The sequence below is a fragment of the Zonotrichia leucophrys genome, chromosome 1 (genome assembly GCF_028769735.1).
Source record: "Zonotrichia leucophrys gambelii isolate GWCS_2022_RI chromosome 1, RI_Zleu_2.0, whole genome shotgun sequence".
Classification (NCBI taxonomy): Eukaryota; Metazoa; Chordata; class Aves; order Passeriformes; family Passerellidae; genus Zonotrichia; species Zonotrichia leucophrys.
Genome location: NC_088169.1, coordinates 2,965,256 through 3,087,151, shown reverse-complemented (window position 1 = coordinate 3,087,151; position 121,896 = coordinate 2,965,256). Strand labels below are relative to the sequence as shown.

The 121,896-nt window shown below is 44.6% G+C and overlaps 1 protein-coding gene across 3 annotated transcripts; it reads right to left on the bottom strand.

The window, feature by feature from the left end:
- Positions 1–14,260: 14,260 nt before the first annotated feature.
- DYRK1A (dual specificity tyrosine phosphorylation regulated kinase 1A) lies at positions 14,261–118,906 on the bottom strand. 3 transcript variants are annotated; one of them, XM_064705264.1, is made up of 12 exons: positions 118,882–118,906; positions 89,448–89,525; positions 47,071–47,276; positions 31,578–31,670; positions 30,221–30,409; positions 29,314–29,461; positions 25,218–25,504; positions 22,344–22,490; positions 21,901–22,041; positions 20,677–20,983; positions 20,112–20,236; positions 14,261–17,764 (listed from the first exon to the last, which is right to left on the bottom strand). In XM_064705264.1, exons 2-12 carry the CDS (start codon positions 89,455–89,457, stop codon positions 17,141–17,143), a joined length of 2,277 nt encoding a protein of 758 aa, XP_064561334.1. In that variant the 5' UTR covers positions 89,458–89,525; positions 118,882–118,906; the 3' UTR covers positions 14,261–17,140. The 3 variants fall into 3 exon arrangements, with proteins under 3 accessions (XP_064561334.1, XP_064561324.1, XP_064561344.1); XM_064705254.1 differs by lacking the exon at positions 118,882–118,906 and adding an exon at positions 118,377–118,729; XM_064705274.1 differs by lacking the exons at positions 89,448–89,525; positions 118,882–118,906 and adding an exon at positions 65,165–65,315.
- Between the last annotated feature and the right edge of the window lie 2,990 nt (positions 118,907–121,896).

Sequence of the window (121,896 nt, the reverse complement as noted above, 5' to 3'; positions counted from 1 at the left end):
GGGTTTTTGGGTGCTTTTTTCAGTTTTGTTTGTTTGTTTGGGGTTTTTTTTTGCTGTTTCTTTGGGGTTTGGTTTTTTGGGGGTGTTTTGGTGTTTTTTTGTTTGGTTTTTTTTGTTTGTTTGGGGGTTTTGTTTTGTTTTTCATTTTTGGGTGCTTTTTCAGGGTTTTTTTGTTTGTTTGGGGGTTTTTTGCTGTTTCTTTGGGGTTTGGTTTTTTTGGGGGGTGTTTTGGTGTTTTTTGTTTGGTTTTTTTTTGTTTGTTTGGGGGTTTTTGTTTTGTTTTTTTTCATTTTGGGGTGCTTTTTTCAGGGTTTTTTTGTTTGTTTGTTTGGGGTTTTTTTTTTTACTGTTTTTTTGCTGGTTGGTTTTTTTGGGGTTTTTTGGGGTTTTTTTGTTTGGTTTTTGTTTGTTTGTTTGAGGGGTTTTGCTTGGTTTTTGGTTTTTGGGGGCTTTTTTCAGTTATGTTTGTTTGTTTGGGTTTTTTTTTGCTGTTTCTTTGGGGTTTGGTTTTTTTGGGGTGTTTTGGTGTTTTTTTGTTTGGTTTTTGTTTGTTTGGGGGTTTTTTTGCTGTTTTTTTGGGGGTTGGGTTTTTTGGGGGTTTTTGGGGGGTTTTTTGTTTGGTTGGTTTTGTTTGTTTGGGAGTTTTTGTTTTGTTTTTTCGTTTTTGGGTGCTTTTTTCAGGGTTTTTTTGTTTGTTTGGGTTTTTTTTTGCTGTTTTTTTGGGGGTTGTTTTTTGGGGGTTTTTTGGGTTTTTTTGTTTGTTTGGGGGTTTTTGTTTTGTTTTTTCGTTTTTGGGTGCTTTTTCAGTTTTTTTTTTGTTTGTTTGGGGGTTTTTTTGCTGTTTCTTTGGGGTTTGGTTTTTTTGGGGTGTTTTGGTGTTTTTTTGTTTGGTTTTTGTTTGTTTGGGGGTTTTTGTTTTGTTTTTTTCGTTTTGGGGTGCTTTTTTCAGGTTTTTTTTGTTTGGTTTTTTTTTTTTTTGCTGTTTTTTTGGGGGGGTTGGGTTTTTTGGGGTTTTTTGGGGTTTTTTTGTTTGGTTTTTGTTTGTTTGTTTGAGGGGTTTTGTTTGGTTTTTGGTTTTTGGGTGCTTTTTTCAGTTTTTTTTGTTTGTTTGGGGGTTTTTTGCTGTTTCTTTGGGGGTGTTTTGGTGTTTTTTGGTTTTTTTGGGTTTTTTTGTTTGTTTTTTTGGGTTTTCTTTTTTGCTGGTTTTTTTGGGGGTTGGGTTTTTTTGGGGTTTTTTGGGGTTTTTTTGTTTGGTTTTTTTTTGTTTGTTTGGGGGTTTTCGTTTTGTTTTTTCGTTTTTGGGTGCTTTTTCAGTTTTTTTTTGTTTGTTTGGGGGTTTTTTTGCTGTTTCTTTGGGGTTTGGTTTTTTTGGGGTGTTTTGGGGGTTTTTTGTTTGGTTGGTTTTTTTTGTTTGTTTGGGGGTTTTTGTTTTGTTTTTTCGTTTTTGGGTGCTTTTTTCAGGTTTTTTTTGTTTGTTTGGGGTTTTTTTTTGCTGTTTTTTTGGGGGGTTGGGTTTTTCGGGGGTTTTTTGGGTTTTTTTTGTTTGGTTTTTGTTTGTTTGTTTGGGGGGTTTTGTTTTGGTTTTTTCGGTTTTGGGTGCTTTTTCAGTTTTTTTTTGTTTGTTTGGGGGTTTTTGTTTTGTTTTTTCGTTTTTGGGTGCTTTTTCAGTTTTGTTTGTTTGTTTGTTTGGGGTTTTTTTGCTGTTTCTTTGGGGTTTGGTTTTTTTGGGGTGTTTTGGTGTTTTTTTGTTTGGTTTTTTTTGTTTGTTTCTTTGGGGGTTTTTGTTTTGTTTTTTTCGTTTTGGGGTGCTTTTTTCAGGTTTTTTTTGTTTGTTTGGGGGGGTTTTTTTGCTGTTTTTTTGGGGGGTTGGGTTTTTCGGGGGTTTTTTGGGGTTTTTCTGTTTGGTTTTTGTTTGTTTGGCGGTTTTTGTTTTGTTTTTTCGTTTTTGGGTGCTTTTTTCAGGTTTTTTTGTTTGTTTGGAGGGGTTTTTTTGCTGTTTTTTTGGGGTTTTTTGGGGTTTTTTTGTTTGGTTTTTGTTTGTTTGTTTGAGGGGTTTTGTTTTGTTTTTGGTTTTTGGGTGCTTTTTTCAGTTTTGTTTGTTTGTTTGGGGGTTTTTTGGGGGTTTGGGTTTTTTTGGGTTTTTTGGGTTTTTTTGTTTGGTTTTTTTTTGTTTGATTGAGGGTTTTTGTTTTGTTTTTGGGTGCTTTTTTCAGTTTTGTTTGTTTGTTTGGGGATTTTTTGTTGGTTTTTTTGGGTGTTTTTTTTGAGAGGGGGGGTTGTTGCTTATTTTGTTTGTTTGTTTGTTTTTTGTTCGTTTTTCGTTTTGGGGTTTTTTGGTTTTTTTTTCCTCAAGGGAGCTGAAGTTGTTGTGACACCAAATCAGGAAATTTTGTGTCGGGGCCCAGGTGCGTTGAGCTCAGGGCTGAGCAGGGATTCCTTTCCCAGATCGGAGCTGCAGAGCTGCTCACGCCGCTGCTTCGGAGGAGCCCTGGTGGCTCTGGGTGAGCAGCAGGAAACCTGTCCGGTTTTCGGCTGTTTGGGTGGCCTGGAAAGGCCCGGGGTGGCCTTGGGGCAGCCGCGTTTCAAAGGAACAGAAGAGGCTTCAGTTCTTTTCTCGGTCTCGGTGTTTATTAATTGTTTATCTAAAAGATTTTCTCTCGGCCCGACAGAGCTCTGCTCAGCAGCCAGCCATGAGCACACTCCCTGCCCTCCGGGCGGTCACCTATCTTTATACCCATTGTTACGTGTACAATATTTATCATTTTTCCCCAATACCTTTCACCCTTATTGCCCAGTGCACTTTTAGTAATGACCAATCCCAAAGTGCCACCATCACCACAGAAGATGGAGGAGAAGAAGAAGAAGAAGAAGGACAGGACACGCCCCAATTCCTCCATCTTACTTCTCTAAACCCCCCTGTACAGAAATCCTAAACCCTGTGTTTCACTCTCTAATTAACTGATCCCTTCACCATTCACCCCGGTGAAACCCTCCTGTCCTCATACAGGTGTCGTCTCCTGTGTGGGATCAAAGTCCAGCCACCAGACACTTCTGGAACATTCCAGGACTCCCGAGCCCCCCAAGGGTGCTCTCGGTGACACCTCAGTCCTGAGCTGCTGAGATCCCACAGAAACACAAGGAAATTTTACATGCAACAATTCATTCCTCGGTGGAATGAATTTTTATGTTTGGTTTCGTTCTGGTCCATGAAAATTGATGTTTTCCTCTAAATGTCTTCAGATTTGGAGCACTTGGAAGTGTCCATGCTACCACTGGTTCACAATTTACCATTTTCACGTGGAATCGGTGTCATGGTTTGAGAGGAAGCAAGGTTTTTTGGGATGCTGTGGTCAAACCAATCGTGCTTAGATTTGAATATTGGCACCACCTAATATTTGAATATTAGATTGAATATTGGCACCACCCTCAGGACATGGATCATCACCAAGGTGGGAAAAGCCCTCCAGGACCACCCAGTGCCACCCCAATCCCTGTCCCCAAGGCCACATCCAGACTGCTCTGGGACAATTCCAGAGACTCCACCTCCTTCACGACAGCCTGGATTTTTATATTAATACTGAAAAGAAGAGGAAAATTGGGGTTTTTTTGGTAAATGTTTCTCCTATAAAGTGCAAATCAGCCAGAGAGGCTCAAATCGTGCACAGAGATGGGAAGAAAAGAGGGAACTCTCAGCCAGACTCTTCCTTCAGCTGCATTTCATGGATCCCTGTTACCAGCCAGGTCTTCCCTTTCCACTCATTTTTTCCCTCCATATCCTCATCCTATCTCAGGAAAAACCCCTGTCCTTGCCTACTAAAATTCAGAATTGCATGAGAACGGTGGGTGGATCTCCTAAGGGTTTTATTCCTTTCTTTTTTGTGGCTCCCTTGAATTCTTCCCTTCCTTTGAGCTTTATCCCCTCCGCCCTGTTCCTGTCACGTTCCACCCGTGACTGATGTGCCCAAGTGCTCCCGCTCCGGGCCCTGGATCAGACCCAGCCACCTGATACAGCTCAGCTGTTTCTCCAAGGCTTTTCCTCTGCCCTGGGCTCGGGCAGCTCCAGAAACCTTCCCTTGCTAAGGGAGCTCCAGCTCCAGAAATCTGCGTTTTGCGTCCCATTCCTGCAGTGGCAGGACTGAGAAGCATCCCCGATAGCAAAGATGCCTTTGCTATTTTTACAGATCCCCCCAGCAGCATTTGTGCTCTCAGGTTTCCCCCCTGGCTGGCTCTGGGATTTTTCCCGTGTCTCTCATTATTAATAGCTGCTCCTCCTTCGTATCTCTTACCTCAAATCCACTCGCAGTTATTTCTGTGTTGACACTTGCAGCCTCTGCACTTTATCTGATCCATCAAGCGTGGCTTTCCCCTTCTGGAATTCTGTTCTGCTGATGCATCCCGGTCTGAGTTAGAACTTCTGCCTTGCAGCCCCAGAAACAGCACAAACTGCCCTTCTGCTGCACTGGAGCTTTTCAAGTTCCCCAGTGAACATCAAAACATCTTTTTGGTTTTCCCAAGTGGTGGAATTCAGCCTTGGGAAGTTTCTCTGCCCACGGCTCACCCAGAACTGCTGGACTCTGGGATTTTTGTTTCTTCAGCAGAGTCTTGTGAGCTTTTCCTTTGCCTCTTACTTGAGATCAGCCCCAAACTCCTCAGTAAATTCCCTGCTCCCACAGGGAAGGAGCAGGGACACCCATCCAGCAGAACCGGAATAATTTGTCCTGTTTGCTGGGTCGCTTTGTGCCCAAAAGAGAAGTTATTCCAACAGAACCAAAAAGACTGAAACAATCCTTTACAAAGAGCTCCTCTATCACAGATTTTTGCAGCAGGGTTTGTAAGTCAGAAAAAGCGAAGGAGTTTGGCTGAAGCTTCGTTGTTAAGAATCAGCTCAGAGCCCTTGACACAAAAATCAGGGGTTACCATTGCTCCAGAGCAGAAGGAAATTCAGGGTAAATTCAGGGCTGCACACACCTGAATTTACTGTCCCCACAACAAGGGGATGTGTCCAAAGACATTTCCTATCACAGAATCATGGAATGGTTTGGGTTGGAAGGGACCTCAAAGCTCACCCAGTGCCACCCCTGCCATGGCAGGGACACCTCCCACTGTCCCAGGCTGCTCCAGCCCCAGTGTCCAACCTGGCCTTGGGCACTGCCAGGGATCCAGGGGCAGCCACAGCTGCTCTGGGAATCCCATCCCAGGGCCTCCTCATCCTCCCAGGGAAAAAAATTCCTAATTATCTGATCTAAATTTGTAATTTTTCAGTGTGAAGCCATTCCCTGTGTGCTGTCCCTGCATCCCCTGGCAATTGTCTCTCTCCAGCTTTCCTGGGGCTCCTCCAGGCCCTGCAAGGCCGCCCTGAGCTCAGCCCAAAGCTTCTCCTGTGCAGGTGAGCAATGCCAGCTGTGCCAGCCTTTCCTGCCAGCAGAGCTGCTCCATCCCTCTGCCCATCCTGGAGCCTCCTCTGGGCTCTGCAGCAGCTCCAGCTCCTCCCTGGCTGGGGCAGGCTGCAGGTGGGAAATCACCTGGTGGGACACAATCCCAATCCCAATCCCAATCCCAATCCCAATCCCCATCCCTTCCTGCTGCCCACACACCTTTGGATGAAAGCACAGATAAAATATTCTCTCCTTCTCCTAAATCAACACTTGAGGAGAAATCCCATCAGGGTGTGTGGGATTAAACCAACTTCATCCCAGTTAACAAAAGCACCATCAGTGTCCCAGGCCGGACCAGATTTAATTTAAATTTTCCCGTTAAGAGAGCACCTTAAAGTGAAGTTAAACCAACTAAAAGTGAAAAGAATGAATGCTGAGGCTCTTGTTTGAACTGGCTTTAATTCTGCAGCCTCAGTGCAAAGCATGAGGCCCAGCAGGATCTGGAAAGCTGCTGCATCCAAAGATAGGCTCAGAATTTGGGAGTGCTGAGGGCGGCCAGAGCAGCAGCTAAAATTAGAGCGCAGCAGACCATGTCAGATATGTCAGGAACCCACTGCAAATTCAGTATTTTGAATGTTTTTCAAGCACGTCCTTCCACCCAGACACAGTGAAGTTTATTTCAGGTAATGATGGGGAGTTACCGCTCTGGATTTTTCAAAATTTGAGGAAAACAAGTCAGGAGAAAGGGCCCTGCTCAGATCTGCTTTTTCCTCCTTCTCCTGTTACCCCTCCTGAAGCCTTGGTTGGGTTTTACACCACGCCTGCCCCAGCTCCCAGCTGTGGCAGTTTGGCCAGGGCTCAGGAAAAATTTTTCCTCATCTTCAATAATTGGGATTGATGCCCCCAGGGCTGAGGGGGTTCTCCTCAGTGAGTTAATTCTGATTTTCCATTATCCATCATGATGCTTTCCCAGTGGATCCAGTGGGTTACACCACATGGAAAAATTTGGATTTTCCCACTCAAAAATTCCAGTCCATTGCAACTTTTCAAGCAAAACAATTTCACCTCATAAAGACAAAGTTGTGCAGAAGGCCTGATATAAATACCAATATAAATACCAATATTAATACCAATAGAAATACCTGGGGTATTATTAATTTCTACAGCATTTTCTTGTATTTTCTCATTAAATAATCAGCCTGAGTCTTTCCAAAGTTACCCAAAAAATCAGGCACCTGTTCAATACACCCTGCTGACCTTCTGCTTCACTCAGCCCATTGTTTTTTTGGCCCTGTGCCCTTGCATGGACACAGATTGGGATTTCCTGGGATCTCCTCCCAAATTCCACACGCAGCAAGGATGGCCAAGCAGCTTTTTGGGCCTGGAAGCAGCCAAGAAGTTTTTCCTAACCTTCAATAATAGGGATTGATGCCCCCAGGGCTGAGGGGGTTCTCCTCAGTGAGTTAATTCTGATTTACCATTATCCATCAGTGGATCCTGTGGGACCCATGGCAGTCAGTTACACCACATGGAAAAATTTGGATTTTCCCACTCAAAAATTGCAGTCCATTGCAACTTTTCAAGCCAAACAATTTCACCTCATAAAGACAAAGTTGTGCAGAAGGCCTGATATGAATACAATATAAATACCAATAGAAATACCAATAGAAATACCAGGTGTATTTTTAATTTCTACAGCATTTTCTTGTATTTTCTCATTAAATAATCAGCCTGAGTCTTTCCAAAGTTACCCAAAAAAATCAGGCACCTGTTCAATCCAGCCTGCTGACCTTTTGCTTCACTCAGCCCATTGTTTTTTTGGACCTGTGCCCTTGCATGGACACAGATTGGGATTTCCTGGCATCTCCTCCCAAACTCCACACGCAGCAAGGATGGCCAAGCAGCTTTTTGGGCCTGGAAGTAGCCAAGAAGTTTTTCCTAACCTTCAATAATTGGGATTGATGCCCCTCAGTGTCTTAATTCTGATTTTCCATTATCCATCATGATGCTTTCCCAGTGGATCCAGTGAGTTACACCACATGGAAAAATTTGGATTTTCCCACTCAAAAATTGCAGTCCATTGCAACTTTTCAAGCCAAACAATTTCACCTCATAAAGACAAAGTTGTGCAGAAGGCCTGATATGAATACCAATATAAATACCAATATAAATACCAATATAAATACCAGGTGTATTTTTAATTTCTGCAGGGTTTTTTTGCTTTTTCTCATTAAATAATCAGCCTGAGTCTTTCTAAATCTACCCAAAAAATCAGGCACCTGTTCAATCCAGCCTGCTGACCTTCTGCTTCACTCAGCCCATTGTTTTTTTGGATTTGTCCGTACAATCCAGGTCTCTGCCTTCCAGTCTCCATCCAGGAGAGCTTTTCCATCCCCTTCAGCCGCAGATATCCCAGTGCCATTCCCGGGATTCCGGCCCCAGGGAGCCTCCTCAGGTTTCCCCTCAACTCTGTCCCAGTTTGCTGCATCATTTCTGGGATTTGCCATCGCCCCCTTCCCAAACGGCTGCTGAGGATGCAGGAAATGAGAAAATCCTCGCGCCAGGACAGGCTGGGACTCCCAACATTTTTTTCCCCTGGAAATTTCCAATTTAGGGAGAAAAGCTCTCTCAATCATATTCACACCTGAAAGCAAAAGGTTATAAAGACAAAAAACGAAACAGAAAATGGGGAAATAGTTGAATAAAAACTAAAAAGTATTAATGGAGCATTTACAGGTCCAGTGGAATCTGATTAGAATTATAGAGGGGAAAAAAGCACCAAAAAAACAAGAAACAAAGGATTTTCTTTAATTCTTCAGAAGTAAGAATAAAGAAAGAAAAGGATGGGGGAGAAAAAGATCTGCAAAAGAGTGGAAATAAGCAGGAAGAGTTAGAAGGATTGAAAAGAGAGGGGAAAAGGGAAAGAAAAAAAGGAAAAGGGAAAAGGAAAAGGAAAAGGAAAAAAAAAGAAAAAGAAAAGAAAAGAAAAGGAAAAGGAAAAGGAAAAGGAAAAGAAAAAAGAAAAGGAAAAGGAAAAGAAAGAGAAAAAAAAAAGAAAAGAAAAAAAAAAGAAAAAGAAAAAGAAAAAGAAAAAGAAAAAAAAGAAAAGAAAAAGAAAAGAAAAAGAAAAGAAAAAGAAAAAGAAAAAAGAAAAAGAAAAGAGAAAAAAAGAAAAAGAAAAAGAAAAAGAAAAAGAAAAAGGAAAAAGAAAAAGAAAAAAAGAAAAAGAAAAAGAAAAAGAAAAAAAGAAAAAAAGAAAAGCAGAGAAAAGTCTCATGAAGTAAAACTGAAAAGTATAAGGAAGAAAAGTGGAAAAGAAAAAGCAAAAAGATGAAAAGCAGAAAAGTCTTTAGTACTGAAAGTATAAGGAGTGGGAATAACAACATGAAACAAAAGGAAATTATAAGAATAGAAAAGCAAGGAAAAGGTAAGGAAGGAAGGGGGGGAGAAAGAAATTAAATTACCCAGAAAAAGCATGGAAGAGATGGGAAAAATGGGAAAAGTCAAAGCAGGGAAAACCAGGGAGGGGATGGAAAAAGGAGCAAAGGGAAGAAGAAATGGACCTGGAAAACATTTGGAAAAAAGTGGAGGAGGAAGGGAGAAAAAAATTTGAAAAGCACTGAAGTGAGGAAAGGAAGCACAGAAGTATCCAAAAATATTGAAATTATGGGGAAAAAAGAAAGGGAAAAGAGAAAAGATTGGAAAGAAGAGGGAGGAAAAACATGAAGGGAAAGCAAAGTGGGGGGAAACAAATGCAAATCAAGGGGGGCAAAGGAAGTGGGAAAGACAGGCAGGAAAAAAACAAGCAGGAAAGATGGGAAGTGAAAAGAAAATACAGGGGAAATAATGAAAATTAAGGGGGGTTTAGAAAGATCCTGAAAAAATAATGGAAGAGAACTCCAAGGAAGGAAGGAAAAGTCAGAGCAGGGGAAAATCTGAAAGCACCAAGGAGAAAAAGGAAAAAAAAGGAAAGACTTGGGAGGAAACCAAAAGGGAAAAGAGGAAGAAGAGGAAGGGAAGAGCAGGGGATGGGGAGAAAGAAAAAACAGAGAAAGAATGGCAGGAAAACAAACGCAAGGAAGGCACAGGAAAAGCTGTGAAAAGAGAGGAAGAGAATAAAGAAATACAGGGAGAAGGAAAAGCAGAAACGATTGGGAAAGCAACAGCGGACAGAAACCAGGGAAAAGCAGTGGGGAAAGAAGGGAAAGGCAGAGATGGAAAAAGAAGGGGAGGGGAAAGAAAAGCAGAAAATTCAAAGCTGAAAGATTGGAAAAGGAGGGAAAATGTGAAAAGGGAGAAAAATTGTAGGGAAGGGGAGAAGGGTCAGAGTGGAAAGCAGGGAAGGGGAAGGAGAAGCACTGAGAAAGAACAGGAATTTGGGATGGGAACATAAAAGACTTTGAAGAGGGAAATGAGCTACAGTTTCAACTGAGAACCAAAGGAAAAGGGCACTGAAATTCTTCCTGCCAAAGTGACAATGCTGGATTGTGACAGAACTCCATCACTGCTCCCATGAAGGAACTCTGGGACACCTCTGCTTTTCCAGAGATTCCTGATTTCTCCTCCAGGTCACTGAGGCTCCAGCTTTGAGAATTTCCTTCCCAAATGGGGAATGGGCACAGCCCTGAGGCTGCCAGAGCTGCAGGAGAGTTTGGAGAGCTCTGACAGGGATTGGGATGGTTGGGATGGTTGGGATTGTTGGGATGGTTGGGATTGTTGGGATGGTTGGGATGGTTGGGATTGCTGGGGGGCCTGGGCAGGGCCAGGAGCTGGAATGGATGATCCCTGTGGATTCTTCCCACTCAGGACATTCCATGGTTCTGTGGTTGAATTCCCTCAGCTTACTCTTGACTCCAAATGCCTCCAAATCGGGACTTTCCTTGGAGTACAACTCAGGAAAGGTTTTTGTTGAGCTCAGCTCAATGGGCTCCGTTCAGGACGAGCCTTTCTGCCTGTCCTGGGTAAAGGGAGCTCCATCATCATCATCATCATCACCATCATCATCATCATCAATCACCATCATCATCCCTGCAGCCTCAGAATTATCAATTCCATCCACCAGGTGCTGCTGTTGATGGGAAGGAGTCCTGGATTCCTGCCTGACAGGAAAATCTGAAGGGAAAGAGAGCTTGGAAATGGTAAAGATGTCCCCAGGAAAGGGGAAAAGAGATCCCGAGGAAAGATTTCATTTTTTGGATTTTCTGCTTGAGATCTTCCATGAATTTCTTTAGGACAAACATTTGATTTTTCCATGTATCATTTTCCATCTATCATTTTCCAATCATTAACTCCCTGGTTTTGGAAAATCACATCCATCAAATCCATCTCCTTTCTCTAGGGGAGGCCCACAGGAGGGGGATTTGGTTATTAATTTGCTTATTAGTTTGGTTATTAATTTGGTTATTAATTTCTCCTGCCTTAGCCACGCTCCTCTTTTATTACTCAACACCACAAGCAATACCCATAAAACCTGAAGTTTCAAGAAATTGTTAAAACTCCTGTGATTTCCAAAAGAGATTAATAAATCAGTGCTCAGCAGGACTCGGTGATCACACAACAGATTTGACAAGTTTTAAACTCATTTTTAACAGAATCAAAGAAAGCTTTGGGTTGGGAGAGACGTTAAAAATCCATTTCCACCCCGTGCCATGGCAGGGACACCTCCCACTGTCCCAATGTCCTTTGCCAGTTTTACCCCTCATGGTAAAAAATGCCTTTCTTATATTTACCCTAAATCAGCTCCTTGATGCTGGAAGCCATTCCTGTGTCCGGTCCCTCCATCCCTTGTCCCCAGTCCAGGACATTCCTGGAGCCCCTTTGGGCACCACAAGGGGCTCTGAGGTGTCCCTGGAGCCTTCTCCCGGCTGAACCAGCCCAGCTGTGATTAACCCTGATGCTCCACAACATCCACCATAAAACACGAGCAGCAGCTTTGACAAACCCCTCAGGTTTAGGCAGATCCCGTAAATTTGCCAGGGCTCCTATGGAGAAGTGCTGAAATCGAATCAAGGCTCCTTCATCAGTGAGGAAGGAACAGCTCAACAATAATCAGTGAGGTGGAAAACTAAAAACCAACTGCAAATTTCCAACATGAAGAACCTGTAGAACCCCACAAAAACAGGGCTGTGGAACAGAAAACCACTGCTTGAGCAGGTGCCATCCTTTCCTGTGCAGGTATTGTGCATTTAACGTGAATCATTCCAAGTAAAATATCACAGAATCCCTGAGGCTGGAAAAGCCCTCCCAGCCCATGGAGTCCCAGCTGTGCCCGTGCCCAAATTATCAAATATTAGGCCCAAGAGACTGAGGAAAGGAGCAAGACTTGAAGCAGGCTGGTCTCATGGCTGGTAAAACTCAAACCATCAGAGAAGTGGAAAGGAGTCAAAACATATCCTATTGAAAATACACCTTTTCATAGAGATTGGTGATGTGATTTTGGTTATCAGCTTGCTTTCTGCCACAGCAGCTGTGGCTGGAAGTGTCCAAGGCCAGGATGGGCCTTGGAGCAGCCTGGGACAGTGGAAGGCGTCCCTGTCCATGGCAGGGGTGGCACTGGGTGGGCTTTGAGGTCCTTTCCAACCCAAACCATTCCATGGCTCTGTGATGCCTGAGCTGAGCCTGAGGAATGACTCCCACAGCCAAATCCTTCCTGTCAGGATCAGCAACGGAGTGGGCAGGGCCCAGAGAGCACCAACGTGTTAAAGGAACACACAGAGAAAGCAAAATTCCTGTTCTTGCCTCTGAGTTCACAATGCAACAGTTCCCCAGAATCCCAAAATCCCTGGGGCTGGCACAGCCCTGCCAGCCCATGCAGTGCCAGCTGTGCCCCATGGGCACCTTGTGCCCAGCCCAGAGCACTCAGTGCCACCTCCAGGGGACACCTGCAGGGATGGGCACTGCAAAGCTCCCTGGGCAGCCCCTGCCAAGGCCTGAGCTCCCTTTCCATGGGCAAATTGCTGCTGCTGTCCCAGCTGAGCCTGCCCTGGCCCAGCCTGAGGCCGCTCCCTCTGCTCCTGTCCCTGTTCCCTGGGAGCAGAGCCCGACCCCCCCGGCTGTGCCCTCCTGGCAGGGCCTTGTGCAGAGCCACGAGGGCCCCTGAGCCTCCTTTGCTCCAGCCCCAGCCCCTTCCAGCTCCTCAGGGATTCTGCAGCCCCTTCCAGCTCCTCAGGGATTCTGCAGCCCCTTCCAGCTCCCTCAGGGATTCTGCAGCCCCTTCCAGCTCCCTCAGGGATTCTGCAGCCCCTTCCAGCTCCTCAGGGATTCTGCAGCCCCTTCCAGCTCCCTCAGGGATTCTGCAGCCCCTTCCCAGCCCCTCAGGGATTCTCCAGCCCCTTCCAGCTCCCTCAGGGATTCTCCAGCCCCTTCCAGCTCCCTCAGGGATTCTGCAGCCCCTGCCCAGCTCCCTCAGCCCCTCCTGGCAGGGCCTTGTGCAGAGCCACAAGGGCCTCCCCGAGAGAATTCCAATAAATAAATCATCCAAAAGTCAGGCTAAACACCAACGACCCTCAGGAGATAACTCCCAGCAGTATCCCTACTCTGCAGCCACTTCTCCGTGTGTTTTTGACCAGACAGACATTTCCTTTCTATCCAAAATTCTAGATTGATCTTATTGGAATAAATCTGTTCTATAAACCAACACAACAGGTTCTGTGCCACCAGGCTGGAATCTGCATTCACTCCCTCCTCAGGAAGGATGTTCCTGATCGGCTTCAACAGGAATTCTTCCACAGAGGATCTTCAAAGATTTTTTCAGCTGTCCAGTGCGAAGCATGAGCACATGGATGGTGTGATGGAAACAAGGATGGCAGAGTGACAAATCATGGAGGTGAAGTCACATTTCCAGGTGGATCCAAGCCCTGTGGCATGCAGGCCCCTGCAGACACCACGGTACTTACAGGATGGAATCCCAAATCCTGGCACGGCAGCCATTCCCAAGCACTGAGCAATCAGCATGGAGAACCACCTACATTTACAATCTTTTAATGCCAAGAACTGAGGCTGAAAGGCCGAGAGCTGCGATGCTGGCGGGGATGAACAGACAAGGAACCGAGAGAGAGGCCCAGGGATGCGCCTGCAGCTCCTGCACAGGCCCAGCAGCGCTGGCAGCACCCAGGGCTGGGGCAGCAATTCCAGCTTTCACAATAGGTTTGAAAACACCTGAGCTTTCTGAAGAGCCACAAGAGCTTTACAGTTAACGGATCTGAGGAGGTTCATCAAGTGAATATATTTTTACGTGGAACAGTTTCAAAGTGGAGCTGCTCCTCCTGTTGTGCCAGGCTCTGGTGGCCACCAGAGCTGAAGGAGGAGCTGGGAATAACCCGGCTGAATCACTCCAGAGAACTCCTGGAAAACCTGGCAGAACCTGCAGCAAAATCAGCTTTTTCCCAACCAGCTCCTCCTGCACCCCCAGCCAGGGAGGTGGATGCAGGAGGAGCTGGGCTGGGCTCGGGGATAACACCAGGCCTGTCCCAAAATCCCATTCCGTGGCCCCAAAAGCAGCTCAGCTGGGACGGGAGGGAGCTGCAGAGCACACCAGGACACTCGGCCTGAGAGATGAGCATCACAGAGCTCCAGCTGCATCCAGCAGAGCTCTGCTCACACATCAGCGACCTGCAGACCTCGCTGGTTTTCAATTAAAAACTCCAAATTAGCTGTTACGCCTCCAACTTTTACTTTCATATTTTTAAGTCTGTTTCAATGTATCTGATATTTACACATTATAGTATAATTATACCTACCATACCATGGCTTGGAGTAGGTTAATTGCATAGGAAGACTTACTACGTTTACATTTTTTTCTTTGTTTTTTTTTTTTCCTTAAATTACTCTTATTTTTTTTTCCTTTTTTTTTTTTTTTTCCTTTTTAAAAAGCACAGTAAAGAGTCTGAGGACAAATTATTCAACTGTTTATCATACATAAGACTGCATGACTATAATACAAAGGGCTTGTCTTTTCATTTAACGTTACAATATACACAGCAAGTCCGGACTAGATCTTACAATCTGAACACAGGTATTTAACCTTTTCCATGCTGTTTATGTTTACAATGCACAGAAGTCCTGTAACCAAACTGTGTAGTAAAGCACACAAAACTGGACTGTAACATAACACAGTATGCAGAAGCACTGGATTTTATGATTTTTTTTTTGTTTTGTTTTGTTTTGTTTTTCTTCTTGATGTAGAGGTTGTTTCTTTGAACTGCTTTAGGTTTGGTGGGGGTTTTTTGGCGCTTGCTAAGGGGTGGCGCGTGGTGTTACCCAGATTCCACATTACCCTTCTGTTCCTAGACAGCAGTAAGAACTGGATTCCTTTGATTTGATATTGCTAAACTCAGCATTCTTTTCTAAGGTGACAGCCTTCCAAATCCCACAAACTTCTCTGAATTACTGAGCTTCAAAAGAAAACCAAACAACAACAACAAAAAAAAAAATAAACGGGGGAAAAAAAATCTGCTTTCATCCACGGGGTTGATGTGTTGGTATAAAATGAAATATTTGATTAGGAAAATCATGATTTACAAAAGAAAACCTAATCCCAAGGATTCATTCCCATTTACATGGTAGTCAGCTGCTGTGTTGCCACTGTGAGTATAAAAAATTCCACCTTTTTGACTGAAAAAACGACTTGGCCGCATGGAATTGCCCATTTTCTGCTGGAATTAACTTTTCCAAGGGCTGACTGGCAGAGGTAGATCACTGCTTCTGTAAGAGAGGATGGGCAACACTGTTCATCTGGGATGGGCAAGCAAGAACTCACCTTCATTCCTTCACCAAGGTGGTTTTTCCTCATGCAGCTTTCTTTTTTTTTTTCCTTCTCCCACAAAATAAAAATTAAAATTAAATCTCTTGGATGGGCCCATAAATTTTGCAACTGCCAAGCTGACTGTGTTATATTAAGGCAGCGTTACCCAAAAATTAGGCACCTGTTAAATACAGCCTGCTAACCTCAGGTCTCCCTTGAGGGTTTTGCTTTACTCAGCCTATTATTATTATTTTTTTTTTTTTGGACCTGTTCATGCAATCAAGGTCTTTGCCTTCAAGTTTACAATTTTGTTAATAAGGAATACAAGAATCAACTGCTGGTTTCATAGCTTCTGGATCTAGTGTCCCTTTTAACCTTCAGAAGCCTGAACACATTGATAATGTAACAGATGTTATAGTCTCCAAGTAGATGTCAATCTATTATCTTCAGTACACAGATTGCTGTAAATGTATTGGCTATGAATTCAACAACAGTTCCAGTTTTGTTTAAGCAATAGTACAGCCATAATTTTTTCAACTGACATTTAAAAATGGTCTAGTTACACCTTGTGTCAAAGTGCAGAACTGCTACATTATTGGTTACAGACATCTATGTGCTATAAAAACAGCTTTGGTACAATAAATTATCAAAAAAGAAAATAAATTTTTGTAAAATTCACAGCATAATTGTGAGGCAAAAAAGCAGTCACATAAAATTCTGCATTTTTTTTTTTTTTTAAAAATGTTCAGGATGAACAGAAGACGTCTTTGTGCAGAAGTAATGGTGGAGAAAACCACGTGCCGAGAAAAAAGCAAAAGAAAAAAGTAAAAAGCAGGAAGGGACACAGTTGTAGCTATTTCCATCAAACGCAAACCACTACTCCTGTGACCTTCAACCAATAAGGAAGTCAACTTTATGACACACGCAAAGTGACCTTGCAATACCTTACAATAAGTGGGTCACAAAAGTCTATTTTTTTTTTAAAAGAAAGGCCTCTTGAATTACCCATTCTCTGTGTTTTCAGCATTAAGGACTGTCTGCAAAAGCATGTCCAAAAGTGATTGCATCTGAAATGGTAGGCTCTTCTAACTTAAGAGTCCAAATCCATAAGGCCAAAGGTTATCCCAAAGACCACCACTCAGACCTCCCCAGGACTGGCCAGGACCGACCCGTTGATTGCTTCTCAGTGCACCTCAGTTATGAAACCAGTCAGATTTCCATCCTAACTGCCCGCGGGCTCCCAAAGGTGGCACCCACAGAATTCCCATCACAATTGCTGCTTTGATCCTCAGTAGATTCAGAAAAGGAGAGTTCTGCTCACCGCCACTTCGCATGCTCAATGTGCCTCACAAACTCCGTCACAACCGTCCCTTTTTACAGCTGAAGAATAATATATTTGTGTCATCTGAAGGTCCCTCTTTCTTACAGTACTGCATTTCTGTGCCCGTGGTTGTTTGGGGAACTAAAAAAAATATATATATTACTCACTCCCCCTCCCACCCAAAAAAACTTCAAAGGGCCTTTTTTTAGAAATCATGTGCAATGCCTTTAAAAAGAAACTAGTTTGCAACTATGACTAACATTTGAACAATAACCCCTGTCGAATGAGAGCAAAAAAAAAAATTTTAAAATTAAAATTAAAGTTAAAATTAAAATTAAAAAAATCAAAACCCCTCCCCCAAAAAAACCAAACTATGACTAGGTTGTGGCAAGTTAAAATGGGGGAAGCAAAAGGTGAACACCACTAAGCTATCCGTTAAGGTGGGTCCAGACATGGCTCTTAAAAATAAACCAACCAAAAAAACCTCCCCCCAGCAAAAAACCAACAAAACAAAAAACTTCATTGTCCCTTTGCAATCTTTTCAAGTTTAAAAAAATAGTCAACTTTGCCCTCCTGTAGCGGTTCAGTGAGTTTATCTCCTTCTGATTCAAGCAGCTTTGCACTTTGTTTGCTTTTTTTTTTTTTTTGGAAAAACACCACTTCTATAAAAACACACAAGAAACAAACTTAGTTTCAGTTTAGTCACGAGCTAGCCACAGGACTTTGCTGAACACAAACTCCTGTCATGGGAGACTCTTCTCTATCAATGCCTTGCCTCATGGCAAGGTGTCCTTCAGTCATGTAATGAGCAGGACCTGTATTAGCAGAGAACTGGTACGTGGGATGTCCAGCTATGCCAGTTTCTTGGCGCGGATTAGAGTAGACTGTTAAATTCATGTCCATAGCTCCGTTCTGTCCAAAGTCCAAGGTATTAGCAGCCACTGGGCGGTTCTGATAGGCCTGATTGCCTTGGTTACCAGTAGAGGAGGAAGATGTAGAGGAAGAAGTAGTTGAGGAAGACAGGGATGTCATGGAGTGGTGACTGTGGCCCACCTCCATAGAATCCTGGGTGGAGGAGCTGTTTGTTGGAGAATTGTAGACTCTCGGCCTGGTCCGGCTGCCCAAGGCTTGCTGTCCATGGTGGTGGTGGTGGTGGTGGTGATGGTGGTGGTGGTGGGAGCTGTTGCCGTGGTGATGGTGTAATGCGTTCTGTTGCTGAGGGTTGACATGGAAGGTGGTTTCCTGAACCGGGTGGTTCTCCACGGTGACCTGGGTGGGAGCTTCGGTGGCTGTCCAACCGATGGGAGGGGGAAACTGCTGCCGAACCTGCACAGTGCCAAAATGACAGCGCTGACTCACGGCTGTGCTTCCGCCCACGCACAGAATCCTAACGGCTGGAAAACTCCATCCAACCATCCAACACCATCCAAGCATCCAACACCATCCAACACCATCCAACCATCCAACACCATCCAAGCATCCAACACCATCCAACACCATCCAAGCATCCAACACCATCCAAGCATCCAACACCATCCAACACCATCCAACCATCCAACCATCCAAGCATCCAACACCATCCAACCATCCAACACCATCCAACACCATCCAACCATCCAACACCATCCAACCATTCAAAACCATCCAGTCATCCAAGACCATCCAACACCATCCAACCATCCAACACCATCCAACACCATCCAACACCATCCAACCATCCAACACCATCCAAGCATCCAACACCATCCAACACCATCCAAAACCATCCAACACCATCCAACCATCCAAAACCATCCAGTCATCCAAGACAATCCAAGACCATCCAACCATCCAACACCATCCAACACCATCCAACCATCCAAAACCATTCAGTCATCCAACACCATCCAAGACAATCCAACACCATCCAACCATCCAAGAAATCCAACACCATCCAACCATCCAAGACCATCCAACACCATCCAACCATCCAAGAAATCCAACACCATCCAACCATCCAAAACCATCCAACACCATCCAACCATCCAAGACCATCCAAAACCATCCAACACCATCCAAGACAATCCAACACCATCCAACCATCCAACACCATCCAACCATCCAACCATCCAAGACCATCCAACCATTCAAAACCATCCAGTCATCCAAGACCATCCAAAACCATCCAACACCATCCAACCATCCAACACCATCCAACCATCCAAAACCATCCAAGACCATCCAACCATCCAACACCATCCAAAACCACCCAAGACCATCCAACCATCCAAAACCATCCAACCATCCAAGACCATCCAACCATCCAAGACCATCCAACCATCCAAGACCATCCAACCTCTGACCACCTTGTCAACTGAGTGTCACATCCAGTCAATTCTTGAACAACACATGAGAGATTAAGTTATTCATATCTACGCCAAATTTTGAAATGTTAACCAAACCTTGAAGCTGCATGATTATTCTAGAAATGTAGGCATGCCCTTAAAATTAATTTCCAAGACTTTTCTATCTTGAACAATATATGAGAGATTAAGTTATTCATATTTATGCCAAATTTTTTAAATCTTAACCAAGCCTTGAAGCTGCACAATTATTCTAGAAATTCAAGCATGCCCCTAAAATTAATTTCCAATACTTTTGTATCTTGAACAACACATGAGAGATTAAGTTATTTGTATTTATGCCAATTTTTTAAATCTTAACCAAGACTTGAAGCTGCAAGATTATTCTAAAACTCCAGGCAATGTACTTAAGAGTAATTTTCAATACTTTTCTATCTTGAACAATATATTGAGAGATTAAGTTATTCATATTTATGCCAATTTTTTTAAATCTTAACCAAGCTTTGCAGTTGCACAATTATTCTAGAATTTCAGGCATGCCCTTAAAATTAATTTCCAACATTTTTCTATCTTGAACAATATACGAGAGATTATTTCTATGTATGCCAATTTTTTAAAAATGTTAACCAAGCCTTGCAGTTGGACAATTATTCTAGAATTTCAGGGATGCCCTTAAAAATAATTTCTAATACCTTTCTATCTTGAACAACATGTGAGAGATTAAGTTATCGTATTTATGTCAATTTTTTTAAATCTTAACCAAGCCTTGCAGTTGCATGATTACTCTAGAATTTCAGGCATGCCCTTAAAAATAATTTCCAACACTTTTCTATCTTGAACAACACATGAGACATTAAGTTATTCATATTTATGCCAATTTTTTTAAATCTTAACCAAGCCTTGAAGCTGCAGGATTATTCTAGAAATGCAGCCACATCCTTAAGAATAATTTCCAATACCTTTCTACATATACCTTAAGGAAAATGAATGCACATCCTGGATGTTATTTTCAAACACTTAAAGGAAGTCTGATAAGTGACTTTGGTGTCAAAATTATAGGAGCAGCTTTACATTATAGTAATAATAACAGTGTTATAATAATAACACTTATAAAAATAAAGCCCTGACCTCTGGCTGAGGAGCCTGGAGAGAATAAGCAAAGCAAATGAAATGAAAATGTTGTAGCTCATACCTTGAAAGTGCCAACAGCATTAGAGGAACCACTGGAACAACACAGCTGATTAAAGGCTACTAAAAAAGCAGTTTTTGGCTGCACAGCAAAGAATGGCCTACACTGGGGAGAATCTGTGTTTTGGTGTGCCCTGCATTACCTGAGGGCTGTGTGTCTCACAGTCCATGGCCTGCACAGCAGCAGTGAAGTGCCCACCGCTGTGTCGATGCTGGTGCGTGGGGTCCGACCGCGCCCTTCCGCTGTTGCTCGTGCCAGAAGATCCACCTGGAAAACCCCAACGTGCTCAGTGACCCAAGGGACACAGAATTTACAGCTATCAAACAATGGCAGCATGAAAGGTTTATAAAGTGCTTCAAGGGAAAAGTGTAACTTCAATGTTAATCACTCACATTTTTGCTCACCTAGTTGGGTTTTTGGGGGTTTTCTGTTTACCAGCTGATTAAAATAATTGTTTAGTGATCACGACTGGTATTTTTTGACAGTATGGAAAAAAAATTAACTAAAAAATTAATATTTCAGAGAATCATGGAATATTCTGAGTTGGAAGGGACCCACAAGGATCATCCAGACTCCCAACAATCCCACCTGGGCACCCCTGGCAGCGCTGTCCAAAGGCTCCTGGAGCTCTGGCAGCCTCGGGGCCGTGCCCATTCCCTGGTGAGCCTGTTCAGTGCCCAACAAACCTGCTGATGACCAAAACCCACCTGAGCTCGAAGATGTACTAGAGGTGGTTCCTGAAGACTGTGACTGCTCCATGGCAGGACTCGTGGACACGCTGTTACTCGTGTTGGTACCTTCGTCCGCCGTCTTCTTGAAGAAACTGTGCTGCAGGGCGTAGTAGGGCTGGATTCGTGTCTTGGGGTCATAGTCAAGCATCCTTAAGATGAGGTCTTTGAACTTCAAGTAGTCAGCTACAGTATGACCTGACTCCCCAGCACGGCGCCCGCCCGGCCCTCCGGTCTCCACTCCCAGGATATTGTGGAGTTTGCGAGTTGCCGGTGGTTTGTATTCCTGTGGGGAGGGAGGAATGGCTGGCAATCAGTGGGTGAAGCACAGATTCTGTACAAAAACTCAAATCAAAGCAAGAAATCTAGCTCAATGTTTTTAATGGGGAGAACTCAACGCAATGCTCAGTGACTCAGTAGGTGCCTCGTGAGTGTCACCGAGAGCACCCTTGGGGGCTCGGGGAGTCCTGGAATGTTCCAGAAGTGTCTGGTGGCTGCACTTTGATCCCACACAGGAGACGACACCTGTATGAGGACAGGAGGGTTTCACCGGGGTGAATGGTGAAGGGATCAGTTAATTAGAGAGTGAAACACAGGGTTTAGGATTTCTGTACAGGGGGGTTTAGAGAAGTAAGATGGAGGAATTGGGGCGTGTCCTGTCCTTCTTCTTCTTCTTCTTCTCCTCCATCTTCTGTGGTGATGGTGGCACTTTGGGATTGGTCATTACTAAAAGTGCACTGGGCAATAAGGGTGAAAGGTATTGGGGAAAAATGATAAATATTGTACACGTAACTTTGGGTATAAAGATAGGTGACCGCCCGGAGGGCAGGGAGTGTGCTCATGGCTGGCTGCTGAGCAGAGCTCTGTCGGGCCCAGAGAAAATCTTTTAGATAAACAATTAATAAACACCGAGACCGAGAAAAGAACTGAAGCCTCTTCTGTTCCTTTGAAACGCGGCTGCCCCAAGGCCACCCCGGGCCTTTCCAGGCCACCCAAACAGCCGAAAATCGGACAAACGTGACTGGAAATGTTATTTAATTGGCAAAACAGAACAGAATCAACGACAAAACTGCATTTTCAGTAAGACGATGCAAAACAAACAACTCAGCTGCATTTTCAGTAAGACAACACAAAACAAAGTACCAACTCCCCATTTTATATATTTTTAGATATATTCATTATTATCCTAATTGTTTTACCTACCCTTTTTCCATCTTTGGTCTTCTTCAAGTTCCAAGTGCTATCTGGCAACTTCTCAAAGAACTTTCTTGCTTTGGGTGCTTGGTCGAGGATGTGGGTTGGTGGAATCCCCAAAACTTCCACTATTTTATTCATCTGATCCACCTGTCCCAAATAAAATGGCTTGGTGAAGGACAAGTGACAGCCAGCCCAGCTGTGGCACAAATGTCAGCCACTCACACAAGTTCTAAGCTAAATTAATTAAGAAAAATTTAACATGGACAAAACAAATTAAGGAGTAAGAGGGAGACACAGAAAACGATGAATAGATAATTTTGTGTCCTGACAAAAGTCGTGTTATTGATCAGAATTACCAGATTTTCCTAATTGATGCATTCTAATTAAACAGATGAAAATCATGATGGGGATTAACAACAAAAAACCCCAATTCCTGGGAGATAACTCACCTCATTTGCCCCACTAAAGAGAGGCTCTCCAGTGTGCATCTCGACTAAAATACACCCAAGGGACCACATGTCAATAGCAAGGTCATAAGGCATTCCCAGTAGCACCTCTGGTGAGCGATAAAAACGGCTCTGGATATATTGGTATATCTGCAAGAAAAGCATCTCCACGTCACCGTCACACACAGCACCCCAAGGGAATGAAAATCCCAACATTTTCAACATTTTCAAATTTTCAAAAACAAAACACAGCTGCCATGAAATCCCATTCTGGTGCAGGGACAGAGGAGGTATCGGGGATAATAAAATATATACATGTATTACATGAATAAAAGTATCTAATTGTTAATTTTTAGGAAAATATTATGGTCACAAAAAAAGCAGAAAGTTCAGCTTGAGTCATGTCATGCTTTTGTCATTGTGATTCTTAATACTTCAAAATTATTATGGATAAATAATGGATTTGGATAAATAATTCAGATATGATTTCACCTGGTCTGTTCCTTCAGCCCTTCCTTTTAGTTTATAACAAAAAGTTTTTTTATTAATCTAAATCTCTTTTTCATTGCTGCTTTCAATCCAATATTCCATATTCTGATCCACTATTCCTAAATTTATCCTGGGAAAAGGCAGTGGGGTGCTGCTGACCAGTGCCAGCAATTGGGGCACTTTTGGTGAAGTCAGTCCATGAATTCCTGAATTCTTTTCCTACAGATCCAATCTGCAGTGTCATCATCATAAACAGGGGACGTGCTAAAGGAATGAAATCTATGCATATATTACATTAATAAAAGTATCTAATTGTTAATTTTTAGGAAAATATTATGGTCACAAAAAAAGCAGAAAGTTCAGCTTGAGTCATGCCATGCTTTTGTCATTGTGATTCTTAATACTTCAAAATTATTTTATTACGGATAAATAATGGATTTGGATAAATAATTCAGATATGATTTCACCTGGTCTGTTCCTTCAGCCCTTCCTTTTAGTTTATAACAAAAAGTTTTTTTATTAATCTAAATCTCTGTTTCATTGCTGCTTTCAATCCAATATTCCATATTCTGATCCACTATTCCTAAATTTATCCTGGGAAAAAGCAATGGGGTGCTGCTGACCAGTGCCAGCAATTGGGGCACTTTTGGTGAAGTCAGTCCATGAATTCCTGAATTCTTTTCCTACAGATCCAATCTGCAGTGTCATCATCATAAACAGGGGACGTGCTAAAGGAATGCTCAGGGAAACAGGAATATAAATGGAATAAGATAATAATAAAAGAGTATTTTATTTATTTATACCTAATTTTTTGTTTTATTTATTAGCACTGCAGATTTCTACAAGCAAGTGCTGGGGCATTCTCCACTGACAGCACAAAAACACAGACAAGGAGAAAGAAAAAACCATAAAAAATTTATCATGGGGTGGATTTTTATCTACTGGGGCACTAAAGGAAGTGTGGATTGTCAAATTGTTCAAAATAAGGGTGGATGTGACACTTTTGGACTTGGTTTAGTGGTGAACGTGGTGCTGCTGCTTCATGGTTGGACTTGATCTTAAAGATCTTTTCCAGCCTTGACAATTCTGGGATTTTGAGCTCTTGTGGACTGTGGATCTCTATTTAAAATTGAGTTATTATTTTAAAACTGTTGTATTTGCATTTCCCCCAGATGAAGGGAGGAATGATGAATCTGACTCCATGTTCTCAGAAGGCTGATTTATTACTTTATGATATTATATTATACTAAAGAATGCTAAACCATACTAAAGAATAGAGAAAGGATGCAGACAGAAGGCTGAAAAGATAATAATGAAAAATTGTGACTTTCTTCAGAGTCCTGGAACAGCTTGGCACTGATTGGCCAATGAGTTAAAATAATTTACATTAAACCAATGAAACAATCACCTGTGGTAAACAATCTCTCAAGTATTCTTTAATATATTATATTAATAATATGCATTATATTATATTATATTATATTATATTATATTATATTATATTATATTATATTATATTATATTATATTATATTATATTATATTAATAATATGCATAATAATATTATTATATTAATAATATGTGCACCTCAATAAAACTGCAAAATCTTGTGAAATCTTTTAAATGCTTTAATTAATGTACAGAAAGCTGAGCACTGAGTAAAATAAGAACATCAGGTTTTTTTCTTATATTAAAGAATACTAAACTAAACTATACTAAAGAATAGAGAAAGGAGACTTAAGAGAATGCTAAAACAATAATAATGAAAAATTCACGACTCTCTCCAGAGTCCTGGCACAACTTGGCACTGACTGGCCAATGAGTGAAAATAATTTACATTAAACCAATGAAACAATCAATGAAAATAATTTATATGAAACCAATGGAACAATCACCTGTGGTAAACAATCTCTCAAGTATTCTTTAATATATTGTATTAAAGAATGCTATACTAAACTATACTAAAGAATACAGAAAGAATAGTTAGTGAATGCTAAAAAGATAATAATGAAAAATTTGTGACTCTCTCCAGAGTCCTGGCACAACTTGGCACTGATTGGCCAATGAGTGAAAATAATTCACATTAAACTAATGAAACCAATTCACATTAAACTAATGAATCACCTGTGGATAAACAATCTCCAAACACATTCCACATGAGCAAAACACAGGAGAAGCAAATGAGATAAGAATTGTTTTCCTTTTCTCTGAGGCTTCTCAGCTTCCCAGGAGCAAAATCCCAAGCAAAGGGATTTTTCAGAGAATGTGAATGCCACATAAAACCATCATGAATGAAGCTCCAATGAGCTAGATGAGCATCACAACATAAAAATCCTACATTTTTCAGCAGCACAAACAGAATCCTCACTGATTTCCCCCCAAACTCACCCTCTGCCCAAGCTGACACGAACTGCCGAAATCCACGATCTTGATGGCGCTCCTTTTGGGGTTGCAGAGCAGGATGTTCTCGGGTTTTAGGTCACAGTGAATGATGCTGAGCTCGGGGGTGGCCAGGAAGAGCAGGGCCGTGCACATCTGCTGCGCGAACTTGCGCGTCAGGTTGAGCGAGACGCCGCGGAAGTTGGTGTTCCTCAGCAGGTCGTACAGGTTGTAGGACAGCATCTCAAACACCAAGCACAGGTGGTTCCTGAACATGAAGTGACGCTTCAAATGCACTGGGGAAAGGGAGGAAATGGCGTTAATGCACGCTGGGAATGAGGGGTTGTTGCAAGGCAGTGGGGAGGAAGGAGGAGCGTCAATAAAATAACAGAGCGTCGTCTTCTTTCCCTGGTTCTGTGGTGTTTATAAAATATTTCTGCCAAGGAGGAAGAAATTTCTGTCTTGGAGGGCAAGAGGGCATTTCCACATCCTCAGGTGCACCCCAGTAAAATCTTGTGAAATCTTTTCAATGCTTTAATCGATATGTAGGAAGCTGGGCACTGAGTAAAACAAGAACATCAGGTTTTTTCCCTGGTTCTGTGGTGTTTATAAAATATTTCTGCCAAGGAGGCAGAAATTTCTGTCTTGGAGGGCAAGAGGGCATTTCCACATCCTCAGGTGCACCTCAGTAAAACTGGAAAATCTTGTGAAATCTTTTAAATGCTTTAATCAATGTGTAGGAAGCTGGGCACTGAGTAAATAAGAGCACTGGGGTTTTTCCTGGTTCTGTGGTGTTTACAAAATATTTCTGCCATGCCTGGGGTACAGAGGGGCATTTTACACATCCTTGGGTGCAAAAACTTGTGAAATCTTTTAAATGCTTTAATCAATGTGCAGGAAGCTGGGCACTGAGTAAAATACGAACATCAGGTTTTTTCCTGGTTCTGTGGTGTTTACAAAGTATTTCTACCAAGGAGGAAGAAGTTTCTGTCTTGGAGGACAAGAGGACATTTCCACATCCTCAGGTGCACCTCAGTAAAACTGCAAAATCTTGTGAAATCTTTTAAATGCTTTAATCAATGTGTAGGAAGCTGGGCACTGAGTAAATAAGAGCACTGGGGTTTTTCCTGGTTCTGTGGTTTTTACAAAATATTTCTGCCATGCTTGGAGAACAAGAGGACATTTCCACATCCTCAGGTGCACCTCAATAACACTGGAAAAACTTGTGAAATCTTTTAAATGCTTCTAATCAATGTGTAAGAAGCTGAGCGCTGGGTAAAATAAGACCGTCAGGTTTTTTCCTGGTTCTGTGGTGTTTATAAAATATTTCTGCCAAGGAGGCAGAAATTTCTGTCTTGGAGGGCAAGAGGGCATTTCCACATCCTCAGGTGCACCTCAGTAAAATCTTGTGAAATCTTTTCAATGCTTTAATCGATATGTAGGAAGCTGGGCACTGAGTAAAATAAGAACATCAGGTTTTTTCCTGGTTCTGTGGTGTTTACAAAATATTTCTGCCATGCCTGGGACACAGAGGGGCATTTTACACATCCTTGGGTGCAAAAACTTGTGAAATCTTTTAAATGTAGGAAGCTGAGCACTGAGTAAAACAAGAACATCAGGTTGTTTCCTGGTTCTGTGGTTTTTACAAAATATTTCTGCCATGCTTGGAGAACAAGAGGACATTTTCACATCCTCAGGTGCACCTCAGTAAACTGCAAAATCTTGTGAAATCTTTTAAATGCTTTAATCAATGTACAGAAAGCTGAGCACTGAGTAAAACAAGAGCACTGGGTTTTTTCCTGGTTCTGTGTGATATACAAAATATTTCTGCCATGCCTGGGGTACAGAGGGGCATTTTACACATCCTTGGGTGCAAAAACTTGTGAAATCTTTTAAATGCTTTAATTAATGTACAGAAAGCTGAGCACTGAGTAAAATAAGAACATCAGGTTTTTCCCTGGTTCTGTGGTGTTTATAAAATATTTCTGCCAAGGAGGCAGAAATTTCTGTCTTGGAGGACAAGAGGACATTTTCACATCCTCAGGTGCACCTCAATAAAATCTTGTGAAATCTTTTCAATGCTTTAATGGATATGTAGGAGGCTGGGCACTGAGTAAAATAAGAACATCAGGTTTTTTCCTGGTTCTGTGATGTTTACAAAATATTTCTGCCATGCCTGGGACACAGAGGGGCATTTTACACATCCCGGGGTGCAAAAATTTGTGAAATCTTTTAAATGCAGGAAGCTGAGCACTGAGTCAAACAAGAGCACTGGGGTTTTTCCTGGTTCTATGGTTTTTACAAAATATTTCTGCCATCCTTGGAGAATAAGAGGACATTTCCACATCCTCAGGTGCACCTCAATAAAACTGGAAAAACTTATGAAATCTTTTAAATGCTTCTAATCAATGTGTAAGAAGCTGAGCGCTGGGTAAAACAAGAACATCGGGTTTTTTCCTGGTTCTGTGTGATATACAAAATATTTCTGCCATGCCTGGGGTACAGAGGGGCATTTTATAAATCCTTGGGTGCAAAAACTTGTGAAATCTTTTAAATGCTTTAATTAATGTACAGAAAGCTGAGCACTGAGTAAAATACGAACAGCAGGTTTTTTCCTGGTTCTGTGATGTTTACAAAATATTTCTGCCATGCCTGGGACACAGAGGGGCATTTTACACATCCCGGGGTGCAAAAACTTGTGAAATCTTTTAAATTAATGTACAGAAAGCTGAGCACCGAGTAAAACAAGAACATCAGGTTTTTTTCCTGGTTCTGTGGTGTTTTTAAGATATTTCTGCCAAGGAGGCAGAAATTTCTGTCTTGGAGGGCAAGAGGGCATTTCCACATCCTCAGGTGCACCCCAGTAAAACTGCAAAATCTTGTGAAATCATTTAAATGCTTTAATCAATGAGTAGGAAGCTGGGCAGTGAGTAAATAAGAGCACTGGATTTTTTTCCTGGTTCTGTGGCATTTATAAAATATTTCTTGGAGGACAAGAGGACATTTCCACATCCTCAGGTGCACCCCAGTAAAACTGGAAAATCTTGTGAAATCTTTTAAAAAGCATCTTTTAAGTTTATTGAAAGTTTAAGCATCTTATTTAAGCATTTTATTTAAGTTAAAAGCATCTTTTAAGTTTATTTAAGAGCATCTTTTAAATGCTTTATCAATGTATAGGAAGCTGGGCACTGAGTAAAATAAGAATGCCAGGTTTTTTCCTGGTTCTGTGTTATTTACAAAATATTTCTGCCATGTTTGGAGGACAAGAGGACGTTTTCACATCCTCATGTTCACCTCAGTAAAACTGAATTAACCAAAAACTTGTGAAGGGATGTATTATCAAAATAAGTTATCCCTTCCTTACATGAAGAGAGGAAATATTTAATTGGTGGTTAACATGTGAGAATAATTTAAAATACACAATGACATCAACTTATAAGCTGATCACTTCAATTAATAAAACTGATCAATATCTCCAAGGAATTGTATTCATTTCCTTTCAGTTTATGAAAGGAACCAATCCAAGCCTTTTTTTTTTGTTAAATAAGTGAAATATTCATCACATTCCTCTGTTCAGAGGCCAGCAGGGTTTGCCACTGTCAAACCTTCAACTGAAACAGGAAAAGCATTTCAGAGAAAAAGCAACACACTCCCCTTTCTGGGATAATAAAATCTTGAATATGAGCACCATGAGAATTCAGACTTTAATTAAGGTGGATTTTTGGTCAGCTTTGGTGCCCATGGATTTGTTTTCTCCATTCTCCCACAGCAGCTCCTTCTGTGTCCTTCACAACTCACCTGAGATGGAACATTTTGCTCCCACCCTGGTGCCATTTCCTGCCACACATCCTTGTCCAAATCCCTCTTCTCTCACCTTTGGAATTCTCCTCCCACCATTCCATGTCCTGCTGGGCTTCCTTCACTTGGTTCCAGCTCCTCCCAGAGTTCCTGAGCTGGCTGGACCCACCAGCGTGGCAGGAACCACCAAATACCATCACAAATATTCCAAAATGGATTTGGCAACCAGCTGGAAGCAGCCTGAGCTCCACAGCAAGATCCAAACCATTCATAAAGCGATAAAAACGAGGAGTAATTAATCCCATACCTATGTAGTATTTCATCTCAGTGTCATGTTTGTTCATCAGCTCGAGCAGCCTCACTTCAATCTGGGCCTGGTTGAGGAAAGCCTTCTTGTTTTTGATGATTTTGATGGCCACCCACTCCTGCTCCACTCGGTCATAAGCCTTCACAACCTGCAAGAGAAAAACCCATCAGGAAAATCCAACTCCCAAACCCACCCAAACTCCCTTGTTCACCTTTCTGAATTCAGAATTCTCCTTTTTAATTCTATTTCTTCTCATGATACAATAAAGCTACAACTCATTTGGTGATGTTTATTGCAGTGATGTCACTTTATCTGCAAATAAAATTATCTAAACCAACAGTGTAAAAGGACTGGTAAATCTGAGGAAAACTAAAACCAGCAAAATAAAATCTCCATCCTGATCCAGCAGTCATTGTTAAAGCAGCTTCAAATCCAAATATTTCCCTCAAATTCCTGAATTCTGACTGAGAGAAGGTGCTGGCTGCAACTTTAGCCAAGGTTAAAGCTGCAACCAGACAAAACAAATGCTGCTAATGACATTTACAGGAGGTAAGATCCAGCACTAACTATTGTTTTAAGTTAAAAACCCAATTCAAGCTAAAAACCTAACTCAAACTAAAACCAAAGTAAAAATGTAACTCAAACTAAAAACAAACTCAAGTTAAAAATGTCACAGATTGCAAAAGGTGGAGGAGTTCTCATTGTAAAATGCAGCACACACTGAAATAGAATAAAATGTTTTCTGTAGTAACATGAAATAGCACAAGATCTGAGTGGCTGAACAGTCACTCAGGATAACAGGAGTGAGAAAAAAGAGTTTTAATTTCAAAACAAAGCAGAAATAGCACTTTAAATAAATCACACCTGTGATCCACAGTAATGGTAAGAACACCTAAGGAGCCTTTACCTGTCCAAAGGATCCTTTGCCTATCAAGGAGTCGATCTCATAGCGGTCCATCCACTTCTCCCCATTTTTCACAATGTAGTCGTAGTTGTCATCATCATAACCATCATTGTAAACTTTCCTCTCCTTTTTGTGACTCGAATCATCTCCCTGGCCCTGCTGATGCCGCCGTTTTTTTTTTGCATAGTAAACCTGGAGGGGAAAAGGAGCTTCCTTTACAACTGCAGCTCAGGAAAGAGGAAAATCAACTTTGATTCAGCATCCTGTGCTTTGAAAGTGGAATTTCTACAAGTGAAAACCAAGCAATCCTCTCCTCCTGTTGCTGTGGTTGAAGTCAGGTCATAATTCCAAAGGAAGGTCTTGAATAATGGAAAAACTGGGAAAGCAGAGCTGAAAAAATGTACTGACACTAATAAATAATAATAATAACTGATAAATGTATTAATACTAATAAGTAATAGTAATAACTCTGATAAATGTGCTGAGACACATTTATATAATATATAATATATAATACATAATATATATAATAATAATAACTCTGATAAATGTTTTGACATTAATAAATAGTAATAATAACTCTGACAAACATAGTAACCCTGATCTCTGGAGTCACAGGTGCCAAAGAACAGAAACACCCCAGCACACTGTGCACACAGTAAAATTCAAAATGCTAACTACTGGAAACCAGAATTACCATTGATGTTCCCACAAAACTGGGAAAGAATTCCAAGGAAGTCATTAATCACCATAAAAATCCCTTCACATTACTTTTAATTTTCAAAACTTTGAAACTAACTGATGCTTTCCTGTATTAACCTGAACAACTTTTTATTTTCCATTCCTCTATAATATTTCATTCAATAATTCAGGAAAAACACTTCAGCATTTTCCTTATAGGCTAATCACCATAAAAGTATCTTCACAATCCCTTTAACTATCAAAAATTTCAAGCTAGCTGATGCTTTCCTGTATTACCCTGAACAACTTTATATTTTCCATTTGTCTATAATATTTCATTCAATAATTAAGGGAAAACACTTCAGCATTTTCATTCAAAGCTCTTAGAAACATAAATAAAGTTTTTTTGAGCTCAAAGTGTGCTTGTGCCACTCGTGTCTCCTTGTCCTGCAAGCTCAACATTTGTTTATAAAACAACAGAAAATAAATCCCAGGATAAAAGATTTCCTGTGTGCTGGACAGAAAGCAGGACTGTGACAGCCATGACCTCAAACAGGACATGAACAACTGAGAGAAAACCTGATTTTTTGGATCTCTTGATGAGATTATTTGTTAAAAATCCATTAAAATCACGTGTTGTAACAAACATCAGTGCACTGAAGGCAGCTGCAGGCATTACCTCATTAATATGCTTGTAAGTTTTGATCAAATCTACGGAGAGTTTCCTCAGTGGAGCAGTGGCTGGATCACGAAAAGTTTGGGGCATCCGCCTCTGGAATAGGAATATGACAGAAATTAGAATAAAACTAGGAATTTAATGGTATAGTTACTGCATCAAATTGTGAAATTCCTCATGGAAATGAGCTATTTAAATGCAACAGGTTTTTTTTAACTGACAGTAAGAAAAACCCCACATCCACTTTAGTTACTTTTTGATATATTAATAATTTTTAATGTATTAAGAATTTTTAAAGAGGGGTAAATTCCAAGATTCCTACCTCTCCTCCCACTACACCCAAAAGTTTTAATACAAATGTGCTCTGACAACAAAGACTCTCCTCCATCACTCCTCCCCTCAGGACTGACACCATATTTAAGGTACAGCTCCAAAGGAACTTCACAGCAAGTTCCTCTGGAAGTTCACAGAAACTGCTTGAGAACTGGGCAAGTTCAGCACATTCAACTGCATTACATTCCAAATAAAACCAAAATCCAGGACTACCAAGAGACAAATCAGCTCCAAAAGCTGTGCCCAGCACTGCTGGACAAGCTCTGGGAATTCTGTCCCACCCAGCCGGAGTCTGATGGGGACTCTGGAGAGTGGCTGATCCCTCAGCCTGCCCCTCTCTCCATCCCAGAGCTCAGGTGGCTCTGGAATGTCCCCAGGAGGAGCCCCCAGAGCCCCTCTGGTCTCTGCTCAGGGCTGGGCACTGCCCAGGGCAGAAGTTGTGCCTCCTGTGAGGGGAATTGCTGGGCTCAGGCCCTGCCCGTGGCTCTGGGGCCATTGCTGGGCCTGGAGCAGAGCCTGGGCCTGCTCTGAGCTCTGCACACAGGGACAGACACAGGGACAGACACAGGGACAGCCACAGGGACAGACACAGGGACAGCCAGGGACAGACACAGGGACAGCCACAGGGACAGGCAGGGCTGAGGGCCCCTCTCTCTCCCTGAGTCTCCTTTTCTCCAGGCCGAGCACCCCCAGCTCCCTCAGGGCTTCCTCACAGGGTTTGTGTTCCCAGCCCCTCTCCAGCCTCGCTGGCCCCTCTGGATGTGCTCAGTGTCCCAAGGTCCTTCCCAAACTGAGGGGCCAGAGCTGGGCACAGACTCCAGGTGTGCCCTCAGCAGTGCAGGGACAGAATGAGCTCCCTGCTCCTGGGACCCGACACGGGGACGGACACAGGGACAGACACAGGGACAGACACAGGGACATCCAGGGACAGACACAGGACAGGCAGGGACAGACACAGGGACAGACACAGGGACAGGCAAGGACAGACACAGGACAGACACAGGACAGACCCAGGCCCAGGCAGCCCAGGCAGGGCTGAGGCCCCCTCTCTCCCTGGGCTCCTCTCCAGGCTGAGCAGCCCCAGCTCCCTCAGCCTTTCCTGGGCACGGAGCTGCTCCAGGCCCTTGCTCAGCTCCAGGAGCTCCTGGCCCTGCTGTGATGAGGAGCCAGAGCTGGGCACAGCAGCCAGAGGTGCCCCCAGGGCTGGGCACAGAGGCAGGGTCAGCCCTGACCTGCTGGCAGTGCCCATCCTGATGTCCCCAGGACACTCTGCTGGCCCAGGGACAGCTTGGTGTCCCCAGGTCCTTCCCCAGCAGGGCACCCCCAGCCTGGGCCTGGTCCCCTCAGGGCGCAGGACAGAAAACCCCAGGGTGAGTTTAAGCAACTCCATCAGAGAAAAGCCTGTTCTGTGCATGTTTTCCATCAGAATTATTGAACTAATAAATGAGTTATTAAATGGAGGTGTCCAAGGAAGGCCTGGAGATGGCACTCAGAGCTCTGGGCTGGGGAAGGACTGGACTGGGATTCATCCTGGAGACCTTTCCCAACCTAAATGATCCTGGAATTCTGTGATAGCAACCTGAAAAAGCAGCAGTCACCTCCTGTGACTGAAGAGAGTCTGCCATTGCCAAGTCTACCTTCTAGTTTTTATACAATAACTTAATACTTATAACGGTTGCTATACAAATAACTACTTTTCTCTCTATGACAAAATAAAAAGAATCACATCAAAGTGACCCAAAAAAGGTATCACAGAAAGACATTATAGAGAGTTTGTGCTTCTGAAACTGGACATGCACTGAGGTACCGAGGGACCACCCTAGAAAGCCAAACTCCCCTTCTCCTCCTGTGTGGGCAGGGGGAAAAACCATTAATTTTATTTTATTACAAGTACAAGCACTTTGTAAACATCGGGAAACTGTTTGAAAGTTTCCTAAACAAACCATCAGACATTTACAAAACATTTTTGTTTCTTCCTTTCATCTGGCAAACAAATGTGGCCATAAAATAAACCCCACCTCAAGGGGATCTCCAGGTTCTCTCCCTCAGCACTGAGCAGCAGCCAGTCCTGACCCAGCTGTCATTGTTAAAGCAGCTTCAAATCCAAATATTTCCCTCAAATTCCAGAATTCTGACTGAGGGAAAGTGTTGGGATATGGGAACACTGGTGGGGATTGCTGGTGAAAGAAACCAGGAGGTGGCAGAAGAATATCAGGAATACTGGCAGGGCTCAGTCTCTGTCCTGGGCTGCAGGAGCAGAACAGGGATTTGATTTGTGAGGGAAAAGTCTCAGTGTGGAAGGATTCCATAGTTCAGATCAACTATTCCCACAAAAAAATTGCTCTGATTTGGAAAGGGAGTTTGGATGACAAGTTTTGATGTTTCTTTTCAAATTTATAAGTCAAATTTGCTTGCTTACTACAAAAATAAAGATCTAATTTCCACTCAAATAAACAGCCTGGTGAAAAAAATATCTGAATTATCACCATCCAAAAATTGTAAATAATTCAAATTCTGCAGGCTGCTACAGCCAGTCCCTTCTTTAACAATTGTGCATTTTTACAATCACACATTTCTGAGCACACTCCTGAACCTGTATGAACTTCTCAGAAGTTTGATTTTTGCTCCCTGAGTTCATTGATTTTTGGGTTGAATTTTTTTCCTCACACTTTCATACGGTGAAATTTGTAATATTCACTTCTTTTTTCAAGTGAGATTCTTTCTTCCTGACGATGGAAGAGCATGGAACAAAATCATTTTGTGTTTTATACAACAACACCATCCGATCCTTTATTGCTGGGGTTACTCTGATTTCTGACTTGGATTTAAGGAATGCTCAACCACCAAAGAAAGGGGGGAAAAAGGGGAAAAAAGGGGAAAAAAAGAAAAAGGGAAGGGAAGGGAAGGGAAGGGAAGGGAAGGGAAGGGAAGGGAAGGGAAGGGAAGGGAAGGGAAGGGAAGGGAGAGGGAAGGGAAGGGAAGGGAAGGGAAGGGAAGGGAAGGGAAGGGAAGGGAAGGGAAGGGAAGGGAAGGGAAGGGAAGGGAAGGGAAGGGAAGGGAAGGGAAGGGAAGGGAAGGAGAAGGAGAAGGGAGAAGGAGAAGGAGAAGGGAAGGAGAAGGAGAAGGAGAAGGAGAAGGAGAAGGAGAAGGAGAAGGAGAAGGAGAAGGAGAAGGAGAAGGAGAAGGAAAAGGAGAAGGAGAAGGAGAAGGAGAAGGAGAAGGAGAAGGAGAAGGAGAAGGAGAAGGAGAGAGAAGGAGAAGGAGAAGGAAGAAAGGAAAAGGAAAAGGAAAAGGAAAAGGAAAAGGAAAAGGAAAAGGAAAAGGAAAAGGAAAAGGAAAAGGAAAAGGAAAAGGAAAAGGAAAGAGAAAACTCCCATTTCACAAGCTCCAGTCTCTATCTGGTGGCCACACAGCCACACTGCAAGCCCAGATCTCCAAAACCAGAACGCAAATCAATGAGCTGCTGCATCTCAGGTCTGAGAGACAACAAAATCCTTTAATTAATAAGAAAATACCCACAAAAAGGGCCCCATTCATGTGTCCTCAACACACTGGTGACAAAGCACATTTTATGGCAACTGTGACTTTTAACTCAGGTGTGCTGGTTGAACTCCCAGCCTTTGGGGGTGGAACACACAACAAATTTCTTCCTCATGGGCATTTTCTTTTTTTGTCCAAACAGATGGCATTGCTCCTTTTAAAAATATTTTTATTATGGAGAATCCTGAGCTGTTTATGGGATGCTTTAATTCAGATTTTTTTTTAAAAAAAGAAAGAACCACCAGTATCCACATTCATTAAAAGAAGAAAGAAAAAAAAAGATAAATTCAACTTGTGCATAGCACATGTTCCACTTCACAAACAAAATAAATAATGAAATTTTCATTGTGTCAGGGCAACTTTTAGCAAGAATTCCAAATTTAATTGTTTAATTGACCTGCATGGCCTCACTGATGACAGAGAAGTTAAACCATCATTAACAATAATATTGAATAGGTAGTGGGAATATCTGAATTAAGGATTTTAAACTGGTGCTGCAACATGAACATGGCAATGATCTTGATGAGGTCAATAAAATCTCTGGCCAAGATGTGGTCAAAAAACATCAAATTCTACAGATAATTATATTCATATAATATATATATATATACACACACACATATATATATATACATATGCATACATACATATATACTATATGAATATAACTATATATTATATATACTATATATATAATATATATAGTATAATTTTATATATTATACTATATATAATTTATAGTATAAAATATATATTACATAATATGTTCTATATTATATTTTATATATTGTATATTATATACTACACATTATATATTGTGTATTATGCATTATATACTATATACTATATATTCTATATTATGTATTATATATTATATTATATTATATTATATTATATTATATTATATTATATTATATTATATTATATTATATTATATTATATTATATTATATTATATTATATTATATTATATTATATTATATTATATTACATTATATTACATTATATATTTATTTTATAGATTATATATATTGGTTTTATATATATATTTGTTTTTAATGATATATTTGTTTTTTAATATATGCAAATTATGTTAGATAATCAGAGCTACAAAGGTGTTCAACACTCAGCCTGACCTTCCCATTCCAGCTGTTTCACAAAAGCTGAACCGCTGGAATTTGTTACCAAAATCTCACCTCAGCTCCTTTATCAGGTAAATCAATTTTCTAATAATTTTGTAATTTAATGAAAAGAGTTTCAGGCAATCTGAGCATTAAAACAGAGCAGCAAAAAAGAGAAACTTTGAAGTTGTGACAACTTTTAAGCTCTTATCTTTCATTCCCATCAGGCTGTGTTGAACTCAAGGACCCCTCCTGCCAGCACCATTTGGGAAATAAAAGCCCTAAAAAAGAACTCCTGAAGGAAAAAAATGTAAAAAGACAGAGCTGGAAGGTTTTAAGTGTAATTTAAAACCTCATAAATAAGAGAAAAACAAAACAATCTGGCTGCTCTTGGAGTATTTTCCTGGAATTCTTTGATCTTGTCAGTGATGGGTGTGGGGACCACAGCCAAAAGAAATAAGTGCAAGAGAAAATGATGTAAATAATCTTTTAAGAACAACTTAAATGTAATTATTTCTATTATTTACATTTAATATAAATACAGATAATTTATATAATCTGAACATAAATTGTCATTATTGTTCCCTAGCCTTTAATCTGCAACTGTGAACGATTCCCCAAAAACCAGAATATGGCCTGCAAGCCACTAGAACCCTAAATGCAAGCAGGAATAAAACCAATAAATTCACATTTATTCTCTGCTTATGAATTAAAATCGTTCCAGGAACCTGAACCAGACACTCCATTAAAAAAGGAGTCAGAAAAGAGGAATAACGGGGCCGAGCTTCCTGAGGGAGCGCGGGGCCGGGCCCGGGAGCACCGCGGCGCCGCGGCCAGCAGGGGGCGCGCCAGGCCGGCAACGGCCGCGAGCGGGAAAAGCCCATTTCCAGGGCAAAATCCCCATTTCCAGGGCAAAATCCCCATTTCCAGGGAAAAAAAAAAACAATTTCCCGAGCACAAATCCCCATTTCCCGGGCCCTAAATCCCCATTTCCTGAGCAAAATCCCCATTTCCAGGGCAAAACCCCCATTTCCCGAGCACAAATCCCCATTTCCTGAGCCCAAACCCCGATTTCCATAGCAAAAAAATCCCCATTTCCAGAGCCCAAACCCCACTTCCTGAGACCAAATCCCCATTTCCCGAGCCCAAATCCCCACTTCCCGAGACCCAATTTCCAGAGCCCAAACCTTGATTTCCAGAGCCCAAATCCCCATTTCCCGAGCACAAATCCTCATTTCCCGGGCAAAAATCCCCATTTCCAGAGCCCAAACCCCACTTCCTGAGACCAAATCCCCATTTCCCGAGCCCAAATCCCCATTTCCCGAGCAAAATCCCCATTTCCAGGACAAAATCCCCATTTCCAGAGCAAAATCCCCATTTCCCGAGAAAAAAAACAATTTCCCGAGCACAAATCCCCATTTCCTGAGCCCAAACCCCGATTTCCATAGCAAAAAAATCCCCATTTCCAGAGCCCAAACCCCACTTCCTGAGACCAAATCCCCATTTCCTGAGCCCAAATCCTCATTTCCCGAGCACAAATCCTGATTTCCTGAACCCAAACCCCCATTTCCCGAGCAAAAATCCCCATTTCCTGAGCCCAAATCCCCATTTCCAGAGCAAAACCCCCATTTCCAGGCAAACCCATTTCCGAAGAAAAAACCCCATTTCCCAGCAAAACCCCCATTTCCAGAGCAAAATCCCCATTTTCCGAGCAAAATCCCCATTTCCTGAGCCCAAATCCTCATTTCCCGAGCCCAAATCCCCATTTCCCGAGCAAAATCCCCATTTCCCGAGCAAAATCCCCATTTCCCGGGCCTAAATCCCCATTTCCCGAGCACAAATCCCCATTTCCCGAGCACAAATCCCCATTTCCTGAGCCCAAACCCCGATTTCCATAGCAAAAAATCCCCATTTCCAGAGCCCAAACCCCACTTCCTGAGACCAAACCCCCATTTCCCGAGCAAAAATCCCGATTTCCCAAGCCCAAACCCCCATTTCCAGGGCAAAACCCCCATTTCCAGAGCAAAATCCCATTTCCAGAGCCAAATCCCATTTCCAGAGCCAAACCCCATTACCTGAGCCCAAATCCTGACTTCCAGAGCCCAAATCCCCATTTCCAGAGCCCAAACCTTGATTTCTTCACCCCAAATCCCCATTTCCAGAGCCCAAATCCTGATTTCCCAATCCCAAACCCCAATTTCCTGAACCCAAATCCTGATTTCCTGAGCCCAAATCCCATTTCCCAACCCCAAATCCCCACTGGGATTTGGAAGGGTTCACCCTTCTAAAGAAGTTACTTTTATTACTTTTATTACTTTATTACTTTTTTTACTTTTAAAATGAAGTTTTATGGCACCCTAACAGTTTACTTTTAGGGCACCCAAAATAGTTATTTTTAGGCTATCCAATAGTTATTTTTAGGCACCCAACAGTTATTTTTAGGCACCCAAAATAGTTATTTTTAGACTATCCAAAAATGTTTTTTAAGGCATCCAAATTGCTGTTTTAGGGCACCCAAAAAAGTTACTTTCAGACCACCCAAATGGGGTATTTTAGGGCACCCAAAAAAATTATTTTAGGGTACCTAAATGATTAATTTTTAGGTTACCCAAAGAAGTTTAAAGGCACTCAAAGAGTTCACTTTTGGGCACCAAATGAGGTATTTTAGGACACCCAACGAAATTACTTATGGGGCGTTTTAGGGCACCCAAAAAAGTTATTTTACACCACCCAAATGGGGCATTTTAGGGTAAGCAAAGAAGTTTTAGGGCATCCAAACAGTTTACTTTTAGAGCACCTAAATAGGGTATTTTAGAGCACCTAAAAAAGTTACTTTTAGGGTACCTAAATAAGTTACTTTTAGGGTATTCACAGAAGTTCTAGGAAACTCAAACTATTTACTTTTAGGGCACCCAAAGAAGTGACTTTTAGGGTATCTAAATGAGTCACTTTCTGGGTACCTAAAGAAGTTTTAGGGCACCCAAACTGTTTAATTTTAGGGCACCCAAATGATTTACTTTTATGGTACTGAAAGTAGATTTTGGGCACCCAAAGAGTTTACTTTTAGGGCACTGAAAGAAGTTTAAGGGCACCCTAACAATTTATTTTTAGGGCACCCAAAAAGGTTATTTCAGGACACCCAAAAAGTTACTCATAGAGCACCCAAATGGGGTATTTTAGAGCACCCAAAGTGACTTTTAGGGTACTTAAATGAGTTACTTAAGGGTACCTAAAGAAGTTTTAGGGCACCCAAACTGTTTAATTTTAGGGCACCCAAATAGGGTATTTTAGGGCACTCAAAGAAATGATTTTAGGGTACCTAAATGAGCTACTTCTGGGGTAACCAAAGAAGTTTTAGGGCATCCAAATTATTTACTTTTAGGGCATCCAAATTATTTACTTTTAGGGCATCCAAATGAGGTATTTTAGGGCACCCAAAGTGACTTTTAGGGTATCTAAATGAGTCACTTTCAGGGTACCTAAAGAAGTTTTAGGGCACCCAAACTGTTTAATTTTAGGGCATCCAAATGGGGTATTTTAGGGCACCCAGAGAAGTTATTTTTAGGGTACCTAAATGAGTTACTCTTAGGTACCAAATGAAGTTTTAGGGCACCCTAAGAGTTCACTTTTAGGGCACCCAAAGAAGATTTAGGGCACACAAACACTTTACTTTCAGGGCACCCATATGGGTATTTTAGGGCACCCAAGGAATTTACTTACAGGGTACCTAAATGAGTTCCTTTCAGTAGTTACTAAAAGTAACAACTACTAATTAGTCACTTTTACCTAAAACTAAGTTTTAGGGCACCCAAAGAGTTTCCTTTCAGGGCACTCAAATGAGGTATTTTAGGGCACCAAAGAAATTACTATTGGGGTATTTTAGGGCACCCAAATAAATGATTTTAGGGTACCTAAATGAGTTACTGCTGGGGTAACCAAAGAAGTTTTAGGGCATCCAAATTATTTACTTTTAGGGCACCCAAAGATGTTATTTTAAGACACCCAAAGGGGGTACTTTAGAGCACCCAAAGTGACTTTTAGGGTACCTAAATGAGTTACTTTCTGAGTACCTAAAGAAGTTTTAGGGCACCCAAACTGTTTAATTTTAGGGCACCCAAATAGGGTATTTTAGGGCACCCAAAGAAGTGACTTTTAGGGCACCTAATGAGTTATTTTAGGGCACCCAAAGAAGTTTTAGGGCACACAAACACTTTACTTTCAGGGCACCCATATGGGTATTTTAGGGCACCCAAGGAATTTACTTACAGGGTACCTAAATGAGTTCCTTTCAGTAGTTACTAAAAGTAACTACTACTAATTAGTCACTTTTACCTAAAACTAAGTTTTAGGGCACCCAAAGAGTTTCCTTTCAGGGCACTCAAATGAGGTATTTTAGGGTACCCGAATAAATGATTTTAGGGTACCTAAATGAGTTACTGCTGGGGTAACCAAAGAAGTTTTAGGGCATCCAAATTATTTACTTTTAGGGCACCCAAAAAGTTACTTTTAGAGCACCCAAAGTGACTTTTAGGGTACTTAAGTGAGACACTTTCAGGGTACCTAAAGAAGTTTTAGGGCACTCAGACTGTTTACTTTTAGGGCACCCAAATAGGGTATTTTAGGGCACCCAAAGAAGTGACTTTTAGGGCACCTAAATGAGTTACTTTTAGGGTACTGAAAGAAGTTTTAGGGCACCCTAATAGTTTACTTTTAGGGCACCCAAAGAAGTGACTTTCAGGGTACCTAAATGAGTTGCTTTTAGGGTACTCAAAGAAATGTTAGGGCACTCAAACAGCTGAATTTCAGGGCACCCAAAGAAGTGACTTTTATGGCACCTAATGAGTTATTTTAGGGCACTCAAATAAGTTTTAGGGCACACAAACACTTTACTTTCAGGGCACCCATATGGGTATTTTAGGGCACCCAAGGAATTTACTTACAGGGTACCTAAATGAGTTCCTTTTAGTAGTTACTAAAAGTAACTACTACTAATTAGTCACTTTTACCTAAAACTAAGTTTTAGGACACCCAAAGAGTTTCCTTTTAGGGCACTCAAATGAGGTATTTTAGGGCACCCAAAGAAATTACTTATGGGGTATTTTAGGGCACCCGAATAAATTATTTTAGGGTACCTAAATGAGTTACTGCTGGGGTAACCAAAGAAGTTTTAGGGCACCCAAACTGTTTAATTTTAGGGCATCCAAATGGGGTATTTTAGGGCACCCAGAGAAGTTATTTTTAAGGTACCTAAATGAGTTACTCTTAGGTACCCAATGAAGTTTTAGGACACCCAAAGAGGTTATTTTAGGGCACCCAAAAAGTGACTTTTAGGGTACCTAAATTAGTTATTTTTAGGGTACTGAAAGAAGATTTTGGGCACCCAAAGAGTTTACTTTTAGAGCACCCAAGAAGTGACTTTTAGGCACCTAAATTAGTTACTTTTAGGGTACCCAAAGAAGTTTTAGGACACCCAAAGAGTTTACTTTTAGGGCACCCAAATAGGGTAAATTATGGCACTCAAAGAAGTGATTTTTAGGCTACCAAATGAGTTACTTTTAGGGCACTGAAAGAAGTTTAAGGGCACCCAAACAATTTACTTTTAGGGCACCCAGAGAAGTTATTTTTAGGTCACCCAAAGAGGTTATTTTAGGACACCCTAATAGTTTACTTCTAGGGCACCCAAATGGGGTATTTTAGGGCACCCAAAGAAGTGACTTTTAGGTATCTAAATGAGTTACTTTCTGGGTACCTAAAGAAGTTTTAGGGCACCCAAACTGTTTAATTTTAGGGCACCCAAATGATTTACTTTTATGGTACTGAAAGTAGATTTTGGGCACCCAAAGAGTTTACTTTTAGGGCACTGAAAGAAGTTTAATGGCACCCTAACAGTTTACTTTTAGGGCACCCAAAGATGTTATTTTTAGAGCACCCAAATGGGGTATTTTAGAGCACCCAAAGTGACTTTTAGGGTACCTAAATGAGTTACTTAAGGGGTAACCAAAGAAGTTTTAGGGCACCTAAACTGTTCAATTTTAGGGCACCCAAAGAAGTGACTTTTAGGGTACCTAAATGAGTTGCTTTTAGGGTAACCAAAGAAGTTTCAGGGCACCCTAACAGTTTACTTTTAGGGCACCCAAATGGGGGTGTTTTAGGGCAAGAAATTATTTTTAGGGCACCCAAATAAGTTACTTTTAGGGCAGCCAAACAGTTTAATTTAATGGCACACTAAGAAGTTATTTTTAGGGCACACAGTTTACTTTGAGGGCACACTAAGAAGTTGCTTTTAGGGCACCCTAACGGATTATTATTTTTACATCTGTACCCCAGCAGGTTATTTAGGGCACCCAGGCAGGTTGGTTTAGGGCACCCAAGCAGTGACTTTTAGGCTGGGCAAAGCTGTGGCACCCAGGCTGTCCCAAAGGTGGGAAATTGCAGGAATTGCAGCTCCCAGACCCAATCCTTGTCTGTCTGACTGCATGGAGAGGATCCAACCTTAAAGGACCAAACTCCCTGAATCTGCCTGAGGTCACCTTTCTCCTCCTCCTGTTTTTATGGGTTTATTAAAATCAAACTACCAAGGCTTCTCCAATTCCTTTTGATGCCTATTCAAATCTGGATTTTCTGGATGATAGACATTGGAGAAAAGGAGGTTCAGGGGGAACGTTGTGGCTCTGACCAGGGAACAGGGACAGGAGCAGAGGGAACAGGCCCAGCTGGGACAGCAGCAGCAATTTGCCCATGGAAAGGGAGCTCAGGCCTTGGCAGGGGCTGCCCAGGGAGCTTTGCAGTGCCCATCCCTGCAGGTGTGCCCTGGAGGTGGCACTGAGTGCTCTGGGCTGGGGACAAGGTGCCCATGGGGGACAGCTGGCACTGGATGGGCTGGCAGGGCTGTGCCAGCCCTTCCAGGGATTCTGTAAGGAGCTGGGCAGGGGCTGGAGCCCCAGGAGGGGCTGAGGGAGCTGGAAGGGGCTGGAGAATCCCTGAGGGAGCTGGGAAGGGGCTGCAGAATCCCTGAGGGAGCTGGAAGGGGCTGGAGAATCCCTGAGGGAGCTGGAAGGGGCTGGAGAATCCCTGAGGAGCTGGAAGGGGCTGCAGAATCCCTGAGGGAGCTGGGAAGGGGCTGCAGAATCCCTGAGGAGCTGGAAGGGGCTGCAGAATCCCTGAGGGAGCTGGAAGGGGCTGGAGAATCCCTGAGGAGCTGGAAGGGGCTGGGGCTGGAGCAAAGGAGGCTCAGGGGCCCTCGTGGCTCTGCACAAGGCCCTGCCAGGAGGGCACAGCCGGGGGGGTCGGGCTCTGCTGCCAGGGAACAGGGACAGGAGCAGAGGGAGCGGCCTCAGGCTGGGCCAGGGCAGGCCCAGCTGGGACAGCAGCAGCAATTTGCCCATGGAAAGGGAGCTCAGGCCTTGGCAGGGGCTGCCCAGGGAGCTTTGCAGTGCCCATCCCTGCAGGTGTGCCCTGGAGGTGGCACTGAGTGCTCTGGGCTGGGCACAAGGTGGGCATTGGGCACAGCTGGGACTCATCTTGGAGATTTTTCCCAACCCAAATGATCCTGGAATTCTGTGGGATGAACTGAATCACAAACTCTCTGTGACCAAACAGAGTTTGCCACTATAAAAGGCTGCTCTGTGTTAGAAGCTCTACAAGGAGATGACAGAGAGAACAATGGTGGGATCCCACCTGAATAAAACCCCCTAAAGATGGTTCCAGCAATGTTCTCTGCAAGGTTCCTTTCCAGAATTGACATTTACAGGACAGAACTTTATCAAGATTTTGGATAAAAAACTTTATCAAGGCCAGAGAGAGGTGGCAGCACATTCATGGCAGTGCCTTGAATAGAAAGGATTCCTGTAGGAATGTCACAAAGAAAGAATCTGCAACATGCAGGGATCAGTGGGACACACTCCCCCAGATGTTGGCAGATCACATCTGGAGAGAAAAGCACAAAGCCTTTAACCACAGAGGTCGAGGTTTTTATAAGAAAAAAAATTATTTTTTAATCAAGATGAGCCAGAGCTGTAAAAGGGCAACCCAAAAGAAAGTACAAGGAATTTATTCTGCAGAGGTCCAGGTGATCTGAGCCAGCAGCAGGAGATCTCAGCTGGATCTGGCTGTGCAGATAAAACCAGAAATGCACTGCAAAGACAAAAAGTCTCTGGGAATCCCCACAGAGGCTCAGACAGAACCTCCACCCCAAGCAGGAGCCTGGTGAGGAGAACTCTGGGTGGGACTGGGTGATGGCAGGAGCACAAGAACCCCAGGGGGGAACGAAGCAGTGAGTTGGCCACCATCAAAGCCAAGAACATAGATTCTATAAAACTGTGGTGGTGGTGCAAGAACAGCTTGATTGCCACGGCCAAGGTGGCCAGCTGATTATTTCCTCACATGGATCATGTCCATACAACCTACAATTCCTTGACTTTGTTTCCAAAGTGCCTTGAAAGGATTCAGGCGCAACTTTTCTTGACTGACCAGCCTCATTGCAGAAGTTCTGGGAGACCTTTAACTCAAAAAACTCAAAATAAAATGCCTCTGTAGATCCTTGAGCTGCATATTATTGTACAGGAGATTTCCTCTTCCTCCTGGAAAGGAAACCCATCCCTGGCATCTCCAGCCACTGGAGCTCTCCAAACCCTGGCCATTCTCATCCCCTCCAATCCCTTCCTCCTCCTGCCAAAGCATCTCCTGATGCTTCTGGAGACTGTTCTGCCTAAAACACTTCACCTTCACCCTCTTCAGTGAAGCATTCCTCATCAGCCTGCAGCAAATCTTCAATTTCTAAATTACAGGCTTTGTTGGAACCCCTCTGCCCTTAAGTTTCCACAACTGGGCCATGGAATTTTTAAAAACCAACAGAATCCCCACTTATCCAGAGCCACAGCAGCTCTTGCTGGTTCTTGCTGACTCCTCCTGTGACTCCTTCAGCTCCTACCTACCCAAATAAAATCTATTTTGTGCAAACTCCTGTATTCCAAATACACCAACCGACTCTGCATTAAAACTGCCCATTAGGATAATAAAGCAATCAGCTGCTAACAAACTGCACAAAAATTTTAAAACCAGTTATTATTTTTAAAAAGAGCTTTTCACAGTTCTCCACTTGGCCAATCTTTCTCTCCCCTTATTTAAAAAAACGTTGCAAGTAGAATAAATATGTTCCAGAAGTTTAGAAACAACTTTTAAAACTTTTTTTTGAAGTTATAGTACACATATACATACATATATACATATATACATATATATATTATATACATATATATGTATATTATACATATATACATATACATGTATATAATATGTATATATAATATATATTATGATTAATCTAGTAGAATAAATATGTCCAGAATTTAGAAACAACTTTAAATTTTTTTTGAGTTATAGTACACATATACATACAATATATATATATTATATACATATATATGTATATTATACATATATACATATACATGTATATAATATGTATATATAATATATATTATGATTAATCAAGTAGAATAAATATGTTCCAGAAGTTCAGAAACAACTTTTAAAACTTTTTTTGAAGTTATAGTATACATATACATACATATATATACACATATATAGATATATATTATATACATATATATGTATATTATACATATATACATATACATGTATATAATATGTATATATAATATATATTATGATTAATAATATATATTATTATATATTATGTATTATAATACATATATATGTATATACATATATATGTGTTATGCATATAATATATATATATAATATATAATATATAATATATAATATATAATATATAATATATAATATATAATATATAATATAGTATATAGTATATAGTATATAGTATATAGTATATAGTATATAGTGTATAGTGTATAGTGTATAATATAAAATATAGTATAATATATAATATATAGACATGAATATACATAAATATATATAAAATATATATAGATGTGGTATAATATTGTATATATGTATATATTATGTATATGTACATATATGCATATATGTATGTATTTATATATACACACACGTATATATACACATATATAGATATATAAAAATATAAAATATATAAAATACAAATAGTTTTAAATATACTGTTGTATGTTAATTCTATCCTTACAGAGTTGGGAGTTAATTAGTTTAAAAAAAAACCCCTATAAGAATAAAAGCCCTGATGCTGTGATTGATGGTTGGATAATGCAGGGACACAGGGGACGTTTCACAGGGGTTCAGAGTGACAGGACATGGGGGGATGACCCTAAACTGAAGGAGGGCAGGGCTGGATGGGATCCTGGGCAGGAATTGTTCCCTGGCAGGGTGGGCAGGGCTGGGATGGAATTCCATCCCTGCATCCCTGGCAGTGCCCAAGGCCAGGCTGGACACTGGCACAGTGGGAGGTGTCCCTGCCATGGCCACCCCAATCTCTGAAGGTCCCTCCCAAGCCACAGCTCCCCGTCCAAGGGCTGCCAGGTGCAGGAGCAGCCCTGGCCATACCTGGTTTGTCAGGGGGATTGGCTGCTCGAGCTGCTCAGCGTAGGATAAGGCCGAGACCTGCTGGTCACTGATGCTCTGCTGCCGCCGGTCACTGTACTGCTGATGCGAATGGGACATCTGTCCAGCCATCTGAAGGCCAGCAGCATGGAATGAAAACGATGGTGCAAGCCGAACAGATGAAGGTTTGCATGCTGAAGTCTCTCCTCCTGCAAAGACAAGGACAGGGTTAATTAAGCAGGGGATGAGGGGAGAATCTTGCCCTGGGTTCAGAGTCCTGGATCCTGGAGATCATCGGCACCCAGGGGTTGTCACACGTGGGGGGTTCCACAGGGAGGGATCCCAGAATTGTCCTGCAGGGCTGGGCAGGGACTTCTCACAAGGACACAGGGAATGGCCTTAACCTGAGAGAGAGCAGGGCTGGATGGGATATTGGGAATGGGGAATTGTTCCCTGGCAGGGTGGGCAGGGGCTGGGATGGAATTCCATCCCTGGATCCCTGGCAGTGCCCAAGGCCAGGCTAGAGCACCCTGGTCTGGTGGGAGGTGTCCCTGACCATCAGATTATTGTCACACATGGGGGATTCCACAGGGAGGGATCCCAGAATCACCCTCAGGGAAAGGGCTGGGCAGGGACTTCTCACAAGGACACAGGGAATGAATGGCCTTAAGCTGAGAGAGGGCAGAGCTGCCCCAGCCAGGGAGGAGCTGGAGCTGCTGCAGAGCCCAGAGGAGGCTCCAGGATGGGCAGAGGATGGAGCAGCTCTGCTGGCAGGAAAGGCTGGCACAGCTGGCATTGCTCACCTGCACAGGAGAAGCTTTGGGCTGAGCTCAGGGCGGCCTTGCAGGGCCTGGAGGAGCCCCAGGAAAGCTGGAGAGAGACAATTGCCAGGGGATGCAGGGACAGCACACAGGGAATGGCTGCCAGTGCCAGAGGGCAGGGCTGGGTGGGATCCTGGGAATGAGGAATTGTTCCCTGGCAGGGTGGGCAGGGCTGGGATGGGATTCCACCCCTGGATCCCTGGCAGTGCCCAAGGCCAGGCTGGAGCACCCTGGTCAGGTGGGAGGTGTCCCTGACCATCAGAGCTCCATCTTTAAAGGTCCCTTCCAGCCCAACCCATGCTGGGACTCCGATCCTGAGCATCCCTTTCCTCACAGCTCCCCCTGCGTGTCCTGGCGCAGTCAGAATTTGACAGGGGTCATTCCAAACACACAAATTCTGTGTTTGGATTCTAAAAAGCCAGAACACCACACAAATTCTGCCTTTCAGGGCTGCTCCCAGCTTTCTGGTCTGACTGTACCAAAGGAAAATTCATTGTCCAGCCTCAGCAGCTCATCTTTGTGTGGGGATAACGTTCAGGGGTGATGATGGTGGGACTGGGGTGATCCCAAAGGGCTCCTCCAGCCCTGGTGATTCCCTGAATCCCTGAAACCCTGATTTCCCGAATCTCTGATTCCCTGAATCCCCGAATCCCTGATTTCCTGAATCCCTGAATCCCTGATTTCCTGAATCCCTGATCCCCTGAATCCCTGATTTCCTGAATCCCTGATTCCCTAAATCTCTGATCCCCTGAATCCCTGATTCCCTGATTCCTGAATCCTGATCCCTGAATCCCTGAATCTCTGATTCCCTGAATCCCTGATTTCCTGAATCCCTGATTTCCTGAATCCCTGAATCCCTAATTTCCTGAATCCCTGATCCCCTGAATCCCTGAATCCCTGATTTCCTGAATCCCTGATTTCCTGATTCCCTGAATCCCTGATTCCCTGAATCCCTGATTTCCTGAATCTCTGATTTCCTGATTCCCTGAATCCCTGATTTCCTGAATCCCTGATTTCCCGAATCTCTGATTTCCTGAATCCCTGATTCCCTGAATCCCTGATTTCCTGAATCTCTGAATCCCTGATTCCCTGATTTCCCAAATCCCTGATTTCCCAAATCCCTGATTCCCTGAATCCCTGATTTCCTGAATCCCTGATCCCCTGAATCCCTGATTTCCTGAATCCCTGATTCCCTAAATCTCTGATCCCCTGAATCCCTGATTCCCTGATTTCCTGAATCCCTGAATCCCTGAATCCCTGATTTCCTGAATCCCTGATTCCCTGGATCCCTGATTTCCTGAATCTCTGAATCCCTGATTTCATGAATCCCTGATTTCCTGAATCCCTGACTTCCTGAATCCCTGATTTCCTGAATCTCTGAATCCCTGATTTCCTGAATCCCTGAATCCCTGATTCCCTGAATCCCTGATTCCCTGAATCCCTGATCCCCTGAATCCCTGATCCCCTGAATCCCTGATTTCCTGAATCCCTGAATCCCTGAATCCCTGATCCCCTGAATCCCTGATTTCCTGACTTCCTGAATCCCTGATCCCCTGATTCCCTGAATCCCTGATTTCCTGAATCCCTGATTCCCTGAATCCCTGATTTCCTGAATCCCTGAATCCCTGATTCCCTAAATCTCTGATTCCCTGAATCCCTGATTCCCTGAATCCCTGATTTCCTGAATCCCTGAATCCCTGATTCCCTGAATCCCTGATTCCCTGAATCCCTGATTTCCTGAATCCCTGAATCCCTGATTTCCTGAATCCCTGATCCCCTGAATCTCTGAATTCCTGATTCCCTGAATCCCTGAATCTCTGATTCCCTGAATCCCTGATTTCCTGAATCTCTGAATCCCTGATTCCCTGAATCCCTGATTCCCTGTCCTCTGTGTTTCTGCCTCCCTACAAAGCACAGCAAACAAAGAGCAGCTGCAATCTGAAAGTAAAATTATCACTGAGGATTAAATTTAGAAGGAAGGTGTTGAACAGCCAAGCACCTGACCAGCCAAGGGAAATCCCCACTTCCTTCGCAGTCCAAACCTTGCAAGAAAACACAAGCACCAGAAAACAGTACATGAGTGCAGCCAAGGTTTGGCTTTCTTAAAAATAACTCTGTCAAAAGAAAACTAAAATATTAAAATTGACACTGCACATTGACTCAACACCTATCAGGGCAACAGAACTGCATGGATGGAATCGATGCAGTTTTACCATTTTACATTGATTATATTAAAATATTAACCATTGCACAGAAAATTACTTTTAACTCTTCTACAAAATATCCATTAAAAACTGAGAATCAGAATTATCTCCCATCTCTACAACCTGGAGGATTCAGTGAACATTTCCTGTTCAAGATTCACTGAACACTCCTGTAAGAATGGCTGAACATATGTAAGACATCATCCACTATCTCTACTTTTTGCTCTTTTAATTTCTGAGGTTCTGCTTAACCTGAAAAAAAAAATCATAATCTCACTTAGCAACATCATGGTGACTGAAGTAAAAGTCAAAACAATATTTAAATCAGAGAGTCAAAAATACCACTGATTCTGAAGTGTGGAGCCAGTCACTTCCAAAGTTTCAATCTTGTGTTTTCTTACCTCAGGCCACAGTTTCCAATAGAGAATTACCTGGACAATTACAGAACTTTATAAACACAAATTTTATTTTAAATATTCTGCCCTTCCATGTGTTCCTCAAAAAGCAGAAAGCTCAAATATATAAACCCAAAAATCCTGGCACTGTGGGGTTCTCATTTACTCCACAGGATCTTCTGACACTCCAAAAATCACAACAAGTCTGAGGATAGACTGAACAATGCACTACACACATTTAAAATAAAGTAAAACTGCAAAGTAGGAGAGTGTTAAAAGTGTAATTACCCCACAAAACACCACTTGTAATGGAATACAAATGTTGTGATGTGATGTTTGGGTTCAGCTGGAACCTTTCCATGCTTGTAGACCTTTTCCTCTCAAGTCCACCTGCACCCAAATCTGTAATTTTGGTTTTTTAGTTTAGAATATTTTTGAGATTTGCTGTTTGTACTAACAAAGAGGTGGCTTGGAGGATAACCCCACATCAAATATGACACCATAAATCCAACCTGTGTCCAACAAGAACCTTCTTAGCCCAGAGGCACAAATGGCTCCACAGCAAATCCCAGAGAAGAGAACAGGATTGGAGCCTGGGATGATGGGAAGGATGCCAGGGGATGGATGGGAACTGCCCAAACCCATCCCTGAGCTCCCATCCCAAATGGAAAAGGCTCTGGGTCACCCTGAGATGGGACCGACCCCACCCAGCTCAGCAGCCCCGGGGCAGAGCTCTGGGAGCTGGAACTCAGCACAGGGAGCAGCAGGCAGGGAACTGCAGCCCCTGGGGCTGCCACACACACCGGGGGCCTGATGGGATCCCTGTCCCTGTCACACCCCTGTCCCTGATGGGATCCCTGTCCCTGTCACACCCCTGTCCCTGTCCTTGTCACATCCCTGTCCCTGTCCCTGATGGGATCCCTGTCCCTGTCACACCCCTGTCCCTGTCCCTGATGGGATCCCTGTCCCTGTCACATCCCTGTCCCTGTCCCTGTCCCTGTCCCTGTCCCTGTCACACCCCTGTCCCTGGCCCTGATGGGATCCCTGTCCCTGATGGGATCCCTGTCCCTGTCACACCCCTGTCCCTGTCCTTGTCACATCCCTGTCCCTGTCACACCCCTGTCCCTGATGGGATCCCTGTCCTTGTCACATCCCTGTCCCTGATGGGATCCCTGTCCCTGTCCCTGATGGGATCCCTGTCCTTGTCACACCCCTGTCCCTGTCCCTGATGGGATCCCTGTCCCTGTCACATCCCTGTCCCTGGGGCTCCCACACACACCCTGGCCCTGATGGGATCCCTGTCCCTGTCACATCCCTGCCACATCCCAGCCCTTGTCACATCCCTGCCACATCCCTGTCCTTGTCACATCCCTGTCCCTGGCCCTGATGGGATCCCTGTCCTTGTCACATCCCTGCCACATCCCTGCCCCTGCCACATCCCTGTCCCTGTCCCTGCCACATCCCTGTCCCTGTCCCTGCCACATCCCAGCCCCTGCCACATCCCTGTCCCTGGCACATCCCAGCCCCTGCTCCTGAGCCCTGCACCCCAGCCCAGCCCAGCCCAGCCCCAGGGAACCCTCCCAGAACCCCGGGGACACAGCAGGGACAGGAGGGGAAGGAAGGACTGGCTAGAATAGAAATCCTGACCTCCTTTAGTTCTAGGCCGAGGAGTCGCTCCAGAAACAGGGACATTTGTGACAGCCATCAACTGAGGCTCACACGGCCTCTGGTGGCTCTGGGACTGGGTTTGGCCTCATCTGGAGAGCTCCAGACAGCCAAAGAAATCAAGAATTTGCTGACCATCAGGGCAAGACTAAAATCCACGGGCACTTGTTCCCACAGCCCATCCAGATCTAGATGGGTCTGAGATTGGGTTTGGGCTCATCTGGAGAGCTCCAGACAGCAAAAAAAACCAAAACCAGGGATCTGCTGAGCACCAGGGCAGGGCTAAAATCCATGGGCACTTGTTCCCACAGCACATCCAGAATTAGATGGGTCTGAGATTGGGTTTGGATCATCTGGAGAACTCCAGACATCAAAAAAAAAAAAAAAAAAAATCGGGGATCTGCTGAGCACCAGGGCAGGGCTAAAATCCACCAAAACCTGTTCCCACAGCACATCCAGAGCTAAATGGATCTGAGATTATTTTCTGGCTCATCTGGGGAGCTCCAGACATCCAAAACACAAAAATCAGGGATCTGCTGAGCACCAGGCCAGGACTAAAATCAACCAAAACCTGTTCCCACAGCACATCCAGAATTAGATGGGTCTGAGGTTATTTTTTGGCTCATCTGGGGAGCTCCAGACATCCAAAACACAAAAATCGGGGATCTGCTGAGCACCAGGGCAGGACTAAAATCCACCAGCACTTGTTCCCACAGCACATCCAGAGCTAGATGGCTCTGACATTGATTTTTTGCTCATCTGGAGAGCTCCAGACATCCAAAAAATCAAGGATTTGCTGAGCACCAGGGCAGGACTAAAATCCACCAAAATTTATTCCCACAGCACATCCAGAACTTCCACACAGGACAGAAATATCTGAGAACAAGGTGCAGTAAATCATCCATTTTCCTTTTTAACCACTACAAGTTCCAGTGATCCCACCTTGTAAAGCACCTCGGGAAGAAAATGAAGTTTTTTAAAAAACCCCCAAACATATGCCAAGATCTCTAAGCATGAAGTACATGAAGGGAAAAGATTATGGATTTGGAGTGGGCAGAATTGTCTTACAAATAAGCCTTACCTAATGTTAGTTCAGGGGAGGCATAAAAATACCCTGAATTTGTATGAAATAAAAATACCTTGATTTGTATTTGCACTGCAAAGAGGCTCCCAGAGCTCTCTGAAAATAGGCACAGTGCAGAAATGGATCCCTCATAAAGGAGAAGGTTTATTTCTTAAAGCATCACCTCAACACAGTGGAAGGAGTTCAAGATTTTGGTTTTTTGTTTATATGGGGAGGATGGGAAATACTTCTGTCATTCAAAATAGCTGTGTTTTAAATGTTTGGGTTTTTCTTGAAATGGATTTTTGGGGCCTCCCCACCCCTGGAAGTGTCCAAGGCCAGGCTGGGTCATCCCTGCCCATGGCTGGGTGATTTTAAGGTCCTTTTCAACCAAACCATTCTGTGATTTTATGATTTTCCCAAGCAACAAAGACATTATCAACTGCAGGCATAACAAATATTTGAGATTGTGATTATTGAGGAGTCTATGAATGAACTACAACTGGTGTAATATCTGAAAAGTTTGTGTAAATTTTTAAATTTTTGCACAGATTTTTAAGAACTCCATGCAGATTCAATTTCCTCTCTCATCCATTTGAGATCCTGTTATTCCCATTTGGATATCAGTCCACAGAACTCATTTAGACATTAAACCGCCTCCCAAAAAAGTGTTTTTGGTGGTAAAACACATCCCTGGCCTTCCCTTCAGCTCCAGCAAGGCACAAACATTCACTGAGTGATGGGGAAGGGCTGCAGGTGAATGAGGGATCCCAGGAGTGGATCAACAACCCAGAAAAAATCAGTGCATTGTAAACTGGATTGAAATCTATGGATTGTAAATTGGATTGAAATCTATGGATTGTAAATTGGATTGAAATCTATGGATTGTAAATTGGGTTGAAATCAGTGCGTTGTAAATTGGATTGAAATCTATGGATTGTAAATTGGATTGAAATCTATGGATTGTAAACTGGATTGAAATCAGTGCATTGTAAACTGGATTGAAATCTATGGATTGTAAATTGGATTGAAATCTATGGATTGTAAATTGGATTGAAATCAGTGGATTGTAAACTGGATTGAAATCTATGCATTGTAAACTGGATTGAAATCACTGGATTGTAAATTGGGTTGAAATCAGTGCATTGTAAACTGGATTAAAATCTATGGATTGTAAATCGGGTTGAAATCAGTGCATTGTAAACTGGATTGAAATCTACGGATTGTAAATTGGATTGAAATCAGTGCATTGTAAACTGGATTGAAATCAGTGCATTGTAAATTGGATTGAAATCTATGGATTGTAAACTGGATTGAAATCTATGGATTGTAAACTGGATTGAAATCAGTGCATTGTAAACTGGATTGAAATCTATGGATTGTAAATTGGATTGAAATCTATGGATTGTAAATTGGGTTGAAATCAGTGCATTGTAAACTGGATTGAAATCTATGGATTGTAAACTGGATTGAAATCTATGGATTGTAAATTGGATTGAAATCAGTGCATTGTAAACTGGATTAAAATCTATGGATTGTAAATCGGGTTGAAATCAGTGCATTGTAAACTGGATTGAAATCTATGGATTGTAAATTGGATTGAAATCAGTGCATTGTAAACTGGATTGATATCAGTGAATTGTAAACTAGATTGAAATCAGTGGATTGTAAATTGGATTGAAATCTATGGATTGTAAATTGGGTTGAAATCTATGGATTGTAAACTGGATTGAAATCAGTGCATTGTAAATTGGATTGAAATCTATGGATTGTAAATTGGATTGAAATCAGTGCATTGTAAACTGGATTGAAATCAGTGCATTGTAAATTGGATTGAAATCAGTGCATTGTAAACTGGATTGAAATCAGTGCATTGTAAATTGGATTGAAATCTATAAATTGTAAACTGGATTGAAATCTATGGATTGTAAACTGGATTGAAATCAGTGCATTGTAAACTGGATTGAAATCAGTGCATTGTAAACTGGATTGAAATCTATGGATTGTAAATTGGATTGAAATCAGTGCATTGTAAATTGGATTGAAATCTACGGATTGTAAACTGGATTGAAATCTATGGATTGTAAATTGGATTGAAATCTACGGATTGTAAATTGGATTGAAATCATTGGATTGTACCCAAAACCCAACTGGCCACAGCACTGGGCAACCTCCAAAGGTCTCTTCCAGCCTCAAGGTTTCCACATTTCTGTGTCACAAAAAGTGAGGTTTCTCTCTGGATCAGGAGCTGTTAGAGCAGCTCCTCTGCTGGGTGGGACTGCACCTGAAAATCCCAACAGCGATTCCAAGGTTTCTCTGCATTCCTGCCACCCAGCTCATTAAAGATCTACTTTGCCTCTCAAAGTATCTTTGTGACTCTCTTTGTCCCTCTGTCACACTTCTACCTTACTGTTCTACTGAGGAGTATTCATAGTGAAATATAAAAAAGGAGACAAAGTCAGACAAAAACCATTAGAGAATTAAAAAAGTGACATTTCCTTAATATCTCTTCCTACTTCTCACCTCACAATTAAAAACCAGCCCCCAAAAAGTGACAGTTTGGACGCTGTGAGTGATGCAAATCTGCCTCAGGACTGACAAAGCATCTCCCAAGTGCAGCAGCAGCAGCAGATCTGGGCTCCATGACAAGATAAAGAGTTATCTTGCTGATAACAGAACCTCTGCAACAGCCTGCAAACACCTCCCTGCCTGCTGGGGGCTGGGCAAGGTGAAGAGGTAAAAGCACTGCAAGTCCCATCAGCATTTAGAGTTTAAATGCAGGAATTCCACATGTTGGGAAGTGTCCAAGGTTGGACAGTGTTGGAGATTTTTTCAGAGATGGCTCAGAAGGCAGCTGTGAGGAGCAAATTCTCACAGCCTGTTTCTGTGAACAGCAGAAGTTCTCAGGTTGTTTTTAATTACAAGTAAAAGTGACAAACATGAAGGCCTTGAGAACCTTGCATACCAGAGTTCTCAGGCAGCTTTCTCATAACAAGTAGATATTCTATCTTTGGCTGTTTTGGGAAAGCAGAAATAATTTTGAGAACCCAAATCTTGGTATTGGAAACAAAAGGAGGGGTTGGTGTGTTATCTCTGACCTATTGTGAGCTCGGGTTTGCAATATGCATGAACTTGATTAACACGGTTATAAAAAGTGATTGATTGAGTGAATAAACGGAGTTGATGCTGATCAATGAAAGGTGGGTCTCTCCCTCCATCTTCAATAGGACAGGGCTTGGAGCAGCCTGGGACAGTGGGGGTGTCCCTGCCCGTGCCAGGGGGGATAAAGATGATAAATTGTTGCAGTGTGTTGCAATGTCCTGTTTTACCTTCTCCCTTCCCCCTCGCCCCTCGCTGAGTGTGCGCTGTCAATCAGGCTGACATACCAGCAAGGCGTCGTGTGATTGGTCCCTCAGGCCTGGGGGACATTGGCCCGTATAGGTGTCCCTCGTCCCTTGAGACCCCGCCCCTTCACCTGGTTGGTGGCTCACCTGTCCCCTCCCCTTCCCCTGTCCCCGAGCTTAAAAGGTCAATCAGACCATGCAGCCGCATTCTGTTGGAGGAATTGCCCCGGTTCAGACCTCTGTACCCATGGAATAAACATCTGGATATAACCCTCCAGCAGAATCCTCTCCTTTCTCTCTTCACCATCGCCAGGAGCTCTCTCTCCCGAGGTAAACGGAGTCCTGACAAGCCTGGACTTGCTCAGTGCCCTGCTGCAATCCCCAGCAGCCAAGGTATCTCTGGGGTAAAGCACCACAGTGCTGCCTTTGGCCCAGCAGCGAGGGTCAGAACTGGCCCAGGCACCATCTAACTGGTTATATTGGGATTCATATTCCAATAATAAATAAAGTCTGAGACTTCCTCTGCACAATTCACCTGCCTTTCTCTCTGCCTTGCTACAACTTTTCTTCCTTTTTTTCAACATTTTCCCTCCTAAATCACTGCTCTGACCCAAGATGCCGTGAGCTGCTCTCCCTCTCTCACCGTGTGCAGCCACTCCCTGCATTCCCGGCTCAGTGAGAACCCACCAGCAAACACCACCAGGGAACAGAAGGGTGAGGGGTCTCGCTGGCCACAAAGGCTCTTCTGCTTCCCACACCCAGAGCTCAGAGCTGGTGTGGTCAAACCACAGAACAAGCACGGTTCTGACTGAGCAGGACAGCCTCAGACTCCAAATCTTTTTGTTTCCAACCCCTGCTAAACCACCACAGGTGAAGCCAAGCACTTCTTGCTGCTTTTTTCTGTGTTCAAGTTAGTGATGTGTGTGAAAAATGCATGTTTTATGATTGGCTTTTTGCAAATATTAACATGAATATTATATGTGTTGTGTTAGAAAGTGATGGTGTATTAATTCTCCTAAGTAGTGTGTTAAATAGAGTTTTAGGTTATAAAAATTGTTAAAATAGAAACTATGCTATTAGGATACTTTTTTAAAGAAAGGACTGGCAGTGAGACAGCAGCCACAGGACACCTGAATCTTTCAGAGAAAGAGAATTTATTGCTCCATTATCAGGAGAAATGAACTTCTTCCCACCTCAAAGGCACTGTCAGGATTCAGAGGAAGAAGCTGACGATGACCAGACAGAATCCTGTGTTTGAATGCAATTTATGCACCATGTGTGAGGTGTATGAATATGCAACAGGCTGTTGTTTTTAAGGGTTAACCTTTCATTAACTTGTGTCCTTTTTTGGGCTCGTGCTGCCCAGAAAGAGGTACTCAGACATCCATAACTTTTTGTTTCTGTTGTCTCATATTGTCCTAATCCAAATTGTCCAAATTATTATTACTCTAATTGTATTACTATTTTCATAACCCTTTTATTACTATTAAACTTTTGAAATTTTAAAAACAAGCGATTGGCGCTTTTCACAATGTGAAAGCCACCCGATGCCCACTGTAAGAAAACCCTGTGTTAGCTGAGGAATTGTACAACCCTCCTGCTCCACAGAAGATTATTGTTTTGCAGAGTTCTGGTAGACTTTATTTGTCACCATCTCAGCTTGGAAAAGCTCTCAGCACCCACGAGCACTGAAGGGGTGTGGAGAAGGGAGCAGATCCTGCGCTGCTCTCACACTCAGGTGCACCAGCACACCCTGGAACAGGCAGGGAGAACCAGCAACAGCCCTGGGATGTGAGAGCGCTCTGCCCACACAAACCCACGCCGAGGACGAGACAGAGCCAGCAGAGCTCGGCCTGAGCACCACAAACGTCAGCCCTGGCTGGGGACGGCGGGGTTTGGAGCAATCAATGAGCAAACCCCGAGCTGAACTCGGCGTGCCCTCCTGCCGCCCTGCCCTGCCCATTGTCCCATCGTGGGACCCAGGGAACAAAGGGGAATTACCTGGGGCAGCTCTGGGAGAACAATCCCGTTATAAATATCCCCCAGAGGAGGAACTTTATTATTGTGGGGGGATTGTTGGGAACGGCTGCTCCACAAGTTCCCCGACAAAAACCATTCAGCCAACTTCCCTGTACACAAATGCCAAACGCTGCTTGTGCTGAGAGCAGAATGGAGCCCTGAAGTTAGAAACAACCCCCAGGGTTCCTCCTGCTCCTGTTCCTGCTGTTCCTGCTCCTGCCCCTGTTCCTGCTCCTGCTTTGCTCCCGCTCCTGTTCCTGTTCCTGCTCCTGTTCCTGCTCCTGTTCCTGTTCCTGCTCCTGTTCCTGCTCCTGTTCCTGCTTTGCTCCTGTTCCTGTTCCTGTTCCTGCTCCTGTTCCTGCTCCTGCTCCTGTTCTGTCCCTGCTCCTGCTCCTGTTCCTGTTCCTGTCCCTGTTCCTGTCCCTGCTCCTGCTCCTGTTCTGTCCCTGCTCCTGCTCCTGTTCCTGCTCCTGTTCCTGTTCCTGCCCCTGTTCCTGCTCCTGCCCCTGCCCCTGCTCCTGCTCCTTCCCCTGCCCCTTTTCCTGTCCTTGCTCCTGTCCCTGTTCCTGCTCCTGTTCCTGCTCCTGCTCCTGTTCCTGTCCCTGCTCCTGCTCCTGTTCTGTCCCTGCTCCTGCCCCTGCTCCTGCTCCTGCTCCTGCTCCTGCTCCTGTTCCTGTTCCTGCTCCTGTTCCTGCTCCTGTTCCTGCTCCTGCTCCTGCTCCTGCTCCTGTTCCTGCTCCTGTTCCTGCTCCTGTTCCTGCTCCTGTTCCTGTTCCTGTTCCTGTTCCTGTTCCTGCTCCTGTTCCTGCTCCTGCTCCTGTTCCTGTTCCTGCTCCTGTTCCTGTTCCTGCTCCTGTTCCTGTTCCTGCTCCTGCTCCTGTTCCTGCTCCTGTTCCTGTTCCTGCTCCTGTTCCTGCTCCTGCTCCTGTTCCTGCTCCTGTTCCTGTTCCTGCTCCTGTTCCTGTTCCTGCTCCTGTTCCTGCTCCTGTTCCTGTTCCTGTTCCTGCTCCTGTTCCTGTTCCTGCTCCTGCTCCTGTTCCTGCTCCTGTTCCTGTTCCTGTTCCTGCTCCTGCTCCTGTTCCTGCTCCTGCTCCTGTTCCTGTTCCTGTTCCTGCTCCTGTTCCTGTTCCTGCTCCTGTTCCTGTTCCTGTTCCTGTTCCTGCTCCTGTTCCTGTTCCTGCCCCTGTTCCTGTTCCTTTTCCTTTTCCTGCTCCTGTTCCTGTTCCTTTTCCTGCTCCTGTTCCTGCTCCTGCTCCTGTTCCTATTTCCTGCTCCTGTTCCTGTTCCTGTTCCTGTTCCTGTTCCTGTTCCTGTTCCTGTTCCTGCTCCTGTTCCTGCTCCTGTTCCTGTTCCTGCTCCTGCTCCTGTTCCTGTTCCTGTTCCTGTTCCTGTTCCTGCTCCTGTTCCTGCTCCTGCTCCTGCTCCTGTTCCTGCTCCTGTTCCTGTTCCTGCTCCTGTTCCTGTTCCTGCTCCTGTTCCTGCTCCTGTTCCTGCTCCTGTTCCTGCTCCTGTTCCTGCTCCTGTTCCTGTTCCTGCCCCTGTTCCTGCTCCTGCTCCTGTTCCTGCTCCTGTTCCTGTTCCTGTTCCTGCTGTTCCTGTTCCTGTTCCTGCTCCTGCTCCTGTCCCTGCTCCTGCTCCTGTTCTGTCCCTGCTCCTGCTCCTGTTCCTGCTCCTGTTCCTGTTCCTGTCCCTGTTCCTGTCCCTGCTCCTGCTCCTGTTCTGTCCCTGCTCCTGCTCCTGTTCCTGCTCCTGTTCCTGTTCCTGCCCCTGTTCCTGCTCCTGCCCTGTTCCTGCTCCTGCTCCTGTTCCTGCTCCTGTTCCTGTTCCTGCCCCTGTTCCTGCTCCTGCTCCTGTTCCTGCTCCTGTTCCTGCTCCTGTTCCTGTTCTTGCTCCTGTTCCTGTTCTGTCCCTGCTCCTGCTCCTGTTCCTGCTCCTGCTGTTCCTGCTCCTGTTCCTGCTCCTGTTCCTGCTCCTGCTCCTGCTCCTGCTCCTGTCCCTGCTCCTGTTCCTGCTCCTGTTCCTGCTCCTGTTCCTGTTCCTGTTCCTGTTCCTGTTCCTGCTCCTGTTCCTGCTCCTGCTCCTGTTCCTGTTCCTGCTCCTGCTCCTGTTCCTGCTCCTGTTCCTGTTCCTGCTCCTGTTCCTGCTCCTGTTCCTGTTCCTGTTCCTGTTCCTGCTCCTGTTCCTGCTCCTGTTCCTGTTCCTGCTCCTGCTCCTGCTCCTGTTCCTGTTCCTGTTCCTGTTCCTGTTCCTGCTCCTGTTCCTGCTCCTGTTCCTGTTCCTGCTCCTGTTCCTGCTCCTGTTCCTGTTCCTGCTCCTGCTCCTGCTCCTGTTCCTGCTCCTGTTCCTGTTCCTGCTCCTGTTCCTGTTCCTGCTCCTGTTCCTGCTCCTGTTCCTGTTCTGTCCCTGCTCCTGCTCCTCCCCACCGGCCAGAGCTGCAGGGAGGTCACAGGGCTCAGGAGGTGACACCAAGCTCCATCTTTTCCCAGCCTGGAGCAGGTTGATGAACGGCTGTGCCACTGCTGAGCTGTCCTGGCCAGCTCCTTCCCTGTTCCTTCCCTGGCTGGGCTGCACAGGAGGTGGACTTTGGGCAGGACTTGTGCTTTGTGCCTTTTGTGCAATCAGAGAACTCCAGTTCCCTTTCCTGGAGAAAAACTGGAGCTCAGACCTGTCACAGGGAAACACTGTGGGAAAAATCTACCAAAAAAGAAAAAAAAGCCACTTCAAAAATAAAAATCTGGTACCAGAAGGACTGAATGCTGCTGCTCATTGGAATTCTCCCACTACAAGAGAAAGAAGTTTGTAAACTCATTTAATCCACTGGCAACACAGTATATAAATGTGGGTTTCATTAACTTATAAATATGACTTTGAGTACACTCCGGAGAATCTCAGAACTGAGAAAATGTTGTGAAAGTGAAACCACTTTTTTTTTTTTTAATAAATGAAGCCCCAGATTGCCAAAATTCTCAGCTAAAACCTCCAGGAAACACAAGCACTCTGAACTTTCAAAGCCCAAATGAAGCTCTGTGAGACCTCTGCTTTTCCATTTCTGCCCTGGACAAGCACCTGCCTTAAAGCACAGCTAAAAACCACCTGGAATTCCACAAGGCAACAGCAAACTGAACTGAAAAGCCACTAAAATGAAGAGAAATGAGGAGAGCCCAGAATCCCTGCCCAGCTTTAATTCTGTGCCTCCATGTCAATAAGTTATGATTCTGTTTAGCCCCATGAATGCCCTGTTTGTTTTAGGGGCAGCATGGAAGCAGCGCTGCCTCAATAGGTGGCCACACAATACATCTTTTGATTTTCATTGTGTTTAACATAATATCCCTTGCCACTCTTCAGACTGCGCTCCAAATAAAATTATTCCTGGCTGCTTATACATTCTATAGAGCGCTCATTGTTTTTGCATCCTCGGAATTCGCAAACAATCATTTCCTTCTGTAGAATTCTGCATTTTCTCCTGCTCTGCACAAAAACATCCAGACATGGGACAAACACCAAAGGGCTCCATAATTTAAATTTTTGGACTTTGTAAAGACAAGGGACACATCCTAGCAGGTAAATCTGTGTTTTACAGAGCTCCACAGAGGAGCAGCTTCGAGGTTAGGTAAAAAAAGTTCCTTTTTCACCTTTGTGATCCTCCAAGAGGGGATTTAGAGAGGAAATAACTCCACACACCAACTGTTAGGGAAGCTTTTCCCCTTTTCTAACTCTCTTCAAGTTCTTCCCAAGTTTTCCTGGCACACTGGAACTCTGTCCAGCTGCTCAGGAGCACTGGGCAAACCCGAGTACTTTGGCTGCTGATTCACCCCAGCGTGCATTTGTTGATTTAATGACAAATCAGTGAGTGAAACAATATCTCAGCAGTCAATACTTTATTGCTGCATGTTTAATAACCTCTATTTCAAGAAGAGACTAACTTTTATTTCAAAACTGACAAATGAAAATTATCCAAACTCACTGATATTGGTGAAAATGTGCCAAGGTTGAGGTTCTGAAGTTTCTTTTTTTGTCTCCCCCTACAAATTCATGTGTAATTTATGATCTTATGCAATTATTCTAAGGTTTGTAATTTTTCTAATTGAGTGAAAAGCCTGCCATTAAAAAGAGGGAATATAAAGCAGAGGGGGAAATGGAGATAAACTTTTTTTATGATCATGGTGAAAGTTCAAAGACTCACAGAAACAATAATATTGGAAAATACCTCCAAGATCATCAAGTCCAACCTTTGAACAAACATAATAACTCTTAAAGAAGAAATAAAGATTGAAATGTGAATATTATTCCAAACACAGGTTTTCCAATAATTACTTAACTCCAGCTACCTCTGCATCTTTAATCCTGCTTGAAGACCCATACCTGCCCCTCAATTCTGAGTGAAAACCACAAATACAAACAAAAAAATCTGTCAAATTCAGTAAATAAGGAGAAAAATCTTTTATAAACCACGGTAATGCCCTAATATAGCAGAAATTTAGGGACAAAAAGTTTAAATTCACATTATTTTGTCCTTTAAACAAGCTATAAAAGAACCTCTCAACTGATTCTTCAGAAGGCTTCAAGCAAACTCCAAGTACACACAACTTTATTAAATCTAAGTTTTTTGTTCTAGAAATCGCTAAGTTTCTCTATGAAAATGTTGGCTTTATCCAAGAAAAACTAAATTTCCCTCTGCTGAACCTGAAGTTTTCTGAAGGTTTAGAAAACAGTCAAAAAATTAAAATTCCACCAAAGTAAAAATCTGATTTAACCAAAAATCTGCTGGTGACAGGAATTCCCACTATTACTAGCAAATGCCAGATGGTATCAAAATACAGATACGTATTGATATTTGTGTGGAAGAGAAAGGGGAAAAAAGGAAAAAATAGGGAATGTAGCTGGATTTACTCATTTAAACAATTCATTATCCTTACAGTCAGATTTAGTGAGTTAAAAGAAGAGAATTTGAGCAGTTATGGAAGAAAATACAGGAATTGGACACTGAGGAAGAGGGAGGGAGAGGGAACAGGACTGAGGAAAGTGATCCATGACTGAACAGGAGAAAAAGCTGCTTGGGAAGGCAGGGAAAGGAAAAAAGGCCAGATACAGATGCAGATTTAAGCAGCAGAATATATTTTAAGCTCAGATTCCCCAATATTCTTAGACAGGAATGATATTTAGGACAGAAAAAAAAACAGGACTCAACTTAGAGCTGAGGAGGGGCTTGGTTATTGGTGTGGAGTTTTTTTTTTTGTCGGGTGGGATGTGAATACAGCATTTTTGAAAGGTGAGTGTGTTTGTTCCAGAAATAGATTATTCTAAAGAAAAATCAGATTGATATGCCGATCTCGGACAGCGAGATAGGGCTGTGGTGTATCGTAACAAAAACCAGATTGAGATCCCGATCTCGGACAGCGAGAAGGGGTTGTGGTGAATCGCGAGTGATTGGTGAGTGTACCGGCGTTCTGCTTTCTACAAGAAGCTGGCTACTTTAAGGCGTTTTATTTAAATAATAAATTTTAAAACCGGGGGAAGCAGGTGGGAAGCAGCAATTAGCCGAAGCGCTGGGCGGCCGGGCCGGGCCCGGTGTGAGGGCGGCTCGCAGCGCGCAGGCCTCGCGCGTGAGGGGGAAGCCGATCCCGGCGCTCCCCTCAGCGCATCCCCGGCTGCCGCAGCGCGCCCCAGCAACAGCGCCTCATTAGCATAGCCCACCCCGGGCCGCGCCGCGCCATTGGCCCGCAGCGCCGTGGCGCGGACCAATGGCGGCGCGCTATGCAAATGCGGGCGCGCAGTTGCCAGGGCAGAGCTGGCGCGCGGCGGCCAATGGGCGCGGGCTCCATAAACAAGGAGCGCGATTGAGCTTTGTCACATTCGCCGGGCGCTGTTAACACTTTCCAGTTTAGGGCGAAATTAGCTCCATCTCCCGAGGATCAGGCTCATGTTCTACATTTCACCCCCACAGCAAGGGCAGGGCGGCGCAGCCATGATACACGGGATTTACGGATAAGCGCGCCCGCGTTAGGATTTCGCCCTGCCCGGCTCCGGGACGCCTTCTCCGGGGTTGGGATGCGAAAGATCCCCCAAGGCTGCCGGGTGGGAGCGAGCCCGGCTGGAATTCTTGCCGGGGCTTTAAAAAGCTCTAAAGTTCCCTGTCGCTGCCTTCCTTAGGCAGGTCACCTCCTAAAATTACTGTGTCAGGCCACTCCTGTCCTTCCCTTTTGAATTTATGTTTCACTGGTTTGGGTTTAACCCTAAAGACACAACATCCTTTATTATTATTATTATTATTATAATTCACCACCCCCCTCCCCGACAGATTTTAAGCAAATGAAATTTCAGCTCGTTCTACCGCCGCTAACGACTGAACATGAGCGATGCTGAAGCATCCTAGGTGAAATAAGCAAATTTTTTTTTCTTTTAAAGAAAAAAAATAAATAAAATATTATCTGCCAGCATATTGGTGTCTGTGTGCCTGTGACGGCGTGAATCCATCACTGACCAGCACCGCTCCTGCTGGGGAGATCCCCTTCCCACGCGCAGGGGGGATGCGGCTGTGGAAAACCGGCGGCTGGAAATGCAAAGAGTGACAGACAGACAGACTTACTCTGGAAGCCCCCGGCTGTCCCTGCAGCAGAGCAGCAGCAGCAGCAGCAGCACTGTCCCCCCTCTCTCTCTCTCTCTCTCTGTGTCTCTCTACGCCGTGGCGGCCGCGGCGATGCCGGGCATGTTTTACTGCACTTTGCCGAGCCCGGCAGCGATGTGCCAGCGCCGCTGCGAGTCACTCACCTGCCGAGGGGGTGGGGGGGGCTTCCTGTTCTCCGGGGCTCCGCCAAGGAGCCACCGGCCAGGGACGGGGCACGGAGCCGGCGGGGACAGCACCGGAGCCCGGCCGCGCTCGGAACCTGGGCCGGGGCAGGAGGGGCGCGGGCAGAGCCAGAGCCGCTCTGAGGGGCCCGGCACGGCCCAACTGCACTGAGCTGCGGCGGGAAACGGGATTTTAAATGTCAGCTCCAACAGAACTTCAGTTTTACCGGCTCCCTCAACCAACAACTTCAATTTGGACATTTTAGCAGTAGAGAAACTACTGAAGCGTTTCCCTCCATGCCTTAAAACACCAACAACTCCCTCAGAGAAGCTCCTGAAATCTCCCCTATATAGCCCAAAACACCAGCAACTCCCTCAGAGAAGCTCCTGAAATCTCCCCTATATAGCCCAAAACACCAGCAACTCCCTCAGAGAAGCTCCTGAAATCTCTTCCTCATTCAACAATTTCACTTTGGACATTTTAGCAGTTATGAAACTACTGAAATCTCTCCCTATATACCCCAGAACACCAGCAACTCCCTCAGATTTCAGGAGTGAAGCTCCTGAAATCTCTCCCTGATTCAACAACTTCATTTTGGACACCTTAGCAGTTATGAAACGACTGAAATATCTCCTTCCATGCTCTGGAACACCAGCAACTCCCTCAGAGAAGCTCCTGAAATCTCTCCCTATATGCCCTAAACCACCAGGAACTCCCTCAGAGAAGCTCCTGAAATCTCTGCCTCATTCAACAACTTCATTTTGGACATTTTAGCAGTAGAGAAACTACTGAAATATTTCCCTCCATGCCCCAAAACACCAGCAACTCTCACAGTGAAGCTCCTGAAATCTCTGCCTCATTCAACAACTTCATTTTGGACACCTTAGCAGTTATGAAATTACTGAAATATCTCCTTCCATGCTCTGGAACACCAGCAACTCCCTCAGAGAAGCTCCTGAAATCTCTCCCTCTTCCAACAACTTCATTTTGGACATTTCAGGAGCAGTGAAACTACTGAAATTTCCACTTTCATGTCCTTAAACACCAGAAACTCTCAGAGTGAAGCTCCTGAAATCTCCCCCTATGTGTCCTAAACCACCACCAACTCCCTCAGTGAAGTTCCTGAAATCCCTCCTTCGTTCAAAAACTTGATTTTGGACATTTCAGCAGTAGTGAAACTACTGAAATATCTCCTTCCATGCCCTGGAACACCAACAACTCCCTCAGAGAAGCTCCTGAAATCTCCCTCATTCAACAACTTGATTTTGGACATTTCAGCAGTAGTGAAACTACTGAAACCTCTCCCCACACGCCCTAAACCACCAGCAACTCCACAGTGTGCGTGCACTGCACACCCCAAAAGTCAGTGCTGCCCATTCCTTATCTCCTGGCAGCTTTTGGAACCCCTTTATTGCATTTATTGCATTTATTTTGTGCTCACTTGCAGCAGCAGTGTTACCTGACAGAGGCTTACAGGATTTCCCAGCAATCCGGGCTGGGCTGGCACTTTGCAGCACTAATTTGTTGCATTTATTGCAGTGTTTATTGCATTTATTTTGTGCTCATCTGTGCAGCAGTGTTACCTGACAGGGGCTTACAGGATTTCCCAGCAATCCAGGCTGGGCTGGCACTTTGCAGCACTAATTTATTGCATTATTTATTGCAGCAGTGTTACTGACAGGCTTACGATTTAAATCCTTGTGCCTCACATTGCAAGCAATCAGTGTCTCACACAGTGTACTCAGGGGCTTACAGGATTTCCCAGCAATCCGGGCTGGGCTGGCACTTTGCAGCACTAATTTGTTGCATTTATTGCAGGGTTTATTGCATTTATTTTGTGCTCACTTGCAGCAGCAGTGTTACCTGACAGGGGCTTACAGGATTTCCCAGCAATCCGGGCTGGGCTGGCACTTTGCAGCACTAATTTATTGCATTTATTGCAGGGTTTATTGCAGGATTATTGCATTTATTTGTGCTCACTTGCAGCAGCAGTGTTACCTGACAGAGGCTTACAGGATTTCCCAGCAATCCAGGCTGGGCTGGCACTTTGCAGCACTAATTTATTGCATTTATTGCATTTATTTTGTGCTCACTTGCAGCAGTGTTACCTGACAGGAGCTTACAGGATTTCCCAGCAATCTGGTCTGGGCTGGCACTTTGCAGCACTAATTTATTGCATTTATTGCAGCGTTTATTGCATTTATTTTGTGCTCACTTGCAGCAGCAGTGTTACCTGACAGGGGCTTACAGGATTTCCCAGCAATCTGGTCTGGACTGGCACTTTGCAGCACTAATTTATTGCATTTATTGCAGCATTTATTGCATTTATTGCAGTGTTTATTGCATTTATTTTGTGCTCACTTGCAGCAGTGTTACCTGACAGAGGCTTACAGGATTTCCCAGCAATCCGGGCTGGGCTGGCACTTTGCAGCACTAATTTGTTGCATTTATTGCAGCGTTTATTGCATTTATTTTGTGCTCACTTGCAGCAGCAGTGTTACCTGACAGGAGCTTACAGGATTTCCCAGCAATCCGGGCTGGCTGGCACTTTGCAGCACTAATTTGGCTTTCGATTTATGCATTATATTTTGTGTGCAGCAGCAGTGTTACCTGACGGGCTACAGGATTTCCCACAATCGGCTGGCTGGCACTTTGCAGCACTAATTTATTGCATTTATTGCATTTATTTTGTGCTCACTTGCAGCAGCTGTTACCTGACAGGGCTTACAGATTTCCCAGCAATCCGGGCTGGCTGCACTTGCAGCACTAATTTATTGCAGCGTTTATTGCATTTATTTTGTGCTCACTTGCAGCAGCAGTGTTACCTGACAGGGGCTTACAGGATTTCCCAGCAATCCGGGCTGGGCTGGCACTTTGCAGCACTAATCCCGTGCTGGGCTCTCTCAGACTTTTATCAGCACTCATCAGAGTTCCTGGTGTTGGTGCAGCACCTCCTCCTTCCCCCACCTCCAAAGAACATTACTCACAATTTGCAGTTTGTAACACAAAACTAATTAGAGATGGAATAAATTACCTGCTGCATGGCAGCACGAGAGGTGAAAAACACCCGATATTTTATCCCAAATCAATACCCAGCATTTCCAGCTGAACATAAAGTTACCATAAATATCAGCATCGTTTTTAAAGCTTTTCTTTTTGTACAAACAGATATATATTTAAAAAAAAAATTAAAAAGAAATCTTTTGCTGTGCATCAAACCCATCAAGGGAAATAACTTGAATTATTCTATTTCCCATTTGTAGTTACTGAGGCACAAGATATATTTAAACAGTTGGTAGAGAAAAAATGGGAAGCATCTCCCATATCAATGTACAACCAGCATGCCAAACCATGAATGTAAGTGCTAAACAAGGGATGAATACATCATGTGCAAGAGTCTCACATGATATAAATTATTCAATACCTGACCAAAGAGAACAGCTTTCAGGAGAGAGGGGGAGGATCTCAAAGTACTTTTGTAGTTTGAATACAGGCAGGGGTAGGAATTGCTGCAGAATCTTTTCAGCGCTGTTAAATAATCCCGTGTATTTCCCAGCTATTTCACTGGGTGACATCCACCCAGCTCTGGTGTCTACCATAAATAAAGGTGGATTTCATCTAACACAGCCATGACAATTTTAAAATAAAACCAACTGTAAAAATAAAATAACTTGGCACGTGGGCAAGTGTGTATTTTGAGAATTTGGGCTGTCCCCTCCTTCCACTTGCAGGATTTGCACAGCCCTATTGAGATGAAAAGTCTTTTTTCCCTTTCCTTTGTTTGAGTTTGGGATTTTTGGGGTTGGATTTGAGATTGCTGTGAACCTATCACACATCTTTAACACACACACACACAGAGGCTTTTGAAGTGAAAAACTGAACTACAAACAAATATCCACCATTATAAATTCCACCTCAACTGTGATGATTCCAGGGAATTCCCTCGCTGGCTGATTTCATGGATGATTTTGAAGTAATTCATGTCACTCCAAGAGAAATTTATAGCACTTAAATTTTAGCTACAGAGCAGTTCTGTTGCATTTGAAGACATTGCTTTGATACTCTGTATTAATAACACAAATTCTGACAGAGTTCCTAAAAACCAGAATATTTTCTATTAATAGCACAAATTCTGACAGAGTTCCTACAAACCAGAATATTTTGTATTAATAACACAAATTCTCACAGAGTTCCTAAAACCAGAATATTCTGTATTAATAACACAAATTCTGACAGAGTTCCTACAAACCAGAATATTCTGTTAATAACACAAAGTTCCTAAAAACCAGAATATTCTGTATTAATAACACAAATTCTGACAGAGTTCCTAAAAACCAGAATATTCTGTATTAATAACACAAAGTTCCTAAAAACCAGAATATTCTGTTAATAACACAAAGTTCCTAAAATCCAGAATATTTTGTGTTAATAACACAAATTCTGATGGAGTTCCTAAAAACCAGAATATTCTGTGTTAATAACACAAATTCTGACGGAGTTCCTAAAAACCAGAATATTCTGTATTAATAACACAAAGTTCCTAAAAACCAGAATATTCTGTTAATAACACAAAGTTCCTAAAATCCAGAATATTTTCTATTAATAGCACAAATTCGACAGAGTTCCTACAAACCAGAATATTTTGTATTAATAACACAAATTCTGACAGAGTTCCTAAAAACCAGAATATTTTCTATTAATAGCACAAATTCTGACAGAGTTCCTACAAACCAGAATATTTTGTATTAATAACACAAATTCTGATGGAGTTCCTACAAACCAGAATGTTCTGCATTAATAACACAAATTCTGATGGAGTTCCTAAAAACCAGAATATTCTGTATTAATAACACAAATTCTGACAGAGTTCCTAAAAACCAGAATATTGTGTGTTAATAACACAAATTCTGATGGAGTTCCTAAAAACCAGAGTATTCTGTATTAATAACAAAAATTCTGATGGACTTCCTACAAACCAGAATGTTCTGTATTAATAACACAAATTCTGAGAGAGTTCCTAAAATCCAGAATATTCTGTTAATAACACAAAGTTCCTAAAAATCCAGAATATTTTGTGTTAATAACACAAATTCTGATGGAGTTCCTAAAATCCAGAATATTCTGTTAATAACACAAAGTTCCTAAAATTCAGAATATTCTGTATTAATAACACAAATTCTGATGGAGTTCCTAAAAAACAGAATATTTTGTGTTAATTACACAAATTCTCACAGAGTTCCTAAACCCCAGAATATTCTGTATTAATAACACAAATTCTGATGAAGTTCCTAAAAACCAGAATATTTTCTATTAATAACACAAATTCTGATGGAGTTCCTAAAATCCAGAATATTCTGTTAATAACACAAAGTTCCTAAAATTCAGAATATTCTGTATTAATAACACAAATTCTGATGGAGTTCCTAAAAACCAGAGTATTCTGTATTAATAACAAAAATTCTGACAGAGTTCCTACAAACCAGAATGTTCTGTATTAATAACACAAATTCTGAGAGAGTTCCTAAAAACCAGAATATTCTGTGTTAATAACACAAATTCTGATGGAGTTCCTAAAAACCAGAATATTCTGTATTAATAACACAAATTCTGATGGAGTTCCTAAAAACCAGAATATTTTGTGTTAATAACACAAATTCTGATGGAGTTCCTACAAACCAGAACACTTTAAAACTCTCAGGCACGCTGTCCTTATAAATCCACATCACAGTTCATAAAACAATAACATTCCAGATTTTTCCTCACTCCAAAGTTGCCTGGAAGCACCAGAACTGTTCCATAAAATCCTCCCAGGTTGTGAACTGCACCTAAACCATTTTTGTGCTGCTCTCTCCATGATTTGCTAACTGATATTCTGCATTTTACAGCAGGAATCTGAAGCCAGTCCTGACAAACCCCACTCCCAAATCACTAAACAATAAATCATTAAAAAGTTTCAATATTTCCATGCCCAGTTTAGTGCTCATCACAGAAAATTCAAAATTAAAAATCAGAAATAAATCCAGGCAGGATTTATTTGGGGGCTGACAAGTCCAGTCAAAGCTCACAATTACAAAGCTCACATCTGAAACCGAATTTCCTGCCTTTGTAATAATTCCTGTATTTAGTACACACACTTCCAAGTTTTGGCAATTACTTCTTTTGATTTGTCTCACCTTGAAGTAGCAGAGAAGAAAACTTGAAGTGTGGTTGGATCTGTGCTTGCAGCTGGAAACCACCAAAACCTGGGGATGCCAAACTCCACTGATCCAAACATGTGGATTGGGAACATAAATTTCAACCCCCAAAAATTTAAAACATAACAACAAAACCCATCCAGAAAACAAACAGAAAATATCATTCTTTCTTTAGGATAATACAATTATTTTTAAGTGTAACTTGCATTTTTTCTTGTAAGGTTTTACTGTTTCTAGCATAAAATAAGGAGTGGGTATTAAAGCTAGCTATGAAAATTGGAGTTTTGTTCACACTAATAATAACAATGAGAGCAACACTACTCAATATCAGAGTTGTGCAAATTTTAAAAAATAATTTTTGTCTTCATCTTATAGAATCCTGGAATGGTTTGGGTTGGAAGAGACTTAAAACTCACCCATGGCAGGGACACCTCCCACTGTGCCAGTGTCCAGCCTGGCCTTGGCACTGCCAGGGATCCAGGGATGGAATTCCATCCCAGCCCTCCCCACCCTCACAGAGAGGAATTTCTTCCTAATATCTGATCTAAACCTGTAATTTCTCAGTGTGGAGCCATTCCCTGTGTGCTGTCCCTGCATCCCCTGGCAATTGTCTCTCTCCAGCTTTCCTGGGGCTCCTCCAGGCCCTGCAAGGCCGCCCTGAGCTCAGCCCAAAGCTTCTCCTGTGCAGGTGAGCAATGCCAGCTGTGCCAGCCTTTCCTGCCAGCACAGGAATGTCCTGAAACTCACCCAGTGCCAGTCCTGCCATGGCAGGGACACCTCCCACTGTCCCAGTGTCCAGCCTGGCCTTGGGCACTGCCAGGGATCCAGGGATGGAATTCCATCCCAGCCCCTGCCAGGGAACAATTCCTGGATTGTCCCACCTGACCCAGCTTTCCCTCAGCCGGTTTGCTCCATAAATCTGATTCCCAGTCACAAAAACCCCCATTTGCCATCACTGGGCTCCTCCTTTGCCACCTGGCTCCTGCAGGGACATCGTGGAAAGCAAAGACTGGAACATCTGAGCCTCTCCTTCATCAGCCTCTGGTTTTCCTGGAATGCCAAACTCCTGGGAGCCCCCTGCACCTCTGTGGCCACCAAGCGGGTGCGGGAGGGAAGGAACCATCCCAGCACTTCCTGCAGAATCTCTGAACTACTCCAAGGAAAAGCTGAGTGGATAATTTGCCATGGTTTGGTGTTGGGTTGGGTTTCCTCACCTCCAGAGAGGTGCACAGGAAGCATTCCACCTGAGGAAAGGGAGGTGGATGTTCCCAAGGAAAGGTGATGATGGAAAATTATTTACAGGATTTAAAGGAAATCTTCAAGGTTCAGCCAACAGTTGTTCTGGGAAAAGATCACCCCAAGTCCTGTTCACAGCAGAAATGTTCATGGAGTTCTGGCCCCTAAAGGCTTTTAATTCAAACAAAATGTGCCCTGGTGTGGCCAGGGAACGCTCCCAGCACTGAGGACACTGTGAAAGCCACATTTACAGGCACCAGACACGAGTGTCCTGCAATGCAAAGGAACCACCTACAAGGTCATGTCACCAAGGGTGAGGTCACTGCAAGAAAAGTGAAATAATAACACACAAACTGTTTATTTTAAAGCTGAGGTATCAATGAGCTCCAAAGCTTCAGCACTGAGGTGTTAGAAGTGTTCTCAGGGAACAGAACACCCAGCTCCATGCAGGGCACAGGCAGGACTGCAAACACACCCGGGAGAGGAGTCTGGGACAGCCTGGCTGCTCCCTGGCAGAACGGGGAAGGAAGGGGGAAATTAGGGGGAAAGAAGTTGGAAATGCCCTCCTGCCATGAGTGAAGACTCACTGGAGTGAGGGCTGTGCCAGGCTGAGATGATTGAGAAGGGATGCAAAGAAATGCCACCCCAAAGAAATGCCACCCCAAAGAAACATCACCATGAAGAATGTTACCCTAAAGAAATGTCACCCCAAAGAAATACCACCCCAAAGAAATACCACCCCAAAGAAATGCCACCCCAAAGAAACATCACCATAAAGAAACATCACCCCAAAGAAATGCCACCCCAAAGAAACATCACCATAAAGAATGTTACCCTAAAGAAATGCCACCCCAAAGAAATACCACCCCAAAGAAACATCACGTAAAGAAGTGAATTAACCCAAAGTTTTTAAAAGCCCAGTCAAAGAAACTTCACCTAGGAGAATGTTCCGAAAGAAAGCCACCTGCAAAGGAAATGCAACACAAGGGAGGATTCTGACACCCGAACTGTCCTCAGACAAAAGGAAATTGGGAAGAATTTGAAAATGCCTCTGCCAGAGTGAAGACTCACGGTGAGGCGTGCCAGCGAAGAGAGAAGGGATCCCAAAGAAATGTTACCCAAAGAAACATCACCCCAAAGAATGTCACCCCAAAGAAAATCACCTAAAGAATGTTACCCTAAAGAAATACACCCCAAGAAATACACCCAAAGAAATGCCACCCCAAAGAAATGTCACCCCAAAGAAACATCACCCCAAAGAATGTTACCCTAAAGAAATGTCACCCCAAAGAAATATCACCCCAAAGAAATGCCACCCCAAAGAATGTTACCCCAAAGAAATGTCACCCCAAAGAAATGTCACCCCAAAGAAACATCACCATAAAGAATGTTACCCCAAAGAAATGCCACCCCAAAGAAATGCCACCCCAAAGAAACATCACCCTAAAGAATGTTACCCCAAAGAAATGCCACCCCAAAGAAATGTCACCCCAAAGAAATGTCACCCCAAAGAAATGTCACCCCAAAGAATGTTACCCCAAAGAAATACCACCCCAAAGAAATACCACCCCAAAGAAATGCCACCCAAAGAAACATCACCGTAAAGAATGTTACCCCAAAGAAATGCCACCCCAAAGAAACATCACCATGAGAATGTACCCCAAAGAAATGTCACCCCAAAGAAATCCCCCCTAAAGAATGTTAACCCCAAAGAAATGTCACCCCAAAGAAATGTCACCCCAAAGAAATGCCACCCCAAAGAAATGCCACCCCAAAGAAACATCACCATAAAGAATGTTACCCCAAAGAAATGCCACCCCAAAGAAATGTCCCTGTCCCAGCAGGACATCACCAGGGACAGTTACCAAAGTCCCCAAGGGAATGGGATTGAGGGTGCCCAGAGCAGCTGTGGCTGCCCTGGATCCCTGGCACAGTGGGAGGTGTCCCTGCCGTGGCACTGGGTGGGATTTAAGGTCCCTCCCAACCCAAACCATTCTGTGATTCCACAAATTTGGAGCAGAAAGTTCAAAACAAGCCCAGGATGTGCCCCCTCTAAGATGTCTGTACAAAACAAGAGCCACTCTTATTAACTCATTATTCTCATCACTGCCATGGAGCCCAACTTTTCACCCAGTCCATGAAGAGCTGCAATCCTTCCCAGGAGCACAGACCAATATCATTTCTGATGCCCCAAAAGCAGTGCAGAGAGCAGGCTCTGGAGCAGGAGGAGCCCCAGGCAGCTGCTCCTGCCCAGCAGTGCTGGCACTCGGGGCTGGGCTCTGCCAAAGCACCCCGGGCTTTTCTCTGGCCCTGCTGGCCAGGAGAGCACAGAACTGCTCCCAAATGTCCCCCCAGCTCACACAGCTCCTCAGGACCTCGTGGGGAATGTGGGGGATTGCTGTGATTTCTCTGCAGCTCCAGAGAGCCCAACCATGTCTGAGCAGAGAGGATTTCCCTTCTTTTTCTGCCCCACAAAGGGGAGATTTCCCAACATCTCTGCAAACAGAAGGAGTGCACAGAGGTGGAAAATTGTCCTTGCCACCATTTGTGAGAGGAAAGCATGGCAGTCCCTTCAGAGGTCATGGCACTGAGCACCTTCAGCCAACACTGCAATGTTTCAGGGCATCACCAAGGATGAAATGATGCTGCCAGGGGAGGCTCTGATTGCTTTCCATGCAGGAGGGGTCAGGCCTTGGGATGAGCTGCTCAGGGAGGTTTGGAGTCTCTGGGAGTGCTCAGGATGTGGCCCCTGGGGACAGGGATTGGGCTGGGGATGGGATGGTGGTGGGACTGGATGATCCTCAACACCAATATTTAACCCTCCCCATGAAGAAATTCCTCCTGCTGTCCAACCCAAGCCCCCCCTGGCACAGCCTGAGCCTTTTCCTGCTGTCCTGTCCCTGTCCCCTGGGGAGCTCACACACCAGGGTGTCCGGTTTTCGGCTGTTTGGGTGGCCTGGAAAGGCCCGGGGTGGCCTTGGGGCAGCCGCGTTTCAAAGGAACAGAAGAGGCTTCAGTTCTTTTCTCGGTCTCGGTGTTTATTAATTGTTTATCTAAAAGATTTTCTCTCGGCCCGACAGAGCTCTGCTCAGCAGCCAGCCATGAGCACACTCCCTGCCCTCCGGGCGGTCACCTATCTTTATACCCAAAGTTACGTGTACAATATTTATCATTTTTCCCCAATACCTTTCACCCTTATTGCCCAGTGCACTTTTAGTAATGACCAATCCCAAAGTGCCACCATCACCACAGAAGATGGAGGAGAAGAAGAAGAAGAAGAAGGACAGGACACGCCCCAATTCCTCCATCTTACTTCTCTAAACCCCCCTGTACAGAAATCCTAAACCCTGTGTTTCACTCTCTAATTAACTGATCCCTTCACCATTCACCCCGGTGAAACCCTCCTGTCCTCATACAGGTGTCGTCTCCTGTGTGGGATCAAAGTGCAGCCACCAGACACTTCTGGAACATTCCAGGACTCCCGAGCCCCCCAAGGGTGCTCTCGGTGACACCTCAGTCCTGAGCTGCTGAGATCCCACACCAGGGCCATTCTGCAATCCTGCATTTCACTCCTGAGGGCACAGAGTCACACCTGCAATGTCCTGGCCTTGTCCCTTCCCTTGGAGCTGTGCTGAGGACCCCAGGAAGGGCTGCAGGAAAGTCCCCCTGGCTCTCCAAAGCTGAGCACAGCAATGCTTCCCATGGAGCCCCTTGTCCAGAGGCTTCCAAAACCCTCCTGAGGTGTTTTGTGCTCTCCAAAGCTGCTCAGCTCCTGTGTGTGAATGAGGAAAGCCAGGCCTCAGGCAGAGGTGCCATCCACCTGTGGGATCTCAGCACCTCAGGCCTGAGGTGTCACTGAGAGCACCCTTGGGGGGCTCGGGAGTCCTGGAATGTTCCAGAAGTGTCTGGTGGCTGCACTTTGATCCCACACAGGAGACGACACCTGTATGAGGACAGGAGGGTTTCACCGGGGTGAATGGTGAAGGGATCAGTTAATTAGAGAGTGAAACACAGGGTTTAGGATTTCTGTACAGGGGGGTTTAGAGAAGTAAGATGGAGGAATTGGGGCGTGTCCTGTCCTTCTTCTTCTTCTTCTTCTCCTCCATCTTCTGTGGTGATGGTGGCACTTTGGGATTGGTCATTACTAAAAGTGCACCGGGCAATAAGGGTGAAAGGTATTGGGGAAAAATGATAAATATTGTACACGTAACTTTGGGTATAAAGATAGGTGACCGCCCGGAGGGCAGGGAGTGTGCTCATGGCTGGCTGCTGAGCAGAGCTCTGTCGGGCCGAGAGAAAATCTTTTAGATAAACAATTAATAAACACCGAGACCGAGAAAAGAACTGAAGCCTCTTCTGTTCCTTTGAAACGCGGCTGCCCCAAGGCCACCCCGGGCCTTTCCAGGCCACCCAAACAGCCGAAAACCGGACATCCATCCAAAGGTGCAGCCCTTAATTACCTGTTCTTGGATGAAACCCCCACCATTCATCAGGAGCTGGTGCTGAAAGGAGCCCAAATCACTTCGTTAAAGGAGCTGCTATCCAGCCTTGCTCAGAAGACACCGACTCCCTTTTCTCCCAATTGATCAAAAGGCTCACCCAGGAGGGAATTACCCATTCTCAAAATGGGTTAGGGCAGCTTCTTGGGAAGGCAAAGCTAATCTGTTATTGAAGATAATGTGGATTTTTATGGCAAAAAATACTGCTAACAAACTGGGATCCATGGGACAAAGTGTGACACAAAGTCAAACACCAAAATGCTGTGAGCAAGCTGTAAATAGTGAGCACAGATTTGTGCACAGGAATTTGTGCCTTTGGTGGGGAAGGGGTTGGTCCCTGTGAGGTGGGCACAGGGTGCCCAGAGCAGCTCTGCTGCCCCATCCCTGGCAGTGTCCCAGGCCTGGAGCAAGCTGGGACCATGGAAGGTGTCCCTGCCATGGCAGGCAGTGGGAGTGGGATGAGCTTTAAAATCCTTTCCAACCCAAACCATTCCAGGATTCTATGAAAGCAAAAATTCCCTTCTCCTCTACCAACACCTTCCCAGAAAAAAAATAAAAAGTGAAGCAGATTTTTCATTTATGGTGTACAAATTCATGGAACTGCAGGACACAAACGACTCCTCAGGTGTCTGAACATGCTCTGAGTGTTTACCCAAATACCTGGAGCCGGAGGGAAAAACTCTGAAAAAGTGCAAAGACGTCACCACGGCTCTGGGAGTGTTCTGAACCCAAATCCCTGCTCCAGACAAAGTTAGCTCCCAAATTCTATTTCGGGAAAGAGCCTTCTATTGAAGAAGTGGAGTATTCAGCTGGCTCCCTTTCGGTGGCACTTTTTCTGAGCACAGAAGTGTCAGAATTTTTGCATTTGGATGGCAGCCTATAGAGCCTGGATTTCTCCCAAGAAAAAACCAAGTGGTGCTTCTTGCCTTCCCCTGGAGCTCCACATGCCTCCAGACATAAAAGAAAACACCAAACAAAGAAAAAAACACAACAACTACTTTTGCCTTTCTCAGGATCCAAACAGTCACTGCCTGGGGCCTTTTGCTACCAGAATCTTTGTTGGAAAACAAAGCTGAACACCGAATTTAAGCTGGAGGTGCACAATCCTAACTTGAAAACTGACCCATTGATTTGGGTGTGAAACAGCCTCTTTTTTTTTTTCTGAGGAAAATCTCTTTTCTTCACAAGAGAAATCATGAAGACTCCTCAAGTCCATGAAGTCAACCCAAGCCAGAGGACAAGAAACAACTTTACAGATAAAATTTCTCTGAAGATGGAAGAAAAGCTGAACTTTCCAAGGAAAGCAACACAAAATTCTCCCAGGCTTTGTAAGGGAGAAAGAAGCAAAGGAATATTCCTGCAGCTGCAGGTCAGGAAAAAAGAGTTATATTTCTATATATATATTTATATATTATGTATATATAACAAAAGATAGAACAACCCTGGGGTTTTTTGCTTTGACAAGAGGGGGAAAAAAGCAATTTTCCCAGGGTGCCCAGGAAAAAAAGCAAAATCCCAGGGTGCCCATCCCAGCTGGGGCTGCCCCTGATCCCTGGCAGTGCCCAGGCCAGGCTGGACATTGGGGACAGTGGGAGGTGTCCCTGCCATGGCATTCCATGACCTCAACAAGCCAATTTTGAAAAATTTTATTAATTTGAAAAATTAAATTTTGGAGAAAACTCCAGAGATGTGAACATTTAAGCCCACAAAGAAACACTGCCTTATTTACATCCCTTTCTAAGCACCAAAAATACCCTAAAACTCCACACCTGGATCCACCACCACACTCAGGGAAGTCTCCAGGAATTTCTGTAAAATTATTTTACAAAGGTTTAACTTAAGAAACAAGAATAAATCAATTACCAGATTGCTGCTTTTTTTTACACAGTCTTTAAGGCCTAACACAGAGCCTTCCATGCACATCTGGAACTCACCTAAAGTGAAGCTGGAAATGGAATTCTGATGGACATCTGCTGCCTTTCACATCTCCTGCTAAACTTCACTAAGTGAAATATTTCCAAGGGCCTGATTCCCACTTTGATTCCAAACAAAGCCTCTGCATTACTGGAAGGTACAATACCTGGTAAATATATTTGGTGGGGTGTTGTAATTTATTTTATATTTTATAAGCTAATATAATCTATGTAAGCCATTATTCCATACCTACACGAAGAGAAAATCAGTTTTATATTCAGCTCAACTTGTGGATCGAGTGAGAGGCATTAACAGCAAGCCAGAACTCACACTAACAGGTGAGTTCCAATATGTGGGAATGCACATTAATGGATTTATTAATATGTAAAATCTTGGAGAAGCAGTTCATTCCTGCCAGGCATTTCAGGACCTTGGAGGAGCATGAAGATGTCAGCCCTGGTCCAGCCAAGCTAAAATCCATGTCTGGATCTCCATGTGTTGCCAGAAAGAGTTTCTTTTCCTGGAGTGGCAAGGCAGTCCTGAGGAATTGTGGACTTAAATAACAATATTCAATATTTCTCTATTTCAAGGCCTCACTGCCTACAAAACCAGGTAAAAATGAAAGCAACTTCATCCACCTTTCCAGGAATCATCCTTCTGTTATTTCCTGGCACAGCACATCTGCTGATCCCTGTCCATCACACAAACAAGTGGCGGGGTCACCCCAAAATACTGAGCTCAAATATTAAAATTTTCACTGAATTTAGCAAAGAAAAAGCAAAGTGTTGGATGGTTTAGCAAACCTGATATTGGATTCTCTGTTCACAAAGTGGATTCAATGAGGTGAAGGAGAAGTTAAGAGCGTGCACAAAAAGAATCCAGTTACAGAATTACCCAGTAAAGCAGAAATTCACACTCTGCTCTCTGTTTGTACCCCCAGATTTTTAAGGGATTTTCAATAACCAATTTGTTAGGGAAATGCCAGCACCAACAGGAAGGAGGAAATCAAGAACAAATCTCTTTTCTCAGCCTGGAACCAAACGGCTGCCCCTGTTCAGCCTGATCCCAGCCAGGAACCAAACACATCTGGAACCCACCAGGATCAGGAACCAAACACATCTGGAACCCACCAGGATCAGCCTGATCCCAGCCAGGAATGAACCAAACACATCTGGAACCCACCAGGATCAGCCTGATCCCAGCCAGGAATGAACCAAACACATCTGGAACCCACCAGGATCAGCCTGATCCCAGCCAGGAACCAAACACATCTGGAACCCACCAGGATCAGCCTGATCCCAGCCAGGAACGAACCAAACACATCTGGGCACCCCTGCCTGCCAGATGTTTGACAGAAACATCCAAACCCAAACTGAACTGAACAGAACAGGGAGCACCAGCCCGAGTAGGGAGAGAGAAGCACAAACCTGACAAGTGACAATGTCCAATTTCAGCAGCGTTCAGGAGCAACATTTGCCCAGTTCTTGCCTCCACCTGCCTGGTGAAGGATTGTACATGGAGTCCTTACCAAGAACTGCCAAGAACTTGCCAAGAACTCACCAATCCTCATCAAAAATTGCCAAGAACTCACCAAGAACTTACCAATCCGTACCAATCTTTATCAAGAACTGCCAAGAACTCACCAATCCTTACCAAGAACTTGCCAAGAACTCACCAATCCTTACCAAGAACTCACCAATCCTCACCAAGAATTGCCAAGAACTCACCAATCCTTACCAAAAACTCACCAAGAACTCACCAATCCTTACCAATCCATACCAAGAACTCACCAATCCTCACCAAGAATTGCCAAGAACTTACCAAGACCTTACCAATCCTTACCAAGAGCTTACCAAGAATTTACCAGTCCTTACCAAGCACTCACCAATCCTGACCAAAAACTCACCAAGAACTCACCAATCCTTACCAAGAACTTACCAAGAACTCACCAACCCTTACCAAGAGCTCACCAATCCTTACCAAGAACTTACCAAACCTTACCAAGAACTTACCAATCCTCACCAAGAATTGCCAAGAATTCACCAATCCTTACCAAGAATTGCCAACAACTTACCAAGAACTCACCAATCCTTACCAAGAACTTACCAAGAACTCACCAATCTTTACCAGTCCTTACCAAGAACTTGCCAATCCTTACCAAGAACTCACCAAGAACTCACCAATCCTTACCAAGAACTCACCAATCCTGACCAATCTTTATCAAGAACTGCCAAGAACTTGCCAAGAACTCACCAATCCTCACCAAGAACCCACCAATCCCTACCAAGAGCTTACCAATCCTTACCAAGAGTTTACCAATCCTTACCAAGAGCTTACCAATCCTTACCAAGAGCTTACCAAGAATTTACCAATCCTTACCAAGAACTCACCAAGAACTCACCAATCCTTACCAAGAGCTCACCAATCCTTACCAAGAACTTACCAATCCTCACCAATCCTTACCAAGAACTCACCAATCCTTACCAAGAACTCACCAATCCCTACCAAGAACTCACCAATCCTTACCAAGAACTCACCAAGAGCTCACCAATCCTTACCAAGAGCTCACCAATCCTTACAAAAACTCGCCAATCCTTACCAAGAACTTACCAAGAACTCACCAAGAATTGCCAAGAACTTACCAAGAGCTTACAAAGAGCTTACCAAGAATTTACCAATCCCTACCAAGAACTCACCAAGAACTCACCAATCCCTACCAAGAACTCACCAATCCTTACCAATCCTTACCAAGAATTTACAATCCTTACCAAGAACTCACCAATCCTTACCAATCTTTATCAAGAACTGCCAAGAACTTGCCAAGAACTCACCAAGAACTGCCAAGAGCTCACCAATCCTTACCAAGAACTCACCAATCCTCACCAATCCTTCCCAAACCTCTCTTACCTGCCCTTTGAGAGCCATCCCATGGTCTCTGTCTGTGCTTTAAAGCCTGAGCCCAAAGGAGCAGAACTTTGGGATGGGGGAGAGGTTCCCACCTGGCTCCAGGATTTATCCAGGATGCCTCCTACAAAAATCTGCTGGCCTGGATTCAGCACAGCAAACGCTCAGGAGCTCAGGTAAATTTAAAGTTCCATTTAAAGTCCAGCCTTGCCCAAGAGATCCTTTCCTTTTCGTTCCCACCCTGAACATTGACTTTAAAGGCTGCAGAAAAACCTCTGTATTTCCAGCATTCTGTTCATTATAGAGCTCAGGCATTCTCAGTGCACTGACCAATCATTGGGAAATGGGAAATAATTTTAATTGTTAGTATTGCAATTTTTGAGCTGAATTTTCATTTGGTTTTGTTCAAAATCAAGTTTGTTGGTTTTTTTTTTTTGCTCTTAGAAATCGGCAACAGAAATAAATTTTAGTCTTGCAATAAAGAAACCTCCTCATAATTTAAGACTTCATTGGAAGTTTTCTCACCAGGTTTTAAACAGAGGGTCACGTGGATTGGGAGGCAAAGTGAACAGAAATGACTTTTCCAGAATATTGGAACCATACACAACAACAGCAGCACCCAAAGATTTCTGGTTTCGATGCTCTGCTCTGTTCCTGAGTAAGGAAAGCAGCATCCCCACCTGTAATCCCACACCAAAATCCTGCAGTTTTGTTTCCTCTTACATGGGGGCTGAGGCTGAAAATTTAATTTTCAATATCACAGGTACTGAGCCCTTCTGGAGGAGGGGGAAAAAAACTCTTGTCTTTTAAATAGGCAACTTCTTAAATATGGATGCAGGAATCTAACTTTAGCTGGCCAGGTTTTCACATTGCTGCTCCCAAATGCAGAAAGTGGAGCATTAATTTCGTCTGTTGACTTCAAGGTTATCATTCATTGAGGTCAATGACTCCATCTCTGAGAAGCAGAACTTCCACTGCAGCCTGAGCAGCACAAAAACTCCAAAAGCAGCACCAAACCCTGCTGCAAAGGCATTGATTTATCCGTGGAAAAGCAGGGGTTAATGCCAGGAATAGCCAAGGAAATATTAAAATAAAAATATAAATAAAAATAAAAACTAAAACTAAAAATATTAATATTTCCCAGGAATATCCAAGGGAAAATAAAAATAAAAAATAAAATTATTTCCCAGGAATATCCAAGGGCAAATAAAAATAAAAAATAAAAATATTTCCCAGGAATATCCAAGGGCAAATAAAAATAAAAAATTATAATAATAAAAATAATAGAAAAATTTACTAAAATACAAAAATAATAATAATACTAAAATAACAATACTAAAATAATATTGGTGCTGATATTGATGATGATATTGATGATGATGATGATGATAATAATAATAATATCATCATCATCTCCAGAATCAAGGCTGATATTCGGATGATGAGACATATTATTATTATTATTATTATATTTTATTATTATTATTATATATTATTATTATATTATAGCACACTATCACACATCATTCCCAGGAATATCCAAGCCCTATTTATATGCATAGGATGATGGATAGGGATGATGATTGGATGGATATGATATGATATATAATATAATAATAATAATATAATAATAATAATAAAATAATGTCATTATAATCCAGATTCCAGCTTACTATTATTATTATTATTATTATATTATTTTATATATTATTATTATATTATTATATTATATTTATATTACTATTACTATTACTATTATATTACATTATATCCATTCCATATCCAATCAAGCTGAATCTGGATATGATGGATGAATATAAATAATAATATAATACAATAAAATAAAAAATACATAATAAAATATAATAAATAATATATCATCAATATATATCAATATATTATCAATATAATATTATATCATCATCATCATCCCAGGAATATCCAAGCCCTCATTATGGATATGGATATGGATATGGATATGGATATGGATATGGATATGGATATGGATAATAATAATAATAATAATAATAATAATAATAATAATAATAATAATAATAATAATAATGTCATCATCATAATCCCAGGAATATCCAAGCCCTTGTATTATTATTATTATTATTATTATTATTATTATTATTATTATTATTTATCATATCATCATCATCATCATCATCATCATACATCCATATCCATATCCATATCCATATCCATATCCATATCCATATCCATAATGAGGGCTTGGATATTCCTGGGATGATGATGATGATGATGATATAATAATAATAATAATAATAATAATAATAATAATAATAATAATAATAATAATAATAATAATAATAATGCATCATCATCCCAGAATCAAGCCTCATTATGGATAGGATATGGATGATATGGAATGGTATGATAATAAATAAATAAATATAATAAAATAATAAATAACTATAATTCATCATTATCCCAGGAATATCCAAGCCCTTGTATTCCAAGCTCCCCTCCTCATGAGCAGCTCTGTCTCAGCCATTATTTATGATTTCTATTGATTTGGGTGGGATTTCTGGGCTGATCTGCCCAGCCAGGACCTGAACATCCACCAGAAACCCCCTGGGAGACCCAGCCAGGCAGAATCCAACTGGAACCAGTCACAAACCAGTGGGAGCCACTCTGCACCAGCAGGGAATCAGCACCTGCACCCTTTTTGCTCTTTCCAAACCTGATTTTGTGCCACCCACTGGTGTTGGTCCCCTCAGGGGTCACCTGGCCACCCCAGGAACAGCCAGGGGAGGGGTAAATTGGTGCTGGCCCAGGAATTTTGGATTTTCCTGGTAAAACTTCCAGTTCAGGTAACACAGGTGAGCTCCAAACACTTTGTTCTGAGTGCACGACAACAGAGGGCTTTTCTGCTTTGGTCTCTGGGATTTTGTCACTACTGACATATAAAAACATCCTTTAAAATAGCTACAGGCTCAGTGAAATCAGCAACTGAAATGTGAAATAGGAGATGTGAGAGGCCCAATGCTCCACTTCCATAAAACCAACACCTGGACACTTGCAGGCCCTAAACCCAGCCCAGGAATTCCCAGAAATCCTTCTCTGGCTTTGTTTGATGTTAATAATGAATACAGCAGGACAGGTACCTCTGTGAGAACTGATGCACTGCCCTTGCAGTGTCCTTATTGAAAAGTATTGGATTGGCTTTTTCTCTTCTCCAAAAATGACCATTTTTATCAAGTTAAGAGCAATATGAGCACCTCAAACTTGACACCACCATTATCACATTTCCTTGGTTCTCAACATCTCTGGTGCATCCAAGATAATTCCACGTTGATGAGAATTAATTTGCTGTAACCATGATGTTACTCTGTTTTCTTACAAAGGTTACAAAAAGAACCTTGGAGCTCTTCAAAAGCCTAAAAATCAGACAAGTCAGTGTTTTTAGATCCATATTCCTTAGGCTCCAGCATAACTACAAAAGTCAAAACCAGAAAGCTGTCATAAAACCAAGAAATTTCCATAAAAAAGAGGGATAAAAAGAACAACCAACCACTGAGTTACAAGGGGGAGCAGAACTCTGGAAACACCAACTTTTAACCAAGATGAATCCCTGCCTGTAGGAACTCAGTAAAATCCCAAATTTGATGCCAGCACACCATGAGAAGTGGATATGGGCAGGATGATTGATCACCAGCCTCACCACACCCAGCAGGGTTTGGTTCCTTGCTTTCCCCAAAGGTCCTGGAGGGACTTGCAAAGGACAAAGGAGTGAAAAATTCCCAATTCTGAAAACAAGGTGTTACCTGTGTCACCACAACCTGACTGAAATACAAACTTGGCTTTTCCTGTAAAGAGCTGAACCCCAGCTTTGCTTATGGCCCTGCTTCAGGGGAAAGCAGAACAGATCCTAAAAACCCACAAGTAAACAGGAATGAGAATTAAGGCTGGAAAACACCTCTGAGACCATCAGAGTCCAACCTTTACCCAGCTCTGCCTGGTCCTTCTCCAGCCCATGAGCTCAGGTGTCACATCCACAGATTTCTGAGCATTTCCCAGGCCTGAGCTCCCTTTCCATGGGCAAATTGCTGCTGCTGTCCCAGCTGGGCCTGCCCTGGCCCAGCCTGAGGCCGCTCCCTCTGCTCCTGTCCCTGTTCCCTGGGAGCAGAGCCCGACCCCCCCGGCTGTGCCCTCCTGGCAGGGCCTTGTGCAGAGCCACGAGGGCCCCTGAGCCTCCTTTGCTCCAGCCCAGCCCCTTCCAGCTCCTCAGGATTCTCCAGCCCCTTCCAGCTCCTCAGGGATTCTGCAGCCCCTTCCAGCTCCTCAGGGATTCTGCAGCCCCTTCCAGCTCCTCAGGGATTCTGCAGCCCCTTCCAGCTCCTCAGGGATTCTGCAGCCCCTTCCAGCTCCTCAGGGATTCTCCAGCCCCTTCCAGCTCCTCAGGGATTCTGCAGCCCCTTCCAGCTCCCTCAGGGATTCTGCAGCCCCTTCCAGCTCCCTCAGGGATTCTCCAGCCCCTTCCAGCTCCTCAGGGATTCTCCAGCCCCTGCCCAGCTCCCTCAGGGATTCTGCAGCCCCTTCCAGCTCCCTCAGGGATTCTGCAGCCCCTTCCCAGCTCCCTCAGGGATTCTCCAGCCCCTTCCAGCTCCCTCAGGGATTCTGCAGCCCCTTCCAGCTCCTCAGGGATTCTGCAGCCCCTTCCAGCTCCTCAGGGATTCTCCAGCCCCTTCCAGCTCCTCAGGGATTCTCCGCCCTTCCCAGCTCCCTCAGGGATTCTGCAGCCCCTTCCAGCTCCCTCAGGGATTCTGCAGCCCCTTCCAGCTCCCTCAGGGATTCTCCCGCTCCTTCCCAGCTCCCTCAGGGATTCTGCAGCCCCTTCCCAGCTCCCTCAGGGATTCTGCAGCCCCTTCCAGCTCCCTCAGGGATTCTCCAGCCCCTTCCAGCTCCCTCAGGGATTCTCCAGCCCCTTCCAGCTCCCTCAGGGATTCTTCAGCCCCTGCCCAGCTCCGTTCCCTGCCCTGGACACGCTCCAGCCCCTCCAGGGCTCTCCTGCAGGAGCAGAACTGGGCCCAGCCCTGGAGGGGCCTCTCAGAGCCAGCACAGAGGGACAATCCCTGCCCTGCTCCTGCTGCACACACAATTCCTCATCCAGCCCAGCTGCCCTGGGCACCCCTGGGCTCGTGTCCAGCCCTGTCACAGCACCCCAGGGCCTTCCCAGCCCCTCAGCCCAGCCTGGAGCTCCCTGGGGCTGTGGGACCCAGGGCAGCACTGACCCCTCCCTGCTGCCTCATCCCTGGATCCCGTCCTGACCCTCCCACCCTCCCCATCCTCACTCCTGCCCAAACTGTGCTGAGGGTGCACTCGATCCCCTGCTCCAGATCATCAATAAAATTACTGAAAATCTCTCACTCCTCCCAACAGCACCTTAAAGTGCCCTTTTGCTGGGTGTCCCACATATTATCCAGGGCAAAAAGAGAACTTCAATGTGCTGCAAGTTTGTTTTCCTGGTGATTCAAACTGGAAAACAGCATTTAATATCCCCATTTCTTCAAATTTTCACTTTTTTTTTTTTTAAAGCAGTGGACCTTAAAACATTTCTGTGTTTTCAGCCTAAATGGTGATCTAAAATTAACGTATTCCATGGCAGAAGTGCAACTATATTCTTCTTTAGAGGATTGTTTCCCCAGCTCTGCTGTGGTCACTGCAGGGCTTTGGAGCAGCTTCCAGGACAATGAAGTGAAGCTCATGAAAACACAGAATTTACTGACCCTGGAGAAGCTTCCCCCTTTAACCAAAGGTAGTTTAGACATTACCAGGCACCTCTGATCCATCACCCTCGAGAAACCTTTAAAAGCACAACAGAGCCATCCCCAAGAACCACAAGAACTTTCAATTTCAGGCCTGAGCTCTCCCCAGGCACTCTGAACTCGAGACCAAGAGCAGCAGAGTCACCACAGAATTATCTCAGGGCAGGGTCTCATCTGAAGGCCTGCAATTCTTGTTCATTCTCAGAACCCCAGCACACCAAGCCTGGCTCTCCTAACAAACAGAAAATGCAAATAAATCTGAGTTTTTTAACTCCAACGCATCACAGGCATAAATGTCTTTATCCTGGTTTTAAATCTGTATTTATCAAGGGACTTGTAAATCAAGAATTTGGGCTGCAGGAGACAGAATTACCACTTAAATTTCAAAATCTTGTATCCACTTCAATTCTGCAAGCTCATAATTCTAAGAAGCTCAACACCATCAGAAATTCTGACCAAAACTGAAAGTGCTTAAGTTGGGAGTTTTAAATCAGAATAAAGCATTGCAATGTGAAACTGAATTCTCTCAAACACTGTCATGCATAAGGTACAATTTCATAACATTATCTCTCCTTTCACTTGTGGGATGAGTATTTTTAAAGCTTTCAAAACATTTTCTCAATATTTAGGTTCTATTTTAATCTGTCACTGCCTACTACACAGAGCTCCCCAAATCTGATGGGACATCAATTTTCTACACTTTTAATGCTGCTCCTTTAGATTAAGATATTGAAAATGAAACATAAAAACGAAATATCCCTTTGGAGAAGTTTTCCCTTCTCCTCTCCTTCGCCCAACCTAATTTTAGAATCCTTTAGACCTGCTTTGACTTGAGCTTTCAGCACACAACTCACAACCACGGGAGTGGAATGAGAGATGTTTGGTTTTCAGGGAATGAAATCTCCACTTCCAGCATCTTGGTCCAAATCCAAAGGCTCCATGTAAACAGAGCCTCCAAAGCTGTTTATGCAGCAACAGCTGATGCAACTGAAAACTGTCAGTCAGGGGATGAGCTCCATGCTCACAGAAATCTGCTGGATTTTTTATTTCCCCAGCCCTAAGGATTCCTGGGGTTTAAACTGAACAAGAAACCAAAGATCTGGTTGAAATAAGGGTATTTGGGTATAAAAAATTAGAGCAACCCTCTTGGATAATTTAATTTTATTCTTGTGATTTTTTCCCTGACTGTATTTCCAGCACAAGTAAAAATCAGCCACTGAAGCTGCAAATACACTTGGCACTTCCAGGATTTCTGATTAGCCAAAAAAAAGGGAGAATTTCCTAAAAATATCAACCAGCACCTTCAGAAGCATTCCCAGAAAAACTCTGAAAACAATATTTCCATTCAGGAAAACCATTTTCTTCCTGGAAGAAGAAGAGTTTTCCAAGCTGCAGAAGAGTTTTGAAAGGGCAAAGAAAGATTCCAAAATTCTTCAATATTCTGCTAAGTTGGAACAACATCATTTTGGGGGCACAGAGAATGGAAGAGCAACAAGAACATCCAACATTTGTCATTGTAAAAATCCAAAATATCAATCACCTGTATGCATCGTCTTCTTTCAAGTCTCATATCATCCTGCGGGGTTGTGGGGACAGGGGAGTCCAGCAGCAAACAGCACTGAAAAAGGGAGAAAAAACCAAAATTAACTTCTGAAACTGCAGCCACAACTGCTCAACCCCCAGCTAAACCAAGGAATCCAAACTGAAATGAAGTTTTTCAACAGGAAAAGCAAAGACAGGCATGACAAAGATTTATTTTCGACTCATATCTGGTTTTAGGAAATCTTCCTAAATGTAAAAATGGCAACTATTAACTTAAATTTCAACTGGCCATTGAATAAACCTCAAAAATAACATCATCCCAAAAAATTGTCAGTCACCCATCTTTGCCAAGCCCTTAAATATTTAGATTTTCACAGAAATTCAGTACAAAATTTCTAAAACACAACTGAACTTGTGGGATTTCCCCAAATCTACAAGACACAGAACTATAAATGCATATCAATTCCTAAATGCTAAAGTTCATTTCTCCTCAGAGATGAAACTAAATTAGGTTCAGCTTGCTGCAAATAATTAAAATATGCTCAGAAAATAAAATTGTAATTTCCACAGAGAGAGAGATATAGACAGAAGTTTCTGTCTACATATTATATATCATACATTACATATTGGATATTATATATCATACATTACATATTACATATTACATATTATATATTACATATTATATATTATATATTGATTATACATTATATATTATGTATGGTATATTATACATTATATATTGTATGTGATATATTCTATATTATATACTATATATAGTATAGTATATTATATATTTTATATATTATGTGTTATGTGTTACATATTGTATATTACATATTACATATTATATATTCTATTATATATAGTATATAGTATATAGTATATTGTATATAATATATAATATATGATATATGATATATATTATATATTATATATGGTATATTATACATTATATATTGTATGTGATACATTCTGTACTATATACTATATATAATATAGTATATTATAATATATATTTTATACATTATGTGTTACATACTATATATTACATACTCATATGTTATTTATTATATATCATGTATTATATATAATATATTACATTATATGATATATGTTATATATTCTAATAAATATATTCCTGTCTTTTTTAAAGAAAACTCCAACAGAAATTAAGAAGAACAGTCCCTGTGCCACCCCAGCCTGTCCCTGTGCCACTCCAGCCTGTCCCTGTGCCACTCCAGCCTGTCCCTGTGCCACCCCAGCCTGTCCCTGTGCCACTGCAGCCTGTCCCTGTGCCACCCCAGCCTGTCCCTGTGCCACCCCAGCTGTCCCTGTGCCACTCCAGCCCTGTCCCTGTGCCACCCCAGCCTGTCCTGTGCCACCCCAGCCTGTCCTGTGCCACTCCAGCCTGTCCCTGTGCCACCCCAGCTGTCCCTGTGCCACTGCAGCCTGTCCTGTGCCACCCCAGCCTGTCCTGTGCCACTCCAGCCTGTCCTGTGCCACCCCAGCTGTCCCTGTGCCACTCCAGCTTGTCCTGTGCCACTCCAGCCCTGTCCCTGTGCCACTGCAGCCTGTCCTGTGCCACCCCAGCTGTCCCTGTGCCACCCCAGCCTGTCCCGTGCCACCCCAGCCTGTCCTGTGCCACCCCAGCTGTCCCTGTGCCACCCCAGCCTGTCCTGTGCCACCCCAGCCTGTCCCTGTGCCACTCCAGCCCTGTCCCTGTGCCACCCCAGCCTGTCCTGTGCCACCCCAGCCTGTCCTGTGCCACCCCAGTGTCACCCACAGCTCAGGGAAGGGCAGCAGGACAAGGAGCTGCTCGTTGGGGCTGTGCAGGAGCAGCTGGTGCAGTTCTGGGTTGGTGTTTTAGCAGCAGGTGAATTTTTGCTGCTGTGCCCACCCAAAAAAGGAGAAACCCTAAAAGTGTCCATCCCACATCCTGAACCCACAGCCCTTTTATGGCTGCAGTGCCCTGGGGTGGCACTGCCACATCCACAGTGCCAGGGGCACTGCTGAGGCCACAGCGGGTCCCACAAACTGGGCATTGCTGTGCCTGAATCACTCTGGTGTGAGGGAAAGGTGCTGAGCCCACTGAGCCAGCTCAGAGCCCCAGGACTCCACAGCAACACGAAGGAAGAGCAAACTCTTCTTTAAATGAACTAACAATGGAATCCCAGAGTGGTCTGGGTGGGATGGGACCTTAAAGATCACCCAGTGCCACCCCTGCCATGGCAGGGACACCTCCCACTGTCCCAGTGCCCAACCTGGCCTTGGGCACTGCCAGGGATCCAGGGGTGGAATTCCATCCCAGCCCTGCCCACCCTCACAGGGAAGGATTTTTTCCCACCATCCCATCCAAACCTGTAATTTCTCAGTGTGGAGCCATTCCCTGTGTGCTGTCCCTGCATCCCCTGGCAATTGTCTCTCTCCAGCTTTCCTGGGGCTCCTCCAGGCCCTGCAAGGCCGCCCTGAGCTCAGCCCAAAGCTTCTCCTGTGCAGGTGAGCAATGCCAGCTGTGCCAGCCTTTCCTGCCAGCAGAGCTGCTCCATCCCTCTGCCCATCCTGGAGCCTCCTCTGGGCTCTCTCCAGCTCCTCCCTGTCCTGCATCACCAGGTCTGTCCACCCCACACAGGTGCCCAGAGGCTGCAGAGCCTCAGTCCCAGCTCTGCAATCTCTCCCTGGCCAAAATCCTTTTTTCCCTTTACCTGCAGCACCCCTGGGTTTACAGCAGGATTACAGGAAGCCTTTGCCAGCAGCAGCAGCAGCTCAAGGACTGAAGGGCTCTCTTGTCTTTACCCCCTCTTGTCTTTACCCTCCTTCAGCTCCAGCACTGCCTGACCCCTCCCAGTGCCACCAGTGCCACACCAGTTTCAATCCTGACCCAGCTTAGCCCAAACCAACACCAGAATTTGATCAATTTTCAGCCAAAACGCCCTGGAGTGCTCAAGCTGTGCCTCGTGCCGTCCCAGAGTGGGAATGCTGAGCTCCCCCAGCAGCAGCAGGGGAAGCACCGAGCCCGGAGTTATTTCAGAGTTCAGAAGACGCTTTAAGAGGCACCAGCACTGAGGAAGGGCCGCTGAGGTGAGAAAGTCATTAACGGGCAATTAACAGGAATCAACACATTGGTGCATCTCAGAGCTGAGCAGAACTCAGATCCAGCCCAGCCTCAGCCTCCTTCCAGCTCCCCATCAGCCCATCCTGGAGAACTGCACAATTCCAGCATGGAAAAATCCCTGTTTTCCAAGGAGGGGTTTGAAATCTCAGCAGAGCCCAAAGCCACCGAGTCCCTGTGACAGTAACAGTGTCACACCACATAAAAAAGTTACAATTTTAGAGTTTTTTAAATAAATACAACCAAAGTGCACCCCATGGCTGCAGGGGCAGCACCTTAACTCAGTGTCCCCAGCTGTGCCTGCACTGCCAGGCTCTGAAAGCAAAAGGCCTTTCAGCCAGCCTGCACAAAGGCTTCCTGGGTTAGATAATAAATTGATGATAAGAGGAGGCAAGAGCAAATCCTACTCATCACACAGTCTGTAAGATCATTACCAGAAGAATCCCCTCAGTAATAACATTTACTGGGCTTCAGGAACCCAGTTTGATCTCCTTACCAGCACAGAACAGAAGTGAATTGGAAATAAAGGAGGAGAGGAAGGAACAGATGACAGGAAAGGTGTTAAAAAGCAAATTATTGAAAGTGCTAGAGCAAAGAGAAGAATAAAAGCTGAAGTCTTTTACTAAAACAAAGAGAGCAATTCTTAGAAATCATCTGTGCTAAACATTAACCTGGAGCTTTTGCTTTCTGTTTTACTCCTTGATCTCCTCAGGAATGGGATCCCCCAGAGCCAGGGATGGGAATGGGATCCCTGCACACCCAGGGATGGGATCCCTGCACACCCAGGGATGGGATCCCTGCACACCCAGGGATGGGAATGGGATCCCTGCACTCCCAGGGATGGGAATGGGATCCCTGCACACCCAGGGATGGGATCCCTGCACACCCAGGAATGGGATCCCTGCACACCCAGGGATGGGATCCCTGCACTCCCAGGGATGGGAATGGGATCCCTGCACACCCAGGGATGGGAATGGGATCCCTGCACACCCAGGGATGGGATCCCTGCACTCCCAGGGATGGGATCCCTGCACTCCCAGGGATGGGAATGGGATCCCTGCACTCCCAGGGATGGGATCCCTGCACTCCCAGGGATGGGAATGGGATCCCTGCACTCCCAGGGATGGGATCCCTGCACTCCCAGGGATGGGAATGGGATCCCTGCACTCCCAGGGATGGGAATGGGATCCCTGCACACCCAGGGATGGGATCCCCCTGCACACCCAGGGATGGGAATGGGATCCCTGCACTCCCAGGGATGGGATCCCTGCACACCCAGGGATGGGATCCCTGCACTCCCAGGGATGGGAATGGGATCCCTGCACTCCCAGGAATGGGATCCCTGCACTCCCAGGGATGGGATCCACCTGCACTCCCAGGGATGGGAATGGGATCCCTGCACTCCCAGGAATGGGGTCCCTGCACTCCCAGGGATGGGATCCCTGCACTCCCAGGGATGGGATCCCTGCACTCCCAGGGATGGGAATGGGATCCCTGCACTCCCAGGAATGGGTCCCTGCACTCCCAGGAATGGGATCCCTGCACTCCCAGGGATGGGATCCCTGCACTCCCAGGGATGGGAATGGGATCCCCCTGCACTCCCAGGGATGGGATCCCTGCACACCCAGGGATGGGATCCCTGCACTCCCAGGGATGGGATCCCTGCACTCCCAGGGATGGGATCCCCCTGCACACCCAGGGATGGGATCCCTGCACTCCCAGGGATGGGATCCCTGCACTCCCAGGGATGGGATCCCTGCACTCCCAGGGATGGGATCCCTGCACTCCCAGGGATGGGATCCCTGCACTCCCAGGAATGGGATCCCTGCACTCCCAGGGATGGGAATGGGATCCCTGCACTCCCAGGGATGGGATCCCTGCACACCCAGGGATGGGAATGGGATCCCTGCACTCCCAGGGATGGGATCCCTGCACTCCCAGGGATGGGATCCCTGCACACCCAGGGATGGGAATGGGATCCCTGCACTCCCAGGGATGGGATCCCTGCACTCCCAGGGATGGGATCCCTGCACTCCCAGGGATGGGATCCCTGCACTCCCAGGGATGGGATCCCCCTGCACACCCAGGGATGGGAATGGGATCCCTGCACACCCAGGGATGGGATCCCTGCACTCCCAGGGATGGGAATGGGATCCCTGCACTCCCAGGGATGGGATCCCTGCACTCCCAGGGATGGGAATGGGATCCCTGCACTCCCAGGGATGGGATCCCTGCACTCCCAGGGATGGGATCCCCCAGAGCCCTCCCTGCCCTGAGCAATCCCAGTTGGAGCCTCCCCAGGCTCAGACACACCGAGGGTGCTGAGCAGCTCCATCCCAATAAATCCCCAGCACTGTGGGCATGGGGACACTGAACAACAAAACTTCCTCACGTTTCTGACTCCTCCTCACACCCCAGACCTGTTTCCCTGCTGGCCTCTCAGAGAATTCAAGTTTTATTCCCTGTATTCCTTAGGAGCATCCACCCCTTCCTGCAAAGCTCAATACCCAGCACACATCAATAGGTTCGGTGCAGATCAAAGGTGGGTTCAGAGCAATCACATTTCTAAACCCCTAAAAGTTAAAGTGCAAAAACCATTATTAACATGAAAATTTAATTAAAAGAGAAGTCTGCTGGGGAGGGGTTTACTTTCTACATCTTCCTAATTAAAACCCTTCATAGAGGGACTTATTTTCCTTATTCAGGATTGCTGTATTGTAAGATTCAATATGGAATATTTTTGCAAAGCCACATTCAAGTTTTTCCTCTTTAAAAAATTATTTTGTAATTTTTTCAAGTCATACTGGTGGAATCCAGAGAAACCCCTGCATTTCTCATGACTACACACACTGCTGGCAGAGCTGAACATAATTCAGGTCACTGACCTTCGGTGAACACAGGCAGGCCTGTTGCTAGCAACATAAAATATAAATACTTACTTAGAAACCAAATTTTTTTATTTATTTACTAGGAAAATTATCCTGAGGTAGCCACCATGAAATTGGGTGGAATATAATGGATTTAGACATCTGAACTATGCAGAGGCAATCAGTGATGAGGTTTGGTGTGAGACAAACTGAGCAAGAGGTTCCTCAAAGACACAGACGTGGTGTTTTATTTCAAATGTGAAGCACAGTGAGTGGAACTGGAATTAGATCAATAAATGTGCCAGGGTGCTCAGTGAGTGAGAGGGACAGAGCTGAGGAGCTCCAGGATCACTGTTCTGCCAGCACCCAGCACATGCAGTGCTTTGTTCCCAGGGAAATCCCGGCTGTTCCATGGCCAAGCTGAACACACCCAAACCCGCTGCTGCTCCTGTGGCCAACACAGGTGATGATCCAGCTAAGGAATAATTCATGAGAATGAAAAAGGAAAAAAAAAATGGCCAAGCTGCACTGAGTTCTGCTTTGTGCAACAACTAAGGATCACCTAAAAATCACAGCAGGAAATTAAAAGTAAATTATGATTCCAGCATGAAAGTCCAATATATCCCTTCCCTTTCTGGGCACTTGCAGGTTCCTATGTACTAAAATACAGATAAATGAATTTGAGATCAGCACCACATCTGTCCTGCTCCCAAAGAAGTCACAGGTCCCCTTCTCCAGCTCTAAGTCCTGTGGGATCCTGCAACACTTTTTAGCTGAATGTTTCCACTGGAACAGCAAATATTTAAACCTACAGAATCCTGGGATGGTTTGGGATGGAAGGGACCTTGCAGATCATCCCTGGGCAGGGACAGCTCCCACTGTCCCAGGTGCTCCAAGCCCCATCCAGCCTGGCCTGGGACACTGCCAGGGATCCAGGGGCAGCCACAGCTGCTCTGGACAAAGGTTTTAAAACTCATCTTTAGGTTTTAAAATTCATAATTCAATAAAAATAAATAAGCTCTCTTCGGGTGACTGTGTGTATTCTACAGAACCATGAGCAGAGTCACCTCTGATAGCAGCTCACCCTCACACAGGGGCTGAAAGTTTCTCCTCCTTAAACATGGAAAAAGAATGTTAAAAATTTGGGAATTGAGCATTTTCCTACATCACTGGGGAGAAGCCAACAACAAGGACAATGAGTTGACAGCAGACTCCCCCAGCTCAGCCCTGAGCCCCCTGAGCAGCTGCACTGGGATTCCCACACCAGGACCTGGGAGAAGCTCCTGAACCAAGCCCAGCCACGATTTTCCGTGTGCTGTAAACAATTCCCAGCGTTCCAAAGCCCGGTTCCTCTGTCAATGAGTGGTTTCACTCTGGTGATGCCAGCAGCCATGGCTGAGGTGTGACAGCTCAGTGGAAGCAGCTTTGCTGAAATCGCCCAATTCTCACCCAATTCCAGCGCGGGTACACAGAGCAGCACAAACGAAGCTCTGGGGGATTGGGGAGCAGCAGAAACCCTCAATTCTAACCCAGCTCGGGGCTCTGACACGCACATGGGCAGTGCTGCTGTCAAACACCCCCAACCAAATGGATGAATTTGTGACCAGCACCACGTCTGTCCTGCTCCCACAGACACCACAGGTCCCTTCTCCAGCTCTAAGTCCTGTGGGATCCTGGAACACTTTTTAGCTGAATGTTTCCACTGGAACAGCGAATACTTTAAACCTACAGAATCCTGGGATGGTTTGGGATGGAAGGGACCTTGCAGATCATCCCTGGGCAGGGACAGCTCCCACTGTCCCAGGGGCTCCAAGCCCCATCCAGCCTGGCCTGGGACACTGCCAGGGATCCAGGGGCAGCCACAGCTGCTCTGGACAAAGGTTTTAAAATTCATAATTCAATAAAAATAAATAAGTTCTCTTCGGGTGACTGTGTGTATTCTGCAGAACCATGAGCAGAGTCACCTCTGATAGCAGCTCACCCTCACACAGGGGCTGAAAGTTTCTCCTCCTTAAACATGGAAAAAGAATGTTAAAAATTTGGGAATTGAGCATTTTCCTACATCACTGGGGAGAAGCCAACAACAAGGACAATGAGCTGACAGCAGAGTCCCCCAGCTCAGCCCTGAGCCCCCTGAGCACTGCACTGGATTCCACACCAGGACCTGGGAGAAGCTCCTGAACCAAGCCCAGCCACGATTTTCCGTGTGCTGTAAACAATTCCCAGCGTTCCAAAGCCCGGTTCCTCTGTCAATGAGTGGTTTCACTCTGGTGATGCCAGCAGCCATGGCTGAGGTGTGACAGCTCAGTGGAAGCAGCTTTGCTGAAATCGCCCATTCTCACCCAATTCCAGCCTGCACCAGAGCCACAAACGAAGCTCTGGGGGATTGGGGAGCAGCAGAAACCCTCAATTCCAACCCAGCTCGGGCTAAATGACATCCAAACACCCCCAACCAAATGGATGAATTTGTGACCAGCACCACGTCTGTCCTGCTCCCACAGAAGCCACAGGTGCCCTTCTCCAGCTCTAAGTCCTGTGGGATCCTGCAACACTTCTCAGCTCAATTCACTGAAACAGCAAATATTTAAAGCTACAGAATCACAGCATGGTTTGGCATCAGGGACCTTACAGATCAATCCCTCCAGGATTAACCCAGGCACACTCAGAGTCTGAAATACCTGATTTACAACACACCCATTCTTCTACAATACACGATTTTTTACAGCCTAGTTAGGAAATGCATCACTTCTAAACATGAATTGCTTGCCAGGTGTCTGAAGGAACTGAAATGTTCAATTTATAACTGACCCATGCAGCCAGAGAAGTCAGGATTTGTTTTTTTAAATATTCATTAATTCATGTGAACCCCAGAATAAAGCCTGTGGTTTTAGGAAGAGTTAAACTGACACAGTGAGGGGGGAGAGGAGGGCAAGAAAAACCCCACAACAAAGCTCGAAATACTTGAGATTTTTTAGATAATTTGCATCTGATGCTTTACTTACTCACTGACTAAAAAAAAATTAATTTTAGAAGCACAAACTTCAAATATTTCCAGTCCCCTGACCTTATAAGGAACCCCCAATTAGAGGGGGGAGTGGCTCCTTTTTCCACCCACTTAACAGTGCCAGACAAAAGTCAAACCACTGGATTTGCATTCCCCTCCCTGCACCAAACAAAAGGAAAAGATGCTACAGAGCTGCAATTGCCCATCCCCTGCAATACCAGGAATAAAAAGTCCCAAAATGAACCACACATGAGGGCTGTAAATTAATTTAATTTATTTATCCAGAGGAATATGACATTTTTTTGCAGAGCTGAGATTTTTTTTTCCTGCAGGTATTTTTTTTCCTACACATGTCCTCAACAAGGCCAATAATTCCACGTACAAAAACTCTTTCTGTTCCTTGTGGTTGGGAAAAGAACTTGAGCAATGCAAAGCCAAACCTGCCCTGCTGCAGAATTGCATCCAGAACTTCAACCTTCTCCTCCTCCCCGAATTCCTGAGCCACAAAGGAAGGAGAATGACAGCACCACCTAAAGCTGCCTCCAATTCAAACCACAATTTACAGATTTTTTCTGCCACCTTGATGTTACCACAGCTGATTGTTGTCCCAGTTTAGTGGTCGCTGCTGCTCCTCTCACTTTTGGTTGTATTTTTATTTATTTATATTTATATATTTATTTTATTTATTTGGGCTCTTTTTCTCAATACCTGCCAAGGGAGGGGACTCAGGTGCAGCCACCTGAACTTCTCCATCCAGGACTGGAGCTGGAAAAATCCAACCCAACCTAACTCAGACCACAACAAACAACATAAAAGTATATAAACAAAAATATAAGTATATAATAAACATATATTGTAAACAAATATATAAGTATATAAACAAAAATAAAAAGTATTTCTATACTTTATATATTTATGAAGATTCTGTGCAACTGCTGTCCCATGTTTAAATGAAATAAAACTTCTCCAGCTCCATTTTGGCACCAGACACTTCTGGTGTTGCTCTCCAAGATTTAAAGTTACTTATTTCAAGTATAACAATGGAGATGGTTGTTGCTCTGGTACAGCAGTACCTTTAATCTTGAAAGTTTCCAAAATATTTTCATCCATGGAGATAGGCACAGATTTAGTCTCCCAAATTAAAAAAAAAACCAAAACCAAATAAAAACCACAATTAAATAACCAAACACACAAAACCAATCACACCAAGGTGGAAGTGCTGGCTGGCTCTGTACAGAAATGGTGCTAATTTGTAAGATTTTGGGTTAGTGGCTTTTTTTTTAGCCATGTATAGGTTTGGCAGCATTTTTAAGGATTTTTGGACCTTTTCAAACACACCAGGACCTGCTGGTTAAATGCTGCTCCCACTGACACTGCAATGCCAAAAATTGCATTTCATTATTGAGATTTAAGCTGGACAGACATAGCTGGGTTCTCTCAAACTGCTCTTCCTGGCAAACACCACAGCAGCCCCAGCTTTCTCAGGACATGTCAGGACAGAAGCACCACGTTTAAAATCCTTGCTGATCCCACTTTCCAACAGCAGCTCCTGGGAAGTTCAGCTCAGAAAACTGACAGTGCCCAGGTTCAGCTCCACCACAATCAGCTGCACTCAGCTCCATAGGAATAAATGGAATTATTTCATTCAAATGATTATTTTAGGCTGAAGTGTCCCAAAAGCCAGAGGTGGTGCTGCTGTGGCTGCTGTGCTGGCAGAGCCCTCCCTGTGCCGCGCCTGGCACTGCCCGCTGGGAGCCAGGGCTGCGTTTGGGCACTGCCCGGCTGGCTCTGCACGGCCCCGCAGGAGCTGGGGGACAATTCCTGCCTGGGAAGGGACCTGAAACATCACCCAGTGCCACCCTGCCATGGGGACACCTCCCACTGTGCCAGCCTGCTCCAGCCCAGTGCCCAACCTGGCACTGGGCACTGCCAGGGATGCAGGGGTGGAATTCCATCCCAGCCCTGCCCACCCTCACAGGGAAGGATTTTTTCCCACCATCCCACCTAAACCTGTAATTTCTCAGTGTGCAGCCATTCCCTGGGTGCTGTCCCTGCATCCCCTGGCAATTGTCTCTCTCCAGCTTTCCTGGGGCTCCTCCAGGCCCTGCAAGGCCGCCCTGAGCTCAGCCCAAAGCTTCTCCTGTGCAGGTGAGCAATGCCAGCTGTGCCAGCCTTTCCTGCCAGCACAGCAATATCCTAAAATTTATCTTGGTGCCACCCCTGCCGTGGCAGGGACACCTCCCACTGTGCCAGGGTGCCCCGGGCAGATCAGCTGAACCTGAGGGGACATCAGCCCTTGGCAGGGGGGCAAAACAGAGTTAAAGGTTTAGAATCAATCATGGTACAGCAAGAAAATCTTAAAAATTATCAAAAACTCAGTGCTTGAATTTCCCCTTTGGACACCTTTGTCCGTGTCATGCCAACTGCAGCAGCCATGGACAGTGGGATGATCTGCAGAGTGATGGAATCATGGAATGGGTTGGGTTGGAAGGGATCTGAAAGATCACCCAGTGCCAGCCCTGCCATGGCAGGGACCCCTCCCACTGTCCCAGTGCCCAGCCTGGCCTTGGGCACTGCCAGGGATCAGGGGCAGCCCCAGCTGCTCTGGGCATCCCCACCCTGCCAGGGAAGGATTTTTCCCCAATTCCCACCCATCTCTGCCCTCTGGCACCGGCAGCCATTCCCTGGGTGCTGGCACTGCCAGAGGGACAGGGACTGAGGCAGAATCCAGCTCTCCAAGGGATTTTCCCAAGTTCACCAGGCCAGGAATGGGATGGGCCAAACCCACACCAGCCACGGCACGAGGTTTGCCCGGTGTGGGGATTGGGCACAGGGTGAGCAAAGTGCTCAGAGGGGAGAAGGAATCGCAGGCTCAGACAGAAAAGCAGCCAGAGAATCCCAGAATGCCAGAGTGGGTTGGGCTGGGAGGGGTTTTAGGGATCACCCAGTGCCAGCCCTGCCATGGCAGGGACCCCTCCCACTGTGCCAGTGTCCAGCCTGGCCTTGGGCACTGCCAGGGATGCAGGGGTGGAATTCCATCCCAGCCCTGCCAGGGAACAATTCCTCATTGCCAAGATCCCATCCAATCCCACTCTGAGGCCATTCCCTGGGTGCTGTCCCTCCATCCCTGTCCCCTCCAGCTCTCCTGGAGCCCCTGCAGGGGCTCTGAGGTGTCCCTGCCCCCCCTTTTGTGCAGCCCCAGCCCCCCAGGCTGTCCCCAGGCTGTCCCCAGGCTGTCCCCAGGCTGTCCCCAGGCTGTCCCTCTGTCCAGCACCCCCACACCCCAATGTGGGCTCCCCATTCCAGGAGCAGATTCACTCTGCATGAGCACCATCAATAAATAAAGCTGCCACATTTTCCTCACATTGTTCCCTCCCAGCCCCTCCGTTTCTCAGAACACACACCCTCCCCAGCTCCAAACGTTTTTCCCTAAATGTGAATCATCCCTGGGTTGGTATTTGTTAGCTTGCCATGGTTCAGGATGGGTTTGTGTCCCATCTGCAGCACATTTGCCATGGCCTTATTCCCCGGTTCAGGAAGCACTGACCTAGAAATCTCTCACTGGAGGAGGAGGAGATAAACTGAGAACTTCAGGAAATTCTCCCATCATCCAGGGATGGAGTCAAACACCTTTTCCACACTCACAATTCCAAGGTTTTGTTGCATTATCTTTTCAGCTCCATCCATCCCTGCTGTTAAGCATAACATTCAAACAAATCTTGGTATATCCCAAGGTATAGTGAGATTCAGGCAGGGGGAGGTGATAAGCTGCAAATTCCTCCTTTTTAAGTGATATTCTAATCCATGAGAATAATTCAGGCATCCTACCCAAGTGATAAAAACACGTGGATGCAAGGGAGAAAAGCCAGGGCAGACACTGGGTGCAGGTCAAGCAGCAAAAGCTTCAATGGGTGCATTTATTATCACACTGAACAGAGAATTATCAAACATTCACCCCCAAAAATTTAGTGATGGTAGCTCAATGGAGACTCCAAAATATTTGTCCTCCCACATAACACCGTTATCTTTAATGTTAAAAAAATAAGATGAGAATGTGCTAATTATAATCTGATATTCCTTGCAAATTCCACCAGGAATTCCTTGCAAATTCCTACCCAAATTCCTCACAATTTCCTACCCAAATTCCTCACAATTTCCTACCCAAATTCCTTAAAATTTTCTACCCAAATTCCTCACAATTTCCTACCCAAATTCCTCACAATTTCCTACCCCAATTCCTCACAATTTCCTACCCCAATTCCTCACAATTTCCTACCCAAATTCCTCACAATTTCCACCAGGAATTCCTCACAATTTCCTACCCAAATTCCTCACAATTTCCTACCCAAATTCCTCACAATTTCCTACCCAAATTCCTCACAATTTCCTACCCAAATTCCTCACAATTTCCTACCCCAATTCCTCACAATTTCCACCAGGAATTCCTCACAATTTCCTACCCCAATTCCTCACAATTTCCTACCCAAATTCCTCACAATCCCAAATTCCTCACAATTTCCTACCCAAATTCCTCACAATTTCCTACCCAAATTCCTCACAATTTCCTACCCAAATTCCTCACAATTTCCTACCCCAATTCCTCACAATTTCCTACCCCAATTCCTCACAATTTCCTACCCAAATTCCTTAAAATTTCCTATCCAAATTCCTTAAAATTTCCTACCCGAATTCCTTAAAATTTCCTACCCAAATTCCTCACAATTTCCTACCCCAATTCCTCACAATTTCCTACCCAAATTCCTTAAAATTTCCTACCCAAATTCCTCACAATTTCCTACCCCAATTCCTCACAATTTCCTACCCCAATTCCTCACAATTTCCTACCCCAATTCCTCACAATTTCCTACCCCAATTCCTCACAATTTCCTACCCAAATTCCTCACAATTTCCTACCCAAATTCCTCACAATTTCCTACCCAAATTCCTCACAATCCCAAATTCCTCACAATTTCCTACCCAAATTCCTCACAATTTCCTACCCAAATTCCTCACAATTTCCTACCCCAATTCCTCACAATTTCCTACCCAAATTCCTCACAATTTCCTACCCAATTCCTCACAATTTCCTACCCCAATTCCTCACAATTTCCTACCCCAATTCCTCACAATTTCCTACCCCAATTCCTCACAATTTCCTACCCAAATTCCTCACAATTTCCTACCCAAATTCCTCACAATTTCCTACCCAAATTCCTCACAATTTCCTACCCAAATTCCTCACAATTTCCTACCCCAATTCCACACAATTTCCACCAGGAATTCCTCATCCACCCCAAAAGAATCCATCATTTCTAAAGCCTTTAAAAAGCCATGACTCTCTCTCAAGTGAACTGACTGCCCATCACCCCCAGAAGTTGATAATCTGCTGCTTATTAAAATGGAAAATAATGATTTTCTGAGTTTCAGGAATCCAGCAAGAGGATTCAATCCTGAGTGGACAGGTCCTGGATGTGCAGCTCAAGCTCAGCCTGTAAATTTGGGATAATTTTGGCTTGAATCCCTTTTTGAGAGCAGGAATTCACCTGGGATTATTCCCTGATGGCAGCTGTAAAATAAAAGTTTAAGAGATTTTTATCCCTCAGTGACACAAAGAGCCAGGAAAAGTCTCTCTCTTGCTGAGCTCTCTCACATCCATTTGGTCCAACTCAACTTTTAGGAGGAGAAACAGAAAAAGTTGAACTTTTGGGACAAGTTTATGGGAACTTCACCAATTCCAGCACCCCAATGTGGAGCTGCACTGGTCAGTGGGATGCTCTCCAGGATGCTCCTCTCCTCATTTGTTCAAGAAGCAGCCACTGCACTAAATCTCTGACAAACTTATCCAGTTAAGTATCTAGGTCACAGTAAGACTGTACAATTTTTATTCAATAAATCATCTCTGCCAGCGTCACAAGTTGGTAAGGCTTCACCAGAGAAGTTTGGTTTCCTGTAGCATTTTTTTTTTCCTTGATAACAATTCCTAAAATGGTTTTAATAAAGCAGGTTGCAGGAAGGAAATGAGGACAAATTGAAAAAAAAAACAAAAAAAAAGGCTTTTAAATGCTGACCTTACAACCCTCCAAAGAGCACTCAGGATTGCCAAGTCCAAGGTAGCCAGGAAATAAAAAAGCAAGAAAACCTTTAGTGTCCCACTGAAGTTCACACTCCCCAGAATAGCTTGGCATGGATGGAAAAACTCCAAAGCCACTTTTCCAGCAGATCTTTACTTTTGTACCAGTGATACTGAGCTGGTGCATTCATTCCATGGGATGATGGGCTGGGGAAAAGTGAATTTTTGGTGTTTGAAACAAGGCACTGCCCAGGGGGGTTGGCAGTGCCCAGCCCTGCAGGTGGCACTGGAGGTGGCACTCAGTGCCAAGCTGGCACTCCCTGGGCTGGGAGAGCCTCCCCAACCATTTCCCAAATGATTCTGGGGTTCTCTATCCAGCAGCCAAGACCTGGAATTTGCCCTTTTTTTTTTTTTGCTCAGACATTTTTGTCTGAAATATTTCACAGACAAAGCAAATTCAGGGAAAAGAGAAATCTGGATCAGGGGAAATGCCATGGAAGGGGATGGAGCAGGGAAGGAAGCTCAGCTGCTCCTGGAACTGAGCAGGGCCATGAAAAACCCACCCAGAAACCAAGGATGGACAGAGCTCACTGCAAAACCACCCCAAGGGATTAAGAAAATTAAGGAAGAAAATCATCAGTGAAGCTGTGACTCACCAGATACAGCATTTATGGGCAGTAATTTGATTTACTAACTGAGAGGGAAGCACTGAACATCTCCAAACCAACTATCATAATTCAAACTCTCGTTTATGTTTATTATCATATAGGAATTCCAAAGATTGGAATGGCATGGAGAAAACACATCCCAAAAACTCAAAAAAGCAGAGGGGATAAAGAAGAATTTCACTGCTTTTTTCCTGCCATAAAGACTAAATGTATTGCTCCATTTTCCAGTTTTATTTGAAGTCACTTTAGATTGTTAAAATATGGATGGACATTCAGATGGATGGACTCAGATATTACAGAATGAGCACGTCTGCTTTCCCAACTAACAGGTAAATCATGATCAACAAAATTGAAATAATTTGGGCTGAAATATTGCATGGATGTGAAAGTGGTCACCTATTTAAGAGGACAAGCAAGCATGGAATTTCCAAAAGAGTTTGGGTTGGTTTTTAACATAACTGGCCCAGCTGGGGTTTGTGTGGAACAGAAATATTTTTTGTAGGGCAGGAAGAAGAAAACAAAGCATCTTCACCCCTCAATTCAGCAGGTTCTGCTCACAGCTTACACAGTGAAAATATCTTTTCTTACACATTAACTTTGGGAACTTCAATTCATCTTTCAGTTTGTCCAAAAAGGAAAAACACATTTTGTGTGTGCATGCCTATCTTAGAGCAATAGTGAAAATTCCAAAGTCAATGAGCCAGAGACCAAACCTGCATGTTGTATTGGTTTGTGGTATTGTTTTGGGGGAGATGCACAGAAAATTAAAAACTTGGGGTTTCTTAAGAGGTTTTAGTGTTTAAAATGGGGATTTTTTTTCCTGTTGGGGAAGGGAAAGGAGAAAGAACAAACAAGTGAGCAAATGACAATAAGGGAGAAGTGGGAGAAAAGGGCACAAGCAGAAGTTAGAAAATAGTGAAAAAGGGGAGGGAAAGAAGAAGAGAAGGGAAAAGAGAGCAAGAGAAGCATCAGGGGCAGGGAGGATTCCCAGCCCAGGCTTTCTGTCCATCTTTATGCTTCTTTTGTATCAATTATTTCCCACTGGAACAGGTTCAGGTTTAGGGAGCAAGGTCATTTCCACCAGGCCCAGGAAAGCATGGACAGATCTGGGTGGGTGGAAGGAAAAAGGGGAGAAAATCAACATTTTTGTGTTTTTCTTCTGAATTTGCTGCTCTTGCTCTCATTCTCTCAGCACTGGAATGAGGCACCAGCCCATGGCCTGATCTCATTGCAGAACACTGATCTGGATAAAACAGAGATCAGGAATTCTGCTAGCAGCTAATGTCAACCCAGCCACCCCAAAATGAATCCATTTCCTGAAATTCCTCATCACTTCCCCCAAAATTCAGGTATGAGGATCAAATGGGAAAAGAGATTAAAAAATGCTGATTTTGAATTTGCAAAGACAAATTCTGTTTGGGAAAAACGAGCTCAAACCCTAATTCCCCCAAATTTCCAAGCAAATCCTAAATTCCTTATGTGGATGTGCTTCCCCTTCCATATGAAAGAAGTTTTATAAATGTCATTTCCATTGAAATTCTCATTTATTTATTACACAGATGCTTCTCGTGTGCACACAGACAACAACCCACCCAGTCAACCCAGCTACCCCAAAATGAAACCATTTCCTGAAATTCCTCATCACTTCCCCAAAATTCAGGTATGAGGATCAAATGGGAAAAGAGGTTGCAAATTCAAAATCAGCATTTTTTAAGACCAACTCTGTTTGGGAAAAACGAGTTCAAACCCTAATTTCCCCAAATTTCCAAGCAAATCCTAAATTCCTTGAGCAGACCTTTATGTGGATGTGCTTCCCCTTCCATATGAAAGAAGTTGTATAAATGTCATTTCCATTGAAATTCTCATTTATTACACAGATGCTTCTTGTGTGCACACAGACAACAACCCACCCAGTCAACCCAGCCACCCCAAAATGATACAATTTCCTGAAATTCTTCATCACTTTCCCCAAAATTCAGGTATGAGGATCAAATGGGAAAAGAGGTTAAAAAATGCTGATTAATTAAATTCAAAATCAGCATTTTTTAAAGACCAACTCTGTTTGGGAAAACGAGTTCAAACCCTAATTTTCCCAAATTTCCAAGCAAATCCTAAATTCCTTGAGCAGACCTCTATGTGGATGTCCTTTCCCTTCCATACAAAAGAAGTTGTATAAATGTCATTTCCATTGAAATTCTCATCTATTTATTACACAGATGCTTCTTGTGTGCACACAGACAACAACCCACCCAGTCAACCCAGCCACCCCAAAATGAAACCATTTCCTGAAATTCTTCATCACTTTCCCCAAAATTCAGGTATGAGGATCAAATGGGAAAAGAAGTTAAAAAATGCAAATTAAAAATCAGCATTTTTTTAAGACCAACTCTGTTTGGGAAAAACAAGTTCAAACCCGAATTTCCCCAAATTTCCAAGCAAATCCTAAATTCCTTGAGCAGACCTTTATGTGGATGAGCAGACCTCTATGTGGATGTGCTTCCCCTTCCATATGAAAGAAGTTGTATAAATGTCATTTCCATTGAAATTCTCATTTATTCACTGCACAGATGAGGAGAGCACAGACAACAACCCACCCAGTCAACCCAGCCACCCCAAAATGAAACCATTTCCTGAAATTCCTCATCACTTTCCCCAAAATTCAGGTATGAGGATCAAATGGGAAAAGAAGTTAAAAAATGCTGATTAATTAAATTAAAAATCAGCATTTTTTAAGACAAATTCTGTTTGGGAAAAATGAGCTCAAACCCTAATTTCCCCAAATTTCCAAGCAAATCCTAAATTCCTTGAGCAGACCTCTATGTGGATGTGCTTCCCCTTCCATACAAAAGAAGCTGTATAAATGTCATTTCCATTAAAATTCTCATTTATTCATGGTACAGATGAGGAGAGCACAGACAACAACCCACCCAGTCAACCCAGGGACCCCAAAATAATACAATTTCCTGAAATTCCTCATCACTTCCCCAAAATTCAGGTATGAGGATCAAATGGGAAAAGAGGTTGCAAATTCAAAATCAGCATTTTTTAAGACAAACTCTGTTTGGGAAAAACGAGTTCAAACCCTAATTTCCCCAAATTTCCAAGCAAATCCTAAATTCCTTGAGCAGACCTCTATGTGGATGTGCTGAGTCACTCTCCAACCTTTTTCAAGTTACAGAGCACTCAGAACACAAACTCCAGGCAAATGAAACTGCAAATGCAAAGAGCATCCTGCTATTAAAGCACCAGGCCCAGAAATCCTTCACTCAGCTCCACCCACTGCCTCACCCCGGGCACTCACAGGGCACCCAGGGAAATGGGAAAATATAGAAAAATATGAAAAGTTTTTTATGGAAAGAGTAAGAAAGTGTCCGATTTTCGGCTGTTTGGATGGCCTGGAAAGGCCCGGGGTGGCCTTGGGGCAGCCGCGTTTCAAAGGAACAGAAGAGGCTTCAGTTCTTTTCTCGGTCTCGGTGTTTATTAATTGTTTATCTAAAAGATTTTCTCTCGGCCCGACAGAGCTCTGCTCAGCAGCCAGCCATGAGCACACTCCCTGCCCTCCGGGCGGTCACCTATCTTTATACCCAAAGTTACGTGTACAATATTTATCATTTTTCCCCAATACCTTTCACCCTTATTGCCCAGTGCACTTTTAGTAATGACCAATCCCAAAGTGCCACCATCACCACAGAAGATGGAGGAGAAGAAGAAGAAGAAGAAGGACAGGACACGCCCCAATTCCTCCATCTTACTTCTCTAAACCCCCCTGTACAGAAATCCTAAACCCTGTGTTTCACTCTCTAATTAACTGATCCCTTCACCATTCACCCCGGTGAAACCCTCCTGTCCTCATACAGGTGTCGTCTCCTGTGTGGGATCAAAGTCCAGCCACCAGACACTTCTGGAACATTCCAGGACTCCCGAGCCCCCCAAGGGTGCTCTCGGTGACACCTCAGTCCTGAGCTGCTGAGATCCCACAAGAAAGCACTGGAATGGTTTGCCTGGGTGTGTTTAACAAAGCCTGGATGTGGCTCTGGGGGCCAGGGTTTGGTTGGGCTGGGTTGGACTCGATGGCCTTGGAGGTCTCTCCCAACCCAGGGATTTGGGAATTTTGGGATTCTGTGACTTTGGGTATCCCCAGGTGACTCTGGGCCATCACTTCACCCTCTGGTTCTCATTCCCTTTCTGGAGAGCAGCTCAGGGAGTTCTTTATCTCATGGACAGCACACAAAGCTCCACAAGATACCAAAAATCCCTGAATTTCCTCTCCTCATCCCTAAAACAGCAGCTCAGTGCCTTAGGTCAGGCTGGCAATGGGATACAGAAAGTTTGGGTGGATGGGGTTTTTTATGTTAGATCCCAATCACTGAAAAACTTCCATGGGATGCTGGAAAAATCCATTGGAATTTACTTGGTTCAGGTACTAAAATGTGACATGAGAAAATCCCAAACCTAAAAGCAAGTGCAGGGTCTGGACAGTGATCAATTACTAAATTACACTTAAAAAAATTAAATTTATGTATTTATTACCTGATAAAAGATAGTTCAGACCACCAAAAGCAAGAGATGATTTTCCCATTTTTGTTGGTGCTTGAGTGTTTGACTTTGTTTGGGGATTTTTATGGAAATCATGAATAAAGTCAAGTGTAACTGCACAGAGACAAGACTGAAATGTTGGAGGAAATCCATGTTCCAACCTAAGGAATCCAATCCAGACCTGGTTTCTCATGTACATCAAGGAAATTTGTGTGTTTGGCACTGGCAGGTTGGGGCTCAGAGGTTTCAGACCACTCATCACCAACACAAAACTCAGAAATTGCATTCTGGGCCCACTCTGAGATTGCTAAAAATGAATCTTGAGCTTCAGCCTCACCTCAAACCACAGCCCCCAGATTCTTTTGTTTCATGCAAAGATGAAAATTAGGATTTGTTTTTTAAAGTTGCAGTGGTCCAGAGGAATAAAGTAACAGCAAAGCAGCTAAAGAAATCTGTATCAGAAAATACCAAGGGACTTCTTTTCAAATATGGAAATCTGAACATCAAATTCTTCACCCCATATTCAAAGTCTTGGATAGAAATAATCACAAGTTCTCACATTTCAATAAATTAAGGTAGGAACTACAAGACCCAAAATCTTAACAAAGAGTGAGGCCAACACTTACAAAGCACTGGGTTACACTGTGTGGGCCCAGGATTAAATTCTGAGGTAGGAACAAATAGTGATAAATATTTCAAAAATGAGGAATGACATAAGGAAGGTCAGTTGAGTCCACCCTCTCTCTTAGCAGACTTTGGAAATACACATTAAAGGACAACAAATATAAGCTTAGGAAATCTTTGTCACACACACACACAAAATTATTGACTGATCTCAATCACAACATGCTCCTGATTTAAAAAAAAAATAAATAAATTAGGAAGTGGAAGTTATTACACTGCACAGAAAAGGGGGAAAAAAAGAAAGCAAAAAAAACCCCAAAGAAACCAGCCCAAACCTCAGGTTGTGAGCTCACCATGAACTTGTCAGTGCCAGAGGAGATTTAACAGCATGAACAACTCCAAAGTGGCCTTTCCTTACTGTCAGAGTTTTGAAAATGCCTGAGATTGGGGTTTGTGCTGTGGAATCAAAGCCCCAGAGGTCACTGCTCAGTTCCCAAGCCAAAGCACCAGGTGTGGGCTGGCAGGAGCCTCAGAAAATGTCCCTTTGTCACCCCAGGCCATCCCTCCCTCCACACACCAAACCCACGGGCCATATTTTACATCTCAGCTAAACTCAATCAGCTTTTCCAATAAATCTGTTCCATTTAAAGTTTTGCAGGAGGGGGTGATTTCAAGATGCATCACTGGAACTTTGTGAACTGGAAGCAGAAGTTGTTTTCTCATTTCTTGAAAGAACTGGTGCTGATGAAGAACATCCAGCAGAAAACCAGAATGAAATACTCACTTTCTGCAGGTGGAATACAACCATTATACAATGGTTACACAACTCTTTCTTTGCATAATAAGAGAAAAAAGTGAGGTTTTTAAACCAGCCTTCAGAAGGGAGAACTTGATAACACCACTTGGCCAACTGGGTTTCCTTGCTTTATTGGCTTCTGCAATAAATTAAATGGAAATACTCTAGCAAAAACTTGGGTTTGGGTTTATTGTGTGGCAGTAACCAAGTAAATGGGCACTGGGTAGAACCTTCAAACTCACTTGTAGAAATCTGTGTGCAATTCTAATGGGAGAAAAGTGTTTATGATGGGAGAAAAGCTTTTATGATGGGAGAAAAGAATTTATGATGGGAGAAAAGCATTTCCAATGGGAGAAAAGAATTTCCAATGGGAGAAAAGCATTTCCAATGGGAGAAAAGAATTTCTGGTGCCCATCACAGAGAGCAAACTCCTCAGGACTCAGACTGAGCCCCAGAGGCGCCAGCAGCACCAAGGAAGGCAGGGCAGGGCCTGTGCTCCTGCATTCTCAGGGTTTCAGCTCTGAGCTCATCAAGTCTCCAAAGGTCCATGCTGTGAAGATGACTCTGGTTCACTGAACCCCACAGAGACCCAGAAATGAATGCTGGGATGGGTCAGGCACTGCAGGGCTCACATGGACACTGCACTGGTGGAAAACAGCTCAGAACATCCCCAGAGAGCCCTGCAGGACACAGCACAGAAAGGATTCCCATCCACACCTCCACATGATGAGTTTTAGACCTTCTATCATTAAGCCTTTGTAAAGCAGATTATCAAATTACAATAATTAGCAGAACTCAACATTTTATTTACAGCAGGAAACCCAAACCACAAACACAGGGAGTTCCCCAAGGCTGTCCCAGAAGTTCTGTGGACAGGGACCTCCAAGTCAGGAAATGTGACACAGAAACAAACACTCCATGCTGTAAACACAAACCAAAACAGAAATCAGATCCCAAGAAAGGTTTCTGATTAATACAGCACAAACTCAAGCAATTCTCAATTGTCCTCACAGAAACTTTACCTGTATAACTCATCTCTTACACTCTTTTCACTCAGACTTCACTGACTCATCTGTGATGCTGTCTCTGGTAGAGAGAGTTCACAGAACACAACAATTCACTTTGAATTTAAGCTTTATAATTAAGCTTAACAATTAATAAATATATACTAGGCTTCTTAAAATAATAAACCACTACAGAAAGTTTGAGGAGCTACAAGAGCCTTTCCAAGTGAAGCTGTAGTAACTGGTCTAACCCTAACCCACTGTTAGGGTTAGGATTAAGGTTGGGGTTGGGGTAGTTGCAGGGTAGTTACTACTACCCAGAGTTGCACCTACTCCTGCCTCTGATTTTGGCTCCAAAGTTTGGAGCCTTTGGACAGAGCTTGACTTCAGCAAAGTTTAAAAATTCTGTCAGGGACAGAGACAGGGGGACCCACAGCAAGTGACAACACAGGGAGCTGTGTGGGACAGACCCAGAGGGACTGGGCAGGTGGAGAGGTGGGGCTGGGAGAGCCCCCTGGAGCCCAGCAGGGCCATGGGGAACCCAAACACAACCCAGGCTGGCTGGGGGTGGATGGAGAGCAGCCCTGGGAGGAGATTGGGGCTGTTGGCTGGTGACAAGCTCAGTGTGTTCCATGCCCAGAGCTTTCCCTGGGCTGGGAAAGGGAATTGTGTCCCTCAGGTGATTCCCCACCTGCAGAGCTGCCCCAGCCAGGGAGGAGCTGGAGCTGCTGCAGAGCCCAGAGGAGGCTCCAGGATGGGCAGAGGATGGAGCAGCTCTGCTGGCAGGAAAGGCTGGCACAGCTGGCATTGCTCACCTGCACAGGAGAAGCTTTGGGCTGAGCTCAGGGCGGCCTTGCAGGGCCTGGAGGAGCCCCAGGAAAGCTGGAGAGAGACAATTGCCAGGGGATGCAGGGACAGCACACAGGGAATGGCTGCACACTGAAAAATTACAGGTTTAGATCAGATATTAGGGACAATTTCCTCCCTGTGAGGGTGGGCAGGGGCTGGGATGGAATTCCATCCCTGGATCCCTGGCAGTGCCCAAGGCCAGGTTGGACACTGGGGCTGGAGCAGCCTGGGACAGTGGGAGGTGTCCCTGCCATGGCAGGGGTGGCACTTTAATGTCCCTTCCAGCCCAAACCATCCTGGGATTCCATGAAAAATGTGATTTTATTGGGAACACAGAGATCCATAGTTGCAATCACACCCCCCCAGCATTTGCAGGAATGCTCCTGCTCCTGCACAGGCCCTGCCACAACAATCTCAGTTTCTGAAGGAACACTGTGACATTGACACAAAGTCACCCCAAGTACAAGAGCACAGAATTCCGAGCTGAGGAACATCTCAGCATGGTGAAAAATGTGCATTGAGCTGTTATTCCACAACCCTGACCCAGTGTTTGCTGTATTTATGAGTAACTTCTATAGCAATGCAAACTCCCAAGATCTTGTAACATTAACAAAGCAATCAATGTATTTCCAACACTAACTCTGGCACAGCATTGCATTAATGCCTAATTATCCACAAGTTGGAAAGAATAACAATAAAGAAGCCAGAATCATGATCCTGGAAAGTTACTGAGCTTCCAGTATCAATCAGATGTTGAAAGAGTGGATGGAACTGATTTGTCTGTGACCACACACCCTCTCCATGTATTTCATGGCTGAGTCCTGCTCAAACTGCATTTAAAACTGGAATAAATGTGGTTCTAGAGCTGTGAGCAGGAAAAGCTGCAGCTGCACAGACAGGGCAGGGATCAGTGGGAGGGAGCTCTCAGTGACCAGGACAATGCAGAGCTGAGGAAGCACCAACACATTCACTTCCCTGACATTTCTCTGCTCTTTTAACCCTTCCCTGAGTTTTAACCCAAGCTGAGAGCAGGGGCACAAAGCTGCTCTCTCTGCCCAGGAGATGCTGGGTGTTCCAACAGCAGCACAGTAAATGAGTTATTGGCATTTATGGAGTTCTCAGAAGCACAAACCATGAGCTGAACACACTCAGGGAATGGGGATTTGGAATGAAATGTGTTTGCAGTCAGGAAACCACAAAACCAGTGAACAACAGGTTTTTGGGACACTAAGATTTAAAAGTTTCACTGGCAAGTTCCATTTAATTATTAAAATTATTTACTTATGCTTTTGTGAACTAGTCATCCCACTAATTTGATTTTTTCCAGTAACTCCACATAATTCATTCTCATTTTATTCCCATTATTTTTTGAAGGAATGACTCTGCCATCAGAAATCAATTTGGACATTTCCATCCCTCTCTCATTTCACCATCCAAACAGTTACCAAAAAGAAAGAGGAAACTTTTCAACACAAAGAGGTATTAATGTATTATTAACTATTCCTTTAACTGACTCACAACACAGTCTATTTTTATTTGCCTCTGGGGGAAAAGAACAAGGGGGGGAAAAGGAATGCTTGGAGGCTTTGAAACTTTATGTAACAGCAACTGAAAGCTTGGTCTCTCCCAGCTGGAACAAAACTGACATTAATGGAGTTAATTTTACTTTCATTTACTCAGTTTCACTTTCAGGTACTTGGTGCTACCCAGAGCTGGAAACTTTGCCTGGAGAATGTTTACAAATAGGTGTCAGCCCGTGGTGCTGCAGTGACAGAAACATTTCCCTGCCTCCAAAAACCAGAGCTGGGATTTCACTCACGGGTTTTGTTTTCACACCAGTTTCCCACTGTTTGGGTGCAGGCAGAGCTGCTGGGAATTCTCCCACATTTCCCTGGCCCTTCAGAGGGAATTCTCCCCAAAAATCCTAAGGACAGAACACTCTGGAGTAAATAAGGAGATGATAAAGCCAATTCCCTTCAAAGTGAGCCACACCAAGGAGGAGGACACAGCAGAGCCCTGCTCTGAGGGAATGAAATCCACTGGTACCAGCAAAAGCAGCCCAGATATGTTCCCAGTCACTCTGGGACAAATGAGAATTAAATGATAATTAAATGCAGAATTTTACCTTTTTTCCCCAAAAGATGATAAAGCAATGGATATCACTGCAATTCCACTGGTGTGTTGTGTCACCTTGAAGAGCCAGCACTGGGGAGCTCCACATATGGAGCAAATCTTTGTGGAAGGAAGCATTCCTGATTTTCCAGAGTTTCCCTGGGGTTTGAAGGCATGCAAAGACTACAGTTCCCAGAAGCCTCTCCTGAAGGACCCGTGGAGGTGAGGAAGGAAAGGAAGAGCATTCCCAAGGAAAAGGAAGAGCATTCCCCTCTCCTGATTACTTCTTTCTCCCCTCAGAAGCTCACAAGAAAAGCAGCTGGCTCAGAGAGGGTTTTGGTATTATTTCAAATAATAAAAATAATAACAAATAACAAAAAAAAGAACTCTCCCTGCATAAACATCAGAGTCTGAGGAGCCAGAAAGTTATTACATAATTCTTGTGAAAATGTATTTCTTATCAAGCTCTTTGCAGAGATGAAACTGTAAACTCAACAAATCATGTATTGTACTCAGTTATAAAGACAAAAGCAGCAGTTCTCTGTAAATAATCCTGTTCTACAACAACAAATCAATTTACAAAAGGATTTCAGAAGTTATACAACTCCCATAATATAAAGGTATCAGAAAGTTTTGTACTTTCATGTGGAGAACAGCTCTCCAAATGGCATTCAGTGACCATGGAAAGGCTGAACAGATCCCAGGCTGCAATTCCCACCCCAAACCACAAACTCACACAGCTCCCAACCTGCAGCCCCACAGCCAGGCTCCAAGCACCTGAAACGAGCAGCTTTGCAGAGGAACTCCCAAAAGATAATCTAATTATAGCAACAAAAAGGGCTTTTTTTGGTACCAATTGTTTCTAGCCTTCAAATCAGCACCCAGTTGAGCTGAGCTGAAGCTGTGAAATGCCTGCACGGCAAATAAACGCTGCGTTTTGCAGTGTTTATTCTCTCCACATACCATCCGAGCAGGTGGTCCAGTTTCAAACGCGCCTCGGAGAGGTGGCACATGGAAGCAAGTGTGTCCCAGTTAAATGTCACTGGAGAAGCCCCACCGAGGCACGGCCTGCCCGGACCCCGCTGGGGCTCCGCTGCTTTGTTCGAACCATCGGGCCCTTTGCACAAGGCTCCGGCAGCCACCAGGTGCTGATCCCGCCCTGCAGCACCCCCAGATCCCCCAACTGGATCCACTCCCGGCGTTTCACACCAGCGAGGGAACCCTGCCCGTAAATCGGCGCTGAAGGGAGAACTCTTGGCTGCCATCAGGTAAAATTATCCTTGTCACTGTCCAGCTGGGGGAGGGGACGCCAATGACAAGTCCCAAATGCAGCCCAGTATGGATGCAGGAACTGTAACACTCGCTGCTCCTGTAACCACCCTACCTGCAGGCCTGGAAACAATATCAAACTCATGACCTATTGCCCTCCTGGCTTAAGAAAACCCTGCTGGCTCCTCAATTTTGAATAAGATATACTTGTTCAAAGTATATACTCTTCAAAGATATATACACTCTTCAAGATATACTTGTTCAAAGATATACTCTTCACCCAAGGAATATTCCAAAGCCGTGAATTAAACTCAATAAGCTTCATAAACTCGGATGGAATTTTTAATTCACAGCAGAAAAATGTAAATTTAACACTTCACACACATATTCTACTTCAGACTGCAAATAAAAAGTCTAGTTCTAAATAATTCATGTAAGCCAAAAACATGAAGCGTAGCCTACAAAAGTATCTATATATACACACACCAAATATATATAGATAATAGTTAACAAATACTAGCTCAGAGTTATTTTCAGTGTTATTATTCTAATTCTATAAAGTATAATTAATTTTCCAAAAATATCCAACCTACAGAGGTTGGGGGAAGGGCGGCGTGGAGAAAGAGAGAAACAAGTTTACCAAAACTTTTTAGGGCTACAGACTATTCCAAGGAGGGAGGTTAAATTCTGCTTGGTTACAGGCAGAGAATTAAACACTGCCAGAAACTAAATGTTTCCTAATTTATCACCAGATATCATCTAAGTGTTCTTCAACTTCACACACCTTTCTTGAGGAAAAGGTAAGGAAAACAGCAATAAGATAATAAAAAAAAAAGTTGTTAACTTGTTCAAACCCAGGCCCCCATGAAAACTCAATCCACCTCAGTGTGACTGCAAGTGGATGGAGTTTCCATCCACTGGCAAAAGTTACCAGCACACTCTCATTCGGATTCAACCAGGATGGTTGTCAAAAACACGCCTGTCGATTTATTTTGGAGTCAGTTACTCTGCCTTCGTTGATTTTAAATAACAATAAATGTTCATTTCCCCCGATGGCTGTGGGGTAATAGGAGAACTGAGTAACAGCAGCAATCGAGAGACATGATCAAAGAAGCCCTACGTGGTCTTTGGACGGGCTAAACCCAAAACTTCAAAGGCGACTGAGATTCCCTAATTTCTAAATTTCGAATTGCAGCACTTTAAAACGCGTTTTGTGATGCCGCGGCGGCGGGAGGGAACCGTGGCCACTCCAGAGGAGCGCCCAGCGCATCCCAGCACAGCTCCAGTTCCTCCAGAACACAAAGCTGAATCCCTGAAAGGCCGCGGCCGGCTACTAAAACATGGAACCAGGGAATCATTCGTGACGGAAAAGACCTCCGAGATCATCGAGTCCAACCCTGTCAACCAGACCACGGCACCGAGAGCCACGTCCAGCCTTTCCCCAAAGAGCTCCGGGGCCGGTGCCTGCAGCAGCTCCCCGGGGAGTGCCCGTGTGTCCCTGCCTGTCCCTGTGCCCGTGTGTCCCTGCGTGTCCCTGTGTCTATTCCCAACATCGCTGCTCCCTCCTCCTCCCCACCCCCACCGAAGGGATGACAGGCACCTCGCTCAGGTAACTCCTTCCCCGTCTCCCCTGCACCTTCCCCACCCGCCCCAGCGGCCCCTCGCAGGTGCCGGGGCATCCCAATCCTCCCCTACAACAGGTGATGCTCCAAGTCCTGCCGCCCTCCTCGCCGCCAGCCCGGCCCGAGCCCTCGCACCCGCCCACCGCAGGGCGTTGCGCATAACACCGAGAGGCTCCGGGCGAGCTCCCTTCCTCCATCGCCGCTCCCAAGGCCCGGCAAGGCACAGCCGCGCTCCAAGGGGAAAAAGGCCGCGGGCTGCGGAGGGGCGGGCGGGGATGGATCCCGGCCCTGCCGCCGCTCCCGCTCTAAGATGGCAGCGAAGCGCTGCGGCCCCTCCGCCGCGGGCCCGGGCGAGGCGGCCCCGGCTCGTCCCGCGGTGCGGCGTCTCACTCACCCGTGCGGCGGCTTCTCCCGGGGCGAGGCCTCTCCCTCCGCGGGGCGAGCGCCGGGCGCGTCCTCCCGCTCTTCCCCGGGGGCCTCGGCGGCGGCGGCGCCTCCTCCTCCCTCGGGCCGCGGCTCTGCCCGCGGTGGGAAGGGGAGCCCGGGCGGCCCGGCGGCTCCCCGGCCGGGCTCTGGCTGTTCGCTGCCCTCACAAAATGGCGCGCGGTCCAAACCTGCGCAGCGCCCGGCGGCGGCTCGGCCTCGCCTCGGCTCGGCTGCGATCGGCGGCCTGAGCCCCGGCCGGGAGCGCGGGGACAGCGGCGGGGGGAGCGGGAGGAGCGGGAGGAGGAGGAGGAGAAGGAGGAGGAGGAGGGGATGGGGGGAAGCGCAGCGCCGTACCGAGCCCCCGGGAACTCCTCGCTCCCTCCCTCCCTCCCCCGCCTGCCAGCCGCTACCTCCTCCCCCTCCCTCCCTCCCCGCCCGCTCCTCCTTCCCTCCCTCCCTTCTTCCTCACGAACCGGCTTCGCTTCCCGCACCGCCGCCGCCGCCTCAAGCCCGGCCGCGCGTCCCCGGCGGGACCCTCGGAGCGCACTTTTTTTGCGTCCCTTCTTTTCCTTTTCCTTTCGCGGTGGAGGTCGGAAGAAGGAGAAGAAAAAAAAAACTTTAAAAAACAACAACCCCAGAAATTCTGGCGGAAATTGAGCGATTTGCTCTTGTTTTTTATTATTATTATTTTATTTTATTTTAATTTTTTAAATATTTTAAAAAATTTTTAAAAAAAACCCAACTGACAAAATGGCGGCGGGGGCGAGCCTGTTGCCATAGCAACTGTCAATCACCCGCGGCCGGGCGGGAGACGGCGCTGACGTGGGGAGGCAAGGGCGGGCCGCGCTCGCCATGGCAACGGCTCCTTCCCCCTCCTTCCTCATCCGTGCCCGCCCGCCCTCCGGCGTGTGACGGTGTCGGCGGCGCTGCGGGCCGGGATGGCCCCGGCGGGGCGGGGAAGGGGAGCGGCCGCCATTCCCGGTGATGGGGGGAACCCGGCGGTTGAGGCGGTGCCGGCCCCGGCCCGCAGGGGGCGCCGGGAGTGCGAGGCCGAGCCCGCCGGGGCTTCCCGCCCGCCGCCGCCTGTGGGGAGGGACAGGGCCGGGCACGGCCCCCTCGGAAGCCGAGACGTGCCCGAAAAACCGTTCAAAAAACGCTCTGCGAAGAGCCCGGAGTGCCCCAACCTGCTGAGGGAAAAACCGTTCAAAAAAAGCACTGCAAGGAGCCCGGAATGCCTAAACTTGCTGAGGGAAAAAAGCGTTCAAAAAAAGCACTGCAAGGAGCCCGGAGTACCCCAACCTGCTGAGGGAAGGTTCCTTTCCCCTCCCCTCGGCATTGCGTCCACGGGTCTTTCTCGACCCGCTTAAAAATATCACCCCAAAAAACGAGTTGGGAAATGTGCTGAAAGTCGTCCGGTGTGGGAGCCCCGACATGTTGGTGGAGTCGCAGGATTCTAGAGGGTTTCTTTCCCCTCAGAATTGCATCCAGGGGTGTTGCTCAGCCCCTTCGAAAATCTGTATTCCCCAAGAACAAGTTAAAAAACGCACTAAAAGCTGAGGGAATCACAGAATAAAAGGCTCTTTTCCCCTCAACTGCATCCAGAGGTGTTTCTTGGCCCCTCAGAAAATCTGTGTTCCCCAAGAACAATTTAAAAAACGCATTGAAAGTCACCCAGTGTGGGAGCCTTGAGCTGCTGAGGGAAGGCTCCTTTCCCCTTGGAATTCCGTCCAGGGTTTTTCTAATTCTCAGCAGAAAACAAAAATACATTCCCCTAGAAGCAAGTTAGGTGTGGGAGCCTCAAGCTGCCGAGGCAAATCTCCTTTCCCCTCAGAGTTGCATCCAGGGGTCTTTCTCACCCCCCTCTGAAAATCAATATATTCCCCCAAAATGAGTTTAAAATGCACTAAAAGTAGCTTGGTGTGAGAACCTTGAGGTGCTGAGGGAATCACAGAATAAAAGGCTCTTTTCCCCTCAGAATTGCATCCTGAGGTGTTTCTCAGCTCCTCAGAAAATCTGTGTTCCCCAAGAACAAGTTAAAAAATGCACTAAAAGTCACCTGGTGTGGGAGCTTTGAGCTGCTGAGGGAAGGCTCCTTTCCCCTTGGAATTTGGTCCAGGGCTTCTCTAATTCTCATCAGAAAAAAAAAACCAACCAAAAACAAAAATACATTCCCCCAGAAGCAAGTTAGGTGTGGGAGCCTCAAGCTGCTGAGGCAAAGCTCCTTTCCCCTCAGAATAACATCCAGGAGTCTTTCTCACCCCCCTCTGAAAATCACTATATTCCCCCAAAATGAGTTTAAAAATGCGCTAAAAGTCGTCCGGTGTGGGAGCCCCAACATGTTCGAGGAGTCACAGGATTCTAGAGGGTTTTTGTCCCCTCAGAATTGCATCCTGAGGTGTTTCTCGGCCCCTCAGAAAATCTGTATTCCCTAAGAACAAGTTAAAAAATGCACTAAAAGTCACCTGGTGTGGGAGCTTTGAGCTGCTGAGGGAAGGCTCCTTTCCCCTTGGAATTTGGTCCAGGGCTTCTCTAATTCTCATCGAAAAAAAAAAAAACAAAAAAACAAAAAATATATATATATATATATATATATTCCCCCAGAAGTGAGTGAGGTGTGGGAGCCTCAAGCTGCCGAGGCAAAGCTCCTTTCCCCTCAGAGTTGCATCCAGGGGTCTTTATCATCCCCCTCTGAAAAATCAATATATTCCCCCAAAATGAGTTTTAAAAGCCTTGAGGTGCTGAGGGAATCACAGAATAAAAGGCTCTTTTCCCCTTGGAATTGCATCCAGGGGTCTTCCTCATCCTCCTCAAAAAATCAATATATTTCCCAAAAAATGAATTAAAATGTGCACTGTAAGTAGCCCAGTGTGGGAGCCTCGAGCTGCTGATGGAAGGCTCCTTTCCCCTTGGAATTGCCAGATCGGAGCTTCCAGCCTAAATCTATGACAGGGGGGTTTTAATGGTTTTTTATTATTATTATTTTTAATTTCTGGAATGCCCACAAAGATCAAAAAGTAGAGTCTGGCCTTTATCTAATACTTTAATTCTGACGTGTGATACTTTAATCTAGTCATTGCAGTTCCCAGCCAGCCTCCTTGGAGAAATTAGGACATGTTACTTGTTCCATTTGCTTTTTCTTCCTGTTTTAATATTTTTTTTTTTTATCTTGGCTTAAAAGGTGGAAATAAGCAGCCAAGGATTGGCAGACGGATGCAGCCACAGCCAAAACCCCCCAAATAATTGAAGTGTTGAGAATTTTACTTAAATTGTGTGATCACAGAATCCCAGAGTGGGTTGGGCTGGAAAGGACCTTAAAGCTCATCCAGTGCCACCCCTGGGACACCTCCCACTGTCCCAGGCTGCTCCAACCCAGTGTCCAACCTGGGCACTGCCAGGGATCCAGGGATGGAATTCCATCCCAGCCCACCTTCACAGGGAGGAAATTTTCCCTAATATCTGATCTAAACCTGTAATTTTTCAGTGTGCAG

Excerpts from the sequence above, each read along its gene's own strand:
- DYRK1A (XM_064705264.1), bottom strand. Across the intron at positions 20,237-20,676 it reads TAGTACATCTTCGAGCTCAG|GTGGATCTTCTGGCACGAGC; the intron begins GTGGGTTTTGGT and ends GGGGTTTTCCAG. Across the intron at positions 17,765-20,111 it reads GTGAGACACACAGCCCTCAG|GTTCGGCAGCAGTTTCCCCC; the intron begins GTAATGCAGGGC and ends GGCACTGTGCAG.